This window comes from Scyliorhinus canicula, chromosome 4, assembly GCF_902713615.1.
Source record: "Scyliorhinus canicula chromosome 4, sScyCan1.1, whole genome shotgun sequence".
Classification (NCBI taxonomy): Eukaryota; Metazoa; Chordata; class Chondrichthyes; order Carcharhiniformes; family Scyliorhinidae; genus Scyliorhinus; species Scyliorhinus canicula.
In genome coordinates this window covers 199,388,318-199,503,048 of record NC_052149.1, presented here as the reverse complement: position 1 = coordinate 199,503,048, position 114,731 = coordinate 199,388,318, and the positions used below count along the sequence as shown (strand labels likewise).

Here is a 114,731-nt window from a genome sequence, read left to right as displayed (position 1 = left end):
ATTTCCTCTTCGCTGGAACCATTCTCATGAATAATTTCTACATTCTCTTCAATGCTTTCACATCCTTCCTAAAATGCAGCGCCCAGATTTGGACACAAAATTCCAACTGAAGCTGAACTATTGTACGATACAAGTTCCTTACTCTTGTACTGTAAACCCATGTTAATAAAGTGTAGCATACTTTTTGCTTTATTAACCACTCACTCAACCTGTCCTGCTACATTCAATGATGTATGTGTCGGAACCAACAATTCTACGGACACGTGCTTGTAGGATTAGAATAGCGGTTTTAATATACTTACAACAGAGCCAGCCTGTTAGCCGTTGAACTTTTGGTGAACTGGCCGGCTGACCCTGTGGCACTGATCCTTATACAGCAGCTCCCGGGGGAGGAGTCCTGGGCGGAGCCAAGGGAGAAGTCCAGTACAACTCTCGAGCATTCCCAGAGCTACTCCCCCTGGAGGACAGGTAGTGCAACTGCACTTACAATATAGGCACATGTATATACAGGTTATAATCCGGTGTGAATCACATTCACCACATTCACCCCCTGTGAAAAAAATCGAGTCCAGCGGGGGGTGGTGGTTCACAGAGTTAGTCTGTCCGGTGGACGGATTGTTCTTTCCGATCTGCGGAGCACCGGGGTTGCAGCCTCTTGCGGTGGCTGGGTGGGTGTTGAGAGCTGGGGTACGATGGCAGACTCCGGGGCGGGTCTCGTCCGAACTTTATACACCTCTGGCTTGACCGGAGACTGGGGGCGATGGGGGCGGGCTGGTTCTGGCGTGTGGAACCGGTGGAGAGAGCTTGCGGAATCGGGGGCGCGAGGGGGCGGCAGCATAGGGAACGGGGTAAGGGGTTCCTCAGTGGGGTAGGGGGGGAGGGGGGGCTGGATCCAGCGGGTGCCAGGTCCCGAAGGGATACTGTGTCCTGGTGATCGTGCGGGAACTCCACGAATGCGTACTGGGGGTTGGAATGGAGGAGACGCACCTTTTCAACAAGGGGGTCAGTTTTGTGCCCCCTGACATGCTTCCTCAGGAGGACCAGGCTTGGTGTCCTCAGCCACGCCGGAAGTGAGACTCCCGTGGTAGTGCCCCTAGGAAAAAGGAAGAGTCGCTCGTGAGGGGTTTGATTTGTAGCTGTACAGAGGAGGGATCGGATAGCATGGAGCGCGTCTGGGAGGACTTCTTGCCATTGGGAGACTTGGAGTTTTCTAGACCGGAGGGTCAGCAGGACGGTCTTCCACACCGTCGCATTCTCCCTCTCCACCTGCCCGTTCCCCCTGGGGTTGTAGCTGGTAGTCCTGCTCGAGGCGATGCCCTTGTCGAGCAGGTACTGACGCAGCTCGTCGCTCATAAAGGACGAACCCCGGTCGCTGTGCACGTAGCTGGGGAAACCGAACAGGGTGAAGACACTATGCAGGGCCCTAATGACTGTGTGGGAGGTCATATCAGGGCATGGAATGGCAAAAGGGAATCGGGAGAACTCGTCGATGATGTTGAGGAAATAGATGTTCTTGTTAGTGGAGGGGAGTGGCCCTTTTAAAACGATCGCAAGGCGTTCAAAGGGCCTAGAAGCCTTGACCAGGTGGGCCCTGTCTGGTCTATAGAAGTGCGGTTTGCACTCCGCACAGATCGGGCAGTCCCTGGTGACCGCTTTTACCTCCTCGTTGGAGAAAGGCAGGTTTTGGGCTCTGATGTAGTGGGCGAGTGGGTGACCCCTGGATGGCAGAGGTCCACGTGGATGGCTTTCAGACGGCTGATCTGCGCGCTGGCGCATGTCCCGCGGGATAGGGCATCCGAGGGCTCGTTGAGCTTCCCCGGTCGATATTTAATATCGTAACTATTGGTGGAGAGTTCGATCCTCCACCGAAGGATTTTATCATTTTTTATTTTGCCCCTTTGCAAGTTGTCAAACATAAAGGCAACCGATTGTTGGTTGGTGATGAGGGTGAACCTCCTACCTGCGAGGTAGTGCCTCCAGTGACGAACAGCCTCCACGATGGCTTGCGCTTCCTTCTCGACTGAGGAGTGTCGGAGTTCTGAAGCGGATAGGGTACGGGAGAAAAATGCAACGGGCCTCCCTGCCTGATTTAAAGTGGCTGCTAGAGCTACCTCTGAGGCGTCGTTCTCAATCTGAAAGGGAGTGGATTCATCCACCGCCCGCATGACCGCTTTGGCGATGTCCTCCTTGATGCAGCTGAAGGCCTGCGTGCCTCAGGAGACAGGGGAAAAAGTGTGGCCTTAAAGAGTGGGCGGGCTTTGTCCGCATATTGAGGGACCCACTGGGCGTAGTATGAAAAGAACCCCAAGCACCGTTTGAGGGCCTTGGGGCAATGAGGGAGGGGGAGTTCTAAGTGGGGGTGCATGCGGTCCGGGTCTGGGCCCAGGACTCAGTTCTCCACGATGTAGCCGAGGATGGCCAGTCTGTTTGTGCGGAAAACGCATTTCTCCTTGTTATAAGTGAGATTTAATTTCTGTGCCATTTAGAGAAAACGGAGGAGGTTGGCGTCGTGGTCCTGATGGTCATAGCCGCAGATGGTAACATTGTCCAGATACGGAAACGTGGCCCGCAGCCCGTACTGGTCTACCATTCGGTCCATTGCTCGTTGGAACACCGAAACCTCGTTGGTGACGCCGAAGGGAACCCGGAGGAAGTGGAAGAGGCGGCCATCGGCCTCGAACGCCGTGTAGTGGCGGTCCTCCGGGCGGATTGGGAGCTGGTGGTATGTAGACCTCAGATCCACCATGGAAAATAGCCGATATTGGGCGATCTGATTAACCATGTCTGCAATTCTGGGGAGGGGATACGCATCTAGGAGCGTAAAGCGATTTATGGTCTGGCTATAGTCGACGACCATGCAAAATCTTTCCCCGGTCTTGACGACCACCACCTGAGCTCTCCAGGGCCTATTACTGGCCTCTATAATCCCCTCACTGAGCAGCCGTCGGACCTCCGATCGGATAAAGACCCTATCCTGTAGGCTGTATCGCCTGCTGCGAGTAGCTACTGGCTTGCAATCTGGAGTGAGATTGGCGAGGAGAGGAGGGGGGAGATGCGCAGCGTGGCGAGGCTGCAGATAGTGAGTGGGGGCAGGGGCCTGCCGAAGCTGAGGGTGAGGCTCTTGAGGTTGCACTGGAAATCCAGGCCTAATAAGAGTGGCGCGCAGAGGTCGGGCAGGACATAAAGTTTAAATTTAGAATAACTAGCGCCTCGAATTGTGAGGGTAGCGACGGTGCGTCCTTGGATTTGGACTGAGTGGGAGCCCGAAGCGAGGGCGATATTTTGGCTCACCAGAAAAATAGAAAGCGAACAGCGTCTTACCAGTTCTGGATGTATAAAGCTCTTGGTGCTCCCGGAGTCAAAGAGGCATGGCGTACTTTACCCGTTGATCTGGACCTCCGCCATCGAACTTCGTAGGTGCTTGGGGCGGGATTGATCCAGGGTGACCGCGTTGAGTTGCGGGCCACGTGGTGAGTGCCCGAGGAAGTCGTATTCTTCCGATGAGCTTTCTGAGCATGCCGATGCAGATGGGGCCCGTGGATCGCACGTGGTGAGCGGCGAGGAAGATGGCGGCCCCCATGAGTCACACGTGGCCGGCCGCATGGTGGGGGTTTGCCAAGAAGGTGGCCCCCATGGATCGCACGTGGCGGGAGGGGGCGGAGTCGGGGCGTAGGCCACAGCGTTTCGGGCCCCGCGGGCCGTCTGGTGTTGGGAGCGATTTGATCTCTCTGCAGGGGAGTTAGAAACTGGGGCCCTTTTCGCGAGGCACACTCTGGCATAGTGGCCTTTCTTCCCGCAGCTGCTGCAGGTCACGGATCGGGCTGGGCAGTGCTGCCGCGGGTGCTGGCTTTGGCCACAGAAATGGCAGGCTGGGGCAGCTGAGTAGCTGGCTGGATCAGCTGAGTAGCTGGCTGGGGCAGCAGAGTAACTGGCTTTGGCAGCGCGGTAGCTGGGGGGTCGTGCAGCACAGGCCTAAGGGGACTGTTGGTCGGGGGTCCACGATGGGGTCGCGGGGTCCACGGGAAATGACGTGTGGCTGCGGAAGGAAACTTCTATAGTGGTAGCAGCCTCCACAGTAGTGCCTAAGTCCTGGGCCCCCTTTTCTAGCAGTCTTTGGCGCACATAGTTAGACCTAAGGCCCACTACGAAAACGTCCCGCACAGCAAGCTCCCTATGTTCAGCGGCGGGAACGGCTTGATAATTACACTCATTGGAAAGGTTGTTCAATTCCCTTACAAATTCGGCAAGCGTTCCTGTAGGCCGCTGACGGCGAGTCGTAAACACGTGGCGTGCATAAACCTCGTTAATGGGCCTAACGTACATTTTGTCCAGTATTGCCAGCGCTGCGGTGTAAGAACCGGCCGCATTCAGCTGTGTGGAGATTCTGTGGCTAACCCTCGCGTGCAGTAGGCTGAGTTTTTGTTCCTCTGTTGTTCCGGCGGTGCTGGCTTCTGCCAAGTAGGCTTTAAAACATCTCAGCCAGTGGGACAAAATTTCCTTAGCCTCTGCATCCTGTGGGTCGAGTTCTAGGCGTCCAGGCTTGAGGGCTGCTTCCATGATTTCTTTGACTGTTTCCTAAGTATATTAAATTGTTGGAACCAACAATTCTACGGACACGTGCTTGTAGGATTAGAATAGCGGTTTTAATATACTTACAACAGAGCCAGCCTGTTAGCCGGCTGACCCTGTGGCACTGATCTTTATACAGCAGCTCCCGGGGGAGGAGTCCTGGGCGGAGCCAAGGGAGAAGTCCCGTACAACTCTCGAGCATTCCCAGAGCTACTGCCCCTGGAGGACAGGTAGTGCAACTGCATTTACAATATAGGCACATGTATATACAGGTTATAATCCGGTGTGAATCACATTCCCCACAGTATGTACATACACACCTGAGAATGTGAAGCAAGGGTTAATAGCTAGAACAAGCCAGAATTAATGGGACACATTAGTGGAAAATTACAAATAGGGGAGTTGTTATTGAATTCGTGAGCCGACTCATGACTGTAAGCCGAATAGCCTTGAGAAACAAGGAAGATGGCTGGATGATGGAATATGAAATGTGGGAGCCGCTGCTACTGTGGCTAAACACCTGCTGTTTATGCTAAGCCTGCTACATACTCATGTACCAATAGATAACTTCAAAGTCTGTAAAATCACGTATCGAAACTATGGTAAAAACAAGTTATGCTTTGTAATGGGGGCAAGCTCAAGTGAATGTAAGGGACAGCCCTTTTAAAAAAATATTGTGAGTAAAGTTTTTGCCACTTTGGTATTCCCCTCCGCTGTACCGTCCACGATTCGGCCCCGCTGTCAGTGCTCAGGGACGCTCCTGCGAAATCCAGGTCAGTCCGGCGAACCAGTTTAAGGGAGGGAGTGTGACCCCTACAGTAATAGTCACAGGCACAGTCAGGGACTAGTGTCTTAAGGGAGGGAGTGTGACCCCTACAGTTATCGTCACTAGGCATAGTCAGGGACTAGTGCTTTAAGGGAGGGTGCGTAGCCCCTACAGCTATAGCTACAGAAGAGGTTTCGGCATCATCATGATCCTTGCTTTTGTCTAAAAGTGACCCCGCGATAAGAGGCTTTAGAAGGGTGCGTGATCAAACCTAAGGTAATAATATAACAAGGACGTTATAACCTTGTAGTTAGATAGGCTTGCAGGCATGGATGAGCCTGCCTGAATTGGGCAACGGAGCAGGATAACTCTGTTTAAATTCATGATTGAATAAAGTGGTCCAGGACCATTTCGCCAAATAAACAATAATCGCAAGGATCATTAACTGCCAATAGTGTTAGAGATGGGTAATACATTAGATACAACCCCTGATAGTGGAAGCGCGCTTCAAACCTTGTGTGAACAACATCCGGAATATTCCAAGCAACTGAGACAATTGTCAGGAGAATTGCATAAAAATTTAGGAGAAGAAAAATGGCCACTGGGGGGAAAACTAATGCTTTAAAATTGGGTATAAAATTGACAGAGAAAAGAATAGTTAAAACAGACAAGGTCTTAAAAAAAAGGAATGCGCATATGGGAAAAGAACCAAGTCATTAGGCTATCCGCCTTGAATCTGTATATTAATCCATGTGAGTTTAAGCTTAAGTGGGACAAGGTGCTGTCAGGGACTGCGGAGTTCACAAAACTTATCTCCCAGAATTCTGACATGATAAACTGCTTTGTTACTGATACTCAGGCCTTCGTGTGAATATTTTCACCCCTAACATTTAGTATAAGTCTGGAAGGATTTGCTGAGCTGGACGCCGCTCGAGCCGGTGGACAAGGCGAGTAGTCAAACCTTTGACCGCCAAAAATTACTCGGGTCACTCGGCAAGGCGGACGGACGGTGAGGTAACATCCAATAAATCTGGTATCAAGGCCAAATGAGTAAAAGAGTCGGTTAAAAATGTTTTTGGGTTTTTGAAGAGCAAAATACTCTGAAAAAAAACAATGATCAAAGATGGGTGTGATTTCTGTGCAACAGAGAAAAATGGTGAGATACACAGAGGTAAAGATAAGACAAATAAAGTTAGAAGCACAAATGACATAAATTAAACCTTCACACCATTTGGAAGACAGGCTGGTTTAAAGGAATTGAGCTCTAACTCCTTTAAGCATGTCAATAAAGCGGGTAAAGATAGCGGCAGTACAGATTGTGCAATCTAGCAAAAGACATCACAAAACTGCCAACAATTACGGCTAACGACTGTCCCGGAATGTCTAAGGAGAAAAAAAATCAAATTAAGTGAAGTCCAAAAGATCAGAAAGGGGCTAAAACACTCAATTAGTTTTGTTCAGGAATATCTGAGGATGACTAAAGCTCCCAAAACAAAAATTGGGGAGGAAAATCAATACAAGGTTACGGTTAGAAATTTAACAATGGATACATGTCGAGAATAACTTCAGATCGTTTCAAGCCGTCCAGATAAATTCGGCAGTAATTCAACTCATTTTAAAAGAAAAATAAACATCCAGTAATGTCTCTTTCCAAAAACCGGTTAAATAACGAACATTGACAATTGAAAGAAAGGATGGATAATGCCTGAGGTCACATAGCGGATGGAGATGGCATCATGCCAAGTTCTCCACCACTTTCGATTCTGTACAAACATTTAACCATTTCAGCAAGCAGGTCATCTGCACAAAGACATATACATCTCTAAGAATAGCTAATGCCTCTGAATTAATCAGTGGAAATTGACTTAAATGGAATGACACAGATAAAGTTTTCGAAGGAGAATGAAAAATTTTCAGTATTTTAATTGAGCTCCATTTTAGAGAAAGAGTGAGAGGGTTAGAGAGAGAGAGAGCCAGAGACAAAGAGAGGGACTGATAGAGACAGCGAAAGTTGAGAGAGCGAAAGAGAGCGAGTCAGGGAGAGACAGAGACGGGGAGGGGTAGTTAGATAAAGAGAAAGAGCGACAAGAGTTCCAGAGACAGACAGAGTTATGTAGAGAGATAGACAGAGCAAGAGAGAGAGAGAGGGAGTTTTAGGCATCTACAGAGAGGGAGTTTTAGGCATCTAAACTTTGTTCTGAACTATTCACTGTCTCTGTATTCAGACTTTGACTTCAGACCTTGACTTTTAAAAGTTTTGTTACGAGCTGTGATTATTTGAAAGCTTCAAATTGTCTACACATTTCCTTTAAAGATTATAGTTTGAGTACAGTTAACAATTTTTTCTTTTCAAAGGCTATCATTGGCATTTCCAGGGTCATTTTGATACACAAGGAATTTTAATCAGGGTGCAAAATCACATATGTAAGAATAAGAAAATATTAGTTTTATGGTGTTCAGTGGCGGTTAGGATAGTTGAAATACATATGACAAATATGATCAAGCCGGTGTTTCATTAGTTCAGGGTTAAAACTTCCCTGACACAAATAATCATCAGTAGGGTGAAACTAACCTGTCTCACAACGCAGATGTTTTAATTATGAGATTGCAGAATTACTTATAAACAACAGATGAGTAAATGAAATATGTCCATGATCATGCTCGTCTGATACAGCGCAAAATTGGTTCACTCAGAGTTTCAATAACATATTGTGTTTGCTGAAAGACTTGATAATGGGAATTTGGCAGCACTCCAACTTTTACTCCCAGTCCATTTGAGTGAAAAATATTTTTAAAAGTTTAGAGATGCGAATGGCATCATCCCAATTTATCCACCCACTATACGCCCCTTTTTGTCTCTGCAAGACAATTAACCCTTTCAACAAGCTTTTGTGTGTAATCCAGAAGACGTCTTGACACTCCCATGCTGGTTTGCCTGTGAGCTCTGGCCCTTTTAATTCTGATAAAATAATGAACAGTCCACACAGCTGAAGATGCATTTTAATTGGAACTTACAAATCTTAAGTTTTGAATTTTCACCCTCTTAACGACCCAGACCTGACCATGTTCACAGATGGAAGTGCTTCCATCGGTGAAAGGGGGGAGCGGTTATCAGGATATGCTATAATCAACCAGGGTGGGGAGACAGTAGAATCAGCAGCATTTGAAACTCCATTCTCGGCACAACAAGCAGAATTGTTTGCACTAATACGCGCATGCGCACTAGGAGCAGGCAAAAAAGTAAATATTTATACAGACTCCAGATATGCCTTTGGAGTCGTACATAATTTTGGACAATTATGGAAGAACAGAGGATTCTTAACATCCACTGGGAAATAGGCAGGCAGACCACCAAGAAAAAGAAACCTCCCATTCAAAGGCCATGGTAGTGCCCAAAATGATGAGCCAGACTAAAAGCTCAAAGAGTTAGTCTCCCTCTGAAAAACCTATGCCGACCATTACTGACGTAATCCAGCTACAGGAGGATGCTCCTGCTAGCGATAAAAGTAATGGGAAGAATTGGGATGTACATATGATAAAGAAAGTAAGCTGTGGGTCACCCAGCAGGGCAGACATGTATGCCCGATGCCTTGGCAGCCTGGGTGGCCGAATGTGTACACTTTGCAACTCACTGTGGTGCTCGTGCTACAGGTGAATATATTGTTAAAAATCTGATGGCATCCCAGACTGCAGGAGATAGCCCAACAAATTAGCAGTCGCTGCTTGATATGTCAGCAGTATAACCCTGGGAAGGCTGTCCCCTGCGAGCAGGGGAAAACACCATTGCCTGAGGGTCTCTTTGAGACCCTGCAACTGGACTACCTTGAGTTGGAAAGATGCCAGTGTTATAAGCATGTATTAGTAATTGTTGATGTGTTTAGTAAATGGATAGAGGCCTATCCTACTGTAGATAATAAGGCTTCAACTGTAGTAAAAGTTCTTATGTGTGAAATTGTACCAAGATTTGGAATTCCCTATCGTTTAAGCTTGGATAATGGACCTCACTTTGTGGGACAGATCAATAAAGAATTCTGCACTCAACTGGGAATTAAACAGCAGTTACACTGCGCCTACAGACCCCAGGTAGCTGGGATAGTGGAAAGAGCTAACCAGACTCTGAAAACCAAACTTGCTAAGCTACAAGCAGAGACCGGAGCCAACTGGCTCAAACTTTTACCTGTTGCACTTTTCCAGATCAGAACCACCCCTGCGGGAAAGACTCGATTGAGCCCCGCTGAAATCTTGTACGGAAGACCCCTTCACACCCCCTGGGACTGTCATACATCCCGAGATATTCAGTTCCACCACATGACTACAGAAATGGCTAATTATATAATAGCCCTCACTAAAGTCTTAAAGAGTCTCCACTTGCGAGTACGTGCCACGCAAGAGGAAGTGCCACCCTTGGCTAGCTCCGATATTGTACAACCGGGAGATCATGTGATGATCCGCAATTGGACACGGAAGGGGTTGGAACCACGTTGGGAGGGACCGTTCCAAGTTCTCCTAACCACCCCCACGGTAGTCAAAGTTGAAGGACGCAATGCGTGGATTCACACCCACCACTGTAAGCTAGTGAAGTTTTCGTGATTATTAGCTCTCGTTTTAAAGTTTTAGGTACATATGGCTGATCGTTCGACTACAGGATGTGGCTGCCTTTTGTCCTCGCGATCCTCGCCAGCACACTACTGTGTGCAACCGCTCGAGACCGGCGATGTAGACCCGGCGGACGAATTCTGCACCTTTGTCATGAGGATACCTTTAGCTGTGCCAACAGCACCACAGATGAGACCTTGTGGACGGTGACCCCGGTAGATACCTGCACCACCATCATTCATCAAGACGAGCAGAAGCCTCGGTTCCTGACTACCCGCGGGTCCCTGACCTGCGATCGCTACGCTTGCCGGTGGGACTACCGGTGTACGAGGAAAGGCAAGCAAATTCATTCCTGTTTATGTCTTATACTTATGCAAAGAAATTGAATGTCTCCTCTTGTTGGGTATGTACGCATGTTCCCAGCCATGCCCATGGGGGTGTTCCCTTGGTCCCTCTTTCCTATTTGACCAAGGAGGTCGCAGAATGGGCTCTGCGACGTAATCGCACCGATCCTGATAATGATACACAAGATATGATAGATTGGCGATCGGCCGGGTTCGGTATGAGCAGATTTAAAGGATGGTGGTGGCTAAAATTTACTGTAACCCGTCAGCTGCCCCACCTGATCCTCCGCAAGTATGCTATGTTTTAAAAAGGATCATGCCAATGGGACCCACCCAGTAGGTACCAGCCAATGTAACCAGAGCTTGATTTGGCAACCACCCATAACTAATCTTACACAAAAAGGCTTGTTCACCTTTAATTGGTCAGCAATAGAAAACCATACAAGTGGCGGCCCCTGGAGGGGGGAGCCGACTAAAATCATGATGATGGATGCCAAGGGGAACTTGACCTCATACAATGATACCTATTTTATATGCGGACATAAAGCATATCCCTGGTTGCCGGAAAATTGGTCAAGTTCTTGCTATATGGGTTTTGTAGTCCCTGGCATCACCCATTATACAGATCTATCCAAACATCCCCATGCCCGAACCACTAGGTCCCTTGTGCCTTGGGAGGTGATAGCTACTGTCCTTTGGCCGCAGTTCGGCAGTATTAGATCTCTCCAAAGAGTCACCAAGCTCCGGGATATATTGGAGCAGGTGGCTAACGATACCGCGGAAGGACTCAGTGAGCTCAACGTAGAGTTAGTAGCTGTTCGGACGGTTTCCTTACAGAACCGCATGGCTCTAGACTACCTCCTCGCCAATGAGGGAGGTACGTGTACTGTAGTGGGTTCTGAGTGCTGTACTTATATCCCTGATAGCTCAGAGAACATTACTCACCTAGTGGACCACATTAGGGATGGGGTACAGAGACTCCACCAGTCCTCCTCAGACGACTGGGGATGGCTGTGGTCTAGTTCCTGGACCACCTATCTGTTTCATGGATTTATTATCTTTATCGTTATTTGCCTTTTGCTATGTATTATTGTAACCTGTGTTAAATGCTTTTGTAATCGTTTAAGCGCCTCTGTAATGCCACAGATGCTGCAGCAGCTTTCCCAGTTAGACAAGCAGGACTTAGTAGATGCCGGAAATGTGTATGAGGGCATTGGACCAAAGGATGATTTCCCGGAGGAATTCCTCAGACTCTCAAGGATAAGTCCCTGAGGGCTGTGTGATCATGGAATGGTGAAAGGGGGAATGAGAATGTGAAGCAAGGGTTAATAGCTAGAACAAGCCAGAATTAATGGGACACATTGGTGGAAAATTATAAATAGGGGAGTTGTTATTGAATTTGTTGCCGACTCATGACTGTAAGCCGAATAGCCTTGAGAAACAAGGAAGATGGCTGGATGACGGAATATGGAATGTGGGAGCCGCTGCTACTGTGGCTAAACACCTGCTGTTTATGCTAAGACTGCTACATACTCATGTGCCAATAGATAACCTCAAAGTCTGTAAAATCATGTATCGAAACTATGGCAAAAACAAGTTATGCTTTGTAATGGGGGCAAGCTCAAGTGAATGTAAGGGACAGCCCTCTTAAAAAACATATAAAGAAAGGATGTTTTGAGCAATACTTTGGCACTCTCAGAGGTGGTTCTTTAGAATACTTAGAGGGCTGCCCCGATCGCAATAAAGAATATTCTGAAGTATGGACGTGTTCGAGAGTACTTTCTTCCGGACTGAGAGACAAGTGAATTAGAGGCGCATTCACACACCCAGGTCCTTTTTCTCCTACACCAACTTTAAGAGCTGTACCCTTTATTTTAGCTTGCCCTTCCATGTTCTTCCTACCAAACTTCACATTTCTCCATTCGGCCACCTGTCCAGCCATTCCTTTTGAAGTTCTAATCTACATTATCCTCCTCGCAGTTCACAATGCTTCCAAGTTTATTATCATCTGCAAATTTTGAAATTGTGTCCTGTACAACCAAGTTCTAGGTCATTAATCTGAAAGCAAGGGTTCCAAGAGGCATAGCGTTTAAGGGTAGGGAGGTTAAGCTGGAACTGTATAAAGCATTGGTTCAGCCACAGCAAAATATTGTGTGAAGTTCTGGAAACCACATTATAGGAGGGATGTGACAGCATTGGAAAGGTGCAGAGGAGATTTACTAGGATGTCACCTGGGCTGGATAGTTTTAACTATGAACAGAGATTTAATAGATTTGGATTGTTTTTCTTAAGGCAGAAGAGACTGAGAGGGGACATGATTGAGGTGTATAAAATTATGAGGGGCATGGATAGAGTAGACAGGAAGAAACATTTCCTCTTGGTGGAGGAATCAATTACCAGGGGCATAGATTTAAGGTCAGGGGCAGGAGGTTTGGAGGAGATGTGAGGAAAAACCTATTTACCCAGTGTTGACTTCTATCTTTATTAATACCACAAGATGCCAATAGTTTCCGTGTATTGGACAAAAGACCACACAACCAGTATATTAGTTCAATTATAGTTTATTATTAAATAAAGGATTAGTTCTATACTTAATAACTTACGCACTACTACACATTAGACTATATCTAACAGCTTAAATTACCTTTACTTAACTTTCAAGTGACCGGCTCTGTGCAGGTTAGATAAGGTCTTTATCTGGTTCCCCACGTGTGGCAGCTGGAAGTTATCAGGTACGTCTGGGCTGAGGTTCGTCCTTCTGTTGACAATCGCTGGCCCTTGAACTTGGCTGGTCAATATGCTGCAGTTAGTGGGGCAGAGGTCGGTCCCAAAAGAGACAGACCTTTGGTCGCACAGTTCCTCTTATCCTCCGATCTTTCGCGCTCTTTTGGACGGTCCCAACTCGGGATCCAATGGATCGATAGGATTTCGATCACCCTAATTGATTCTGGCCAATTAGGGGCGGGTATCTTGATAGCTGGGCGGGTCCTGGTTGTTATTGTCCAAGGCACGTATGCACTCACAAATAAGGTGAATAGGCGCCCTCGAGTCTGTTACTACTGTTATGTTTCAATATGAGTCCCATTGTCCTGGGGAGATCTGTGATTGACCTCTAGCAGGTGCAAGTTTCTGTATAGGTCTGGGTTGTTTTTGCCAATACGCACAAGCTGTGTGATGTCTATGTCCCAGATGACCCCAATTCCCATTATCCTTTGCGGGCGGCCATTTTAGATGGCCACACCAGACAGTGGTGGGAGTCTGGAACTCACTGCCTGAAAGGGTGGTGGAGGCAGAGACCCTCATAACATTTAAGAAGTATTTAGATGTGCACTTGCAATCCCAGAACGTACAAGGCTATGGATCAAGTGTTGGAAAATGGGATTAGAATAGTAAGGTGGTTGTTTTTGACTGGTGCAGACACGATGGGCCGAAGGGCCCTCTCTGTGCTGTAGGACTCTATGACTGACTACTTGGGAACTCCACTCCAAGCCTTCCTTCAGTCTGAAAAACATCTATTAACCACAACATTTTGATCTGTCACTAAGCCCATTCTGTATCTATGTTGCTATTGTCCCTTTTATTCCATGAGCTATAACTTTGTTCACAAGTCTGTGTGTGGCGCTGTTTCAGATGCCTTTTGCAAGTCCATATACACTGCATCGACAGCATTGCCCTCATTAGCCCTGTCGTTACCTTTTCAAAAAAATCCCAAGTCAGTTAAACACTATTTTCCCTCCCCGTACCAGCCTCCCCGAACAGGTGCCGGAATGTGGCGACTAGGGGCTTTTCACAGTAACTTCATTTGAAGCCTACTTGTGACAACAAGCAATTAAAAAATTTAAAATTTAAAATTAAAGAAATCCATGCTGGCTTTCCTTAATTAACACACATTTGTCCATGTGACAATTAATTTTGTCCTAAATTATTGTTTCTTATAATTTCCTCACCACTGGTTAAGCTGACTTGCCTTTAGCTCCTGGGCTTATCGTTACACCCTAAAAAGGGAGTAACCTTTAGCAATTATTCAGTCTGTTGGCACCACCCCTGAGTTAAAGGAAGACTAAAATTATGGCCAGTTCCATTCTCACTTCCCTCAGTATCCTTGAAGGCACCTTATCTGATCCTGGGACTTTATCAACTTTTAAGTGCAGACAGCTTTTCCCTTATCAATTCTAAACCCTTCTGGTGTCTAAATTACCTCCTTCAACATTTCATCATTGCCTTGGTAGCCGCATCTTCCATGCAAAGTAGTCATTTAATACGTCAGCTATGATCTCTGGTTTCATGTGTAAATCCTCTTTTTGGTCCCTAATTGGCCCTACTTCTACCACTCTTTTATTATTTATATGCCTATGGAAGACTTTGGGATTCCCTTTTGTGTTAGCTGGCTGTCTATTTTCACACTCCCTGTTTGCTTTTCTTATTTGTTTTTTCACTTCCTCTCTGAACCATCTATATTCATCCAGATTCGCTGTTCTATTTTCTGCCTCATTTCTGTCATGAGCACATTAGTTTTCTTCTGCAGGTTGCATCATTCCTTTGCCATATTAAACCACATAAGGTTCCTGGTCCTGGTGGACTATGGGTAAAGTATTAAAATAATGTGCTCGGGTGAATAGTATTGAAAGAATATGCTCATCAGTTTAAAGGGGTATTTACACAGTTATTTAAATTCTTATTGGATGTATCTGCTGTTCCAAATACTTGAAAAGCATCAACCATCATACTTGTGCCAAAGAAGTCTGGAGCCAAATCATTTAATGATTTTAGACCTGTGCCTTTCTTTATTGGCTAAACGTATGGAAAGAGTCATTAGTAACTACCTCACCTTGTCTGTTTCAGATTATCTTGATCCCCTACAATTTTCTTATGAAGCACACTCTCCTTTTTCTAGTGAACCTGACAGCTAACCACCTCCAGCAGCACAGTGGCACAAGTGGATAGCACTGTGGCTTCACAGAGCCATGGTCCCAGGTTCGATTCCTGGCTGGGCCACTGTCTGTGCAGAGTCTGCACGTTCTCCCCGTGTCTGCGTGGGTTTCCTCTGGGTGCTCCAGTTTCCTCCCACATTCCAAAGACGTGCAGGTTAGGTGAATTGGCCATGATAAATTGCCCTTAGTGACCAAAAAAGGTTAGGAGGGGTTATTGGTTTACGGGGATAGGGCGGAAGTGAGGGCTTAAGGGGGTCGGTGCAGACTTGATGGGCCAAATGGCCTCCTTCTGCACTGTATGTTCTATGTACTCCAGCGGCAAAAATCTTTTGTGCATGTCTCATTTATTGATTTTAGTTTAGCATTCAATACAATTCAGATTCACATCCTGTTGCAGAGATTGTTTACTTTGAACGTGAATGGGGGCCTAATTCATTGGATAAGGAATTTTCTTACTGATCGTGCTCTGTGTGTTTTCATGAATGGCTTTTTATCTGCTGAACTTATTTTAAACACAGGTGCTCCTCGGGGCTGTGTACCTGTCACCTCTGTTATTTTCCACATACACCAATGAGATGAGAATCAAGGGAACTAATATTTATTTAAGTATGCAGATGAAATGGCTTTGGTGGGATTAGTTTTAAAAGATAAAATGACAACTGAAGGAAATTACTTTGAACATGTTGCTACCCTTCAGACATGCTGTCAGTTGAGTGCTCTGTGGATCAATGTAGATAAATCGGAAGAGCTACTTTTGTAGCAATGGACTGCATATGTGTGAACCTCTTTATCTTAATGATCAACCGATAGAGATTGAAGAGTGTTTCAAGCATCTGGGAACATATGAAGACTAGAAGCTAAGCTGATACCGATTGTATCTTTATAAAGGCTAGTCAACGTCTGTTTGAAATTAGAAAACTAGAAGGGTTTGGAGTGAGCCAAGATGTTCTCGAGAAGGTATACAAAAGTCTGGGAGAGAGTATTTAACATTAAATATGACTGTCTAGTATAGTTATCTGAGTGTGAAATGTAAAGGTAAGCTGGCCAGAATGGTCAACACTGCAGGTAAAATCATTGGTAGTCAGCAAACACAGCTAGATGATTTACTTAACACAGTTAAGAGGAATGTTCAGGCCATCGTCGGTGATCCCTCTCACTCTTTATATCATCAATTTGAAAGGCCCCCTTTGGCCGGTGATGGAACCATCAATTCTACGGACACGTGCTTGTAGGATTAGAATAGCGGTTTTAATATACTTACAACAGAGCCAGCCTGTTAGCCGTTGAACTTTCGGTGAACTGGCTGGCTGACTCTGTGGCACGGATCTTTATACAGCAGCTCCAGGGGGAGGAGTTCTGGGCGGAGTCAAGGGGGGAGCCCAGTACAAACTCTCGTGTACTCCCAGAGCTACTCCCCCTGGTGGTCAGGTAGTGCAACTGCACTTACAATATTGATACATATATTTACTTGGAACAGAGTGACATTGGTAACTTATAATACCGTGTGAATCTCATTCACCACAGCCGGTGCTTTAGAATGCCTATTGCTCAGAAAAATCTATTCATGAGGTCTTCTGAGTCCAGAAGTCAGGGACTCCATAGGGACACAACCCACATCATTTTATACCAATTTTGAATCAAAGGATACTTTTTGCTAATCCAGGAGTAGAGAATATTTTTCTGTACCACATAAATTAGGATGTTATACATCCTTTTGCATTAACATCAATAATTCTCCTATCTGGGAGCCCCAAAATTAGGAATGAAGGATCAAATTCTAAGGTTGGGCCCATTATCCTCTCAAGATCTTTAACTAAACCAAACTAGTAGGATTTAATTTTGACACAGACCATACACAGTTTATGTAGTCACCCTAGACTACAAGGCACTTTAGGCACATTGAGAACATAGCAGGATAAAACCTGTGTCTCAAACCAGTGTGATACGCAGATAGTGCAATATTTCGAACTGAATCTCCTTCATTCTGTTACTGAGCAAAATGTTATTGGTATATTCCCATATACTACCCAAGGTCTCCTCATCAATATTGACTGCCAAGTTTTTCTCTCAAGAGTCCAGGGTTCCTAATATACCCATGTCGGATCTGGAACACAAGTGTCATTAAACATGCTTATTAACTGTTTTTATCATGCTTATTAACTGTTGTAATTAAGATGACAAGGAAGCAATACTGAACATGTTATCCAGTCTACATACATATCTTTCTCCAGATATCGAATCCATGGTCAAAAAGACCTGGTGAGCTGCTCTGAATGGAAGAGAGAGCAGAAGTTAAATTAAATCTCCTTTCTAACTGATGGAGCATCCTCCACACTCAGTGTTGATAATTATAGGATTCTCGTAATTAGCAGACCCAGCCTTCAAGCCCCTGTGAAATAACAGAGCCTGTAAAGAATACACCAACTGACCTGCTTCAATATTGAGCCAAATGGAGGAGGAGGTCGTCTTTGACCCAATCCCCCTATAAACCTAAGATGAGAGGCTGATTGATTGTTACATTTTAATGTTCGGCACCCTAAATCCCCCCCCCCCCCCCCCCCCGGAGTCTGGGAGCTGCAACTTAGCCAACTTCAAATTAAGTTTGGTTTTGTTCCATATAAACAAACTAATCATCCCATTAATTTCCTTTGGAAATCCAGCAGACAAGATTGGCAGCATCTGAAAAGGATGTAGTAACCCAGGCAACACATTCATCTTAATCAATGCAATCCTACCCAGCCACGATATTGACAAGGAGGACTAGCGGGTCAGGTCCCATACAATTATTTAAAGAAGTGGGTAACTACAACTCTCAAATCAGTAAACAATCTATCCAGCACATCAATAATAACGGGAACCAAATTGTCTGGCTTGGATACAAACAACAGCATGCCATTCATGTAAAGCGTGATCTTATGTTGCTTCCCTTCACTGCGTAGCCCAAAAATTGAAGGATACTGTCTAATTGCCTCTGCCAAAGGCTCTATAGCTATTGCAAACAATAATGGGGCTAAGGGTGTCTAGTCCCTCACTGAAGGCTAATATTCTCAGACCTATAACCATTCATAAGCACTGCTGCCAAAGGACTTTAATGTAGCACCTGTATCCACTTAACATATTCCCCTCCCAACCCAAATCTCTGCAGCGTATAAAACAAATACTTCCATTCCACCCAGTCAAAAGCTTTCCCCTTGTCGAAGGAAATCACTAAACCATCTGACACCCGTTTCTGAAAGGCCTGAATAACATTTAGTAACCTCCTAATATTGTCACAAGCGTTCCGGCCTTTCATAAACTCAGTCTGACCTTTCTGGATGATCCGTGGGAGAATTCCCTCCAAGTGCCGCACCAACACTTTCGAGAACGATCTCAAATCTACATTCAGAACCGATATTAACCGATAGGATGCGCACTCTTCAGGATTCTTGCCTGCCTTCAAAATTGAGGAAATATTTGCTTCTCGGAATGTCAGTGGCAGCTGACCTGCTTCGAATGAATGACGACACATGTCAATCAATTCCCTAAATTCCTTGTAAAATTCACAACCTATGCCATCGAGCCCTAGGGCCTTACCAGGTTGGAATTCCCTCGTGGCCTTAGCTGCTTAAAGTGCCCTTTAAGAGATAGGAGCATCCAGGACCTTGGACATTGTTGGAAGATAAACTGAAGAGAAGCACTCCATAAGTATCAATGCATCCCCATACTGGCCCATTTTGTATAACTCAGCATAAAAACCCTTAAATAGTTTGCTGATATCCGCTGTTTTCATCATTCTATTACCCTTAGAATCTAGCACTGAGGGAATAGCCATGGAGTCGGCCCTCTTCCTAGTCAAAAAGAGTACGCATCTACTTGACTTGGTCCCAAACTCAAATTACTTTTGTTTGACAAACTTCAAACTCCTCTCAGCTCACTGAGTCCGCAAGGAATCAAGTGCTCCATGAACTGTGTATATCTCCCTCAACACCTAGTGGTTAGGATTCCTACCATACGCCCTCTTTGCCTCGGCCAATTTAACTTCCAACCAACTGTTGCTCCAGTATTTTCCCCCTTTTGTTGGCTGTATATGAAATAACTAGCTCCCTACCCACGAAATGGAGGGGTTTACATCCGAGAGGGAGTTGACTTAGTGAAAGGGCTCGAATTCCTTCCTAGAGTACATAGTAAAGGATTTATCCCTGAGCGGGGGGGGGGGGGGGGGGGGGGGGGGATCCACAAGTAAAGTCAATGATCAGAGAGCACAGAACTACCTATAGAGCAGGGGACCACCAAGTGTTAGAGTTCTCTTGGAATGAAGAAATAGTTAATTCTAATATGCCATTGATGAGGACAGAGAAAAGAGTGAATTCTTTATCCTTAGGATGCAGTGTTCTCCACACATCCAAATATCCCATGGAAGTTTGTACACCAAGGGACAATTGATTTCCCCACCAACAAAAGAATTAGCCAACATCAGCCCTGTGAAATCCATGAAGACTTTATTAACAAACTCCGCGGAATGATTTGGTGGGCCATACACATTCATTCTGGAAATGCATATTCTCCATATAAAAGTTCCTTAACAATCACATATCCCATAGAATACCTACAGTGCAGAAGGATGCCATTCAGCCCATCAAATCTACACCGACCTTCCGAAAGAGGACCATACCCAAACGTGCATATCTTTGTGACACCAAGGAGCAATTTTAGCATCTGCACATCTTTGGACTGTGGCAGGAAACTAGAGCACCCGGAGGAAACCCATGCAGACACGGGACAAACTCCACACAGCTAGTTACCCAAAGCCAGAATTAAATCCAGGTCCCTGGTGCTGTGAGGCAGCAGTACTAACCACTGTGTCACCATGCCACCCTTGTACTTCGCATAGTTCTTTACCTTGAAAGGAACATTTTTATTGACTAAAATTTCTGCATCCCTACTACTGGTGGAGATTGAGGCAAAAAAACCTGTCCATCCAGCCCTACTTCAACGTCAAATGCTGTCTGTTATCTAAATGAGTCTCCTGTAACTAAGCTATGTCAACTTTCTCCTTTTTGAGGAAAGACAGGATCCTTTTTTTAATAGGATGATGTACTCCCTGCACATTCCAGGAGCCTAATTTTAAGTTAGCTACTGCCATTGCTCAATCAACCAGAAGAAATATAGGATAGAATTTTCAAGTCATGTCTGGGTGTGCACCAGAACATACGTTTTCCCATCTCCAGTCATACCAGAGGCACCATAAACTGCACATAATGGATTTTTCTAGGATTAGAGGCCTCCCTGCACCATTTTAGGATCCAGTCAATAATTCTGTGACCTCAACACGAAACAAAATACAAAGTACGAGCCAGATTATCCAATGTCTTTACGGAGTTGTCGGATATCACCCTCAGTGCCACAGGATAAAGCAGGGCATAATTCATTCCAGAAGCCAGGAGTCGTTTTCTAACTTAATTGAAGCATCTATGCTTCTGCTAGGTGCCACCGAGAAATGTTGGAAGAATGCGACCTTCGCCCCCTCATGGAGCCAAGTCCCACCATGCCTTGCCACCTCCAATACCTTCTAGCGATCCATGAAGTTATTAAAAGGAATAATTACAGGCCGGGGAAGTTGATTGTCCCTCGGCCTCAAAGACAGAATACGATGTACCCTTTCTAACTTGATACACCCAGCTGAAGAAAGCGTGTCAGCCAGCTGTCAATAAACCTAATAGGGAGCTTCCCCTCCACTCCTGTCAAACAGACGACCAGGCCTTTTTCACCCAGCCTTGGTTATCCAGACCCTTCAGGATTCCAGACATACCATGCAGCTGGTTTTCTAAGGATTGAATGCTGGCCTCAGCTGAGCAAGTAACATTTTTAACGTTCAAGAATCTTTCCTACCTTTCACCGAGCCTTTTATTAATATTCTGTGCCAGTAAGCCGGGTTTGTCGTTTAGAACTCTAATAATGTTCACAGTAATCAGCTGCCTTGCCATCAAGAGCACCGGGTCGAGAGCCCGCTCGAGGATCAAGCCGCCACATTGAGTAGTTAGCTCCACCCCTGTAGCATCCGACTGGCCCCTTTATCGACAACTTCTTAGGATTACTTGGCATTTTGTATCCAATGCTCAGCCAAAAATCTTCAAGGGACATACTGTGGAGTATTCACTCCTGGATTAGGTAAGTATGTGCCACGTAAACAGAAGAAAAGAAGGATTAAAAGATGAGTCGTGCCAGAGCCTGCGGAAATGCTGATATTCCTGTGCCAGCATCACGTGTCCCCCCCCCCCAACATAATGTAAATTTAACACTGCTTTTCTTCATTTTAACTGCAGTAAGTGGTATCATAGCAGAGTGCAATGTGTTATGTTTATATAGTATGGATGTATGTTAGATATGCACAAATGTATGAATTTAGGTAAGCATTAGATATTTACCATTTTTAACTAATGACTGTGTTGCACGTTTTACTATGGGCATAAAACGCGTTTATTGGAGTGTATTAACACGCCTCCGAGTTCGACGTGTGCTTAACACTGCTAGGCTCTGTTCTATGTAATTATTTAGCTCTGGAGTCGCCAGTTGCCGTATAGGCAACGTCACAAGTATTCCAAGGTCAAGTTCAAAGTAATAAAGACGATACACCGATTAGTAAAGTTCAAACGATCAATATTTATTATACAGTTAATAATAAATACTCATGCACACACTAAGAGACTAAGCTACAACTAAACATAAGCAAACAGAATACTTATCTAACAGGAACAGGCAAGGTCAGAGAACGAGGCCTTCGTCCTGGTTTTGTCTGCAGCCTTCAGCAAGCGTTCTGGTACTTGGGAGTCTAGTGGGCTTGGATCGCGTAGCGAGCGTTGAACTTACGGTTTCGGCGGCTGGTGCTCAACGGCTGGAGTCAGGATACCAGGTGTCAGTCGGGGCCGGAGCACGGGTTTAACAGACCGGACAACACGAGGTCCCTATCTTTTATAGGGGTTCCGTTGTCCTTCCCTCTTCTCGGGCGGGCTCTACCTATTGGATCAATTTCTTATCGATACTGGATTAATTCCCCAATGCGAGGGGGTCTCCGTGATGGAGGGGGCGTTTCTTATGTCCTTTTGTTTGGAGGTTTCTGGTGCCTCGATGTCTGGGTCTTGATTGGAATGCGTCCATTCAGAACCAAATGTATCTATTGTGTGGGTGTTCAAGTCTGATGGCCTCATTAGCATGCAAAGCGTTTTGCCATTTGCACCTAGCTAAGGTCTTTTCACCTGAGCCCAAACTGGTTTCTGCTGCTGCAGAATGCAAACTGCTCTTTGCAGACTGCTGTTCTGGCTGAACTGTCTGTTTCCCAGCAGCCTTCCATTTTAGTTTGGTTCAGTGTCCATTTTGCGTGGCCAGCATGGCTACATTCCCTCCTTGTGATCCTCACAATCATACTATTGTGAAGGATCACCTATGTACTTTGCCTCCTTGTGTTCTGACCTCTTGCCAGTTCCTGTTCTACTCTGTTCTAAACTATGGGAAGAAGAGAAAAAAAATTTAACTAACATCTCTACTTGGCCCTATGTCAAAGGGACATGCATTACTACAATTGGGAACCTCTACCTATCACTATTAACCTTAACCTTAACTTAAACATTTAATCACTCTAAAATCTTAACCATTCACACCACAACATCACACTTCCCAACTCGGCAGTCGAGTATGGAACAATATAATACATGGCTGAATTTTTATTTACAGAGTGTTGTAATCAGTGAGGGGTTGAGGGGTTTGGTGGAATCCGAAGATGGGGGATTGCACTCTATAGATGGGTGAGGTGCTGGAACGAGAGGCTCTCCTCTTCCATTTCCTCAACCTGAGGGTCTGCACTAGGATGGTGAGGATCGCGATCACCAACAGTGATTCGATTATGTAGGACATGGAGTACCACGTCATGAATTTAGTACACCAGGTCTGAACCTCGCTGATCAGAGCTGAGCACTGGGGGTTTGTTGTACTAACATTTACGGTGGGGGTTGTGGGGGAAACGTGTCTTGTTTCCACACATATACATATGACATTAAATAGTAATAAGTGGGCTTCCATCATTTTGCTGTTCTTCTTCTTTCTCTTCCTTCTTCCTCCGGTATTGACAATCCTGGCTTCGACCTCTGTCTCGTCCTTTGAAACCTTTGGGATCAAGCACAGTATCTGTCAATACACAGTTTAAGACCTTTACTTGTTAGTGCATCTGTCTTTCAAATCCCAATTGACCCTTAAAAATGACTGGCTAAGTCACACCCTGTGACTCCCCTCATTTTTTTTTTCAAAAAGCGAATTTAAAGACGAGCATACACCTAACAATCCTTCCTTCTGCGAGCCGTCTCGCAGGCTTTGCTGATTTACCATCCGAATGTTCCCGGATGTAAATAGCATGTGGGATGGCGGCCGAAGGGCTACCTAACCTAAAATGAAAACAAACTTGGAAACAAACATCCGAATGAGTTGCGTATGGGCCGCTACGGGTATGAGTTGGATGGAATCCCCGGGTAGGGCGTGCTGTGCCATACCCGAGCTTGGCTGACCAAGGGTTGGTTCTCAGACAGGGCGGGTCCTCAGTGCCGTTTGTCCACTGCCTGAGTAACCTGGAAGAAACGGGTACGAATGTGTTTACCATGACTTGCAGCCTCTATTACGCCGAATAGAGGGCACCTAAAAAAACCAAGGGAGCCAAGATGCTCCAACTGAGGACATCACTGAAGTTCTCAGAGATATCTGCGGACAAGCTATTTGGCGGGTGGCCTTACAGCTCTGGAAAAGATCTCCAATCAAACCGAAGTTCTCAAAAGTTTCGGCAGACAAGCTAACGTGTATGTGAGGTGGTCACAATCTTTTCAGCTGAAAAGAAGATGTCCATCCTCCAGCTGAACAATGTACATTCCTGAAACAAACAAACATGAAACGAAGACAAACATACGTGCAGGTTCCATCAGAAAGGACATCGTTTCCCTCAAACGAATCCTATCTTACATCATCTGGACACCTCACTTTGAATCTGCCTCTGTGAACAGGGTCACAAAGGGGTTGCCGTGTCGGGAGTCAGACACCGTGTCGTCCTGCTCTCCCGGATCCCACACCCTTGTGTGGATCAGGCATGAAACTTTGGAATTGTGTGACCGGGGGTCACTCTCGTCATTGCGGACAAGTCTGTAGGAATTGTCCCTGTGCCATTGTGTAGCGTCGAGTGTGTTGTCGGGGTAGTCGGGGTCGGGTGGTGGTTCGGGGTTTTTGAGGTAAGTGACTTCCATGGGGTCACTGGAGTCGGGGTCGTAGTTGGTGCAGTGTGGGCTGTATGGCTGTGTGCTGTCGCTGTCTTCAGAGTCAGTGTCTGTCCTACTGTCTCTGCTGTGGCAGCTTGTGGGCGTGTCGGGGCGTGGTCTGTAGTGGTCTGTGGGCGGAGTCGTGGGCGAGTCCGTGGATGAACTGGTCTGTGAGGGGGATGGTGGAAAAGTGTCTCTGGTGGGCGGGGTGAAGTGTTCTGCTGCATCCAGCAGGACATGGTGAGCATGGTTGGCCTGTGTTCCATATGCCTTTAACTGGTTTATATGGAACCACGCGGTCTTCCCATTAGGATACTTTATCCTGTAAACGGAGGGGCTAATTTTGTCCGAAATTGAGTAGGGACCGGAATATTTTGGAGCCAAAAAACTGCTGGGGTTATAAACAGATAACATTACCTGTTGCCCAACCTGGAATTCTGTGGTGTGTACGGTCTTATTGAAACAGGCAGTATGTTGCTGTCGGCGTTTCCCTAGCTGGACTGCGGCTGCGAGTTGTGCAGACCTCACAGTCTCAACTAGATGTTTAACTGCCTTTTCATGTGTGAGGGCCGTCACTTCGGGGCTTGTCATGTCCAGTCCTAAAAGGAATTCTGTACCTTTCATAGGGCGTCCGGTCATGAGTGTATGTGGTGTGTATCCTGTCGATGTGGAGACAGTGTTCCTTATGAACATAAGTGCAAATGGGAGCACTGAATCCCATGTGGAATTGTTCTCTTGAACCATTTTCCTAAGGGTAGTTTTTAGGGTCCGATTCATGCGCTCCACAATCCCGCTGGACTGTGGATGATACGCAATATGGAAGTTCTGTTTGATTCCGAATATTGTCAGGACGTTCCTCATGACCCGTCCTGTAAAGTGAGATCCCTGGTCCGAATCGATACTTCGGGGTAAACCCCATCTCGTGAAGATGTGGTGGGCCAGGATCTTTGCAGCTGTCTTTGCTGTATTTGTTCGTGAGGGAAATGCCTCTACCCATTTGGTAAAGGTATCTATCACCACCAGAACATATTTATAGCCATTCCTACAAGGGGGCAATGGACCTATAAAGTCGATCTGGAGGTTTGTCCAAGGGCCGTTAACTGGGCGAGTATGCCGAAGTTGTGCTTTCTTAGAATACCTCTCCGGGTTATTCTGAGCACAAATCAGGCAATTCTCTATGTAGTGCGTTACATCAGTCCTGAGATTAGGCCACCAACAGAGTTGCCTGAGGTGCCTCGTTGTTGCATCAATTCCCTGATGCCCGTGTCCGTCATGGAACAAGGCAATCATCTGATTCCTGTCCTGCTGTGGGACCACATAAAGTTGGTCCTTAATGATCACACCCTCATGTGTGGTCAGTGCGTGTTTAAAGTGCTCGTAAGCAGGCACAAAGTTTCCCTTGAAAACCTCCCTGAGGTCTCCGTCCTGTTTTTGTGCTGCCACGAGATCTTTAATATCAGTCTGTGAGACTTGGACTGCGCTCACAGGGGCGCTAGCTGGTGCGCTAGCTGGGGGGGTCCATAAGTGTCCTCTCCTGGAACCTGCCTTAGCCAATGCGTCGGCTTTTACATTCCCAGGGGGTGATGACCTATGGTGGCTTCTTACTTTTATTATGCCGAAGGTCCTGTCCTTCGCTTTCTCTAGGATATGCTGGAGTAAAGGGGCTGATGGAAGGGGTTTTCCGTCTGCGGAGACAAAACCTCGTGTCCTCCACAGGGGCAGAAAATCTGTCAGGCTATTGCAGACATATAAGCTGTCTGAATATATGTCTGCTGGGCTGGGGAAAGAATCGGGGTGGTCCACTATGTACGCTATGGCTGCTAGCTCTGCTGCCTGCGCGCCTAAGTGACCTGGTAACTTAAGAGCTATCTCTTCGAGAGCGCGCCCCTGCGCGTCCTCTACATAGATGCCGCATCCTGTGATACGCTCACCATTTAAAACTGTGGAGGAACCGTCTACATAAATCCTCAAGGGTCCACACGTGTCTGTGGGCTGGGGGCTTTGTTTCGGGTTCCCTATCTTCCTGGGGGGTGTTTTTGCAAAAAAGGGTCCTGTGTTATGCAGGGGAGCTACAATTTCACAGTCATGGGGCTGTCCGGGGTATTGGAGGTTGTCTGCTAAGTATGTGTGTGTGCGTGTCCGTTTTACAGTAATGTCCCGTCCTTGTAAAAGTAGGGTCCACCTAGCTGCCCTAATCTGGCTAACTGAACCGTCCTTCAGTCGACCGTCTAGTAGTAGCTGTGTGGGTGTATGTTCGGTTAGAATGGTGATGGGGTTGAGTCCGGTGATGTATGAGAAATACTGCACTGCCCAGAAGACAGCAAGGAGGTGCCTCTCACAGGCCGAAAATCCTTGTTCTACTGGGTCTAACAGTCGGGAGGCATAAGCCACTGGTCTTAGCTGCTCGTGCCGTTCCTGAAGCAACACGGCCGAGAGGGTCAGATCGGTGCTCGCTACCTCTATTGCGTACGGTGAAAGTTGGTCGGGGACTAGCAGCGCGGGTGCTGCACTAAGGGCTCGTTTCAACTCTTCCACAGCGCCTGTATGCTGCGGAAGCCATTCCCAGGGGGCTCCTTTCTTAAGGAGGTCTGAAAGTGGGGCGGCTTTTGTCGCGAATCCGTCGATGTGGTTCCGACAATAGCCAACCAGTCCTAAAAACGACCGGAGGGCTGATACATTCTGGGGAAGGGGCAATTTGACAATCGAATCAATTCTTTTGAATTCGATTTCGCGTTTGCCGTGCGTGATGACTGATCCCAAATACATCACTTTACTTTCCAATATTTGGGCCTTTTTCGGGTTAACTTTACAGCCAATTTCAGTTAAGAGTTCCAGGAGTTCGGCCAGAAGCGTAATGTGCTCTGCCTTTGTGTCTGTCTGCAGTAGTAGGTCGTCTACATACTGTACCAGACAATCGGGTCGGGAAAATTTCTCTAATCCACTTGCCAGCTGTCGGTGGAAAATGGAGGGTGAATTGTGGAATCCTTGTGGGAGGCATGTCCACGTGTACTGCTGCGTTTTAAAAGTGAATGCGAATTTGTATTGGCACGCTTTTGCCAATGGTATTGACCAGAATCCATTACTGATGTCCAATACCGTGAAGTACTTGGCGTTGAGACCCTGCTTGAGCATGGTCTCGGGACTAGTAGCTACCGTTGGGGCTACTGCGGGGGTTACTTTGTTGAGTTCCCGATAATCGATGGTCAGACGCCATGATCCATCGGGCTTCCTCACTGGCCAAATAGGGGCATTGTTGGTGGAGGCTACCGTTCTCAGTACACCTTGGTCCAACAAGCTGCCTATAACCTTTTCTATTTCCACCTCTGCTTCGAGGGGAAATCTATACTGCTTTTGCGGTCGGGGGTCCTGTCCGGTAACATGAACTTGTCCAGTCATTCTGCCACAGTCATGACGGTGACTTGCAAATGCTGTCCTGTGTTTGTTTAGTAGGGCCTTAATTTGTCTGTCGGTGTGGAGTGTAGTCAGGTCGAATGAGTACTCTCCCACTGCGCTAATCCGATTAGCGTAGTCTCCTACTGTGAGGGTGGCTGGGGCTCTGTCTGATCTAGCCATTCGCCAGACACACTGGTTCACTGGGTCGAACGACAAGCTATGAGCGTTCATAAAATCTATCCCCAGGATGTGTTCTGCTGTCCGGGGAAGATTTACTAAAACTACGGGGTGTCTTGTGCTAATGTTCCCTAGCTGGATCGCTACGGGTGCTGTGATATGTCCCTGCTGCGAGTGTCCGGTGAACCCGCTAAGTGTGATGGTGGAGGTGGTCGGCCACGTGTCTGCGTGTGCCGTGGTTGTGGAGTTAATGGTGGTGCGGGAGCCTCCTGTGTCCCACAGTAACTCTATGGGCTTCCCTTTGACTTTTGCCGTGACTACGGGCCTCCCTGATGAGTCCCATAGTGTGTCACAGACCCAAGTGGGGGAGCCCGAACACCGTCAGTTCGTCTCGTCCACATTGGTGGGTCCTGACTGTACTGCTACATTGTGGATGGGTTTTGCTTTGTTGCGGTTCAGAGTGCCTGTCTGCTGGCCTCTCTGAGATCGCTGGGGTGCATTACACTCTTTTGCCCAATGCCCTAACTGTCCACAGTTATAGCATTCCTGTCCTTTCTGTTGAGGGCTGCTCTTGCCTTCATTTACCCATGCGGGCTTCTGGTGCTCTCTGACTGCTTGGATATCTGCAGCAGCCTGAGCCTCTTCTGGGGATCTAACCTTTGCTTTTGCCTGAAGCGATTGCTCCCAAGCGCGGGACAATCTTTTGAGGACCCATTTTTCGTTATGGGCCTCTTCTGAGGGGTCGTAATTATTGCAAGCGCTCTGTCCTGCTTCTGTTGCGTGTGAGATAATTGTGCGCGTCCACTTAACCATGTTTTCGCGGGTTAAATGCGCTCTATCTAGCTGTCCGAAAACTGCGCTGAAATGAATCCACAGCCTTCCTGCGAATGCTGTGGGGTGTTCGGATCTCTTCTGCCTGCACTTATTCAATCCTTCTACGGGGTCACCTCTATTGTACCCGATGGCATCTAAAATGGCAGTGTGCATCTCCTCTAGGCTGCCGCCTGCCACGTTTTGTGGGTCGGGGAGGGCTGCCACTACACTCTGGTCTAAGCTCAACACTGTGAGCTTAACCTGCTCTCTCTCATCCAGGCCGTACATGGTAGCCTGCTGTTTTACTTTAGCGAAAAACTGGTGGGGGTCTGCGGTGGGGAGGAACGGAGTGATCTTTTCACAAGCGTCCCTTAGCTGGGTTACTGTTAAAGGGGTGGTGTAAGTTATGTCTGGGGCGCCTTCTGATTCGGCTTTCCTCTGTGTGGTTACGGGATTCATGGGTGCGGTTATGATCTGAGCTGTGGGGGGTTGGGGTGCCTGTCGTTTCTGCTGAGCTGCGGGCGCACATGTTCCCTGAACATAACGCTGCGCTGTCTCGCTTAATTCCTGCCAATCTGGGGCATTTTCCCCATCTAACTGTGCTCCAAAGGTGCTTTGGAAGCCATTCTGCACCGAAAGCAGAGATTGCAATTCCGCAATCTGTTTCCTGCATTTCGCGTGGTCAACTGTGCTTTGTCTTTGTTCGGTCGTTGCAGCGTGGAGTGCTCTCAAAGCTGCTTTGAGATCAGAACATTGCCTCTGCAATGCCTCCACCTGCTTTTCCGATTCCTGTCTTATCAGAACGGCACGTTGCACGTCCTGATAGGCTTTCTCATACTGGGTCTGGGAACTGTTCAGATGAGCTAGACAAGACTGGTGAGCCCTCTTGGCATCATCCACCTCTCTACCCTTCTCTGCCAACTTCCCTTTAAGATCCAGGTTTTCTTTCTCGATGTCCCTGACATCGACCTTACTCATTCGGTTCCTTTCCTCTAAATCTGCCCGGAGCGTCCTGATGACCTCCTCTGCACCTCGCAACTGTGCCAAGCAGGACACAATCGCCATCGGCTTGCGTGCTTTTCCTAAATTCTTTTTGTGTATTTGAGAGAGGTTCTCCCACCAAGTATGACCTATACTCCCGGGACCTGTCTCCTCATTTGCACAAAACTCTTTCCAAAGGGGCCATCCCTTTCCCTGCAGATATTTGCGGAGTTCCAGCTCCCACGTGGGACACTGGCCTACTCTGCTACTGCTGCTGGTCGCTGCGACCACAAACTTTGCTGGATCCATCAGACGTTCCATTGCCTGCATGGCCATTTCCTCTGACTCTCTTTTTATAATTTGGAACAGGGGGTTGCTGGGGTGGTGTTTCGAAAAAAGGGTACGGCTTACGCTATTTTCCGTTAACAAAACTACCGAAAGTTTGTCGCAACAAAAAGCTTTCAGTTTTACCTTACAGCCCTGTTAGTACGCATGCACTAAACACACTTCCGAATTTCGCTTATTATTTTGAACACCTTGAATACTTGTGATCTCTTTCTTTCTCTGCAATTTGGAGTTCTAATTCAAATTTCAGGGTCCTGGACACTGTGGTGTTTCCACTTACAACAGGGTCCCGGCGGATGTCGCCACTAAATGTTGCACGTTTTACTATGGGCGTAAAACGCGTTTATTGGAGTGTATTAACACGCCTCCGAGTTCGACGTGTGCTTAACACTGCTAGGCTCTGTTCTATGTAATTATTTAGCTCTGGAGTCGCCAGTTGCCGTATAGGCAACGTCACAAGTATTCCAAGGTCAAGTTCAAAGTAATAAAGACGATACACCGATTAGTAAAGTTCAAACGATCAATATTTATTATACAGTTAATAATAAATACTCATGCACACACTAAGAGACTAAGCTACAACTAAACATAAGCAAACAGAATACTTATCTAACAGGAACAGGCAAGGTCAGAGAACGAGGCCTTCGTCCTGGTTTTGTCTGCAGCCTTCAGCAAGCGTTCTGGTACTTGGGAGTCTAGTGGGCTTGGATCGCGTAGCGAGCGTTGAACTTACGGTTTCGGCGGCTGGTGCTCAACGGCTGGAGTCAGGATACCAGGTGTCAGTCGGGGCCGGAGCACGGGTTTAACAGACCGGACAACACGAGGTCCCTATCTTTTATAGGGGTTCCGTTGTCCTTCCCTCTTCTCGGGCGGGCTCTACCTATTGGATCAATTTCTTATCGATACTGGATTAATTCCCCAATGCGAGGGGGTCTCCGTGATGGAGGGGGCGTTTCTTATGTCCTTTTGTTTGGAGGTTTCTGGTGCCTCGATGTCTGGGTCTTGATTGGAATGTGTCCATTCAGAACCAAATGTATCTATTGTGTGGGTGTTCAAGTCTGATGGCCTCATTAGCATGCAAAGCGTTTTGCCATTTGCACCTAGCTAAGGTCTTTTCACCTGAGCCCAAACTGGTTTCTGCTGCTGCAGAATGCAAACTGCTCTTTGCAGACTGCTGTTCTGGCTGAACTGTCTGTTTCCCAGCAGCCTTCCATTTTAGTTTGGTTCAGTGTCCATTTTGCGTGGCCAGCATGGCTACAACTGTCTGATAATATTTTATACTGGAAGTGAAGCCGAAGACACATTTCGACATTTCCATGGTCAATAAGGCTCTATTGCATTCCATGCTGTGCAATGCCATTCAATTTCTTCTCATCCAAGGTGCTGTTTGCTCTACCTTTTCTCCTTTGTAGGAATATACCAGGGTTTGGGGGGTGTTTTGCCTCTCCCCGCCCCCCTCCCGTTGCTACCATGTTGTGTTTCTCAGCTGCGGGAGGTGGCCTGCCATTGGCTGGCGGCCTGATCTTCCAGTCCCACTGCGGCCAATGGGATTTCCCTTTGAATCTGTTCCCTGCTGCTAGAAAACTTGTGGCAGGGATCGCCATTGGTGGGACTGGAAGATCCTACTGGTGAGGACGGCTGGAAAATCCCTCTCCCCTCTCCTCCCTCCCTTTTTACTGTGCCTGCACTATCTCTTCCTTGAAGGTCGCCCTTTGTTCAATCATTGTTTTTCCTGCCAACCTTTGACTTCAGTTTGTTTGGCCTGGATCCATTCTTACCCCATCAGGTTGGTTTCCCCCAGTTGGCTCTCCCCCAATTAATTATTTTTACTCTAGATTGTTCTTTGTCCTTTCGTATAGCCAACCTAAGCCCTATGATAGTGCAATGAACTCCAATTGGCTTTATTGGTTGGCCAATTGGAGTATGAGCTCCCTCAATGATAGCTCATTGAGGGGGCCCATATAATCACCTGTGTAGGCTTTGTGAGCCAGTCTTAAGTTGACTGGACTGCCAGCAGCACTGTTTGTAGCTGCTCCTGTAATATCGTTATTGTAAATAAATATTGGTGTGGTGACGGAACTCCTGCCTCCCGTGGATTACTACAGATAGGATGATCACAGTCCCCCAAAATGTTCTCCTATTGACACCTGATCCTCTTGATCCAGCTCATATCCCAAGAGTTAGATCTAACAGTGCCTCCTTCCTTGTCGGACTGGAAATGTACTGGTGTAGAACATTTTCCTGAACATACTCTAAGAACTCTTACCCCTCTATGCCCTTTACACTACTTCTATCCCAGTCTATATTGTAATAATTAGAGTTTCCCAATATAACCACTATATTTCTTACATCTCCTTGTAATTTCCTTGTACATTTTCACCTATACACCCTTTCTACTAGTTAGTGGTCTGTAGACCACACCGAACAATGTACATTGCACCATGTATTGAAAAGGGGTTAGGTTAGACACTGGCTTTTAGGACTTCAGTTCAAATACAGTCTGTATTAATAGGATGTAATTCTCAACGGACTTTTAAGTTGTAACATAAACTCTAAACCATTTCTACTTCAGTACCTACTTCATATTACTTCGAAGAGATGCCACAGAATGGTTAATATGAGAAAGGAAAAAATGTTTGAAACTGAGATATGTTGTTATGACAGTGTAACAGGAGCTGTTAGCACTCCCTTTAGCTGGGCTATAATTGCCCTGGGAGTGTCTGGGGTCAGCGTTAGATAAATTTGGAGGAATCAATTTCTCAGTTCTGGTGGCCCTCACCTTGAGCGTAATTTTTTTTAAATGAAGGCACTTATTAAAAAAGATCCGATGTTGAAATACCCCTTCCTGAGTACATCACCGGCATTTGGCAACACTGCCAGTGATGTTAATTGGCTGCTATTGACCCAGTTAGAGGTGTGCTTTGCAAATTTAATTAACTTGTTCCAAAGTAAAATAAAGAATTCTGGAAAGCAGAAATTGCAGGACATACTCAGCAGCTTTGGAAAGGTGTGCAAGATCTGCTTTCTGTGTTTGGAGCCTTGGATGCAGGCCTTGAATTAGAACATAGAACATACAGAGCAGAAGGAGGCCATTCGGCCCATCGAGTCTGCACTGATCCACTTAAGCCCTCACTTCCACCCTATCCCCGTAACCCAATAACCCCTCCTAACCTTTTTGGACACTAAGGGCAATTTAGCACGGCCAATCCACCTAACCTGCACGTCTTTGGACTGTGGGAGGAAACCGGAGCACCCGGAGGAAACCCACGCAGACACGGGGAGAACGTGCAGACTCTGCACAGACAGTGACCCAGCGGGGAATCGAACATGGGACCCTGGCGCTGTGAAGCCACAGTGTTATCCACTTGTGCTACCGTGCTGCCGCCTGAGAAATGAGGAAGTTAAAGGACTTGCTTGGAAAGGTGCCATAGGAAAGGGACGGTATCATTGGGGTGACGAAGGAGTGCTCCAGGATGTTGTGGAGGGGACAATCCCTTCGGAATGCTGAGAGGAGAGGGGAGGGAAAGGTGTGTTTGGTGATGGCAAAAATGCAGCAGCCAATTTGCACACTGCAGCAATCCTGCAATAACAACAGGAACATTGAGCTGATAACCCGATTTTAGTGATCGTGTTTGAGGTTCAAATATTAGCCAGGATGTGAAAGAGCACACTCCTGCTCTCCTTGAGATAATACCATAGAATCTTCTACATCTTCCTCAGGGGATTGGTTTAATAACTCATCCAAAAGACTACCATTAATACACTGAGAGTCATTGTAGATTTTGTAGAACCCGCAACTTCTGACTGACAACAGTGAATGCTACCACTGAGCAATAGATGACAAAAAAATAACGAAATGAAAGTTGTATTCCATTCTCCCAATTTCTCTGTCTCTGTTGTGGATGTTGTGATTGTCTTCAGTATCAGCGTTCCGATAAATCCTTTTTCTCCAACTGAGGATTCTATTCCATGGTGGCCGGGTCGGATTTACCATGACACACACCGTGCTTTGGCACAGGGTCCCCAAATGACAGGGAGCCCCCAAAATGAATGAGTTTCTACCCTCTATGATTGAATTCCACGTGACGATAATTTGTGCTTCGAATCTCACAGAAACAATAACTTGTATCGCAACGGTAGGGAAATAATATCAGCAAAGCAGTTTAACCACATGAAGTTCTCAGTTCTGAGACCCATAAACTCTTCCAAAGTGTTCAGTGGAATTGTTGCTTCAGAGATCATCCGGACACCTGGCGTTTAACGGCTGATCCATTGTCATCTGGAGTTCTGATTGAGAAACCAAAGCCCATAGTGCAGGACTCCATGGAGCGGAGAGGACTTCCTGCAGTCACCCTAATCGCTGCCAGCAGCAGGAAACTCACATTCGCGAAGCTGCCCTGAGTTCAGAGAAATCATAGCCAACCCCTGGCTCGCTTGCCTCCGAATTCAGGGACGCGGCGTTCTGACCCTCACTCACCATGAACCCAGGTGTGAACTTTGGTCATTTAACTGACATAACTACATGAAAAAATGACATTTGCTAACTGCAAAGGGGACCTCCTGAACCTTTCACTGCTCTTGTCCCTGAAAACTCATTTGTTTGTTTCTCAACTGCAATCATCAATTTGCTGAGTGACTTTAATCAGCCCAATGATAACCATTGAAAACAGAACTAATGTGTTTTCATTGTCAGCTTTGGGTTTTTGCTTCTCTTTCTATTTTGGTGGACTTCAAATATCCAGGTAACTTTTCAGCAAAATAAACGTAATGTTTCAATGTAACTTACAATTCGGGACTTAAGGAGGGATTTATATTCCATGTTTACAGTGTTCTAAAATTGTCATTTTGAACGATGGTTCTGCTGAATTTATATTGGTTTAAAAAAATATATTTTCATTGATTTTCATTTGTATTTATAACAAAGCAGAAAAGGTAAGAACACACAGGAAAAATATACATAAATATGAGGCATATTAGTGGTGAACTCTGAGTGATCAGCTATAACAGCCGCATTGTTTTTTTAATTATAAATTTAGAGTGCTGCCCTCTACAGCTGCATTGTTAACTATGTGTTGCTCCATGGTATTAGAACATACCAGTGGTGTGCTTGAGGCTACAGAGGCGTAACCTGTTAATTGGCTTGGCAGCATCAATGGGATATCCTCCCCCTTCGGTACCCTTTGTTGGGCCTTCTACTTGCTTTTCCCTGCCCTCTAGGGGTTAAGAAAGAACAGTGAAAAGTACAGCACAGGAACAGGCCCTTCGGCCCTCATGCCCATCATGTTGCCCTAACTTTAAGAAAACTTTCTGCCCTGACTCAGTCTGTATCCCTCTATTTCCTCCATTTCATGTATCCATACAGATGCCTCTTAAATGTTGATAATTTGCCTGCTTCCACCACATCCTCTGGCAGCGCATTCCTGTGAATGGTATTGTACATAGTTAGCAATGTGACCTCCAACCAGCTGGTGGCGTTAGACAACGGTCACATGATATGAGAAACTCGCCAGTTGATTACAGGGTATACAACATGGCAGACGCAGAACTCAAATAGTAACCTAGTCCCTATAGTATTTTGTTTGTTATCTTTCCACGTGTTCATCGATAAATCATCGTTCTAGTTAAGTCACCAGATATTCTGTGCACATTATTTCAATGGCAAAGTCACAGAACACAACAGCACCCACCACTCTCTGCGTGAAAAGCTTACCCCGCACATCTCCCTTAAACTTTCCCCCTCTCACCTTGAATCTGTGCCCCCTTGTAATAGACACTTCCGGGCAGCACGGTGGCGCAGTGGTTAGTATTGCTGCCTCGCGGTGCCGAGGTCCCATGTTCGATCCCAGCTCTGGGTCACTGTCCGTGTGGAGTTTGCACATTCTCCCCGTATTTGCGTGGGTTTCATCCCCACAACACAAAGATGTGTAGGGTAGGTGGATTGGTCATGCTAAGTCCCCCCTTAATTGGGAAAAAATGAATTGGGTCCTCTTAAATTTGTTAAAAAAAATAGTAATTGACACTTCCACCCAGGAAAAAGCCTCTGACTGTTCAACCTGTCTATGACTGTCATAATTTTGTAGACTCCCCTCAGGTCTCCCCTCAGCCTCCGTCTTTCCAGAGAAAACAAATATTATTATTGCTGCCAGCCCCTCTCCCTTCCCTCACCCCCCAGTCCTTCTTTACCCCTGTCTGGTTCAATCTCCCATCCCCAATGCCCGCCCCTAGTTATTTGCTGGTCATGAACAGGTCCTCGAAGAGGCAGGTGAATTGCTTCCATGTATCATGGAAGCCTTCTTCCGATTCTCAGATGGCAAATTTTATTTTTTCCAATTTGAGGAATTCCGTTCAGTCGGACAGCCAGTCTGCAGCATTGGGTGGCACTGCTGATCTCCAGCCGAGCAGGAGTCTCCAGCGGGTGATCAGGGAGGCAAAGGCTAGGGTTTCTACCCCTCTCCCCTTCTGCTGTTTTCGACACCCCGAAGACCACCACTATCGGGCAAGCTCCACCCTCACACCCACAACCCTGGATATGGCTTCAAAAAAGACGATCTAGTACAAACAGGTTTGGGGCAGGTCGAGAACATATGTTTTTCGCCGGGCTTCTCTGGTGGAGGTTCCCCTTTGTCCTCCATCTCCAGAAAGAATCCGCTCATGAGTGTTCTGGTCAAGTGTGCCTGTGAACTACCTTTAGCTGCGTTAGGCTCAGTCCTGCGCATGTTTGCCCAATGCAGTGCTTCGATCGAGAGTCCTCTCCACCCAGTGCCTCCTCCCACTTTTCCTGTCACTCGACTACTGGGGCCCTTACTACCTTTAGCATTCGTCCGTATGTCAGCGCACTTACTGTCCTCTAATTGGCTTGTAGCTGGCAGTCTGTCAAGTTGAGTGTGTCCGGGTGGCTGAGGGAACGTTGCTGTCTCCTTATAAAATCATAGAATCATAGAATTTACAGTGCTGAAGGAGGCCATTCGGCCCATAGAATCTGCACCAGCCCTTGGAAAGAGCACCTTACCCAAGCCCACACCTCCATCCTATCCCCGTAACCCCACTTAACCTTTTTTGGACACTAAGGACAATTTAGCATGGCCAATCCACCTAACCCACACATCCTTGGACTGTGGGAGGAAACCAGAGCACCCGGAGGAAACCCATGGACACACAGGGAGAACGTGCAGACTCCGCACAGACAGTGACCCAAGCCGGGAATTGAACCTGGGACCCCGGAGCTGTGAAGCAACTGTGCAAACCACTATGCAACTGTCCTTCCTTGCGGAGGAAGTTCTTCAACTGTAGGTATCTGAGCTCATTCCTTTCAGGAGCTGCAGCTTTTCTGTTAGTTCCCCCAGGATCGCGACTCTACTGTCTATGCACAGGTCCCTTACAGTCAGGGGCTCTTCGTCCAGTCTCCACATTTTGAAGGAGACATCTGTTGTTGCCGAGATGAATTGATGTTTTGTTCAGATGGGAGCCGTAGCAGATGGACATTGCACCAAGATTGAAATGGTCCCTGAGTTGGTTTCAGGTCCTTAGCGTGGCCACAATCTCCGGGTTGTTCGAGTATTTGGCTGGGTGGATTGGGAATGGGGCTGTGGTCAATGCTCAGAGGGATGTCTCCATTCAGGAGATCTCCTCCAATCGCACCCGTTCCACCTTCGGCTTTCCCACCTAACCCCCTATTCGTTCTGCATTAGCCGCCCAGTGGTAGAAAAGGAGGTCCGGCAGAGCTGAGGCCCACATATTCCTCCTCCTTTGCAAGACGCTTTTACGGATCCTGGGGTTTTTCCCGCCCGCACAAACACCATAATTAATTTATCTACCTTGGTGAGGAAGGTCTTGGAGATGAAGATCAAATCAATCTGAATAGGAAGCAGATTCTTGGCAGCACGTTCATTTTTACTGTCTGCACTCTTCCCAGCAGAAAGAATGGGAGCGAGTCCCATCTCCGCAGGTCTCTCTTTACTTCTTCCATGAGGCTCGACAGGTTCCATTTATAGATCCATGTCCAGTTGTGACCTATCTGAATCCCCAGGTATCGGAATTTGGTTTGGGCCAGCTTAAACGGCAGCTTCCCCAGTTCTGATCTTCCCCCGTTGGACTTGCGGGGAAGATTTTGGTCTTGCTCAGGTTATGTTTGTAAACGAGAAGGCTCCGAACTCCCTCAGCTGTTACATTATTCCTTCTATGCTGGTTAGGGGGTTTGAGACATAGAGGTCAGCTGCATTGAGTGAGATTTGTGCTCTCTGTTTCCCTGTTGTCTGCCCTTCCACCCCTTTTATGCCCTGAGGGCAATAGCCAGTGGCTCGATTGCCAGGGCAAATAGCAGTGGTGACAATGGGCATCCCTGCCTCTTGGCTCTGTGCAGCTGGAAGTATTTATAGCTGGTGGCGTTTGTCTGTACGTCCGCCATGGAAGTCCTGGACAGTAGTTTCACCCACGAGGTGAAGCCTGGTCCAAACCTAAACCATTCCTGTACCTCCATGAGGTGCCTCCATTCAACTCTGCCAAGGCGTTCTCTGTGTTCAGGGGGACCATGACATCTGGTGTCTCCTCCCCGAGTTTGGTCATAATCACGTTTAGCAGGCATCTGATCATTGCCATTAGATGTTTGCCCTTGACAAACCCAGTCTTATCTTCTGCAACTATCTTTTGCACACAGCTCTCCAATTGCTTCATCAGGGCCTTCACCATGACTTTTGCATCAGTGTTCAGGGGTAAGATGGGTCTGTATGACCCACACTCGATCGGGTCTTTGTCTTTTTTTGGGATCAGCAATATCGAGGTCTGTGCCAGCATGATCGGCAGGGCCACTCTTGACAGCGAATCATTGAACATCTACCGCACGTGAGGGACCAGTGTTGCCACAAACCTTTTCCTGAAGTCCACCGGGAATCCGTCTGGATACGGTGTTTTCCCCGACTGCATGGAGTTGATGCTCTCCATGACCTCCCCCAATTCTAGTGGTGCATCTAGTGCCTGTTTCTTTTTCTCCCACACAAGTGGTATGTCCAGCCCGTCGAAAAACTGTTTAATTTCCGAGACCCCTTCCGGGGGCTCGGAGTTGTAGATTCCCCGGTAGAAGGTCTGTGCTGTTGCTGCCATTCCTGTCTCTCACCTGCGCTATCTCCCTTGTGGTTACCTTCTTTCTCAGCTTGTGAGCCAGTAGGTGGCTGACCTTGTTTCCTTGCACATAAAAGTGTGCCATGTTGGTTGTTGGTCGGTGTTGGTTCACTGCTTTCCCAGTGGAAAGCAGGTAAAATTCCATTTGGAGTTTTTTCTGCTCCACCAATAGCCCCGTGGTCGGGGTTGGGGAGTACCTCCAATATGGAGTCGATCATTCATTGCTCCCATTTATTCCTTTCCTTGAAGGCTTTGTAAGCTATTATTTCCCCCTTATCACTGCCTTCAGTGCCTCCCAGAATGTGCAGGGTTGAGACCTCCCCATTTTGGTTAAATACCTATAGATGGTCTGTGATACTTTCTCAAAGAACGCCTTGTAGGCGAGGAGGGCTGTGACCAGCCTCCAGAGGGGGGCGCTGGGCCTAGCCTGTCTCCAATCTCAAGTCCATGTAGTGTGGTCCGTGGTCCGAGATTACTATTGTGGAGTATCCCATCCCTACCACCCCTGGAAGCATTTGTTTATCCATTACAAAGCAGTCAATGCTAGACTTTGTGTATATGGGAGTGGAAGAAGAACTCCTTCTCCCTCGGATGTAGAGATGCCGGCGTTGGACTGGGGTGGGCACAACACCAGGTTAAAGTCCAACAGGTCTGTTTTGAATCACTAGCTTTCGGAGTGCAGCTCCGTTCTCAGGTGAATCCTGTAGCCACCTGGGGTGGCCACTGCCCAACACAAAATGGAAGATTACAAGGAATGCAAGCAGCTTGCAAAAGCGCTTGTGTATTCTGACTGCTGCAGAAACCAGTTCTGACTGCTGCAGAAACCAGACAGCACTGTGAAAGAAAACAAGTTAGCATACTAATGAGGTGATACTGGGTGATTCCCAGGTACAATGGAAACAAGTTAACGCAAATCGATACATTGAATGGAAGGCCAGACTTCTCGGCGCCAAGAGAAGTCCAAAACAATAAGTCCCAAGAACCGCCCAGTGATCGAGTGACTGCCCCGTTATTGAGGAATTCAAATCATTCGATTGGGAAGAGACCCAATCGATTGCGAGTGTATAGAGGGTCCGGCCAGGTGGGCGAGAGACCCTGAGAGAGGTATAAGACAGAGACTGCGACCCCCAGCTCTCTCTCTCTGCCAGCCTCTCTTTGACCAGCCAGCCCTCCCAGCAGAACACCGTTGCGGCAGAAGAACCTTGAGAAGGAGAGGCCTGGAGAGCAGCCGCCATCACGTAAGTGTCATACAACGCACGCTACGAGAGTAGACACTCCTGACCCCCTTTAGTCCATAACTACTGGAAGCCTGCGGACCCAGGCCAAAGCTAGAGGCCGTTGTTCCCTGATCCAGCAGCCCCCTTATCCAGATAAGTATTGGCCTGTTAGTGGTAGGATTAGCCTAGTCTTATAGTTTTATATGCATGATTAGTAGGTTACTGTATTAGAATAAACGTGTCTTGTTTGAACTTACTAACTGGTGTATGGAGTTATTGGTTTGAACTTGAACTTGAAACTTGTGGCGGTATCTTAACGATACTTGGCGACTCCACAGCTAAGGAACGAAACAGAGCCAAATTGAGTGTAAAGCACACTCACCCAGAACGAGCAACAATCCTTTCCTGATCATTATTTAAAAGGGTAATTTCAAATAAATTGAATGGACTATTCAAGTAAAAATACACTGGCTGTCTCAAGCTCCCAAGGTATAAAATCTGCAACACATGATGTATAATAAACTTAACCATCCACCTTATTTGGAAAAGGACTTTGGACTTGGAAAAAGGTCACTTGATGAGTGAGACAGTGATACTTTGTTTGCTTTTAAAAACAGCAATAAGCTGTTCTCAAAGTTTCATCAGAAAGTCATTAGCTAATTGAGGACTGTCTACCGGACGTGATTGCGGAGGACCAAACCGGGTTTGTAATGGGCAGGCAACTGGTGGCCAATCTAAGGAGGCTGCTCAATGTGATCATGATGCCCCCTGAGAGCAGGGAGGCAGAGGGAGTGGTAGCAATGGATGCCGAAAAGGCTTTCGACCGGGTTGAGTGGAACTATTTATGGGAGGTGCTGGGACGTTTTAGGTTCGGGGTGGGATTCATTGACTGGGTTAGGCTGCTACATCAGGCCCCAGAAGCTAGTGTGAGGACGAACAGTACGACATCTGACTACTTAAGACTTGGACAGGGATGCCCCTCTCCCCACTGCTGTTTGCACTGGCTATAGAGCCGCTGGCAATTGCTCTGAGAGCTTCAAGGGACTGGAAAGGGCTGGTCCGGGGGGGTGAGTGGAACATAACGTCTCCTTATACGTGGATGACCTGCTGTTATACATGTCAGACCCAATGGCGGGGATGGACGGAATCATGGAAACCCTGAGGGAATTTGATCGGTTCTCAGGATATAAATTGAACATGGCAAAGAGCAAATTTGGGTAGTGCAGGCGAGAGGTCAGGAGAGTAGGCTGAAGGGGCTGCCATTCAGGCTGGTCGGGGAGAGCTTCAGATATTTAGGGATACAAGTAGCTCGAGACTGGGGTAAGTTGCATAAGCTAAACTTGTCCCGGTTGGTGGAGCAAGTGAGGTACGAGTTCCGGAGATGGGATGCATTCCCGCTGTCATTGGCGGGGAGAGTGCAGACGGTGAAGATGTCGATTCTCCTGAGATCCTTGTTCATATTTCAGTGTCTCCCCATTTTCATTCCACGGTCCTTCTTTAAGAGGCTAGATAAAATTATCTTGGGATTTGTTTGGGCGGGAATGTCACGGGTGATGAAGGCGATACTCAAGAGGAACCGAGGGGTTGGGGGGGCTGGCGTTGCCAACCGTTAGCAACTACTACTGGGCAGCTAACATAGCCATGGTAAGAAAATGGATGGTGGGTACAGGGTCGGTTTGGGAGTGGATGGAGGCTGCTTCATGCAGGGGCACCAGTTTGGCAGCCTTGGTTACAGCGCCCCTGCCACTCACGCTGACACGACACTCCACCAGCCTGAGAGTGGTGGCGGCTCTACGGATCTGGGGCCAGTGGAGGAGGCACATAGGGGAAGTGAGAGCATCGGTTTAGTCCCCAATCTGCGGCAACCACCGATTTGCCCCGGGGAATATGGACGGTGGGTTCCAATTATGGCAGAGGGTGGGGATTGCGAGGATGGGCAATCTGTCCTGGAAGGGAGCTTCCCGAGGATGAGGGTATTGGAGGAGAAGTGCGGGCTGGCGAGAGGGAATGATTTCAGGTACTTACAGCTGCGGGATTTCGTACGCAGATTGGTACCATCCTTCCCACGCCTCCCACCAAGGGGGATCCAGGACAGGGTTATTTCCAGAGGAGAGGTGGGAGAGGGGAGAGTCTCCGACATTTATAAAGAACTAATGGGAGCAGAGGAGGCACAGACCAAAGAACTGAAGCTTAAGTGGGAGGAGGAGCTCGGCGGGGAGATAGAGACGTCATATGGGCAGACGCTTTGAATAGAGTAAACTCGATCGCAACATGTGCCAGGCTCAGTCTCATCCAGTTCAAGGTCGTACATTGGGCCCACATGACGGTGGCCCGGATGACCAAATTCATTGGGCTGGAGGACCAGCGAACCTAGTACACATGTTCTGGGCATGTCCAAAACTAAGGGGATACTGGCAGGGATTCACGGACGTCATGTCCCGGGTATTGAAAACCAGGGTAGCAATGAGTCCTGAGGTGGCAATTTTTGGGGTTTCAGAGGACCCGGGAGAAAGAGGCCGACGTCTTGGCCTTTGCTTCCCTGGTAGCCCGGCGACGAATATTGTTGGCATGGAGGGACCCAAAGCCCCCGAAGTCTGAAGTATGGCTTTCGGACATGGCGAGCTTTCTCAGGCTGGAGAAAATGAAGTTCGCCTTGAGAGGATCACTGTCAGGGTTCACCCGGAGGTGGCAGCCGTTCATTGACTTCTTCGCGGAGAATTAATCGTCAGCAGGGTAGCGTAGAGTAGGGGGTTGCTTAGGCAAGTTCTTGCGAGAGGGGAGCCGATGCTTGCATTATGTCTTATTTACTTTTTGTACAATACGGTATAATGTTGCTGTTTCATATGCCAAAAATACCTAAATAAAATTGTTTATTAAAATAAAAATCATTAGCTGCAAGTCATCCAAGTAGTCCAGGGAATAAATAGCAAGACCTTGAAAGTAAGAGAAAGATTCCTCCCAGCCTATTTCAACGTGAGTTCACCGATTCGACTACAAGAGACCTCCCAACTTTACAATGATCCTCTACAAGACTTCACTTCAACTACAACATCAACTCATCTAAGAAATTACAGGCCTGCCATGAAAGAGACTGTGATAATTAAATGTATTGTTTCACTTAATCTGTTATTTAATCTTTGCGAATGTGCTGAATGAGTTAGGCATTAAGTTTTAAACCTTTGGGGCAAGATGTGGTGATAAATGACCTTTTTTATTTTTAAACTCAACAAAACTTGCTGCTGGATGTATTTAGATTGGAACAAAAAGCTCTGAGGGTAAGAAAACATACACTTCACCTGCAATAGACAATAAAAAAGGAACTCACAAATCCTGCCTGTGAACATAGGCTGAAGTGTAAGAACAGACACAGAAAATAAATAGATACATTAGAGGGTCCTATCAATGTGCCAGGAGAAGGATTTTAGGCTAAATTAGATTCAGGAGGCAATATTTTTAAAAAATGTTTATGTGTCTTTCTGGGCCAGGTGGAGCCGGACGTATCGCGATAGCAGTTGACCTCTTGGAGAAAGTAGAAAGTGTTATCACAGACAGACCTGTGGGGCATTAAAGTTCATTCTTCAATGATTAAACTCCATATTAAAATATAACTAATGGATTATCATAAAACAACTTTATTTCTAAAACTTGGATCAATTAATAGCTTTGCTTACACAAATTAGTTCAAATCAAATTTACATCTAATATTAGTGCTGTAGGTATTGGTTTGTGGATTAGTAACTTTTGAATCTTTATCAAATTCAATCTAGTGGAAGATGTAGAGCTGCAAGCATGATGGCGTCAGAAAATAGTGATGCTCAAATAATCTATTTAGTTGTATCAAACATATAGCATAGGAACAGTTTATTTGACCTAACCTTTGCTGATGCTTGTACTCGCATTGAGCCTCCTTCCACTCTATTTACTACATCTACCTCTATCACCATAATCCTTCTATTATTTTGATGCTTATGTATGTATCTAGCTTCATTCATTGCACTATTGGAGGTTGCCTCGGCCCAAAGCTCTGGAATTCTTTCCCTAAACCACCCTGTCTCTTAATCTCTGTTCCTCCTTTGACATGGTCCTTAAATAAATCAAACCCGTTCTTGCATCTGGGCTGTTGAACTCAACCATTCCATGTAGTAGTGTGTTCCACATTCACACCAGAATATTGATGGTGCAGAAGCAATTTAATGTTAATTAGATTTTTTTTTGTGAAGTTTGTATTTGTGGATGCTAGAGACAGAAGTGATAGGAAATTACTATTTTGTGTAAGTGCAGCCAATGCCAATATTGAGCATTCCAGATACAGCAAGCAGACTAACACCTTTTGTTGTGACTCAGAAATGTTCATCCCCCGCTCCTCCAAAGAGCATCTTAATTTCCATTCCTCACACACCAGTGCATTTATGTTTTCACTGACATAAAAAATTGCTATTAAATTGTAGGCTTGTTTTGGAATCCACTCTGCTGCAAGGTATTTTTTAAAGGTTCTCTGATGTCTCAGTGAATCAATGCTTGCTATGATATGTTACTGAGTTATATAGGCCAGAACAGATACACATTCATTGTTGTGTAATTGATCTCTGTTCAGGCAGTGTTGGGAATTTTACAATTCAATGTTATTGAGCTAGGGATGTGTGCATGCCGAACTAAACCCCAATGTTTTTTCAATTTGTAAAACTGTGAGGAATGGATATTCAACCCAGGAGTAATGACTCGGATCAAGAAGTATATTTTATGTTGAAACAAACTTCAGCTTAAGCACAGAATTAACTCCATTAAAATCAAATAAATATATTTACAATTAACAGTTAAACGGTTATTAAATACAATGTAAAAAAAACCTTAACCCACTATCTACACCTGCCACTATATACACTCCAACACAACAACCTAATACTGTTCAAAAATCCACTCAGTAATAAAGTTAGCAAAACAGGTTATTTGCTTATCTGTGCTTTTAGAGAGATAGACATTTTTCAGGAACAACATGAAAATCCTTCTGTCTTGTCAGACTCTTCTGCTCAACCTAACAGCATTGACAAAACTGCAAAATACTGACAGACCTGACTCCTCCCATTAATTACATCATCTGTGTCCCACTAAGATGTCCAATCACCTGCTTAGCTATGACTTAATATAATCCTTCATAAATGATCTACTCTCTAGGGAATTTCCAGCATTCAAAACAATATCTCATTAGCCATCTCTCTGTGAACAAGTGAATGGTTAAATTCTACCATTATCTCACCTCTTACAACTCCTTCATTACAGCTTCAATAGGCATACTGCCTGTAGGTATTTTAAACCAGGGTTTTTAATATAATTATTGGCACAAATATGAAATATAATGTCACAATTTCTACATTCATCACAGGGAAGAGAAAGAAACCAAACATTCGGATGTTGTACGTTATTCTGGGACGGGGGTGGGGAGGCAATGGATAATATGCAATATCAGATGTAAGCTGGGATCACCCTAGCTGTGATGCTTGTAGTAAAATAGCCTGTTGTTCGTCATTGCCTTAGTTAACACATGAAGACTAGACATCTGGGCAAGTGCAGTGCTTGAGCCTATAGTGTCATCTTGGCATCAATTTTCATATTCAAGCGATAAAAAGACAAAATTGAGAAAAAAATATTGGATGGTGGAAATCTGGGCCAGCATTCCGCAATGGCGGCTGAATGTTGACGCCGGCGTAAACAATGGAGTGTTTCACTCTGGCATCAATGAGCCTCCTAGCCCAGTGATTCTGTGGCCCACCGTGGGCCAGCATGGCGCGGATTGCTCCACACAGTGTCGGCGCCGATACGCGGCCCTGCACTGCTGGTCTCGGGTCCACGCATGTGCGCGCTGGCCGGCTGCGGGTCCGCACACGTGCACAGCGGCTGCTTCCGCCCCGGGCCCGCGCAACATGGCAGAGCCACATAGCGGACCGGCACGGAAGAAGGTAGGCACCCCCCAGGATCGCGCATGCCCGCCATTCGGTGGCCCCCGATCATGGGCCTGGCCGTCATGGAGGCCCATCCTGGAGTCTGATCCCCCCCCCCCCCCCCCAACCACCAGGACGGCTGGCGGTGATTCTCTGGCATTGCAGGCAGCCTCGGCATCAACTCCAATTCTCCGAGCCGGCTCGGAGAATCGCGGCCCTGATGTTCCATAGCTTGTCATGAGATAGTTTCTTTCTCTTCCTTCTCTCATTGTTGGTTACATTTTGGAATGCCAATACATCACAATCACTTTGTTTTGATGTTTGATCTGTTGCTGTGTATTATTCCATTCTAGAACTGTTTATATAAAAGTTGCACGTTAGCAATTTGTTTTCCTGATGCTGCATGACCTTTTGTTACTGGTTAATTTATAGTTTTTACAAATCTGACTTCGGAAAACATTTCTGAATCAAAAATGATCAATACATTTCTGACAGTATAAAAACAAATTTTTCTGGAACAGTAACAAAATAATATGAGTCATGCACATGGACAGGCAGGTCTACCCCTTTATAAGCATCACTACTGCTGACCAAGGAATTTTTGAATTTCGAAAAAGGCGGTAAGTAAATCCAAAACTTAGAAAGTTTACTACCTATGTGGAAGGAAGCAATACTTACACTCCGTCTGAATTTCTTTTGCTAGGAGAGATGTTGTGTTTCATAACTACGTTAAAAGGCTTACGAAGAATTGGATTTTCAAAGCGTGCATCTTCACTACGATTGTAGCAAATTCCCTTTTCATGGCGCTTGAGACAGACTACAAACTGGCGAACAGATTATACCTATTCTTTGATGTGAGAAAAGCACATTTTTAAAATATATTTACACAGTTGGACGTACTAGTATTTTTCTTTATTCTCTGTTGATTCGAGGGTGTGTGCCACACAAATCCTATGGTTTCCCCATCCAACACTGACTTCTGGGCAGTTGCTATAAACACTCTGAGCCAATCACAGGCAGGTGCATTAAAGTTGTGTGTTGATAATTGGACTTCTGTTACCCCTTTCCTCAAGGGGAGTTGTAGTTTGTGCCTTAGTTTCAGTTTTTCCCACAGGATTAGAATTCAGTTCAGTACAACTGACATGTCAATCTAGCAAACACATAGGGCGCAACTCAGAGCCAGGTGCAACAGGTGAATTTGGGGAGATCCCCAAATTGGACTTGACATCGGGCAAATCACCCGACTCACTCCGCATGGCCTGATCTGGATCATGCCCTCACTGGACGTGATCCGGATAATGATATTTAAATGTGCAATTAGACTTATTTAAATATCCGGATGCCACATTCTCCCAGTACCTGGGAGTCAACGCTGCGCCTGCGAGGTCTCACCAAACGCCGTTCAGTACTGGTTTCAGAAACGTGGATGAGGCATGATGATACCTCAAGAGGCGTTGCAGGACATTTGAGCTCCCGGGTGGGGTCTTGGCACTCCTCTGGCACCCAGGCATCTTGATTCAGACAGCCTGACACCCTGTCAGTGCCACCTGGGCACTGTCAGGTGCAGCAGCACTGCCAAGGTGCCAGCATGCCAGATTGGCACTGCCAGGTATTGGGGCCTTGGGCCATGCCCATGAAAGGGGGGGATTAGGGAGTTTTGAGGGACAAAAATGGTTGTGGGTGGGGGTGAAGGGGGTGTCCTGGAGGTGGGAGGGGGCCTCAAAGGCGGGTGTAGAAATTGGGACAGCTGTTAAAAATGCGCCCGATCTGTAAGTGGCCGGTCATGCTGGCGAGCTCCGCTCCCCAGTTCAGGAAAACTGCCTAATTGTGGCCTCGATGGAGAGAAAACCCCCAAGGCCCAAAAAAACGGCAAAGTGCTCTGAATAGCAGGGTCAATCTTGGCACTGCAGCTGCTGAGAAACACCCGCCAAACGCCCCCGAAACCGGACAGTGAAATTTGGCAGGTGAATCGCGCCCATGGACTGCCCAACATCTTCAAGCTGACCTCAATATAAAACTACCGTACATCAAAAAAGTAATAACACTGGAAGTGCAAGGTGATAGGTTGTGCCGAATATCTCCACTTTTTACCCTTCATTTGTTGGGTAAATATATGAAAAAGAGTGGAAACTCACGAAAACGTGAAGGGAATACAAAGGAGGAAAACGTAAGATTTGTCTTCTGTGATATCTGAGGGTAGGTACAATACAGCACAGGAACAGGCCCTTCGGCCCTCCAAGCCCACACCGGTCATGATAGCAACTGGTATATCCTCTTCTTGAAATTACTAATTTTTGTTTTACTGTTTCGTTTCCCAGTGACTTGATTTGATCAGATCACATATTATATTTTTATAGGGAAAGTCACTCAATTCAGCTGAAGGCAATTTTCTATTTCAAATTTCTGAAATATTTTTCTTCCACTGTTAACTGATACTCTATTATTATAAAAATATAATAATTTATTTTAATGTTTGATTAAAAAAATTCTCATGGCAAATATACCCACTCCCGTTGACTACTTGACCATGTGGGTAAAACTTGGAGACAGCAATTTTAGAACTATCGTACCAAATGGCACTACCATCGAGAAGGACAAGAGCAGCAGATACCTGGGAACCCCACCACCTGGAGGTTCCCCTCCAAGTCATTTACCATCCTGACTGGAAATATATCGCTGTTCATTCCCTGCCTCTGGGGCAACATCCTGAATCCCTCCCTAACAGGACTGATGGTGTACTTACACCTCAAGGACTGCAGCAGTTCAAGAAGGCAGCTCACCATCACCTTCTGAAGGGCAACTAGGGATGGGCACTAAATGCTGGCTGAAGCAGTGACGCCCACATCCCGTAAATTAATTTTTAAAAGTTGAAAACTGAAGGCTGAGGGGAAAGCTTAATAGAGGCCTTTAAAGTTATGAAAGGTTGTCATAGAGTGGTTACAATGAGAATGTTTTTTTTCCTATTGGGAAGATTATAACTAGAGTTCATAAATATAAGATAGTCACCAAGGAATTCCAATAGGGAATTCAGAAGAAGATTTACCTCAATTGTGGTAAGAATGTGGAACTTACTGCCACAAGGCATGGTGGAAGCAAGTAGTATGGATGAATTTAAGGTGAAGCTAGAAAAGCATATGCCAGAGAAGAGGATAGAAGGTTCTGATGGTCGATTTGGATGAGGAAAGATTAGAGGAGTCTTGAGTGGAGTATAAACACCAGCATGGACTAATTCAGGGGTGGGCAAACTACGGCCCGCGGGCCGCATGCGGCCCGCCAAAGGTATTTCTGCGGCCCACCAAGTCATTAAAAAAAAAAAAAAAAAAAAATTTTTTTTAAATTTTTTTAAAAAAAGTTAATGGGTGGGGGGGCTGTTGGGTTACTTACTGGTATAGGGTGGATACGTTGACTTGAGTAGGGTGATCATTGCTTGGCACAACGTCGAGGGCCGAAGGGCCTGTTCTGTGCTGTACTGTTCTATGTTCTATATGAGGCGCCCAGAATCATAACCGGGTGACGTAATTATTTTACTTAATATACTATGCGGCCCTTTGTGAATTGTGAATTTCTGAATGCGGCCCTTGCACGGAAAAGTTTGCCCACCCCTGGACTAATTACACCAAATGACCTGTTGCGGCGCAGCACATCCAACATAATCCTATCTAATTTGTTCAGTGATTAACTTATATATTTATTTTCTGTTTTGAGCCGATTATTCTGCATTAACCTGCTTTATTGTGGTAATTGACTTATTTTTTAAATATCACCAGCCCAGCAGTTTTGAATTTGCTTGGCCCATATTCAGAATTAGCACAGTTTAAAATTAAGCAACCCTTTCTTTTGAATCTCTAAACAATGGCAAGAAGTATTATTCTGGTCTCATATGCCTGTGTACAGCAGGAACAGGTTTCATGATAATTGATTCACTTCATAAAAGAAGCAAAATATACACATTGACTTAAGAAATGTTTTGTGGTGGCAATATGTGGTGGTCTGATGGAGGGGCAGGGTGGGTGTGAGAATGGCAAGCTCTCCAGATATGATGATCTAATCTCAGTTCATTTATTTTCATTTGGATAGGTGGCTGAACAGTTGTTCTTGGCAATTTACACAGTGGAGTTCTTAGCAAAACTTTATGTCGACCCAATCAAATATTGGAAGATTGGTTTCAATGTGTTTGACTTCATCGTTCTCAGCCTATCCTTTATCCACCGCTTCCTTCCTCCGAAATATAAGCGCTCATTGTACTGGTTTCATGTCGTCCGGCCCCTTAGAACGCTCAGGACCGTTTCGTTTATACGTGGCTTGCAGGTAAATTGTGCTGGGGGTATTGTGAAGAACGTGAACTAGCATTTGCATTGTTTGAGCAGATAAATGAAAGACGAGATGTGGCATTTTTCATGTAAATCAAAATTCAAGACATGCTTATTACTTAAAATTATTGCCAGGTCTTTTGGGAATGTATTGCCTTTTCCTTTCTGCTCCATAGGTCCTGTCTACTGCCTTGGTGAGTACGCTGAAGAGTGTTTGCTTTGTCCTGTTCCTCCTCTTCTTGCTGATGACTGTTTTTGCACTGATCGGATATTATTTCTACGGAAGGCAAGATGATGGTGATTACAAAAACTGGGGCAACCTCAGATCTGCGTTCTTCACACTCTTCAGTTTAGTAACGGTAAACATCCTTCGTCTTTTGGTAGTATGGAACTTGACCATTGTTGAAAAAAGAGTCATGCTATCGAAGCTTTTCAACTTGCAGTCATCAGAGTAGCTCGCAAGATTACCAATTCTTGCCAATCTGCCCTGATGAGTGCAAGATTTAAAGCTTCAACAGCAAGTCTCTTTTTTTCAGCCATAATCTTATTTTAGAAATATTTTATTAAAGTATTTGCAAATTTTTAGAACAATAACAAAAACAATAACAATGACATTGACATGTTAAAATAAACATTCCCCACCCGACCCAATCTTCACACACCACAACCATCTAGCACCTATCCACCCCCCCCCCCTCCCCCTTTTGGAATACTGCTTCTGCTGACATTTTAATTTTCCCCGAGAAAGTTGACGAACAGCTGCCACCTCTGAGAGAACCCCAACATTGACCCTCTTAAGGCAAACTTTATTTTCTCAAGCCTGAGAAACCCAGCCATGTTACGAACCCAGGTCTCGACACTCGGGGGCTTCGAGTCCCTCCACATTAAAAGGATCCGTCTCCAGGCTACCAGGGAGGCAAAGGCCAGGACGTCGGCCTCTTTCACTCCCTGAACTCCCAGATCTTCTGACACTCCAAAGATTGCTACCTCTGGATGCGGCACCACCTGGGTTCCTAGCACCGTGGACATTGCCTTCGCAAACCCCTGCCAAAACCCTCTGAGCTTCGGGCATGCCCAGAATATGTGGACATGGTTTTCTGGGGTTCCCGTACTCTCCACACATCTACCTTCTACCCCGAAAAACTTGCTCATCCTCACCGTTGTCATATGTGCCCGGTGGACTACCTTAAATTGTATTAGGCTAAGCCTGGCACATGAAGAGGAGGAATTGATGCTGCTTACAGCGTCCGCCCATAGACCTGCCTCCAACTCTCCACCTAGCTCGTCCTCCCACTTGCTCTTGAGCTCCTCCACCGGGGTTTCCTCCGCCTCCAACAGCTCCTGGTAGATATCCAACACTTTCCCCTCCCCCACCCAGGTACCGGACACTACTGTATCCCCCATGGCGGCAGCAGCGGAACATCCGGCACCTGTTTTCTCAGGAAGTCTCACACTTGCAAATATCTAAAACCATTCCCTGGTGCAGTTTAAATTTATCCTCCAGCACCTTCAAGCTGGGAAAGCTCCCGTGTATAAATAGATCCCCCATCCTTCTCATTCCTGCCCTCTGCCAGCTCTGGAACCCGCCGTCCAGCCTGCCCGGTGCAAACCTGTGGTTGTTGCAAATCGGGGTCCAGACCGACGCACCTTCCACATTCTTATGCCTCCTCCAATGCCCCCAGATCCTCAGAGCCGCCACTACCATCGGACTTGTGGAGTACCGGGCCGGCGAGAACGGCAGAGGTGCCATTACCAGTGCTCCCGAACTGGTGCCTTTACAAGACGCCGCCTCCAACCGCTCCCATGCCAACCCCCCCCCCCCTTCACCCCCCCCCCCCCCCCCCCCATTACCCACTTCCGAATCATGGCGATGTTAACCGCCCAGTAGTAGTTGCAGAAGTTCGGCAGCGCCAACCCACCCTCCCCCCGACTACACTCCAACCACATTCTCTTCACCCGCGGGGTTTTATTCGCCCATACAAAGCCCGAGATGATCTTGTTCACCCACTTGAAAAAGGCCTTAGGGATGAAGATGGGGAGGCACTGAAAGACAAACAGAAATCTGGGGAGGACCGTCATTTTCACGGTCTGAACCCTCCACGCCAGTGACAACGGGAGCATGACCCATCTCTTAAAGTCCCCTTCCATTTGCTCTACAAACCGGGATAGATTAAGCTTATGCAGTACCTCCCATTTCCGAGCCACCTAGATTCCCAGATAGCGAAAGCTCTTACCTACCATTCTAAGCGGCAGCTCCCCCAGCCTCTCCTCCTGCCCTCCAGCCTGAATCACAAACATTTAGCTCTTTTCCATGTTCAATTTATACCCCGAAAAACTGCCAAATTCCCCCAAGATCCGCATGACCTCTGCCATCCGCTCCAGCGGGTTCGAAATGTACAAGAGCAAATTGTCCGCATGGAGCGATACCCGATGCTCCACCCTTCCCCCCGAACCAGCCCCTGCCAGTTCCTCAAAGCTCTTAGTGCCATGGCCAGTGGCTCTATAGCTAGAGTAAACAGTAACGGGGAGAGGGGGCACCCTTGCCTCGTCCCTCGATGTAATTTGAAATACCCCGACCCCAGCCGGTTCGTACATACGCTCGCTACAGGTGCCTGGTAGAGCAACCGCACCCAGTCAATAAAGCCCTCTCCAAACCCAAATCTTCCCAGCAACTCCCACAGGTACTCCCACTCCACCCCATCAAAAGCCTTCTCTGCATCCATCGCTACCACCACCTCTGCCTCTCCTCTCTCTGAGGGCATCATAATAACATTTAGAAGCCTACGCACGTTGGCCTTGAGCTGTCTGCCCTTAACGAATCCCATCTGGTCTTCTCCTATCACCCCCGGAACACAATCTTCTATCCTTGTGGCCAATATCTTAGCCAACAACTTGGCATCTACATTCAAAAGCGAGACCGGCCTATATGACCCACACTGCTCAGGGTCCTTCTCCCGTTTAAGAATAAGATCCGCACCATTGCGACATTGTCAGGGGGAGGATTCCCTTCTCTCTAGCCTCGTTAAACGTCCTCACCAGCAGTGGGCTCAATATCCCTGAGAACTTCTTATAAAATTCCACCGGTAGCCATCCGGCCCCGGAGCTTTGCCTGACTGCATGCCCTCCAGCCCCTTGATAACTTCCTCCATCTCAATTGGGGCTCCCAACCCCTCCACCAGGTCCTCCTCCACCCTCGGAAATTCCAGCCAATCCAAAGATTGCCTCATCTCCTCCACACCAGCCGGGGGTCCTGACTCATATAATTTATTGTAAAATTCTTTAAACACTTGGTTCACCCCCCCCGGGTCCAGGACCATGTTCCCGCCCCTGTTCTTTACTCTACGAATCTCCCTGGCCGCCTCTCTCTTCCTAAGCTGTTGCGCCAACAACCTACTCGCCTTTTCCCTGAACTCATTAACCTCTTCTTTTACCTTCCTCAACTGTTCCACTGCTTTCCCTGTGGTCAACAACTCAAACTCCACTTGCAGCTTCCGCCGCTCCCTCAGGAGCCCCGCATCTGGGGCTTCTGTGTATCTCCTGTCCACCCGGAGTATCTCCTCCACCAAGCTCTCCCTCTCCGCCCATTCCTCCTTTTCCCTGTGGGACCGAATCAAAATTAGCTCCCCTCTAACACCCGCCTTCAGAGCTTCCCAGACCGTCGCCGCAGATACCTCCCCCCGTGTCATTTGTTTCCAGATAGTTCTGAATGGACTTATTCACCCGCCCGTAGACCACTTCACCCGCTAGCAACTCCAGATCCAATCTCCATAATGGACGTTGCCCACTCTCCTTGCCAACCCGCAAATCCACCCGATGCGGGCATGATCCGAGACTACGATTGTTGAGTATGCCGTCCCCGCCACCTTCGGTATTAGCGCTCTGCTCAGAACAAAAAAGTCAATACGAGAGTAAACCTTATGAACGTGAGAAAAAAAAGAGAACTCCTACACCCTCGGCCGTGCAAACCTCCATGGGTCTATACCCCCCATCTGTGGCATAAAGCCCTTCAATTGCTTTGCCACAGCGGCCTCCTCCCTGACCTAGATATTGAACGATCCAATTCCGGATCAATGACCGTGTTAAAGTACCCCCCCCCCCCCCCCCCCCATGAACAGGCTATGCGACTTTAAGTCTGGGATCTTGCCTAACACCCACCTCATAAACTCCACGTCATCCCAGGAACACCTGGCTAACCCAACCTTTCCTCAATCTCGTCTGATCAGTGACCTTAAGATGTGTCTCCTGCAGCATAACCACGTCTGCCTTCAGTTACCTTAGATGCGTGAACACGCGAGCCCTATTCAGTCCTCTCACGTTCCACGTAATCAGCCTGGACGGGGGGCTTCCACCCCCCCCCCTGCCGACTAGCCATCACGCCTTTTAGGCCAGCCCCAGGCCCGCGCCCCCCGCTTCCCCGAGTACCCCCATGAGCAGCAGCCGCTCCCGATCTCCCATCTCCCATTTATTCCCCGACACTAGTTCCTCCCCTGTCAGCAAAGCAGTCTCCCCCCCTTCCCCCCCCCCCCCCACCCAACAGCACCAGAAACCTCATCCCCCAGGCCAAGCACCAGTTTAACACTTGCCCACCGCCCATTGCGATCCCAAGAGTCCGCTGAACCATGCTGACCCCGATGACCCCAGCCCCGGCGCCAAACAGTCTGTCTCCCTATTGTTCGAAACTCTCCCCCCCTCCTCCACATGAATAAACCTATTAACAGCACCACATTCCCCAGTAAGTAAACAGCAGCAAAAACAAACAAAAAGATGCAATTTTTCAGCCATAATTAAAGGAACAGAATAGTGATTACTCCTATCAAGGCTAACAATAAAAATTTACAAAAGTCAGATTTTATTCTTTAGGATTTGAGGTGTATTTTATTATTTTGAATGTAAGATGTTAACCTGGCTCAGTTAGTATCATTCTTGTCTCTGAGTCAGAGAATTGTGGATTCAAGTCCTACTCCAGAACGTGAACACAGATCTCAGATGATACTGCAAGGCAGCAATAAGGGGGAGCTTCATTGTTGGAGGTGCTGTCGTTTGGATGCCACATTAAACCTCGGCAGCAAATGTCCTCTCAGGTGGATGAGAAAGATTCCCAGCACATTGGAAGAGGAGGGACAGTGTTTTTTTCTGATGCCATGATGAACATCTATCTCTCAAACAACATCAATTAAATAGATAGGTAGAAACAAAATACTTTGCCTTCTGAAAATGCGAAAGAGGAACAAAAGGTATCAACCGAAAACATGTCTCCCTCTGAATGCTGCCAGACCTGTTGAAGTTTTCCAGCTTTTTAAAATTCTTTTTTTATTCAGGTGCTGAGTACAGGCACACCGTTCAGGCATCAAAGGCTGCTGGACATCCAGTCCACTAATCATCCTCTCAGACATGGCACCTGTGCCTTTGAGGAAGCACTCGAGAGGTCAGGAGTGTAAAGTGTTATCACAACCAACCAAGCTAATTCCTTATTTGAAATAGCCTTCAGCTGTGAAGCTGGAGGCTACTAACAGTCAAAGGGAGTGAAATTGACTTTCAGGAGAGAAGCTGCAGACGGGCTCTGTCCTGGGAGTGTTTAGTAGGACAGACAGGCTGCCGCTATGGTTGCCTCTGTTTTTGGTCTCCACAATATTTAAGATGGTTTGAAGGCCTCACAGATGCAAAGCCCCCCCCCCCCCCCCCCCCCCCCCAACCCGCCCAGTGGCAATCCCTGACCTGGAACGCTCCAGTCCCCTGACCTAATCCAATTCCCTTGAAGGGTCCATATCCCCTTTCCCGCCCCCCTCCTCCCCTCTCCCCCTGAGCACTAGGCCAACAACTCCAATGCCCTTGAGCTGCAGGCCGGAATATGGAAAGGGCCTCCTCACTTCCCTTCAGCAGCCATTACGCCTGCTTCACATTTTAAAAAAGGAGCCCTAAACGACGCCCACTTGACTTCTCGCTGGGGAGTCGGCCAATTCGACTTCAATCTCATTAATGATATCGAAATGAATGCAAATTAGGATCAATGATATTCTCACCACTTTTGGATGAGGGGCGAAATTCTCTGCAGACCGTCGTAACGCCGATTTCCGGCGAGCAAAATTGGAGTAGATGACTCCGGCGTGGGGGCCTTCTTTTAGGCGGCGATTCTCCGTTCCCGGAGGGGCCAGCAGCGGACTGACGCGATACGCGTCAGTTTCACCAGCTGCGGAAGTGGTGAGACCCGGCGCTTTTTGGAGGAGGAGGAGGAGCGAGACTGACCCGGCGTTTGGGGGGGGGGGGGGGGTTCCGGCATTTGGGGGGGGTTGCGGCATCGGGGGGGGGGAGGTTCCGGCATTGGGGGGGGGGTTCCGGCATTTGGGGGGGGGGTTGCGGCATCGGGGGGGGTGGGGGTTGCGGCATCGGCGGGGGGGGGTTTGGGGGCAGCGGCGTGCAGAGAGGGGGGGGGCGATGGATGCCCGGGGCCAACGCACCGTCGCCCCCCCCTCTGTACGCCGCTGCCCCCTACCCCAACCACCCCCCCTCACCACCCCAACCTCCCTCCCCACCACCCCTACCCCCTCCCCACCACCCCTACCTCCCTCCCCACCACCCCTACCCCCCTCCCCACCACCACTACCCCCCTCCCCACCACCCCTACGCCCCTCCCCACCACCCCTACCCCCCTCCAACGCCGCCCCCCCATCTCTCGCAACGCCGCAACCCCCCCCCTCAACGCCGGGTCCCCCCCCCCTCAACGCCGGGTCTCCCCCCCCTCAACGCCAGGTCCCCCCCCCCTCAACGCCGGTACCCACACCCCGTCCCCCTCCCTCTGAAGGCCGGTATCCACACACCCCCCTCTCTCCTCCTCCCCCCCTTCCTTCCTCCTCCCCCCCTTCTTCCTCCTCCCCCCCCCTTCTTCCTCCTCCCCCCCCTTCCTTCCTCCCTCCCCCCCTTCCTTCCTCCGTTAGTGGGGGGGGGTACGGCGTTAGTGGGGGGTGGGGGGGGTGCGGCGTTGGAGGGGGGTAGGGGTGGTGAAGGGGGTAGGGGTGGTGAGGGGAGGGGGTTGGGATAGGGGCAGCGGCGTACAGGGGGGGTGACGGTGCGTTGGCCCCGGGCATCCGTCGCCCCCCCTCTCTGCACGCCGCTGCCCCCAAACCCCCCCCCGATGCCGCAACCCACCCCCCGATGCCGCAACCCACCCCCCGATGCCGCAACCCCCCCGATGCCCCCTCCCGATGCCGCAACCCCCCCCGATGCTGCAACCCCCCCCCGATGCCGCAAACCCCCCCCGATGCCGCAACCCCCCCCGATGCCCCCCCCGATGCCGCAACCCACCCCCCGATGCCGCAACCCCCCCCGATGCCGCAACCCACCCCCCGACACTGAACGGCGTCAACCATCATCAATGGTTGACGCCGTTTTAAAGCAACTGTGATTTTCGCCGACGTGACCCGTGGCCACGTCGGCGGGACTTCGGCCCATTCGGGCCGGAGATTTATGGAAACTAAAAAAAAAATGAAATCCCGCCGGCGCCAGCTGTTTTCAGAGGCTGCCGGCGGGATTTGCACAGCGCCGGTTTTTGGCCGGTCAGAGATTTAAAAACCCTGCAGGAGCGGGATTAACGCCGCTGCCGGCCGATTCTCCGACCCTGCGTGGGGTCGGAGAATCCCGCCCAAGATCCGGAACTCTCCATTGGGAGCGGGCTGGGTGAATCGCAAAACGGTTTGCGCCTACCGCGAATCTTGATTTAGCCCTCTATCACTATTCACCCAGTGTGCCCTGATCCGTGCGGGCACAGTGCGGTCACTGAATTGCACCTTACATTTCAAAAAACATATTGTTGTTTGTGAAGTGTTTCGGGATTCGCTGAGGTCATGAAAGGTGACGGGTAAATACAAGTTCTTCCTTTCTTTGTTATATACTCAAGGCCATTGTACCTGAGAATAAGGATGGAAATCCAGTCACTGCCATCGGCCTGGGAGGTAGCACAGATGTGTCAACAGAGACAGGATTTCTCAGTAAAATAACTTCTCTCGCGCAACCAAATTCATAGTCAGAGTTTCTCCACCAATTGGAAGAGATTTGACTGCTGGGGAAAGGTGCTCTGCGCTGAGGGGGTCACAGGTGTTACTGTTATTGAGAGGTGGGAGATTACATTGGCTTTTCTTTTTAATTAAGAGACAATTTAGTGGGGTCAATCCATCTGTTCTGCACATCTTTGTTGTGGGGGTGAGACCCATACAGACACAAAGAGAATGTGCAAATTTCACATGGACAGTGACCCAGGGCTGGGATCAAACCCGGGTCCTCAGCGCCATGAGGCATCAGTGATAACCACTGATCCACCGTGCCACTCTTGAAAGATTACATTACCTCACAGCCAATGGGCTCTGTTAGGATACGAATGAGTATTTTCTGGGAGAGAATACAAAATCATGGAATATGGAATAGGGCAGCACGGTAGCATGGTGGTTAGCATAAATGCTTCACAGCTCCAGGGTCCCAGGTTCGATTCCCGGCTGGGTCACTGTCTGTGCGGAGTCTGCACGTCCTCCCCGTGTGTGCGTGGGTTTCCTCCAGGCGCTCCGGTTTCCTCCCACAGGCCAAAGATGTGCAGGTTAGGTGGATTGGCCATGCTAAATTGCCCGTAGTGTACTAAAAAAAAAGTAAGGTTAAGGGGGGTGTTGTTGGGTTACGGGTATAGGGTGGATACGTGAGTTTGAGTAGGGTGATCATTGCTCGGCACAACCTTCGAGGGCCGAAGGGCCTGTTCTGTGCTGTACTGTTCTATGTTCTATGTTCTATGTGCTCATGGAAGAACAATAATTGTGCAGTTAACTTTCACGACCACACTCTGTTTTAGCGCAGTACAGTGGTAATATTACTACTAATTATTTGAATAACCTCTAAGTGGGAGTGTTTGAGGATCTCGCTGTTGGAATAATCTAATTTTACAGTGCATCAGACAGAAAGCTAAGCCTGATATGCACATTCCAGCAACAAATTGTGCCTGCCTATATATATGCCTTTCAGTGACAAGAATGCTTTATATTGATGGGCATGCGGCGTCACTGATGATATGTTCACATGTAACCTATAGTTGGCTCTGGAGATCCATTCATACTGGAGAGATCTGGCTTTCACTGAATCTTAATGTTGTCATTTACAAGTAAACATGTTTTATTTCTAGCCCTATTGTAGGTCTCATGCTTGGAGAGTGACATCTGAACTTTGGTTTCCCAAGTTTACATTATATTTAAATTATTTTTAAATAAATCTAAAGTACACAATTATTTTTTCCAATTAAGGGGCAATTTTAGCATGACCAATGCACCTATGGTGCACGTCTTTGGGTTATGGGCGTGAGACCCACCCAGACACGGGAGAATGTGCCAACTCCACACGGACAGTGACCCAGGCCAGGATTGAACCAAGGTTCTCGGTGCCATGAGACAGCCATGCGAACCACTGCGCCACCATGCTGCCCTGTTTACATTGTAAAGTCTATGACTGTATTCCAGCAACAGAATCATGGGTCTCTGCAAAATCTGAGTCTAAAAATCAGCTGACAGGATAAGAGAAGCCAATGAGCAGACGTCACTCACCAATGACCAAAACTGAAGACCGAACAAACATAAAAGCTTTCCAATTAATAAATTTCTCATCGTTAATTTGGAATTGAAGCAGGAAGAAAATTAAATGGGGAGAGGGGTGAGGGGAGATCAAGGATCTTGGAGTTCCACACGCTTGGTGTACTTATAATTATAGGTAAACTGCAGGAATAAATACAGTTTTGTACACTCTGTTCGAGATGAAATAAGGCTTGAATAAGGTTTACAATCCAACTGCGAATCTATCTTGGCTTGTGTTTGGGGAAAGCAAAGAGCAATTCATAATTTTTGCACATGATTTTTAAGGGTTTGTCTTTTAATTTATCCACCAGTGGGGTTTGCGTTTATATTGCTAATGGCTACCAATATTGAAACATTTTGGCAGCTGTCCAGACACAACCAAAAGGCCTCTGGCCACAAAAATAGGTCATTGATTCCCATTGATTGGGTCCTACCTCAGAAACCTCCAACCTTATTGGCTACACCTGGGGCTGGATTCTCCATTCTGGAGACTAAGTCCCCATGCCGGCGTAAAAACGGTGGCGTTTTATGCCAGGAAAACTGCCGCAAAACTGCCACTGATTCCCTGCTCCGGGGAGTGCTAGCAGCCAGGCAGCATAGAGCTCCCAGCTCTAGCTGCCAATACGGCCTGGAGAATTGGCGGGTCTATGGCCCCGCATGTTCACGGCGGCGGCCTGCAGCAGTCACGCCGTACTTCATGGCGGATGCCGCTCGTGGACCCGCCCCGCAAAAATAGTGCCCCCCTTCGGCCGACTCGTGCGCCCTGGACCGCCCCACCCACAGAGCTCCCAGCCCCGAATATGTGTCCCCCTGCCCACGGATGGGCCCTCCCCTGACTGTGGCTGCACTGGACTGAGTCGGCAGCTGCCACGCTGAGTTCCTGACGGTTGAGACCACACGCGACCCACGCTGACGGGAACTCGGCCGGTTGGGGGCGGAGCATGGGGGGGGCGGGCCTCAACCAACGGAAGGAGGGCGTGGATAAGGCATGCAGCGTACTCTCTGACTATGCTGCTTTTCAGGGGGCAGAACCTCGCAAAAATGGTGTCACCCCCCATTTTGGCATCATCGGGGATTTTCCACCCCGTCGCCGAATGGGATTTCGGCAGCGGGGACCGGAGAATCCAGCCCCTGATTTTGGCACAAATGACCCGATTCTCTGCTTCCACCTCGGAATCTTCAGAAACTCTCTGGGGACTACAAGGTGGCAGGGACCAAACTTAATGGGCCACTGGCCATTCTGGTCTGCTTTAAACCATAAAATTAGCATACATACAAAAGATCATGCTTTATGTTCACGATCGCTGAATAGAGATCAGCATGGAAACTCTGGCCAATTTTGTCTTTCCCAAGTGTTTATTCTCAGGCAACTGATTGTACCATCCCAAAATTAACACAGCCAATAACTGAACCTCTATTCTTTTGGTCTTCCTTACCGTCCTGGGCCAGTGCGCAGTCAATTCCAGCCCCACTTCACCGGGAGTCTCAACACATTTGAAATTAATAAATGATTCTTAGAAAATACCCTCTAAGGGTAGGCCATAGCGTGTGAAAAACTGGGTCAACTTTTCCACTACTACCTTAGCTGTAATTGTTCTCAAAGGTATAGCTTCCGTAAATCAGGTCGTCATTGTAAGAATGTACAATCGCTTTAGGCAATGGTCCTGCGCAAACTACCAATACCGGACTAAATGGTTCTTCAAACATTGGTATGGAGATTAAAGTTGTGGTTTTAAACACATGTTGCAGTTTATTGATTACCTGATATGTATGACAGGTTGTACAGAATTGCACTGCATCCTTATGCAGTCGTGGCCAGGAAAAATTCCTGTTTATGATACCTGAGTTTTCCAAATTACCACATGTCCTGCCATTGGTCTCTCATGTGCTATCCGCAGTACATCTGTAAGATATTTGGACAATAACACTATCTGATGAACAACTGTCCATTCCTCATCCATAGATCTATGAGGATGTCTCCACTTCCTCATCAGAACTCTGCTCTTAATGTAGTAGCATTCTGGGATTCCCTCGGCCTCAACATCTGTGAGAGCCGACTGTGCGAATCCATGTATCTCTGGATCTGCCTCCTGGGCCTCAATTAATGAAATCCTATCAAACACTAAAAACGGTTTCCACTTCCTTCGCCACTGGGTTCTGTTCTAGGATTAAGAGCCCCCTTGGCTCTCGGCAGCTCCCATTTAATTTTCTGTGCCTTAAGCTGGAACTCTCTCTTGTTTGCTTCTCCCTGTCTCTCTAATTCAACTGCCTAATTTCAGTTTCCATTTGAAAAGTTTTTTTCTTTTTTTCAAATCACCTACCCTGCACATCTTTGGGTTGTGGGGGTGAGACCCATGCAGACATGGGGAGAATGTGCAAACGCGGTACAGACAGCGACCCAGGGCCGGGATTGAACTCGGGTCCTCAGCGCCGTGAGGAAGCAGTGCTAACCACTGCACCACCGTGTTGCCCTGAAAAGCTTTTCCTATTTAATGCATCACCATTTCTCTTTATTTTTTGTTGCATCTCCATTTCTTTTCAATTTTGCTGCATCTCTAATTGTTTCATTTGTAACTGGGGTTGAGCTAATTCGACTGATTCTTGCCATGATCCAAGTTGTGTTTCTGGCAGTTATTTCAAATTTAAATGCTGAGTAATTGTTTCAATTGTCTCTACCTTCCCAGTTTTAACCAGCACCTCTATTTTTAATTCACCTGCCAATTCAATTAGTTTGTCTTGTCGAAGCCCTTTTAAGTAAACTGAATGCAAGCAGTCCATCTGAAGAAAAACTTTAGGAACCTCCAGATCCTTCCTGTTTTTACTGCAAACCTGGTGCCTCTTTTTGATTTGTACTGCAACCCAAGCATTGCTATCTTTCATTCCAAAGATCATGGAACTGAGCCCCCAAATTATGTTATGACCCTCTGGGCTAGTCCATTGTCAATTCCAGCCCCTCTTGACCTGGCGACACAACACAATTGAAATTAATAAATCATTCTTAGAAAACACCTGGGCCGCGATTCTCCCAAAGGGAGACAAACAGCCGTGGCGGAGTGAAACCCGGAGTGTTTCACTCCGGCGTCGGAGACTGCTCCTCGCCCCCTATTCTCCCCCCGCCGGGGGACTAGGAGCGGTGGTGCGCGAATCTCGGGCGCCGGGCCTTGACGCTTGATTCAAAGCGGCGCGCCGAGAATGACGCGGCCGGCGGCGCCTAAGTGACGTCAGCCGCACATGCGCATGTTGGCCAGCGCCAACCCGCGCATGCATGGTTGCCATCTTCCCCTCCGCTGCCCCGCAAGACATGGCAGCTTGATCTTGTGGGGCAGCGGAGGGAAAAGAGTGCGTCTCTTGGAGACGCCGGCCCGACGATCGGTGGGCACCGATCGCGGGCCAGTCACCTCATGAGCACGACCGTGGTGCTCGATCCTCCCTCCACCCCCACAGGCCCCATACTTACCTGTCGCGTGCTGTTCACGCCGGCAGCGAGCAGGTGTGGTTGGCGCCGGCGTGAACTGGTCGGGTTCGTCAGGCCACTCGGCCCATCCGGGCCGGACAATCGGCGGTTGCCGTGAGAAACGGCGAGCGGCGATTCTCCGAGCGGCATGTTGCAAAACACGACACGCCATTTTGGGCGGGGTGGGAGAATCGCAGGGGGTGCCAGGGCGGCGTGTTGTGATTCGCCCGGCCCTCCAGCGATTCTCCCCCCCCCCCGGCGTGGGGAGCAGAGAATCGCGCCCGCAAAGCCTCGAGTCTTTGGCTGCCCAATAACTACAGTCACCAGGTTTGTAAATTCATAAACACAATTGTTTTTTATTAATAACAATAACTCAAATTAAATATGCAGCCAATACAGTTAATTAACTGTTATTAATCCTATCCCCCCGCTCGCCTTAATTCACCTCACCTTCTAGACACACACACATACAAGAGAGACAACCGCACAGGCGAAAAATAATGATGAAAGTAAAAGGATGAGATCCTTTGTTTCAGATAAACAATCTCCAGTACACATTTCTTCAATCTAAGCCTTCAGTTTGAGGTTTTTGCTTTCAGTCTGTAATGGTTTTCACTATAGATTCATGCAGGTTTCAAGAAACTCTCTGCAGGTTCAGAGGTCAGCATCTAGGTAGAATTTCTGGATAGAGAGAGACAGACAGGCAGACAGACACTCACAGCGTCTTCTCTGAGCATCCAGGATCCGACTGTCACTTCCTGCATCCTCTGAATACCATTTGGTAGGACCCAAACACTGCCTGTCGCCGGGCAGAAATGGCCTTTGGCCAATTCATTGGCCACCAGCCAGCCAATCGAATTGAATCCCTCTGATCTCTCGGGTGCCACAAAGTCTGAGCTCTGCTGTTCAAAAGCTCGCACAGTGTACTATTTTGCAACTTTTGAGTTCCTCACTTCCTCTTAAAGGTATATGTCCATTAAACATCCATGGATCATAAATGAGAATGGCAAAATAAAAGAAATGGGAATTAAGGGAATCAACAGGAAGGGTCCAATGCTGTGCATCACATCACCCACCAAGCTACAGTGGAATGTTTTGCCTCAAGATTGTGACATGGCCTATTTATTTAGTGCGATGACTGAGGGTCTGTGGATTAAAATGGGTTAGTATATGTTTCATTATTTCTCAACCAGTGTCCCACAGATTCTGTCCTAATTTTGCTAACTCAAAATTCTCAGCAGCTTTCTTTTATCTCTGCAAATAAGTATTAAAAATAATTATTTTAACTAGTATTTCTTGTATAATAAAATCTTCAGTCAGTGTTCTTGAAAGATAATTGCTCATTTCTTATTGCTATTTTATGTGAAACAAAATAGATTCATTCAGATTCTCGCACTTAGGAGAAGCTACTCTTAATGAATATTTATAGATAGATGAGTGAGCACATTTTCCTCTGTGAAAATAATGAAATATTTTCTTCCAAAATATTATGGTCGAGAAATTAAATCAAGTTCCGCCTATTTACAGGTGCAAATTTGGGCACTTGAATGCCGAGTGTGACAGGTATTGTGATTGTACTTTTTGCCCACTGGGTGTGTGCTGTAATCCATATTGGAATGGACAACTCAAATGAGAATGGCGAAAAAATAGAAATGGGAAATAAGGGAATCAACAGGAAGAGTCCAGCACTGTGTATCACATCACCCACCAAGCTACAGTAGAGGGTTTAAAAGCATTAAAAGCCTTCATTGAAATAGTTAAATGGAACCCAAGTTTATTGCAGGTGTAAGTGTTTTTTTTTGGTAAGAGGTTTTTCTCAGCATTTGACTCCTCATAACTGGAGTCTCGAACTAGGAAATGGACAGTACCATCCATAGTTTCAGGGTCACTGTGACCCATAACTTCTATGCAACAAGCTCCTTCCAGGCTGAAACAAAAGATAAGAGTGGTGTCTCTTAGTTTGATGTTCACTGTTGTGCTAGGGAAGTCATTAAGGCTGTATGTATCTGGGGAGCACCCTCATGTGTTTCCCAAATAATTCAGCAAAGCTCTCGGCTTTGATGTGCAATAAATTGCACCCAATTTAGTAGATGGATAGATAGAACTTACAGTTCAGAAGGAGGCCATTTGGCCCATCGAGTCTGTACCGGCTCTTGGAAAGAGCACCCTACCCAAGCCCACACTTCCACCCTATCCCCATAACCCAGTAACCCCACCCAACACTAAGGGCAATTTTGGACACTAAGGGTAATTCAGCATGGCCAATCCACCTAACCGGCACATCTTTGGACTGTGGGAGGAAACCGGAGCACCCGGAGGAAACCCACTCACACACGGGAAGAATGTGCAGACTCCGCACAGACAGTGACTCAAGCTGGAAATCAAACCTGGGACCCTGGAGCTGTGAAGCAATTGCGCTAACCACTATGCTACCGTGCTGCCCTAAATTTACTTTCTGCACTCCCCATTGTGATCATGGCATCTTTCTGAATAGAAAGAAATACCACCCCTTCAATCGGCAGAATGTTTGCGACCATAGATAGATTGCGACCAGCTGGCAGAGGTATTCACAGACATCTTTAACCTGTCCCTACTCCACTCCGAGGTCCCCACCTGCTTCAAGAAGACCACATCATACCAGTACCAAAGAAGAACCAGGCAACGTGCCTCAATGACTACCATCGGTGGCCCTGACTTCAGTCTTAATGAAGTGCTTTGAGAGGTTGATCATGAAGTGCATCACCTCCATACTCCCAGAATGCCTTGATCCACTTCAATTTGCATACCGCCGCAACCGGTCCACAGCAGACCCCATTTCCCTGGCCCTACACTCATCCCTAGAGCAACTCGAAAACAAGGACTCCTACATCAGACTCCTATTTATTGACTACAGCTACGCCTTCAACACCATAATCCCAGCCAAGCTCATATCAAAGCTCCAAAACCTAGGACTTGGCTCTCCACTCTGCAACTGGATCCTCGATTTTCTGACCAACAGACCACAACCAGTAAGAATGAACACCAACACCTCCTCCACAATAGTCCTCAATACCGGGGCCCCGCAAGGCTGCGTATTTAGCTCCCTACTCTACTCTCTGTACACACAAGACTGCGTGGCAAAACTTGGTTCCAACTCCATCTACAAGTTTGCTGACGATACGACCATAGTGGGCCGGATCTCGAATAACGACGAGTCAGAATACAGGAGGGAGATAGAGAACCTAGTGGAGTGGTGTAATGACAACAATCTCTCCCTCAATGCCGGCAAAACTAAAGAGCTGGTCATTGACTTTAGGAAGCAAAGTACTGTACACACCCCTGCCAGCATCAACGGGGCTGAGGTAGAGATGGTTAGCAGTTTCAAATTCCTAGGGGTGCACATCTCCAAAACTCTGTCCTGGTCCACTCACGTCAACGCTATCACCAAGAAAGCACAACAGCGCCTATACGTCCTCAGGAAACTAAGGAAATTCGGCACATTAACCCTTACCAACTTTTACAGATGCACCATAGAAAGCATCCTATTGGGCTGCATCACAGCCTGGTATGGCAACCGCTCAGCCCAGGACCGCAAGAAACTTCAGAGAGTCGTGAACACCGCCCAGTCCATCACACAAACCTATCTCCCATCCATTTACTCCATCTACACCTCCCGCTGCCTGGGGAAAGCGGGCAGCATAATTAAAGATCCCTCCCACCTGGCTTACTCACTTTTCCAACTTCTTCCATCCAGCAGGAGATACAGAAGTCTAAGAACACGCACGAACAGACTCAAAAACAGCTTCTTTCCCACTGTCACCAGACTCCTAAATGACCCTCTTATTGACTGACCTCATTAACACTACACCCTGTATGCTTCATCTGATGCCAGTGCTTATGTAGTTACATTGTATATCTTGTGTTGCCCTATTATGTATTTTCTTTTTATTCCCTTTTCTTCCCATGTACTTAATGATTTGTTGAGCTGCTCGCAGAAAAATACTTTTCACTGTACCTCGGTACACGTGACAATAAACAAATCCAATCTAATCCAAGATAGCGCAACTTGCCAGTCCATGCTCAATTCCCAGACAGCAACCCTGATTCGTTGATTCTGCTCCTGCCCCTTTATTTCATCAGGCCACCAGCTAGTTGCTGAGTGACGAGGAGTAATTTCTTCAGTCATGGCAGGAATATGGCTACATATGTACATCGGAGCAGGAGTAGGCTGTTCAGCCCGTCCAGCCAGCTCCACCATTTAATATGATTATGGTAAGGACAGACGGCGGTGCAGTGGCTACCACTGTTGCCTCCCGGCGCCGGGGTCCCAGGTTTGATCCCGGCTTTGGGGCACTATCTGTGTGGTGTTTGAACTTTCTCTCGTGTTTGTGTGGGTTTCGCATCCACAACCCAAAGATGTGCAGGATTGGCCACACTAAATTGCCTCTTAATTGGAAAAAATGAATTAGGTACTCTAAATTTATTTAAAAAAAAAAAAATGATATCATTGTAGTCAATCAGACACATCAAGGTTTTTTACACACATTATCCCCATAGCCATCTCTTCTCTGAACTCATCTCCGGGGATGGTGACTCCATTTCCTTTGTGCAAGGTACCATCTTGGGCTGTCAGGTCATCTCAGTATTCCCAATATGGTTTTGAAACCACTGGTCTGTCCTTGATGCTGTCAGTCCATCCTTTCAACGTTGCTTCTTGGAGCACTTGTAGAGTTGCATCTAGTTTGGTAGTTCGCTTGATTTGAGCAAGGCGTTACTCCATCAGATTCAATGTCTCTGATGGATTAAAGGCTTCCAGATCATGCTAGCTGTTGCTCCATGTTGGCAATGTGGCAGGGTGGCACAGTGCTTAGCACTGCTGCCTTATAGCTCCAGGGTCCCCGGGTTCAATTCCGGCTTCAGGTGACCGTGTGGAGTTTGCACTTTCTCCCCTATTCTGTGTGAGATTCCTCCGAGTGCTCCGATTTCCTCCCACAGACAAAGATGTGCAGGTTAGGTGGATTGGCCATGCTAAATTGCCCCTTAGTGTCCAAATCGTTAGGTTGGGTTATAGGGTTAGGGTGGAGGTGTGGTGCTCTTTCAAAAAAAAGTGCCGGTGCAGTCTTGTTGGGCTGAATGGCCTCCTTCTGCACTGTTAATTCAATGATTCTATGAATCTGGAAGATGTTGCACTCTGTTGTAGCCTCCTCAACTTTCCTCATGGGGATCGGTTCTTTCAACAGCATGTCTGCACTGGACATATGTTTTCCTTGTTTATATGTCACATCCAGATTACGGTCTGGACTCTCCGTTTGAGAGATTATGGGCTCAATTCAACCAAATGGGAACAAAGTCCCTTAGCGAGGGTGTTGAGCCGCGTCTTCCCCGGTGCTCACAGTGCCGAGAAACACATGGCTATTCAACGTGACTTACGTTGTATAAAGGGCCTCAATGGGGAGCGCGTAGCCGAGGCCGCACATAGCTGAACAGTGCTAACCCGAGGTGTTCGAAGCGAAGGGGATGAATCCCCAAACCTCAGCTCCTTTGGGAATCTGCACATTAGAATAAGACTTACTGTCTTGCTCCAATATGCAGATTTGCCACAATGGGTGGGATTTACACCGTAACATCTCGCGAGGTCGCTTTGGATCTTGCGTGGCTTTGCTAGCCGGGTAGATCCCGGGAGTGCGGTCTCCCAGCTTTTATCAACCACGCTACGCCACGGTGAGCTGCTTTTCAGGCACAGCATGGCCATTGGATTGTGCCCAATATTCTCCTGCCAGAGCTGAATCGCTTCTGGCTTGCGCTCGCACTAGGAACGGTAGCTGTTATGGGCCAGGATTTAGAAAACTCCAAAGTGTATCATGGAGTTCACCTGACCTACAACTGTTTATTGATTTTGGTTACAATGAGCACAAGAGCCTGCCCTTCAGGTTATTCAACAGAGGCCTTAAGCACTTTTAATCAAAAACCAAGTTTATTCTACAAATTTAGTTAAAATTTCTATAAACACAAACAGTAAGCATTCTATCAACTAAAAACATAAATACCCCACACAGCTACAGTACTCTCTATATATAACCCTGAATAACTTCCCTTTCAACTGTTTCAGTATGATAACAACATCTAGAAAAACCAGAAAGCCCTTTTTACCCAAAACAGTAGGTTTGAATTCTTTACAGAAAACAGATATCACTTTTATATTATCAAGTGATTTGGACACCTTTTATCATCAGAGAGAGACCAGAGAGAGATTGTGTGCAACGACAACAATCTCTCCCTTAATGCCAGAAAAACTAAAGAGCTGGTCATCGACTTCAGGAAGCATAGTACTGTACACACCCCTGTCAGCATCAACGGAGCCGAGGTAGAGATGGTGAGCAGTTTCAAATTCCTAGGGGTGCACATCACCAAAAATCTATCCTGGTCCACTCATGTCGACGCTATCACCAAGAAAGCACAACAGCGCCTTTACTTCCTCAGGAAACTAAGGAAATTTGGCATGTCCACATTAACCCTTACCAACTTTTACAGATGCACTATAGAGAGCATCCTCTCGGGCTGCATCGCAGCCTGGTATGGCAACTGCTCGGCCCAGGACCGCAAGGAACTTCAGAGAGTCGTGAATACCGCCCAGTCCATCACACGAACCTGCCTCCCATCCATTGATTCCATCTACACCTCCCGCTGCCGGGGGAAAGCAGGCAGCATAATCAAGGATCCCTCCCATCCGGCTTACTCACTTTTCCAACTTCTTCCATCGGGCAGGAGATTCAGAAGTCTGAGAACACGGACGAACAGACTCAAAAACAGCTTCTTCCCCACTGTCACCAGACTCCTAAGTGACCCTTTTATGGACTGTCCTCATTAACACTACACCCTGTCTGCTTCATCCGATGCCAATGCTTATGTAGTTACATTGTATATCTTGTGTTGCCCTATTATGTATTCTCATGTATTTTCTTGAATTCTGTTCAATTCCCTTTTCTTCCCATGTACTGAATGATCTGTTGAGCTGCTTGCAGAAAAATACTTTTCACTGTACCTCGGTACACGTGACAATAAACAAATCCAATCCAATCCAATCCAATCCAATAAACCTCCTTTGTCTGAATCCAGCTTTCAACAGTGTAAACTGAAAGTAAAACTCTGAGCCACAGCCCAGCTTCCAGCTCAAAATGAAAGTAAAACCTAGAGCCACAGCCCAGCTCCACCCACACAATGACATCACTGCAGCCCTTTGAGAAGACAAAACATTTCTTAAAGGGATAACTCCCATGACACAGGCAGAAGCAATTCACTCTCCCCAGTTATGCAAATTTATACAAGCGATCCCCATTCCGAATCCCATTATCGGGCCGCCATTTTGAGCAGGTAACCCAGTAGCGAGTTCTGGTGGCTAGCCCCGTTCCCTTCCGCACTGATAATCCTGTCCCCCCCTGCTGACAAGTAGGGGCATCCTCACACACCACCACGGGAAATTCTGGGTCATCCCGCTGACCCCCCACCCCCCGCCCGCCAGCCACTTGCACTCACGAGGGTGACCCGATCCCCCATCAGAGACCTCCCACCAGACCCCCTCATCAGTCCTCCCCCAGACACCCTCACCAGAGACCCCTTCAGACCGCCGACCAGACCCCCCACCAGAGACCACCCCTCACCAGACCCCCATTTCGGCCTAACTTTTCTCTGAGTTGCACAGCCACTTGCCAGTGCTTGACTTTGATGAGGGTGGGGATGGGTTGACGGTGCATCTTGGCACACATGATTCAGTATTTACCTAAAAATGGCCCCAGGTTGAATTTTAGGTCCCGTAACTTTATAACTGTAGATTAGTAAAAGCTGAAACACACAAGAAAAATATCTTAGGATTTTAGATAGCTTGGAATACAAAGCAAAGTGGTTTTGTTTGCAAAAGATAAGGATTTTGTGTGTGGAGAAAATTATAATTTTGTTGAAAAGTTATTTCATAGACAGAGAGGGATGGTTTAAATGACTCCTATTCTTTTTCAGCTGGATGGCTGGACAGATCTTCAGGCTGAAACAGGCAAACTTGGCTTCACTTCAAGCCGCATTTTCATAATTGGTTTCATTTTGCTGGGGTGCTTCCTCTTCTTCAACCTCTTCATTGGAGTTGTCATTATAAATATACGGGTATGTTAATACTTTTTGTATCATATGTCATTAAGTGCATGTTCGATGAAACCACCAAAATAAGTTGTTATTATTTCTAGGAAACAAGTAAAGAATTTAATAAAGGGGTCCAAGCTGAACGAGAAACTACTTTGATCCAAAAAAAGCAAGCTATTTTACAGAGACAGCAATCCCATATCGCCGATTTAATGGAGAAACAGGTATTGAATTCGTTCTGATTCAACCCGAGACACTCAATCTTAAAAGACAGGTGTGACTGCCAATTCCCAAATCTAGATTCATTACTTTGAATAGTTTTTTTGGAATGAATGTTTGTATTGACTTGGGCCTGTTTGGTTTAACATTTATGTAATAAAGTAATGGATGATGACTGTCATCACAGTGCAGTGCATTTTGGGAAATTCAACTTTGGCCACGTAAAGAGGATAAAGGTATGTTGGCTGCACTGGGTATTTTAGGGTTTCTTTTCTTCTTAATGCTAATTTTCAGCTCTTCCGCTCCATCTTTTCTCCTTTCCTGAAGCTTGTGATGAATATGGCGATGCAGTTCCACAGGCAAGTGACAATTTTTTTAATGTGTGCGCAGAGTGTCACAGCCTACTTTAATCCTATCCTTGCCGATGTCAACATGTCACCTTCGCAGTTTCTGTCATTTGTTTTTTAAATATAAATTTAGAGTCCCCAATTCATTTTTTCTAATTAAGGGGCAATTTAGTGTGGCCAATCCACCTACCCTGCACAACTTTGGGTTGTGGGGGCCAAACCCACGCAAACACGGGGAAAATGTGCAAACTCCACACGGACAGTGACCCAGAGCCGGGATCGAACCTGGGACCTCGGCGCCGAACCTGGGCTAACCACTGCGTCACTGAGCTGCCCTCTGTCATTCGTAAGTACTGTCATTCTGGCTGAGGTTAGTGAACCAGAACTAAACTAGAACTGGAATTAGCCTGGGCCACTTGGGTCTACAAGGTACATCCCTCTGGTGTATTTTCCCAGTTAGTCAATGTTTTGTAACTGTAATGACTTAGAACAGGCTTTTGGGATTGGCCAATTGCAATATGAGTTCCCTGATTAGTGGCGCAGTAGTTAGCCCAGGTTCGATCCCGGCTCTGGGTCACTGTTCGTGTGGAGTTTGCACATTTCCCCCTTGTTTGCATGGGTTTGGCCCCCACAACCCAAAGCTGTGCAGGGTAGGTGGATTGGTGGCCCAATCAGGGAACCTCTTCTTTGTATATAACAGGGAATGTCAGATCCTCTGCACCTCCCAGTGTAGATAACAAGCTGAATGCAGATGGTCGTACTGCTGTTGGTTTTGTTAATAGAAGGGATTCTGGTGAAGGGATTTCTGCCTCTGTGGACTTATTACAGTAACATTTCCAATCGTTGGAATTCTAGACTGGCTTCACAGTTGATCAGATTTGCATGTGGATGTTCTTTATTTAATGCTTCTCGGCTGATACTCAAATTCGAACTCCCCTCACTTACTCATTTTCATAAATGACTTCGAAAATGGATATTTTCCCTGACAGTGAAAAATATTGGGAATCTTGGATGAATATTAACCGCATTTATATCCTAATAAGTAGAACTGCTCCGTCTGAACTGGTGCTGTAAGTGGTGCCACAGCCAGCATGAACTTGGCAACACTATGACTGGGATTTAACATGGAGGTAGTGGCCCTGCCCAATGGCCAGAAAGCCTCTGCTGGCAAAGGAAGAGATGCTGCAATTAGTGGCCTGAAAGCGTGTTTTCTACACCCCTGAGGCAAAATGTCCCACCTGCAAGAGCCAATCAGATGGCTGGCAGTTCTTGTGTCCCAGAAAAGCCACCAGGAGCAATTGCCTCTGCTAGGGCTGGACCTGACTAACAATTTAGGCCCAGAGTTCATGTAGGTTGAGTGGGCTAACCAGGCCTTGGTGAGGTGGGGTGAGCATGGTGTTATGCCGGCGATTGGCAGAACAGTGTGGGAAAGGGACATGATGGCACAGTGCTATGGTCACTGGCACTAGTAATCCTGAGTCTCAGGCTAACCCTCTAAAACGGAATTGAACTTCAATTCATAAAACTGGAATATCCAAGTCGTTTCAGTAATAGTGACCATGAAACTATCGTTATTTGTTGTTTAAAAACCCACCTGGTTCAGTAATGTTCTTTAGGGAAGGAAATTTGCTCTCCTTATCCAGTCCTGCATGGATGTGACTGTGGATCCACAGCAATGAGGCTGACTCTTAATTCTCTCTGAAGTGGCCTAGCAAACCACTCAGTTATAAGAGCAGTTTGCAATGGCCCTGCCAGCAATGCTCACATTCCATGAAGGAATAAAGGAAGCAAGCGTGGGTGGCACTTCCTGCTGTGGGTACCCTCTGTGGGACATAGGGAGCATTTCTAACTCTCCCATCATGGCTTGTTTTCAGTTCCTTTGCTCCTTTTATCTAATCATTTGCTTATCTTCCTAAAAACACAAAAAACATAATGGGAGCTATTTTTCTGACATCTGTGTCCCTCGGGAATTAGTAAAAAGGGCAGGGAAATGGGGGTGGGGACCCTTATACATTGCCGAATTTAGTTGCACTGTTAATTCAGAGACTTCTTCAGGAGGATAGAGTAGGGCCTGCACCTACCAAAAGTGGTGCCTATGAAACTTGATTGTAACTGTACAGTGAACTTCACTCAAACTGTAAGTTCTGTGGGGACTGTCACCGACAGAATGCATCTCTGCTCTCTTACCACCAGTAATCGGTATGTTTTGTTTGGAAAGAGGTGTACTGTTTTTCACCCTTGTAGGGTCAATGCCAATTATATCATTCAGCAGCAAGCTTTCATGAGTTTAAAATAAAGAAGGAATTATTCTCTCTCATTTATCCTGATGTAATGCAAAGTCTCACACACATGCACATATGCACAAAGATTGGATGTGGATAAAGATTATGAACCTTTATAGACTACACTTAATTCAGTCGCTAGTTTTGGATTTCCAGTCACCCGTGTGGCAGGCTATGGTTTCTTGAATAGATTTGATGATTTAAAGTTGAAGTGAGGGTCTTGTAAACCAAAAGGTCCACTGCACATTGTGAGATTTCTTGCAGTTGATTATCTAGGAGGTTGGTTCTCAAGTAGAATTTGAAACTGGACCAGGTTAAGAGCTTCAGCTGTTTGATGACATGCAAATTTCAAAGTCTGGTTCTTGAACTGGCTGATGACTGGATGATCTGCTGGGTCCTGAAGTAAAGAATGTGCAGTCACTGACACATGTTTTGATAATATGGGTTCAGACTTCTGAGGGTCAACCATTCTAGTTCGGATCTAGGAAGCTATCACCATACAATGACACAGCTGATATTGGTCAATGAGTTTTGATTCCCTTTTGTTTTGTACAGTATGAATCATAGAGGCAAGCAATCTGGAATGTCCATAGTCTGTAGGGGTTGGCCCATCCTTAAACAATGAAATGTGTCAATTCCACAAATGGATGTGAGGTACCCTCACCTATGCCAATATTTAATTAGATAGCTGTTGGAGGTTTGATACTGTCTGTATTCCAAGTGTCAAAAGGCATGTGATTTGTAGCAGACATCTTAACGGCTTGTTTGTGTTGAGTTTTTAAAAGTATTGACTCAGGGTTTATAATATGGCACGTCTGTACGGGACATGACATGACTCGAAAAGAAAGTTGAAAGTTGAAATACATAGTCGGGCAGCACAGTAGCACAAGTGGATAGAGCTGTGGCTTCACAGTGCCAGTGTCCCAGGTTCGATTCCCCGCTGGGTTACTGTCTGTGCAGAGTCTGCACGTTCTCCCCGTGTGTGCGTGGGTTTCCTCCGGGTGCTCCGGTTTCCTCCCACAGTCCAAAGACGTGCAGGTTAGGTGGATTGGCCATGATAAATTGCCCTTAGTGACCAAAAAGGTTCAGAGGGGTTATTGGGTTACGGGGATAGGGTGGAAGTGAGGGCTTAAGTGGGTTGGTGCAGACTCGATGGGTCGAATCGCCTCCTTCTGCACTGCATATTCTATGTTCTATTTCTAACTTAGCCATTGGACTTCAGGCCTTTTTACTGGGCTGGGACTGGAAATTGAAGCATTCCTCGTCCTGGGAACGCCCAGCACCAAATAGAGGGGCCAGGAATATCATCACCTATATAAAGTAAAGTGGTTGGTACGAGTGGATGTTGTCAAATGAAAACGGAAGACTTCCTTAAATAACAGAAGAGACCATTTCCAGGCAAATCACTTTGACTTTCACTTGGAGGTGTCCTTGCAATTTGATCAAGAGTGACAATAAGAGTATCTCGCTCACTTGCAGTAAATCCTGGCTGTGGAGCCCCAGAAAAAGAGAAAGAAATGACTCAAAACAGAGAAAAATAATGAATAACTAATTTTTTTGTTCTGCGTTCCAGAAAACCAGCCAATTTGAAAGCTTTAGTGAAATGGTGGAGAAGTTCAAACAGACCCTGCGACATGATGATTACGTTTTGTTGGATGATTTATGTTCAAGTCTGTCATTCATAGATATTTACCTCACAAGCCTTGATGAACAGGACAATACTTTGTACAAGTGAGTATATGGGATTCCATGTAAGAGGATGTAGGCTAACCCACTGCATGTTATACATAATTGTGCAGGTTCCTATTCTCAGCATGTGTAAGAGGATACAGGTGCATGCGTCATTCACATTCTCAGTCCAAGGTGCCAAGAGACCTTTACCTGGGGGTTTTGCCTGGACTACACTTGAGCCGAAAGATAATCACCAGCAGTTAATCGTTCCATTTGTTTTTGCTCTATGTTTGGACAGATGTTATACTATGTTAACAATACTTTGGAGATGCTTTGTTTTAAATTTTGCTCATTGCCTCCACTGAACAGCTGTCAAGGGTATAAATGAACTCAGTGGGGAGTTGAATGGATGCGTTCTGGTGAGTAAATTAAATGTTTCAAAAGAAGTGGGAATTTGGGAAAGGAGTGGATGATGGAAAGAAGAAAGACAAATGAAGAGAAGCAATGGTGAAATGGTGTCAGCGAGGGACTGAACATTGGTGTAGTGACTATTTCTGTTGCTTCTTTGCAATGGAGTTGGCAGTAAAAGATCTCAACAATAGTTGCTCTACGATGTGAAATGCAATTTGATGCAATACTTATATAGTGAGTGGACCATGACAGTGTTGGGAATATGTAAATAAATTAACCATTATTTAATTAATTTACCCCATTAAATGAATATATCTGGGGAATTGGGTGACACAGTCAATCTGACATTGGCCTTTAATCTCTGGTATTTAGATTCGAATTCAGCCCCTAGTGATAGCTGTAAGGATCTGATCTGGAATGAATTGAAATGGACTCATTCCACTTCCTTTGCCTATAACACTAAACTCTTTCTAATTTAGCAGTAATTCACATTCAGACAGGCACAGGATAGTCACATGGAGGTGGTGTGGTGCAGTGGGTAGCATCCATCCCTCCCAGTCAAAGGCTCCAGGGTCCAGTTCCACCACAAGAGTTGTTTTTAATAAATGTAGAGTACCTAATTATTTTTTTCCAATTGAGGGTCAATTTAGCGTGGCCAATCCACCTACCCTGCACATCTTTGGGTGTGAGACCCATGCAGACATGGTGAGAATGTGCAAACTCCGCACGGACAGTGACCCGGGGCCGGGATTGAACCCGTGTCCTTGGCGCTGTGAGGCAGCAATGCTAACCACTGCACCATCGTGCCACCCTCCCGCCCCAAGAGTTGCTGTTTTCATAACACAGCCAACATGTTGAATATCAACCTCAAAAAACCCTGGTGGTAAGAGTGGGAGTGACTGCTGGTCAGCTATGCTTGATGTGGAGTGGCGCCTCTTAAACTATAAGCCTCTTGCAACAGACTAACGGCCTGTTGCAAGTAAAACATCACTATGGGGACAGGTGGAATCATACAATTTGAAGTGTAGAAGGAGGCCATTCAGCCCATCAAGTCTGCACCGGCCCTTGAAAAGAGCACCCTACACCTCCATCCTTTCCCCATAACCCAGTAACCCCACCTAACCTTTTGGACACTAAGGGCAATTTAGCATGGCCAATCCGCCTAACCTGCACATCTTTGGACTGTGGGAGGAAACCCACGCAGACACGGGGAGAAAGGACAAACTTCACACAGCCACCCGAGTCCGGGTCCCTGGATCAGTGCTAACCACTGTGCCACCAAGTACACCGTTTTTGAGGGGGCGGAGTATCGCAAAAGCAAAGCTCCCTTGATTTCGGTGCAAGCCGTCGGCGACTGGAGAATTCCGCCCCATATCATTTTCAAATATATTCTGAGTTCTGTGGTAGTTTTTAGAAATGCTTTATTTAGAAATGATGTAACATCTTCAGTGAAACGAACCTGCAGATGCTGATGTACAATCTCATTTATATCAGCACATGCGCATTTGACTACATTTGGGTATATGACGCACATGTAGTTGATTAGCTTAGTTTTAGTAGTTGATTAGCTCACTTGGCCCTTTACACAAATCTACAGGGAGTATCTCCAATATGGTGTTAAAGAATGAAGCCCAGAAACCTAGAAGTTTGGGGCAGGACCAGAACATATGCAGACGGTTAGCTGGCCCAAGGAAACAGCGCTGACACCTATCCTCAACACCAGGGAAGAACCCAGCTCATCCTTGCCCTTGTCAAGCCCGTCCTATGCAATACCTTAAACTGAATCAGGCTCAGCCGATTATATGAAGTTGATCCTATGAAGGGCCCCAGACCATTCCTCATCTTTAAGAATGGGACCCAATTCAACCTCCCATTTTGCCCTCACATCACTTATCGGAGCAGAATCCATTGAAAGGATATATGGCCATATAGGCCTGAAATAGATGCCCGGTAAAGCATAGCCAGAGATAGAATGTTCTTCATCAGGGAATAACAATAATAATAATCGCTTATTGTCACAAGTAGGCTTCAATGAAGTTACTGTAAAATCCCCTAGTCGCCACATTCCGGCACCTGTTCGGGGAGGCCGGTACAGGAAGAGGGTGGCGCCAAAGGAAAGGAAAGAAAAGCTCTACACGGAAAATCACGAACTTGGAAATATCTAAACAAATTGGAATTGGGCAGCTGGGATTTCTCAGCTAACTCCGTAAAACAGGCAAACCTCCCCGTCACGCACAGGTCCCCAAACCGCCCCAGACCCTTCGCCTCCCAAAATTTAAATACCGAGTCTAAACTATCAAGTAGGACGAGGAGATTATTCCAAATAGGGGCTTGTGAAGACAGGGAGGGAGCTTGAAATGTTGTCTGAACTGTTCCCAAATCCTAAGGGAGGGGGAGCCACCACTGGGTTTGAGGAAAATCTAACAGAGGAAAAAGGCATCGGAGCAGTAATTATTGCAAGAAGAGAAGAATAAATGTCGATGTAGTGCAGGAATGGGCTTCCATTTGTCCTCAAATGGACCTGGATCGTTAAACCACAAAAATATTTTTTTGTATGTTAGCTTAAATTGGGAAGGCCAAGCCATCAACTGTCTGTGCTTTTGGAGCAGAGCGCTGTGGTTTCTAGGAGTCCTAACCACCCCCCCCCCAAATTAAAGAAGATATCAGTTTGTTGACTGTGATAAAAAAGGATTTCGAGAGAAAAATCAAACCCTCGAGAGCACATTCATTTTAATAGTTTGAACCTACCCGCCAAAGATAGAGGCAGGCCATCCCGACTCTGTTAAACTGCTTTGATACTGTGAACCAGACTGGTGTAATTTAACTTGTGAAGTGAGGCCCGGTTGTGGGAGCCTCAGATAGCGGAAGCTCGCCTTAGCAAGGCGAAAAATTAACATCCCAGTTGGGCTCTCCTCCCAGGGTCGGGGAACATTTATTCTTGCCTCAGTTCAATTTGTAACCCAGAGAAGGAGTCAAAGGTGTTAAGTAACTTCATTATGTCATCTGTGGAGGGGGCTGGATCTGTAATATAAAGGAGTAGGTCATCTGCAAAAAGGGGTATCCAATGATCCACCCCTCCTCGACCAATCCCCCTCCACTTACTAGAGAGCCTCAGCACTATAGTGGGCAGCTCTATTGCCAGAGCAAACAGGAGTGGGGAGAGTGGACAGCCTTGCCTCTTAGCTCTATTCAAAGGAAAACAATAAGAGTTCAAGGTGCTTGTACAAACACTGGCAGTGGGAGCATTATACAACAGATAAATCCAAGAAATAAATTTGTGGCCAAATCCAAACCACCCAAGAGTTTCAAATAAATACTCCCATTCCACTCTATCAAATGCATTTTCAATATCAAGAGCCACTATCACCTCAGATTCCGCAGAGCACTGAGGAGCGGAAAATGACACCGTTTAACAGGTGACGTATATTGGTGACAATTGTCAGCTCTACATGAAGCCTGTTTGATTCTTCGAGATTATATTTGGGAGACAAGGCTCCAGCCGAAGCACCAGCATCTTAGCAAGTAGCTTGACGTCTGCATTCAGAGCAAAATAGAATGGTTTGAAGCACACCCTGTCACGTCTTTGCCCCACTTAACAATCAGGGGAAAATATGCTTGAGTGAGGGTCGGGGACAATGACCCGTGAGATAGGGAATCATTGAACATGTCTAAAATTAAAGACACAAGCTGCTCCGAGAACGTCTTGTATAATTCAATCGGCAAGCCATCTGGATCAGGGGCTTTGCCAGATTGCATCAACTCAATACATTTTTAAATTTCATCAGGGGGTAAAGGGGATTCCAACTCGCTTCTCCTATCCACCTCATCCATTGGGATGACTAGGCTGTCCAGAAAGTCTCCATCCACAGGAGTCTCTGATCTATAAAGGTCACTGTAACCTGAGGAAATGAGGTTGCCGCTCGAATTGCGTATCTGTGATCTCGCGAGAGGCCACCTGCTGTTTGAGCTGGAGAGTCAAAAGGCAACTGACCTTCTCCCTGTACTCATAAAATGTGCCCCTTGAGCATCATGGCTGACTTACCACCCTACTAATCGGCAACAATAGTTCAACTTGGGTTTGCAATATTATCCTATTTGCCAGTAACTCTGGAGTTGGATCAAGCGAGTAGTGGTGATTCACCTCAAGAATGGAGTCTACCAGCCTCTGCTGCTCCAACGTCTTGGTCTGCAACAAATCCGCCCTGAAGGAGATAATTTTCCCCCTGAGGACTGCCTGAACAGCCTCCCACAACGTGAAGGGTGAGATTGAATTGGATTTGTTAGATTTTATACAGTCCTCTGCAGCAGTGGACATATGCTTACAATTTTTTAAATCCGCTAATAATGTGTGTAATCTCTAGGCTGGACGTTGGCGGGGCCAAACTTCAGAAGCAAATCAATAAGGTGCAGGGCATGATCCAAAATAACAATTGCTGAGTACTCAGCTGCCCCGCTGAAGAGAGGAGAACACTATCCAAAACACAAATATCAATACGTGAATACACTTGGTGGACATGTAAAAATCTTTATCTCTTGGGAGCAAGGAGTGCCAAGGATCACCCCCCCCCCCCCCCCCCCCCCCCCCCCAACCTGCGTTATGAAAGACAACTAAGCCCTGGTTACCTCCGATGGAGCAAAAGATTTTGGCTTGGAACGATGCCATCTCGGGTCCAAGACACAATTCAGATCCCCAACCTAAAGTAAGCTGATGCAAATCTAAATTGGAGAGGGAGGCCAGCAAGGAGTTAATTAAATTCGTATCATCCCAGTCGGGAGTGTAAATGTTAACCGTGACAATCAGGGTGCTCAATTGGGAGCCACAGAAAATAACATACCACCTTTGGGGTTGGCCATAATCTTAGAGGCAGAAAATTGAACTCTTATAATAATTAGAATCGTCGTACCCCGCCATCGAAACCAGAATGAAACACCTTCCCTACCACCCCTCAGGAAACCTAGTTTCATCTCTGACATGCAAATGTTTTTTTTGCAAAAACACGACATCAGAGTTTAAACTTTTGAGATGAGCAAAAATGCCCTCGACCTTTTCACTGGGCCATTAAAATCCCCACGTTCCTGGTTGCCAAACGAATTGGAGGTCTCCCACCTCCCCGCCCCTCAAATCAGGAGTCAGCTATTTCCACCAAGAGAGATTAACCAAGGGATCCTGAAAAGATGGCCACCAAACCCAGTCAAAAAACTGGACAAAGGAAAATCAACATATATCATCAGCACACTACCCCACCCCCTTGCCACAATGCCATTGCCATTGAATGCGACCACACCCAAGTACAAATACAAATAGGAACGAGGCAAACACAAAATTACTCTCATACTAAAGACTATGTTGAACAAGCCTACACAAAACAAAAACTCTAAACTCATTATCTAAAAAAAACCTACTATAATGAACTGCAGAAAACCCTCCAAAACCGCTTCCGTTAACTAACTCCTTGATTAGCAGGGAGGCTTCCAACTGGAGAAAGAGAAAAACAGATACAAACAACAAAGTACCGAAATCCCATTTAACTTGCACACTGAAAGGAAGCTATATATTAATACAAAGAACAGAATCTTACATGGTGTAAAACCCCAAATTCAAACAAGAACAATAAGAACTAAACCCCAACAAGAACAAGAAAAAACAAGAACAACATGTAACCCCAAAAATGTAACAATACAACATGCCCGTCGACAGGACCAAAAACCAAGTGCGAGATTCTTCGGCCATGTCCGCCTGGCGACCAGAGGATCCCGCCCAAGGTTAATGGATTTCTCCATTGTTGCCGTCTCACCTATGGTGTTCTTGCGGCAGGCGGGGCGGAAGAATCCAGGGCAGCTTTGACTCCATTGAACGTACTCTTTTCTTTGCTAACACCGCAGCCAGTCCTGATAAAATCTGTTGGAGTTGCCTTCCCACTTAAAATCACGGTGTTTCCTTTCCCATCGCAAACTCTTCTCATTTCCTTGAAGCTCAGGAATCTCATTATCACCACATATGGTGGGTCTTCAGGACGAGGCATTGGCCAAAATGTGTGATGGGCTCAGTCCAATTCAGGTGGCGATGTGAATCCACCCTTGCCCACCATTTTGTAGAACATGCCCGAGAGGTATTCCATGGGTGTAGGGCCTTCAATCCCCTCCAGAAGCCCCACAATCCAGATATTTTGCCTCCTGGACCTGTTTTCTAGATCATTCATTTGGCTCTCAGCGATCTATTCTTTTTGGTCACCGGAACAGTTCGGATTCCAGCGTAGCAATCTGATAGCTGTTGTCCGATAAGGCCACCTCCATACTTTTAATCGTGGCTCCATGGACCTCAACGGTCTGACTAATTTTCCCCAGAGAGCCAAGGTCTCTTCAATTCATTTTTTGAGGTCTTCCGGCACAATTCGTTGGTGCTTTTCAAATGATTTTGTCAATGTATTGGAAATAACCTCGACCATTAATGGAGTGGATGGAGAACCAGAAACCGACTCTGCCATTTTACTTGTTGTTGAACTCTGAAAGGCCTCAGACTCCGTCAACGAGTATCTGCTCCCAGCTTCCTTAACCCTGATTTTATTGGGCATCTCAGTCATAAAAGACTTCTATTCCTATAACTATATGGGTTTCCGAAGAATAAACAATCTGGCACCAAGAAAAGGGGCCAAAAGCACAGTGCTCCATCGGGAGGCACCTCGTGCACATCTTCCCCCTGCATTATGCCACCAGAAATCCAGCAATGTCAAACGAGCACATGGACACAGCATTTCTATGGATATGTAAGTCCTGTGTGATCTTCGCAATTGGGAAAACTTGCTCAAAACTGGTTGTGGCAACCCTACCATTTGGCCAATTGTGTTGTGTGGAACCAAACATGGATGAGGTGGGACATAAAGGAACATCACCTTTCTGTGTCTTGGGCAGCGCAAACACAGGCGCAGTGAGCTACGAGGATGAATCCTATCATATATAACGCCTGACAACTCATTGCTTTTACACAAATCCACAAATCATTCACCTGAGGAAGGAGCAGTGCTCCAAAAGCTAGTGTTTGAAACAAACATGTTGGACTTTAACCTGGTGTTGTAAGACTTCTTACTGTACAAATCCAACAAGCAGCTTTTTTAGCTTGTTGAGCAAAACTGTCTGATTATACTGAACGACAGGTCCAATGAAAATTAATTTGGATCTACTATTAAAAGTGGCATGCAATTTGTTTATACAGTCACATTTGTTGAGGATTGTTCCCTTTACATTTGATATTTTTGCGAATTGTTCTGATAAGTGCAAGACAAAAACCTTTGATGTGTCTGTTTTCAGCAAAATTTGAGTTCTGTATTACAAAATGACTTCAGAGCTAAAATGGTTGAAGGAGAGACCATGTGAACATTTAACAATGTAATAGGTAGATAGTCGAAGAAAAATTGTTGTGTAATCACGATGGGTGCATGGTTTATGAATACAGCTAAGATAAATGATAAAGAAATGGTCTGGTTGGGGTGAATGGCCTGATTTCATGTTCTAATTTTGATGTACAATTTAAGCACAAAATAACTAATTGGCAAAGCAGAAAAAGAGAAATTTAAACACTTAACCAATAAGCTTAAATAGGGTGTTCTTTCCAAGGACTGGTGCAGTGCACTTGATCGGCCAAATGGCCTCCTGCTACCATGAATCACGACGCAGCCGCAGCAAGCCGCCAATGTGTACCTGCACGGCCATGGACCTGGCAACCCTTCAGGCCGTATCGGTAGCTAGAGGTGGGAGCTCTACACTGCCTGGTTGCTAGCCCCCCCTTGGAACAGGAAATTGGTAGCCGTTTTGCGCCAGTTTCCCGCCACCGTTGTCATGTCGGTGTGGGGATTTAGTCTCCAGAACAGAGAATCCAGCCCATGGTCTGAGCTAGACGAAGGCAAAAGCAAAGATCTCCCCTCATGGGTAACAGACGATCAAACGGTACATCCTCATTAAGATGCTTTTAGAGAAGAGTGTTATTAATGGGAGGCTGGGAGAATGCCATCCGTTCTGTCTTCGCAGCTACACATATGACACCTTGGACTAGATTCTCCATTAGCAGGCTCCTCAGTTTGGTCGCACTCACGTCCACGGATTTCCCAAGGGCTTGGGGGTGCCCACAATTGGAAACCCCATTGGCCGGTTGCTGGGATGGAGAATCCCGCTGCCAGCGGAGGCACGCCACACCAGAAAACGGGCGGGTCGGGACGGAAAATCCTGCCCCTTGTCTTTAATGGGGAAAAATTGGGAGAACAGGAGAGTGTGTCCTTTCTGAAGGGCGAAACAAAAATCAGGATTGTTTTTTAAAGATTGATTATATTTTGTTTTTGCCCCCTGCATTCTAGATTACAACAACTTTACTTTGAAACAGCATACATTCTGGGTAATTTATTGGAAGTTGACCGTCACCAAGAACGCTCTGAAAAGAAGGATGCAGACGCGAGTGCCAAAGCTAATTAAATAAATGGAAAATTATAATTTTTTTTAAAGTCTTATTTTATTCATTTGTCAATGTTTAATCAGAAGACAATTCTGATGATAAGACAAGCATATCAAGTTTTTGAAAATTTCTATAAGTGCCTGTTGATGGATACCTAGAGATAGTGCTCTGTCTTCATTTACTACCTTTTCAGTCTTCTACATTATGCAGCTCTTCTAGATTATTTTGGCAGCAAAATCGCACTTTGCTACAAATTCTGGAGCTCCCTAACTGGTGCAACAAATAATTACATTCACAGCATTTTATTGCATTTATAGATTTGTGCTCTTATTTAGCTCAGCATCACATTCTGTTTAATACATTCTTGTGAAGTGCCTTAAGATATTTCACTATAATAAAGGAGTTAGGTAATTACAAATTGTTGTTGGTGATAGATTTGCTGAGCATATTGATGCTCTAGTGCAGCTAGTAAATACTGAGGTTGAACATTTACTGTACTTGATTACTTTAGTCTTTTCTTGACCCTCCTCCTGTTCCAGCTCTATTTTGCAATTCCTCTCCTGACAGCAAAGTTGTGCAGAATGCAAAATACAGTAAGAATGTTAGACTCTTTAGCAGGGCCTACAATAGCAACCCGATGATCAATCCAGAAAGTGGAATTGTTGAGCAGTCCAATAATATATTCAATACAGCTCTTGGTACAGGTAAATGTCTTATTATATGCATTTTGAATTGCATGATGTGGCGATGCCAGCGTTGGACTGGGGTGAGCACAGTAAGAAGTCTTACAACACCAGGTTAAAGTCCAACAGGTTTGTTTCAAATCACTAACTTTTGGAGCACTGTTCCTTCCTCAGGTGAAATGTTTTGGAAGATATAACTCCAGAGCAGACTATATGGTCAATGGAAGAGTCCTGGGGAAAATTGATGTACAGAGAGATCTGGGAGTTCAGGTCCATTGTACCCTGAAGGTGGCAATGCAGGTCGATAGAGTGGTCAAGAAGGCATACAGCATGCTTGCCTTCATCAGACGGGGTATTGAGTACAAGAGTCGGCAGGTCATGTTACAGTTGTATCGGACTTTGGTTTGGCCACATTTGGAATACTGCATGCAGTTCTGGTCGCCACATTACCAGAAGGATGTGGATGCTTTAGAGAGGGTGCAGAGGAGGGTCACCAGGATGTTGCCTGGTATGGAGGGTGCTAGCTATGAAGAAAGGTTGAGTAGGTTAGGATTGTTTTCATTGGAAAGACGGAAGTTGAGGGGAGACCTGATTGAGGTCTACAAAATTATGAGAGGTATGGACAAAATGAATTGCAACAAGCTTTTTCCAAGAGTGAGGGTGTCAATTACAAGGCTTCACAATTTCAAGGAGAGAGGGGAAATGTTTAAGGGAGATGTGCGTGGAAAGTTTTTTATGCAGAGGGTGGTGGGTGCCTGGAATGCTTTGCCAGTGGAGGTGGTAGAGGCGGGCACGATAGCATCATTTAAGATGCATCTGGACAGATATATGAACGGGTGGGGAACAGAGAGAAGTAGACCTTGGAAAATAGGCAACAGGTTTAGATAAAGGATCTGGATCGGCGCAGGCTGGGAGGGCCGAAGGGCCTGTTCCTGTGCTGTAATTGTCTTTGTTCTTGTTCTTGAGGAAGGAGCAGTGCTCCGAAAGCTAGTGATTTGAAACAAACCTGTTGGACTTTAACCGGGTGTTGTAAGACTTCTTACTGTTTTGAATTACAGTTCAGGGATTTCACTCTAGTGTCATTAGCCAGAGTTCCAGAGAATATTGTTGTTCTCCCATGATCCATTTATTTGGTTAAAATGCCCTTGAAACCAAGCTCGAGACTGTAGAATGGTGCAGAATGATTGCCTCCTGACAGCTTCTAGGGTATGTGGCATCCATCAACATGAAGCAGTTTCACTGATCACATGTAAACTGCTATTGTGAAAAAGTGAACCATCTAATAATTTCTGTATTCAGGTCTATATCTACAACTCCAACTCACTTCTCCAGTCCTATCCGGTAATGTCTCCCATTTTCTTACAGTCCCTCCCTCTCACATCTTCCTTCCTCATCCGCACCCCTGACAATGTTCATTCCCTTCTCTCATCATTCCCCTTGCTTGTTGCTTTCTCATTCTGTTTGCTTTCCACCATCTAATTCTTAACATTCCTTATTTTAGTCTTTGCATGCCTCCCCATTTCCACACCCTTCTCTTAATGAGCCACCTGCAATCCAATCAATATTGAGAACTGTTAGGAATTGGACATTTAGGGTCACAATTGTAGCATTCCCTATTAAATTAATAGTATAGGTCTCTTAACATTCAGAGCCCATTTGCCTTGTTGCTTTTGGGACACCAGCATGACCCCTTCAATTCCAAACCTGTTAGGGCCAGGACAATGGTGTGGTCATGTGTTCAATGATGTAGGTAGCCAGTTAGTGCTTTAAGTGTCCTGACATGCACCAAAAGTAATTTAGCCCTGATCCGATGAAGTAGGCCCTGATGCAGCATGCAATAATTATCGCTTGTGTCACAAGTAGGTTTCAATGAAGTTACTGTGAAAAGCCTCTATGTCGCCAAATTCTGGCACCTGTTCTGGGAGGCCAGTACAGGAATTGAACCCTTATTCTGCATTACAAGTCAGCTGTTTAGCCCACTGTGCTATACCAGTCCCTGTTCAAGGGAAAGGTAAAAGTACTGACTTTCCAAAGACCCACTGCACACAAGAAATTTGTCTTTATGTTTTCTAGTTCCGTTGTACTTTTGAGGCAGAAAGATTGGATAAGACCCAAAAAGGGCATGGGAATCATAGCATGTGATTATCACACATGTCTTTGCTCCAAAGCAGGAAGCACACAGACTTTGTATTGCTTGCTCACTTACATGATTGCATGCGGGATTCTCCGTCCGTTCACACCGGCGGGATTCTCCGTCCGTTCACATCGGCGGGATTCTCCGTCCGTTCACACCGGCGGGATTCTCCGTCCGTTCACACCGGCGGGATTCTCCGTCCATTCACATAGGCGGGATTCTCCGTCCGTTCACATCGGCGGGATTCTCCGTCCGTTCACACCGGCGGGATTCTCCGTCCGTTCACACCGGCGGGATTCTCCGTCAGTTCACACCGGCGGGATTCTCCGTCCGTTCACACCGGCGGGATTCTCCGTCCGTTCACACCGGCGGGATTCTCCGTCCGTTCACACCGGCGGGATTCCCTGTCCATTCATACCGGCGGGATTCTCCGTCCGTTCACACCGGCGGGATTCTCCATCCGTTCACACCGGTGGGATTCTCCGTCAGTTCACACCGGCGGGATTCTCCGTCCGTTCACACCGGCGGGATTCTCCGTCCGTTCACACCGGCAGGATTCTCCGTCCATTCACATAGGCGGGATTCTCCGTCCGTTCACATCGGCGGGATTCTCCGTCCGTTCTCACCGACGGGATTCTCCGTCCGTTCACACCGGCGGGATTCTCCGTCAGTTCACACCGGCGGGATTCTCCGTCCGTTCACACCGGCGGGATTCTCCGTCCGTTCACACTGGCGGGATTCTCCGTCCGTTCACACCGGCGGGATTCCCTGTCCATTCATACCGGCGGGATTCTCCGTCCGTTCACACCGGCGGGATTCTCCATCCGTTCACACCGGCGGGATTCCCCGTCCGTTCACACCGGTGGGATTCCCCGTCCGTTCACACCGGTGGGATTCCCCGTCCGTTCACACCGGTGGGATTCCCCGTCCGTTCATACCAGCGGGATTCCCCGTCCATTCACACCGGCGAGATTCCCTGTCCATTCACAGCGGCGGGATTCCCCGTCCGTTCACACCGGCGGGATTCTCCGTCCGTTCACACCGGCGGGATTCTCCGTCCGTTCACACCGGCGGGATTCTCCGTCAGTTCACACCGGCGGGATTCTCCGTCCGTTCACACCGGCGGGATTCTCCGTCCGTTCACACCGGCGGGATTCTCTGTCCGTTCACACCGGCGGGATTCCCCGTCCGTTCACACCGGTGGGATTCCCCGTCCGTTCACAGCGGTGGGATTCCCCGTCCGTTCACACCGGCGGGATTTTCCGTCAGTAAAACACCGGCGGGATTCCCCGTCCGTTCACACCGGTGGGATTCCCCGTCCGTTCACACCGGCGGGATTCTCCGTCCGTTCACACCGGTGGGATTCCCCGTCCGTTCACACCGGCGGGATTCCCCGTCCGTTCACACCGGTGGGATTCCCCGTCCGTTCACACGGGCGAGATTCCCCGTCCGTTCACACGGGCGAGATTCCCCGTCAGTTCACACCGGCGGGATTCCACGTCAGTTCACACTGCCGGTATTCCCTGTCCGTTCACACCGGCGGGATTCCCTGTCCGTTCACACCGGCGGGATTCTCTGTCCGTTCACATCGGCGGGATTCCCTGTCCGTTCAGAGCGGCGGGATTCCCTGTCCGTTCAGAGCGGCGGGATTCTCTGTCCGTTCACATCGGTGGGATTCTCCGTCCGTTCACACCGGCGGGATTCTCCGTCCGTTCACACCGGCGGGATTCTCTCTACGTTCACACCGGCGGGATTCTCCGTCCGTTCACACCGGCGGGATTCTCCGTCCGTTCACACGGGCGGGATTCTCCGTCCGTTCACACCGGCGGGATTCTCTCTACGTTCACACCGGTGGGATTCCCTGTCCGTTCACACCGGCGGGATTCCCTGTCCGTTCACACCGGCGGGATTCTCCGTCCGTTCACACCGGCGGGATTCTCCGTCCGTTCACACCGGCGGGATTCTCTCTACGTTCACACCGGCGGGATTCCCTGTCCGTTCACACCGGTGGGATTCCCCGTCCGTTCACACCGGTGGGATTCCCCGTCCGTTCACACCGGTGGGATTCCCCGTCCGTTCATACCAGCGGGATTCCCCGTCCATTCACACCGGCGAGATTCCCTGTCCATTCACAGCGGCGGGATTCCCAGTCCGTTAACACCGGCGGGATTCTACGTCCGTTCACACCGGCGGGATTCTCCGTCCGTTCACACCGGCGGGATTCTCCGTCAGTCCACACCGGCGGGATTCTCCGTCCGTTTCACACCGGCGGGATTCTCCGTTCCGTTCACACCGTGGGATTCCCCGTTCCGTTCACAACCGGCGGGATTCCCGATCCGTTCACACCGGTGGGATCCCCGTCCGTTCACACGGGCCGAGATTCCCGTCCTTTCCACCTACGGGCGAGATTCCCGTCAGTTCACACCGGCGGGATTCCACGTCAGTTCACACTGCCGGTATTCCTGTCCGTTCACACCGGCGGGATTCCCTGTCCGTTCACACCGGCGGGATTCTCTGTCCGTTCACATCGGCGGGATTCCCTGTCCGTTCAGAGCGGCGGGATTCCCTGTCCGTTCAGAGCGGCGGGATTCTCTGTCCGTTCACATCAGTGGGATTCTCCGTCCGTTCACACCGGCGGGATTCTCCGTCCGTTCACACCGGCGGGATTCCCCGTCCATTCACACCGGCGGGATTCTCCGTCCGTTCACACCGGCGGGATTCCCCGTCTGTTCACATCGGCGTGATTCCCCGTCCGTTCACATCGGCGGGATTCTCTGTCCGTTCACATCGGCGGGATTCTCTGTCCGTTCACATCGGCGGGATTCTCCGTCCGTTCACACCGGCGGGATTCTCCGTCCGTTCACACCGGCGGGATTCTCCGTCCGTTCACACCGGCGGGATTCCCTGTCCGTTCACACCGGCGGGATTCTCCGTCCGTTCACACCGGCGGGATTCCCTGTCCATTCACAGCGGCGGGATTCCCCGTCCGTTCACACGGGTGGGATTCCCCGTCTGTTCACACTGCCGGTATTCCCTGTTCTTTCACACCGGCGAGATTCTCCGTCCGTTCACATTGGCGGGATTCTCCATCCGTTCACACCGGCGGGATTCCCCGTCCGTTCACGCCGGCGGGATTCCCCGTCCGTTCTCAGCGGCGGGATTCCCCGTCCGTTCACACCGGCGGGATTCTCCGTCCGTTCACACCGGCGAGATTCTCCGTCCGTTCACACCGGCGGGATTCTCCGTCCGTTCACACCGGCGGGATTCTCCGTCCGTTCACACGGGCGGGATTCTCCGTCCGTTCACACCGACGGGATTCTCCGTCCGTTCACACCGCCGGGATTCTCCGTCCGTTCACACCGGCGGGATTCCCTGTCCGTTCACACCGGTGGGATTCCCCGTCCGTTCACACCAGCGGGATTCCCCGTTCATTCACACTGGCGAGATTCCCTGCCCATTCACAGCGGCGGGATTCCCTGTCCGTTCACAGCGGCGGGATTCTCCGTCCGTTCACACCGGCGGGATTCCCTGTCCTTTTCACAGCGGCGGGATTCTCCGTCCGTTCACACCGGCGGGATTCTCCGTCCGTTCACACCGGCGGGATTCTCCGTCAGTTCACACCGGCGGGATTCTCCGTCCGTTCACAGCAGCGGGATTCCCCGTCCGTTCACACCAGCGGGATTCCCCGTCCATTCACACTGGCGAGATTCCCTGTCCATTCACAGCGGCGGGATTCCCTGTCCGTTCACACCGGCGGGATTCTCCGTCCGTTCACACCGGCGGGATTCTCTCTACGTTCACACCGGCGGGATTCCCTGTCCGTTCACACCGGCGGGATTCCCTGTCCGTTCACACCGGCGGGATTCTCCGTCCGTTCACACCGGCGGGATTCTCCGTCCGTTCACACCGGCGGGATTCTCTCTACGTTCACACCGGCGGGATTCCCTGTCCGTTCACACCGGCGGGATTCCCTGTCCGTTCACACCGGCGGGATTCTCCGTCCGTTCACACCGGCGGGATTCTCTCTACGTTCACACCGGCGGGATTCTCCGTCCGTTCACGCCGGTGGGATTCTCCGTCCGTTCACACCGGCGGGATTCTCCGTCCGTTCACAGCGGCGGGATTCCCCGTCCGTTCACACCGGCGGGATTCTCCGTCCGTTCACACCGGCGGGATTCCCTGTCCGTTCCCACCGGCGGGATTCCCCGTCCGTTCACACCGGCGGGATTCCCCGTCCGTTCACACCGGCGGGATTCCCTGTCCGTTCACACCGGCGGGATTCCCCGTCCGTTCATGCCGGCGGGATTCCTCATCCGTTCACACCGACGGGATTCTCCGTCCGTTCACAGCGGCGGGATTCCCCGTCCTTTCACACCGGCGGGATTCCCCGTCCGTTCACACCGACGGGATTCTCCGTCCGTTCACACCGGCGGGATTATCCGTCCGTCCACACCGGCGGGATTCCCAGTCCGTTCACACCGGTGGGATTCCCCGTCCGTTCACACCAGCGGGATTCCCCGTTCATTCACACTGGCGAGATTCCCTGCCCATTCACAGCGGCGGGATTCCCTGTCCGTTCACAGCGGCGGGATTCTCCGTCCGTTCACACCGGCGGGATTCCCTGTCCTTTTCACAGCGGCGGGATTCTCCGTCCGTTCACACCGGCGGGATTCTCCGTCCGTTCACACCGGCGGGATTCTCCGTCAGTTCACACCGGCGGGATTCTCCGTCCGTTCACAGCAGCGGGATTCCCCGTCCGTTCACACCAGCGGGATTCCCCGTCCATTCACACTGGCGAGATTCCCTGTCCATTCACAGCGGCGGGATTCCCTGTCCGTTCACACCGGCGGGATTCTCCGTCCGTTCACACCGGCGGGATTCTCTCTACGTTCACACCGGCGGGATTCCCTGTCCGTTCACACCGGCGGGATTTCCTGTCCGTTCACACCGGCGGGATTCTCCGTCCGTTCACACCGGCGGGATTCTCCGTCCGTTCACACCGGCGGGATTCTCTCTACGTTCACACCGGCGGGATTCCCTGTCCGTTCACACCGGCGGGATTCCCTATCCGTTCACACCGGCGGGATTCTCCGTCCGTTCACACCGGCGGGATTCTCTCTACGTTCACACCGGCGGGATTCTCCGTCCGTTCACGCCGGTGGGATTCTCCGTCCGTTCACACCGGCGGGATTCTCCGTCCGTTCACAGCGGCGGGATTCCCCGTCCGTTCACACCGGCGGGATTCTCCGTCCGTTCACACCGGCGGGATTCCCTGTCCGTTCACACCGGCGGGATTCCCCGTCCGTTCACACCGGCGGGATTCCCCGTCCGTTCACACCGGCGGGATTCCCTGTCCGTTCACACCGGCGGGATTCCCCGTCCGTTCATGCCGGCGGGATTCCTCGTCCGTTCACACCGACGGGATTCTCCGTCCGTTCACAGCGGCGGGATTCCCCGTCCTTTCACACCGGCGGGATTCCCCGTCCGTTCACACCGACGGGATTCTCCATCCGTTCACACCGGCGGGATTATCCGTCCGTCCACACCGGCGGGATTCCCTGTCCGTTCACACCGGCGGGATTCCCCGTCCGTTCACACCGGCGGGATTCTCCGTCCGTTCACACCGGCGGGATCCTTGTCCGTTCACACCGGCGGGATTCTCTGTCCGTTCACACCGGCGGGATTCTCCGTCCGTTCACAGCGGCGGGATTCCCCGTCCTTTCACACCGGCGGGATTCCCCGTCCGTTCACACCGGCGGGATTCTCCGTCCGTTCACACCGGCGGGCAGTGGCGGACTGGGTCTAAAAATATTGGTTGCCAGGAGACAAAGGAGACACCCACAACTACAATGCTATCATTTAATTTTCACAACGAATAATTAAAATTTTCAAAAAATACATGTGGAAAAAAGGATACAATTAAAATTATTGTGGAAAAAATGTGTATTTCTTAGTAATTACAGTGTACATGTACTATACATATTACTGGCAGTAGATACCAAATGTAAATACAGAATGTTATAATTGAATTTTTAATTTTTAAAATTTTTTTAAGTAATTGGTTGATATTTTTAAATAGTTTACTGCACAATTTACAAATTAACAGATAGTTCAAAAGCACAATAGACCATTGCATGCAGTCCATTATATTAAGAGCAATGGTTTGTGTTCGCTAGATGATTGTGCGAATCTACCAATAATTGCTTCTGCATCCAATTCATCTAACAATTCCTTTTCAATGGATAGCAACATGTATGATTCCAAATTCTCCTCAGACAGCCAATTTCGTAACCTTGTGTTTATGATCTTTAGCTTTGAAAATGTCCTCTCACATTGGACTTGAGTAACTGATAGTGTGCAGATGACTTTATAAAGTTCATAAAGGTTATCATATGCCTTGTCATGAAGTCTGTTGGATGCCAGAATTTTTAGTACACACGATGGGCAAGTGCTGCAAATTTTACAATTGTTGCAACTGGAATCCATATTCTCACCATCATTAAGCAATAGCTTTAATACATCAAAGTTTGAAGCAAAAGAAAACAATTCCAATATTACTTGTTCTTTGCTGATTTGTGGAAATAGTTTAATAATACCTTCCAATGCTTCATCTTCAAGGCCCTTCTCTGCAATAGTTTTAAACTTTGCTGGGTCCAAGCAGGACAAATCTTTATACAACTGTTTGTGTTGTACAAAGTGTGATTCTAGTGACTGGACAATACGATCCATTATTAGGTTAAACGCATTTACTCGAAAATCAGCTAGAGAATCTGAGGAATTTCTTTCATCATCAATAAGCTCATCTGCCATTCTTTTCTTCTTCCTCTACCTCTTAACTGGCAATGCTGTTTCCAACGCATCAATTTCCAATGTTTGATTTTCATCCATATGCATCTGTGAAATCCTGTCATTACATTTATTTACAAATTCCAAAGCCTTGCTGTGAACGTTATCAAATGTTCTTGTCTGTTCCTTCAACTTTGTTGTAGCTGAATCTACCAAACTCCATGCAGTAAACATATCTAAACCACTTGTCTGTAGATAACTTGATAACGGGGTTGTAGTTTCAAATATTTACAAGTAAGTAAATGCTGTCAATATGGTTTCAAACTTTAGAAGACTTTGAAGTAAAACATTTGCTTCATGTTTTGTTTTTGTATCAAACTTTTCTGAATCTTGTATCATTGATAAGCATGTCAATAGATTTACGAAAGTACTGGCAGCGGCATCATCAAAACGTCCAAATATAGTTGTTGCTGCATTGGATTTTCCTGACCATCTGGCCTCACCAATTAGCTTTAATCGTTTCATTTTTTCTTGTCCTAGATGTTTTCCAACAACTTCTATCCATACAGCCTTTCTCTTGTATGATGCTTTCACAAAAGTTGCTATATTCTGGAGCAAATTGAAAAAGGAAACTGCACGCACACAACATTTTGTTGTTTCAGTTATCACCAAATTCAAGACATGGGCATTGCACCATATATGAACATGTTGATCAGCCACATCAGCAATTTTACTTTGTAAACCATTATACTGGCCATGGTAGATTGCATAAGTTAACATGTCCAGTTTGATACCAGTGTAGTGTTACAAGTTGCAACCCTTTGAGTTTACCGATCACGGCTATTCACTTCACTATCTTTGACCTCATGATTCACGGTCAAAGGTACCGCTTCTCCTTTTCGGTGACCTCACGACCCTATGTACTGCTTGATATCCTTTCAAGTTGCCGACCATCTCAAATCACAAACTGTAACTTTATCTTTAAATTCACACACTCTTGCTGAAAACGTGGATTTCCAACAATCTTCGACCCGGGTGAACCAGCCCCCCACCCCCCCCCCCACTCCTTTTAACATCCGTTTAACACTGCTTCGTTCCTTCATACGCTGAGTGATTATTTGTTTGTTTCTTTATTGCATTTTTATTTGGTATTGCTCTTTTTAAAAACAACTATATTTTATTAAGTTAGAATACAAATCTCAGGAAAGCAGTTGGAGATTTATTTATCTAATTAATTATAATTTTTAAGGGCCCTTCAGAGATTCACGGGCCCCTTCTTGGCTCTCCGGGCCCCGGACCGATGTACCGTCTGAACCAAGAGTACTGCTTGACCATCTCAAATCACGAATTGTAACTTTATCTTTAAATTCACACACTCTTGCTGAAAACATGGAATTTCCTTAATTATGCCTGACCCGGGCCCCCCTATTCCACATCCTTCCACTACCTCCCCTGCTTCGTTCCTTTTCATGCACTGCTTATTTGTGTCTTGTTCTCTTTTTTTTCTTATTCCTTTTTATTACTAAAACAGTTGTCTGTGTTTGTTTCTTTATTGCATTTTAATTTGATATAGGGGGCCCACTTCATCAGGGGCCCACTTGCCATCGGCCAAGCTGACACCCTGGCCAGTCCGCCACTGCCGGCGGGATTCTCCGTCCGTTCACACCGGCGGGATTCTCCGTCCGTTCACACCGGCGGGATTCCCCGTCCGTTCACACCGGCGGGATTCTCCGTCCGTTCACAGCGGCGGAATTCTCCGTCCGTTCACAGCGGCGGGATTCCCTGTCCGTTCACACCGGCGGGATTCTCCGTCTGTTCACACTGGCAGAATTCCCTGTCCGTTCACACCGACGGGATTCTATGTTTGTTCAAGCCCTCCCACGCTGCCAGGAAACCCACGGGCAGGGGTGCACTGCCGGTGTGAAAAGTGAATCACAACGACTAGAGAATTCTGGCCTGTGTGTTTATTCTTGATAAATTTGGTAAGTGTGAGTATCACTTTGCACAATACTTTGGTATGGAAACTTGTCACATGAATGGTCTTTGTTTCTGTCTTTTCCCAGATTTCCAGGTGTTGCGGCTAGATTGACACATGTATGACAAGCTGGCACAGGCATGGCTAGGTATTGTGGCAAGACTGTACATAGCAAGGAGGGTGTTGCATAGATTAGTCATAGATGGTGGGGCTTTTTTTTGAGCATTGCACATCGAAAAGTGAGATTTGTTGCAATATAGCAGAAAGGTGAGACTTGTGACAATAGAATGCATAGATCGGAGAATGCTTGCATGATGTTTCCGTCTGAATTGACTTCAGAGTTCACAAAGCCCATGATTAATTGGCTCGCCCTACCTTACTGACTATTCGCATCCTGTTTTACATTCCATTTTTTTCCTCTTAACACTCTCCTCCTCGTCCATTGCTCTGATTTAGATGGCCACTGTCTTAGATGCTATTTTCCAGCCCTCACAAACTCCCTGCCTAGTTTCCTCTGCATTTTTCATCTTCTGATTTTGAAGATCCCGTCAACAACTTTCCCTTTGAATGGACCTTTAGCCTCTCAGCCAATGATCTTCAATTCTCCATTTTCCTATTCTGTTTCGTGCCCGCTGTTTCTCACTCTGATTGAAAAGGTTTTTACAAAGAACAAAGAACAAAGAAAATTACAGCACAGGAACAGGCCCCTCGGCCCTCCCAGCCTGCACCGATCCAGATCCTTTATCTAAACCTGTCGCCTATTTTCCTAGGATCTACTTCCCTCTGTTCCCCGCCCGTTCCTATATCTGTCCAGATGCATCTTAAATGATGCTATCATGCCCGCCTCTACCACCACCGCTGGCAAAGCGTTCCAGGCACCCACCACCCCTCAACCTCCATCCCCCCCTCAACCTCCGTCTTTCCAACGAAAATAATCCTAATCTACTCAAACTTTCTTCATAGCTAGCACCCTCCATACCAGGCAACACCCTGGTGAACCTCCTCTGCACCCACTCTAAAACATCCAGATCCTTCTGGTAATGTTGGCGACCAGAACTGCACGCAGTATTCCAAATGTGGCCTAACCAAAGTCCTATACAACTGTAACATGACCTGCCGACTCTTGTACTCAATATCCCGTCCGATGAAGGCAAGCATGCTGTATGCCTTCTTGACCACTCTATCGACCTGCATTGCCACCTTCAGGGTACAATGGACCCGAACTCCCAGATCTCTCTGTACATCAGTTTTCCCCAGGACTATTCCATTGCCCATATAGTCTGCTCTTGAATTAGATCTTCCAAAATGCATCGCCTCGCATTTGCCTGGATTGAACTCCATCTGCCATTTCTCTGCCCAACTCTCCAATCTATCTATATTTTGCTGTATTCTGACTGTCCTCCTCACTATCTGCAACTCCACCAATCTAGGTATCATCTGCAAACTTGCTAATCAGACCACCTATACCTTCGTCCAGATCATTTATGTATATCACAAACAACAGTGGTCCGAGCACGGATCCCTGTGGAACACCACTAGTCACCGTTCTCCATTTTGAGACACTCCCTTCCACCTCTACTCTCTGTCTCCTGTTGCCCAGCCAGTTCTTTATCCATCTAGCTAATACACCCTGAACCCCATACGACTTCACTTTTTCCATCAAACTGCCATGGGAAACTTTATCAAACGCCTTACTGAAGTCCATGTACATGACATCGACAGCCCTTCCCTCATCAACTAACTTTGTCACTTCCTCAAAGAATTCTATTACCGTCCCTGCACAAAACCATGCTGCCTATCACTGATAAGTCTATTTTCTTCCAAATGTGAATAGATCCTATCCCTCCAACAGTTTGCCTACCACTGACGTCAAGCTCACAGGTCTATAATTCCCTGGATTATCCCTGCTACTCTTCTTAAACAAAGGGACAACATTAGGAATTCTCCAGTCCTCCGGGACCTCACCCATGCTCAAGGATGCTGCAATGATATCTGTTAAGGCCCCAGCTATTTGGTCCCTCGCTTCCCTCAGTAACCTGGGATAGATCCCATCTGGTCCTGGGGGCTTGTCCACCTTAATGCCTTTTAGAATACCCAAAACTTCCCCCTTCCTTATGCCAACTTGACCTTGAGTATTTAAACATCCATCCCTAGCCTCAACATCCGTCATGTCCCTCTCCTTGGTGGGACATCTTTCTGCATGTCAGACAATCTACAGGAAGAGGTCAGTAAAATGGTGTGCCAGAACAATTCACCAAACCTGAAAGAATGACAGTTAAACCCTTTCCAAAAGGAACCCGAAGACTTTGACGAGGCACCACTATCTTCTGCACGATGTGCTCTGTCAGTGTTGTAGTCAACTGTAGCTTGTAAACAAAGACTGGCTATTACACACCAACAACATTTGAGAATTCTCTATAACAGTAATCTTCTCAGCTGCTTGTAAAGGAGAAAATATAACTTATTTTGTTTGACATCCGAGACCATATAAACTTTTAAAAATAATATTTGATTAATAATGTATAGTTAACAAACGTGATCTAAACTACCTCACAGCTCTGAAAAACATTCATAGTACAATTGTCACACTAACAGCACAAAGAATTACAGATATAGAGAAACACACAACAAAGGCACAACCCTGTATCCTCCCTAACCCTACAAATAAACCCTACTGCCCGCCCCCAACAGCTGATGAAAATTAATTCTTTGAAGAACAAGATAAATGGCTGACCTCAGGTAGAATCCCACTACCGATCCCCTAACGGTGTACTTGACCTTTTCCAGGTATAAAAAGTCCATAAGGTCACCCAACCAGGCTGAGTTTCTAGGTGGAGTGGACCCTCTTCATCCCAGCAGAACTCACCTTCGGATTATCAGCTGGGCAAAGGCGAGCGCATCTGCCTTCACCCCCATCCGCAGTCCCGGCAAGTCTGACACCCCGAAAATGGCCGCCAATAGACAATGCTCCAATCCAATGTTAAGAAGTGCTGACATGGTGTGAAAGAAGAAGACCCAAAAGCTCACCGTCTTCGGACAAAACGAGGTATGGTTGCCAAGTCCACGAGAGCACCATTCACTACTCAACTCAACAACTTCTTCTCTGTTGTTACCAGACTCCTAAACAACCCTCTTATGGACTGATCTGATTAATACTACACTCCTGTGTGTTTTACCTGATGCCTGTGTCTATGTATGTACATTGTGTACTTTGTGTTGCCCTATTATGTATTTTCTTTTCATGTACTAAATGATCTGTTTGAGCTGCACACAGAAAAATACTTTTCACTGTGCCTCGGTACACGTGACAATAAACAAATCCAATCCAAACCAATCCATGAAAGAACACGATCATCCTGTTTTTGGTTAGATGAGCTCAGTTTAGATGGATCACGCTGAGCCACACACAGGATGAGATGGAATTTACCCTGCAAAGGGCCTCATTCCGCACATCCTCATGTAGGGTGATGCCCAACTCCTCCCATTTCGCTTTTACCTGACCCAACCCCCAACACCCCACTCGCTGGGCCGAGTACTGGGAATCTTGCAGCATTTCTTGCTCGCTAACACACTTAGAAATTTTTCTGGAGCATCGTGCCCTGGAAGAAAGAAAAACGCACACATAATACAGTAGTTGCTAAGATTTTTTGTATTATTGAAAAAAGATGTGCGTATTTGACTAATTTGTGCACATTATAAATTCCATATATCAAAAATTGTAAAACAATTATACACCTTCATAAACAGCTGAGCATTCCGTTGATCTGCATGTGTAAAATTGTAAAGCTTCTTCAGTAGACTAAAGGTATTTTTAAGTTTTGATTTTGGTTCTTCTTCACTTTCACTTATAGTAGCCACACAAATGGTGGTTTGGCTGAATATGCAATGTTTACATTTTCGTAAAGTTGAAACCATTAAAAAATATGTTTTTAAATTTAATAGTGAACTTGGAAGCACAAGGTCAATGTACTGACTTAGTACTGCTGTGCTTTAGAATGGATCATCTGAAAAGATGCAGGGTGGCATTACCCGGTGTGATTGGTAATTTAATATGGAAATGAGTCTGGTCCTACTTCTGTGTCCTGCTACTTTGCCTAGAAAATGTAGCTTAGTGCCTCTGTCGGTGTGTCTCCTCTGACATTGTGAAATTCCATTGGCAGCCCTTCTAAGCTCTTTTGCTCCAATTTGTACCAAATTAAGGGCTTGTTTTTAAAAATTCTTTCACAGCATGTGGGCATCACCAGCTATACAGTACCAGGATATATTGCCCATGCAAATTGCCCTGAGATGGTGATGGTGGGCTGCATTATTGAAATGCTGCCGTGATGCTAGGGAAGAATTCTAATACTTTGACCTAGCAACAGTGAGGAACAGTGATATATTTCCAAGTCAGCATTGTGTGTAGCTTGGAAGGGAACTTCCAGGTGGTGGTGTTCCCCTGCATCTGCTGCTCCTTTTCCTTCTAGGTGATAGAGGTCATGGATTTGGAAGATCCTGCAGAAGGAGCCTTGTGAGTTTCTGCAGTGCATCTGCTGCTACTGTGCATGGGTGGTGGAGGGAGTGAATATTTAAGATGGATGGGGCTCCAATAAAGCAGGCTGCTTTGTCCTGGAAAGTGCCCAGCTTCTTGAGTGTTGTTGGAGATATATTCATCCAGGCAAGTGGGGAACATTCCATCACACTTCTGACTTGCGTCTTGTTGATGATATAGACAGGTTTTGGTGAGCCAAGAGATCAGTTACCCTGCTGAATTCCCAGACTCTGATCTTCTCTTCTAGCCATAGTATTTATATGGCTAGTCGTGCTCATTTTCTGGTCAGTGCTAAGTCCCAAGAAATTAACAATAAATCTGCGCAAACTAGGAGCCTAATTTAGTACTAGGGTAGCACTGTAGCAGAGTGGAGGGTGGCACGGTAGCACAATGGTTAGCATTGTTGCTTCACAGCTCCAGGGTCCCAGGTTCGATCCCCAGCTTGGGTCACTGTCTGTGCGGAGTCTGCACGTTCTCCCCGTGTCTGCGTGGGTTTCCTCCGGGTGCTCCGTTTTCCGCCCACTGTCCAAAGATGTGCAGGCTAGATGGATTGGCCATTCTAAATTGCCCTTAGTGTCCAGAAAGGTTAGGTGGGGTTACTGGGTTGTGGGAATAGGGTGGAGGTGTGGGCATATGGAGCGTGCTCTTTCCATGGACCGGTGCAGACTCGATAGGCTGAGTGACCTCCTGCTGCACTGCAAATTCTATGATTCTATGATTCTAATTGTATCGCCTAATTGTATTAATTTAATCATTGGGTTTAAATTCATCCATATTTAGTACTGACATAAATAATTCTGTGTTATTTCTGTGGCATTGCAACCAGTGGATAAATGCCAATTCTAGTCACTGCACTTTCAAAAGGCTTTAGTGAGAGTGCAGAAAGGCTGTACAAGCATGGTTCTAGAACCTTAATGTGGTCAGATTGGAGAACATGTCATTGTTCTCCTTTTAGAGGAGGATTTTTTCTTTAAATTAGGTGGCAATTTAGCATGGTCAATCCACCTACACTGCACATCTTTGAGTTGTGGGCGTGAGTCCCATGCAGACGTGGGAAGAATATGCAAATGCCACACGGACAGTGACCCAGGGCTGGGATTGAACCCAATTCCTCTATGAGGCAGCAGTGCTAAACACTTGAGAAGAGAAATTAGGTGTTCAAAATGATGAAGGATCTGGATCGAGTTTATAGATTGAAATTGTTTCCATTGGTGTGCGGGCCGGGTCTTAAGCTGATCATAAAAAAAACAAAGGTGACATGAGGTGCTTAAGAACTGGAATGTATTTTCTGAGAATGTGGTGAAGGCAGATTCAATTGTGGCCTTCAAAAGAGTCTTGGATAAGCAGCTGTCAAGAAAGGATTTACAGAGCTGTTGGGAAGGACAGGAGAGTGGAACTAACTATATTGCTATTGTAGAGTGCTGACACAGACTTTCGGCCAAATGGCCTTCTTCAATGTTGCAAGGAGTCCATGATTCTATGTAACTGGTCAGTCAAATGAATAGATGGCAAGCGAAACTACATTTGTAAGTGACTCTAATGGATAGACTCCTTGCTCTTTTTCAAAAGATGTTATGGGATCTTCTACGTTTAGCTGAGAGAGCAGATAGGGCATTGGTTATAATAACTACCTGAAAAACAGCACTTCTGAAAGCGAAGCCCTCCCGTTCTGCAGACGAACGTCTCAGCCTTGATTATCTGCTCATATCTATGGCCTCCTCCTGCTTCTATATTCTCTGTTTCTATGAATGGGGTTTGCACCTGCTACATAAGCACTGTTGCTTCACAGTGCCAGGGTTGCAGGTTCAATCCCTGCTTGGGTCTCTGTCTGTGCGGAGTCTGCACATTCTCCCTGTGTCTGCGTGGGTTTCCTCTGGGTGCTCCGGTTTCCTCCCACATGGTGGTTAGCATCAATGCTTCACAGCTCCAGGGTCCCAGGTTCGATTCCCGGCTGGGTCACTGTCTGTGTGGAGTCTGCACGTCCTCCCCGTGTGTGCGTGGGTTTCCTCCGGGTGCTCCGTTTTCCGCCCACTGTCCAAAGATGTGCAGGCTAGATGGATTGGCCATTCTAAATTGCCCTTAGTGTCCAAAAAGGTTAGGTGGGGTTACTGGGTTGTGGGAATAGGGTGGAGGTGTGGGCATATGGAGCGTGCTCTTTCCATGGACCGGTGCAGACTCGATAGGCTGAGTGACCTCCTGCTGCACTGCAAATTCTATGATTCTATGATTCTAATTGTATCGCCTAATTGTATTAATTTAATCATTGGGTTTAAATTCATCCATATTTAGTACTGACATAAATAATTCTGTGTTATTTCTGTGGCATTGCAACCAGTGGATAAATGCCAATTCTAGTCACTGCACTTTCAAAGGCTTTAGTGAGAGTGCAGAAAGGCTGTACAAGCATGGTTCTAGAACCTTAATGTGGTCAGATTGGAGAACATGTCATTGTTCTCCTTTTAGAGGAGGATTTTTTCTTTAAATTAGGTGGCAATTTAGCATGGTCAATCCACCTACACTGCACATCTTTGAGTTGTGGGCGTGAGTCCCACGCAGACGTGGGAAGAATATGCAAATGCCACACGGACAGTGACCCAGGGCTGGGATTGAACCCAATTCCTCTATGAGGCAGCAGTGCTAAACACTTGAGAAGAGAAATTAGGTGTTCAAAATGATGAAGGATCTGGATCGAGTTTATAGATTGAAATTGTTTCCATTGGTGTGCGGGCCGGGTCTTAAGCTGATCATAAAAAAAACAAAGGTGACATGAGGAGCTTAAGAACTGGAATGTACTTTCTGAGAATGTGGTGAAGGCAGATTCAATTGTGGCCTTCAAAAGAGTCTTGGATAAGCAGCTGTCAAGAAAGGATTTACAGAGCTGTTGGGAAGGACAGGAGAGTGAAACTAACTATATTGCTATTGTAGAGTGCTGACACAGACTTTCGGCCAAATGGCCTTCTTCAATGTTGCAAGGAGTCCATGATTCTATGTAACTGGTCAGTCAAATGAATAGATGGCAAGCGAAACTACATTTGTAAGTGACTCTAATGGATAGACTCCTTGCTCTTTTTCAAAAGATGTTATGGGATCTTCTACGTTTAGCTGAGAGAGCAGATAGGGCATTGGTTATAATAACTACCTGAAAAACAGCACTTCTGAAAGCGAAGCCCTCCCGTTCTGCAGACGAACGTCTCAGCCTTGATTATCTGCTCATATCTATGGCCTCCTCCTGCTTCTATATTCTCTGTTTCTATGAATGGGGTTTGCACCTGCTACATAAGCACTGTTGCTTCACAGTGCCAGGGTTGCAGGTTCAATCCCTGCTTGGGTCTCTGTCTGTGCGGAGTCTGCACATTCTCCCTGTGTCTGCGTGGGTTTCCTCTGGGTGCTCCAGTTTCCTCCCACATGGTGGTTAGCATCAATGCTTCACAGCTCCAGGGTCCCAGGTTCGATTCCCGGCTGGGTCACTGTCTGTGTGGAGTCTGCACGTCCTCCCCGTGTGTGCGTGGGTTTCCTCCGGGTGCTCCGTTTTCCTCCCACAGTCCAAAGATGTGCGGGTTAGGTGGATTGGCCATGCTAAATTGCCCGTAGTGTAAGGTTAATGGGGGGATTGTTGGGTTACGGGTATACGGGTTACGTGGGTTTAAGTGGGGTGATCATTGTTCGGCACAACATCGAGGGCCGAAGGGCCTGTTCTGTGCTGTACTGTTCTATGTTCTATGTTCTAAGTCCTGAAAGACATTTGGACATTCTGAATTCTCCCTCTGTGTACCTGAACAGGTGCTGGACCGTTGTGACTAGCGGCTTTTCACAGTAACTTCATTGCAGTGTTAATGTAAGCCTACTTGTGACAATAAAGATTATTATTATTCTGACTTGGAACAAGAGTGCAACTCGTGAACTGCAGCCGGCACTCAAAAACTTGCCTGAGATGCTGGGTTGAAACTACCCCAAATTTATTTCATTTAGGACCATCAGAGCCCCTCCAAATGAGAGCAAATTTCCATTGAACAGCAAGCTCTAGATAGGTCTTACTAAGGTTATCAGAAGGTGGGGTAACCCACTGCATCATAAAATTCCCAGGGAAATCTTTTGATAGTAGTTTGGGGAAGGAGTGTTCTCATTTGATATCAAACTGGATTAGTTAGATAGCACCGGTGTGCACCCTGATATCTCCTAATAGCTCCAAAACCACCATTAGCTTTTTGTTTTGCATTTTACATGGAAGCAACTGACATTTTAATAGAATGAGAAGGAAAAGGGAAAGTAGATGTGAAGATGATCTGTAATGAATAATTTGTGAATAAGGTCAGATTTTTGATTTAATGATCTTAAAGAAAAAAAGGGTTAAGCGAGATAGGTGAACTAAGAATCAGATTCAGCTCAAACAACTTCATTTCATTATTTATATTAGCATGTTGTTATCTCAGCTGTTAGGAAACAAGCTTATTTGGCAAAATTTGCCTGCCCTAGGGATATATCAGCATTAAGGTTATGTTACTATGTTACTCGAGTAGTAATCCAGAGATCTTGATGAATGACCTGAAGATAATTAATTCAAATTACCCCACAGCAGCTGGATAATTTAAATTTTACAATTCAATAAATCTGGTATAAAATGTTAGTGTCAGGAATGGTGACTGAAACCAATGGATGATTGTGAAAACCCACCTGGTTCACTAATGTTCTCCATGTGAGGAACCTGCTATCCTCCTGCCCTCTCATCTATATGGGACTCCAGACCCACGACAATGTTGTTGGCCCTTAACAGCCCTCTGAAATATGGGTGGCACAGTGGTTAGCACTACTGCCTCACACTGCCACGGACACGGGTTCGACTCCGGCCTTAGGCGACTCTGTGTGGAGTTGCATGTTCTCCCCGTGTCTGCAGGTGTTTCCTTCTCCGGGTGCTCCAGTTTCCTCCCACAGTCCAAAATGTTAGAACATAGAACATACAGTGCAGAAGGAGGCCATTCGGCCCATTCAGTCTGCACCGACCCACTTAAGCCCTCACTTCCATCCTATCCTCGTAACCCAACCCCTCCTAACTTTTTGGTCACTAAGTGCAATTCATCATGGCCAATCCACCTAACCTGCACATCATTGAACTGTGGGAGGTAAGCGGAGCACCCGGAGGAAACTCACGCAGACACGGGGAGAACTTGCAGACTCCACACAGTGACCCAGCGGGCAATCGAACCTGGGACCCTGGCGCTGTGAAACCAAAGTGCCATCCACTTGTGCTACCGTGCTCTCCTATGTGCAGGTTAGGTGGGTGGGCCATGATCAATGCACGTGTTTCAGGGATAGGAGAGGGGACTGGACCTAGTAGAGTGCTGTTTTGGAGTGCCAGTGCAGATTTGATGGGCTGAATGGCCTCCTACTGCACTGAGGGATTCAGTGGAAATGGCCTGACCAGCCACTCCTGTCTATTACAGAAGACTCCAATCTATTACAGAGGACAGCTCACTCCCACCTTAATTAGGAATAGACAATTATTGTTGCCCTTGGAAGCAATGCCCACATCCCATAAATCAGTAAAAAAAGACGAGAATTCGGCTTGCTGGCTTCTTCACGCTGATAGAGCAGTAAGTTAGTAGAAGATTTCTAATCCAAATGACCAGGGCTCCTTGTCCCACACTGCATCCAGCAAGGGTTGCTGAAATGGATTTATGTGTACGTTGAATGAGAAAAACTTTGGATTTGGCTGTAAGGACATCCCGCCTGAATGGTTGAAGTGACCTTCCCTGTTGGGATTCGCACAGAAGGAATGGCTCATTGAGATGCCACTGAGGGGAGTGCGAGCACGTGTGGAATGGTAATGTCCACGAGTCATCAGAGAGAGAGAGAGAGAGAAAGGTAAGGGAAAATAAATCGACAGCAGGCAGTTGCAGGAAAAGGACAATGTTGTGCAATGTCTGTATTGATCCAATATGCTCCCGGCAGATTGCGGTTTAGGCGTTCGCAACATTTGCCATAGTTACATTAAAACACAGTACTGTAAAGTTGTGCTGTGATCTGTAAGTAAAAGGTGGATTACCTGACCTCATTAAGACAAAATAAAACCTCGTGTAATTGAGCGTTTTATGTACCAGCAGCGAGGTCGGGGCTCTATTTTTAAAGTAAACACATCGCTTTGAATTTCACACGGTCATTGTGTGTAAGTTAGATCAATAAATAATCAATATTCCCAAACTCTGTACCCCCGGGGGATTTACTCAACCAGAAAATTTGCGTTCCATGTATCTTTTGTACCTTCCATTTTACTTTGCTAACATCCCCGAGTAAGCCTTGCTCTAAGGCAGAGACATGAAGCAGACCACACAGAACTCAGTGAGCAGCAGGGCCTGTCAATCACTGAGAGATACCAGGTAACGCGCCCTATCCTCTGCACCGTATCTGCATGTGTCCCTCGCTTTGTGGATTCAGTAGTGCTTTATTGAGTGTAAGCAAGCTTTTTTTTGGTGTAGCACAAATGTATTAATAAGGCTAACAGACGCCCAAGAGTAAGGAATCAGTTCACCACAGACAGGAGAATGGATCAGAATCAGAACACATTAAATCAACGTAACCATGGAGATGAAGGATCTAATTATAAAGGCAAACGACATAAAAGCAAGGATGGCAAATCAATGCGATTTTGAAAAAAAAAGTAAGAAACACTTGTCCAGTGCTGACAACTCTCAGAAATCTTTCACTGTGTTCCACATCCAACCAATTACTTCGCAATGCAGTGACCGTGTTTAAGCAGGTTTGAGGGAATTAAGAGACAAATGTGTTCAATGCTTCACAAAACTGAAATAGAAACACTTACAACTGGAGCAAGCAAGGATAATATTGGAGAATTAGAACGGATGCCGGGACCTAGTAAAATAAATAGCAGGAGCATTGTGTACACACATCAGCAGCGGTCTTTCATTCAATTGCACGATTGCATTCTCTCCGGGGCGTATTGCTTTACGCGTTACAGTGCCAACACTTGTCCACTGCTTTAATCCTCTCCCGTAGATATTTTAAAAATTCTACAATCGCCTTGTGATCGGATCCACTTCACGTCCTCCTTCCCCATCCCAGCAGCTGTCAGCCCACCATAACTGAAATTCCCAGAAGCCAAGAAAATGAGTTCATTCCTTGCACCAAAAAAAATCCGGGCTCAGCTCTGACATCACTCAGCCCCTGCACGTGGCGGGCGCCCATCTATCTTCTTGGTCGCTGAAAAGTTAAGGACGCGGATGTTCGCTTTCCAAAAGGAGACTAGCAATAAACACTTTCAGCACCAAAACGGTGGCACCCTGATATGCGCCCTGTCATCTTCGGGTTTAGCAGCCACGAAGCACTTCTGTAGCCTTCAGTCCGCGTTTCATTCTTCGAGTCTCTCTATGTGGGGTCGGCACAGAACCTTTGAAGATGCATAAATATAGATTTTTAAAAATAATAAGCTGCATCCAACGATTGCGGCGTGTAAACTTTTAATATATTGTCATTTAACCATAATATAGAGAAGTATTGAGTAAAGATGTGTTAACTGTGAGTTTTAATTATAATGATTTAACTTCTATAATGTACACCGTTCTACATTTCAGATAGTCTGGATAGACCCTTCTTTCTACGTATTACGATGTGCAACCTCCAAGCCGTTATATCGCGAGTTGCACTTGGCATTGAGGTCAGAAATCTCTCCACAGACCATTGTTTTGCTAAACCCACAAAGGGCCGCGAGGCGCACACTATTTATATATTGTAGATAAGACGAGAAGGTGCATGGACACTGGGAATGTGGGTGCGAAACACTTTGGTCTCCCTGGAGGACGGAATCTTACACCGATCACATCATGAGCTTAAAGCAGTTGCAGCCTAACAAAGAGGAAAAACAGATTCCATGCTAAATATAAGGGACTCCCAGAAGATGCAACAGCATGTCCGGGGCATTGGCTGAAGTTTTTTTTTCCACAACGTGAACAAAACCCGAGTGAGTGAGCGAGGCTAGCCACAAAACATGATCTCACGCCAGCTGTCTTTGATGCACTTGGGAATGAGGTAGGGAGCAGACTCCCGGGTGATCCAACCATTTTCCACTCCATGTGTCCGGAAAGTGCGTGCAGAATAACGGTGTGCTTACCGAATGCAACATCACAGAATGATCTGTCATTTCCATAATTCAACATTGTTTTTATTACACTGCGGAAAGTCTAGACATTAAAGAAAAGAGGGTCGTGGTTGGATGTGAATTATTTCAGACGGACGTTTTAGCGATGATGGCGCTCGGCTATTTTGGGAAGGATCTCGAAAATGATGTTTGAAAACGCCAGAGTAGTCTTGCATTTAGTTACTTGCGCACAGTGTTGATTTTCCGATCACCTTTAAACCCGTACGCCAATTTCTGTCAATGGTCAGCGTATGTATCAAACATTATCAGTGCGAGTAGAATTGAGCACTGCTGCATTCTGATGTGTTTACAGCTTGTGCTCCAGATACACCGGTAATTGATTTACTTCAATCAACTGCAGCATCGCTGGCTTTCATCTTTATTGCTGCATTATCCTTCTTCCTGCGTCTCGGTTAACTGTGTAGATTTATCAGCTAGAATTATTATTTTTTTTCCTTTTATAACCTGGCAGTTATTATTCTATTCGTTTTAATCGTTATTGCAGCGATGCGGAAAAAATAATGCAATAACGAAGACAAAATAACGAGTAAAAACCCAATAAACATTCGTGTATAAATGATGGAACCACAAGTGGGACTTTCTCATTACTTGCATGGTGCCCACTTGCTAGTTCTTGCGGATGATCGTAAATATTTCAAAGCAACAAATAACTATTAATGTTAACCAGCGAGCACACAGTGCTTCCTATTACTTTTTGGCGGGGGTGGGGGGTGGGGGGACTACTGTGACCGACTCGTCTTTTCAAATCAACTAGCAATTACAAATTGTAAGTGTGAGCAACGGGGTGATTGCAATCACTTCACCATCTCATTTCGGCAGGGGTGGGTATTTCTCTTGGCAAAAAAGAAGTCTCTCTCTCTCTCCACGGGACATAGGAGCAGATTCAGGCCATTCGGCCCATCGGTTCTACCTATGGGTTGTAGTTATTTCTAGGCATGTTGCCCGATTACATTCTATTGAGACTCCTTGGGACATCTTTGCTGCTCTAAATGCAGCGTACAGATTGCGAAATACAATGGTGCAGTGGCCCCAGCCTCACATAGCAAAAGCTGCGGGCGGAAAAAAAAACTTTACAGGTCACTTCTTTAGCTGGCATTTATACCGATAGTAGAAATGTTTCCAATCGGGATTCGCAGGTTGGTGTACCGAGCAGTTACAATGAACAGACACGGTGTATTTGTAAACAATGGGACATCTTTGGCTTTGTCACGAGTCGGCTCGGGTATTGGGGCACAGGATCCAAGCCGAGTTGTTCCAAACAACCGCAATAGATTTGTCAGCCCCGAACCAAGTTGTCTTGATGAAGAAAAGTCCCCCCTCCCCCATTTCGAAAAGTGTAATGTATGAAGGATTAAAGTGGATTGTAGGAAAATAAATGTGCATTCACTCATTTGATGCATATTAAACGTAAGGCTTTGGGTTAAACGCGGGATATCAAGTGTTCTTGAAGAGCTTTTGCAGCAGGTTTAATAAACACGAACGACTTCTGCAGGTGCATTCAACACAGAGGGTGCAACTATTCTCGACAGCACAATGCGTGATATACCGTCAGCACACAAAAACAAAATCCAGGTTTCAATGTGTCTCTATTGATCGCGTATTTTAGAACATTTTGCGTTGTAATCATCAGAATTAAAATCTCTGGTTAACAAGTGGCTGCGTTGGAAGTCCCTCTGCAGTCAATTTGGTCACGATAGCTATAGCTGACAGCTTTGGGAGAGAAAAAGTTAAACTTTTAAAACAAATACTTTGGCACTTGGCGCCCCAGAGAAAATATATGTAAGATGAATGAATCAAATATTTTATACGTAATATTATGTATATATATATGATTAAATAAATGCAGTATACTGAATTAACCATTCGGAATGCCATTTCCAGACAAGTGCATGATGTCAAAATGCAAATAAATCTATTGGTGACGGTAAAAATTCAGAATCTTCGGGTTAGAGTTTCTCTGGAATACATGAAGCCAGGCAATGTGGCATAGCCGGCGGCAGCTCCCCAGTGGTGATTAATTCCTCCGCCCTCCACGCCCCCTTAATCTGCCAGTTTCACAAATAATCCGATTAAATATTTAATCACTAAACCTTGTGCAATGCCGTCCGCCCCATTAAGCAAAATACAAATTCGCCCCTGCGAGCTAGCGGGTTAGATGAGAACCGTAAGTAACTAGTAAAGTCGCAAATCTGGAAAGATCCAGTAAATGGCCCAGCTTTGTGCTGAATTTCCATATAAATAAACTTTAGAAAAAGATGATTCTGCAGACAGCTTCCAACATTTGAGCCGGGAGATTGATCACGGGTGAGTCAGAAATTGAACCCATTCAAAGTTTTGCAAAAGAGAAGAAAATAAGTATCCTTAATTTGAAAACAAGGAGATATTCCCCGGAGGCCACTTTGATTTAGGTCGTTTTAAATGCACTTGTACTATTTAATCTCCCCCCCGAATTTATGCAGGTTTTGTTTTATATCCCGTGTTTGGTCACAGCTCCGGGTGTGCCCAGTGCGATGCAGAGAGTGCGCCCTTCTTATTAATTAAATACCTCAATCTGACGGGTCCATCCTGCCCCAGGCCCAAAGCCAAATCTGGAACCCAGCGGAAGACACATCTCTCCAGTGGAAGGGGCTGCAATTATTTTCAGTAACCTTCCAAATAATTCCAAGTAATTAACTCACTGGAGACCTCGCAACCTAACCCAGTCTAAATGCATAGGCGGCATGTTATTGTGAGAAACACGAGAGGGGCAGAGATTTGCATACGTTGTCCACTCTTTGGCTCAGACTGTCCGACATGTACCTTTTTCTATCTACACATATCTAACTCTTTCTTGTCCTCTGTTGCTAGCGTCCAGGAGCCACACAATGAAATGCAGCTTTTACATTTTAGCCATAATTACTTTACCAAACAAATGTGCCGTGAACGGCAGAAAGTGTGAAAAACAGCAAATTTGCTGAATTAAATAATAAAATGTATTTCCCATTTTGCCATCTTCCAGGCCAAAAAGTCAATACAATCTCCCTAGAGACCTGTAAGCGTAGCGGTGCTGGGCGTCACATCTAATCGGCATTATAGCAAATATTATTTAATGGGTAAGACTTATTCACAATCACTAACTGAATGAAAAATAGTTAATTGGCTCGTCTATTTTTTGAAATGAATATCTTACCTGAAAGCTTTGTCGGAGCGTAGACTTAAGAGCATTGGAGTGAATCTGTTCCCAAATGATACCGAAAAGCGGCATAAATAAATTAAAGATGGGTGGAGGGGGGGGGGGGGGGGGGGGGGGGGGGCTTTGTTTGGGATTGAGCCACGGTAACTTCCTCAAAATATCATGGCTGACGTTTACAATTAAAAAAGAATCAAACCTCCATGCTTTGGAAATTCATAATTTACAGGGCACTTGGAGGAACCACTCGATCCTGTCAACACAGAAAGAAGTGATCCGAGCGTGCATTGAGAGACCGACTGCTCTGTCCTTGGGCCAACCTGTCGTCTGTGAACAGTTCGAAGAATTCGAGTAAACGGCCAGAAACACACCATGTATATTCGATTTTGGAAAACCTTCCTCTTCCGTCCCTCGTCACCTCCCAAGCCTGGATGGACGGAGATAACTCTGCAGGATTCGGTGGTGGCCTTCACTGCAACCCAGTTAACCCTTTCTAACATTGCCTGTTACTTACCCTTTCTAATCGAGATTGAATGCGTCTGCACACCAGCTGACTTTAAAAAAAAGTCAAATTCGGGTTAAAAAATCCGCGATAGCGGCTGGAAAGTGTAAAGGCATTTCCTGTTGCTTAGCAAAGTGACGACGTGAAAATAAATGGAAGGGCTGCTTTGCAACAGTCGAAGAATAAAGAAGTGGGCACATTTTATTAAGGGAGCGTGCAGATGCGTCGAAATCCAAGTGAAACGGAAAAGTTACCAAGGTGAAAAGCAGGAGACAGTTTACCGTAAATCTCAATTGCATATGGGTATGGGGGGCAATTAAATGGCGGTGCACTCACCCCGATGTGTAAATTGAGATAAAAGTCCTTTCGTTGCCACTTCTAAGACCAACGCAGCTCCAACACAAGTTTAACTGAACTATTCGATCTGGCGCCGACTGTCAGTAATCCTTCACAGCTGGTTTGGAGTCTCGCACCACTCCCGACCTTCCACACCACCCCCGACCTTCCACACCACCCCCATTCACCCCCACCCCGCCCACAGACTTCTTAAACGTTTTCCTTTTAATCCTGCGAAACTGAAATTCAATCTCTTCAACAACAACAAAACAAATCAGATGTCAGGCCGTGGGGCGCTGGGGATTTCAATCACTCTGTCCCCATCCTCCCACCCCATCCCCGCACCTTGTTTGTAAGTTTCGGTCACCTTAAGGTTTAAACCTACTGGTGATCATCGCCAATGTTACTTTGCCCGCTCTCCATGCTGGTTGCTCATGGGATTCACAGGCGCTCTGTTGAGAGTCGAAGCAAACAACGGAGAGCAACTTCCCCCGAAGTTGGGCTGTGGATTAGGAACACGACAGCGGCTAGACCTGTAGACCTGCCTCGGCATTAGACAAGGCAGCACAGTCTAATGCAAGTTCTACCCAGCGTCAAGCTTCTAAATAATATACAAATTATACAAATAACACTGTATTTGCATACACGTCTGAAGCTGTGTCTCCGCGTTTGCTACATTATTAACTTTACAAATGATTATATGTGATCTGTCATTTCGTATGAAAACCGTGCTCTGGTGGTTAGTTTTACAAATTCGAGACACAGGAGGGATACTCATGTTAATATGTCTCCATTCAATTATAGTCATGCATTTTACACATGCTTGAGAAAGCCTGCAGGCCACCAAACCCTGATCTCTGCCAATTCAGTAGTTACACTAATATTAAAAAATTAGGTTTAATACATTGTTTTCTCGGCCTCAAGACCAATTAACAAAACTGAAACGGGGCGGAAAGGGCATTTTCTAATAAATTGCTTCGCATGGACCGTTTCAATGTCGGAGTTCACCCGAGGTAAAATTTGACATGGATGAATGAGGTGGAACAAATCATTTCTTTGCACCGACACGACTCCTAAACCGTATCAATTGTTTAAAAAAAATCAAGTTGCATGCCGCGTTACGTTACCATGTCAAGTTATGAACAATCTGCGTTTCATATACTG

The 114,731-nt window shown here is 46.9% G+C and overlaps 1 protein-coding gene across 2 annotated transcripts; it reads left to right on the top strand.

Annotated features, from left to right (window-relative positions):
* The first annotated feature begins 9,415 nt into the window (after positions 1 to 9,415).
* Positions 9,416 to 85,327, top strand: LOC119965301 (cation channel sperm-associated protein 3-like). 2 transcript variants are annotated; one of them, XM_038795849.1, is made up of 8 exons: positions 9,416 to 10,267; positions 47,152 to 47,302; positions 50,526 to 50,756; positions 50,935 to 51,117; positions 71,798 to 71,938; positions 72,019 to 72,138; positions 76,336 to 76,493; positions 85,190 to 85,327. In XM_038795849.1, exons 2-8 carry the CDS (start codon positions 47,249 to 47,251, stop codon positions 85,302 to 85,304), a joined length of 1,002 nt encoding a protein of 333 aa, XP_038651777.1. In that variant the 5' UTR covers positions 9,416 to 10,267; positions 47,152 to 47,248; the 3' UTR covers positions 85,305 to 85,327. The 2 variants fall into 2 exon arrangements, with proteins under 2 accessions (XP_038651777.1, XP_038651776.1); XM_038795848.1 differs by lacking the exon at positions 9,416 to 10,267 and adding an exon at positions 46,801 to 47,068.
* The last annotated feature ends 29,404 nt before the right edge of the window (positions 85,328 to 114,731 follow it).

What these genes read in the sequence shown, in the direction of transcription:
- LOC119965301 (XM_038795848.1), top strand. Translation starts at nt 46,989, where the DNA reads ATGCACATGGACAGGCAGGTCTACCCCTTTATAAGCATCACTACTGCT. An exon ending in TTTGAATTTCGAAAAAGGCG is followed by an intron (nt 47,069 to 47,151) that starts GTAAGTAAATCC and finishes TTCTTTTGCTAG; the next exon opens with GAGAGATGTTGTGTTTCATA. An exon ending in CCGATTTAATGGAGAAACAG is followed by an intron (nt 72,139 to 76,335) that starts GTATTGAATTCG and finishes TCTGCGTTCCAG; the next exon opens with AAAACCAGCCAATTTGAAAG.